This window comes from Leuresthes tenuis, unplaced genomic scaffold, assembly GCF_036924035.1.
Source record: "Leuresthes tenuis unplaced genomic scaffold, fLeuTen1.0.hap1 SCAF_18, whole genome shotgun sequence".
Taxonomy (NCBI): domain Eukaryota; kingdom Metazoa; phylum Chordata; class Actinopteri; order Atheriniformes; family Atherinopsidae; genus Leuresthes; species Leuresthes tenuis.
The window spans coordinates 6546276-6686549 of NW_027325372.1; the positions used below are offsets into that span (position 1 = coordinate 6546276).

At 38.3% G+C, this 140274-nt stretch overlaps 3 protein-coding genes across 3 annotated transcripts; all 3 read right to left on the reverse strand.

Annotated features, from left to right (window-relative positions):
- Positions 1-3724: 3724 nt before the first annotated feature.
- On the reverse strand, positions 3725-4355 carry qrfp (pyroglutamylated RFamide peptide). The gene has a single exon (XM_072371173.1). The coding sequence runs from the start codon at positions 4353-4355 to the stop codon at positions 3795-3797; it is 561 nt and encodes a 186-aa protein (XP_072227274.1). The 3' UTR covers positions 3725-3794.
- Positions 4356-17215: 12860 nt separating this feature from the next.
- On the reverse strand, positions 17216-69480 carry LOC140275325 (tenascin-like). The gene is made up of 19 exons (XM_072370770.1): positions 69425-69480; positions 62013-62383; positions 59432-59489; positions 59116-59319; positions 51626-52807; positions 44817-44932; positions 31717-31870; positions 30663-30932; positions 24718-24840; positions 23740-23883; positions 23188-23307; positions 22900-23049; positions 22594-22730; positions 22241-22376; positions 22006-22157; positions 21363-21459; positions 20168-20323; positions 19871-20034; positions 17216-17738 (listed from the first exon to the last, which is right to left on the reverse strand). Exons 2-19 carry the CDS (start codon positions 62145-62147, stop codon positions 17640-17642), a joined length of 3597 nt encoding a protein of 1198 aa, XP_072226871.1. The 5' UTR covers positions 62148-62383; positions 69425-69480; the 3' UTR covers positions 17216-17639.
- A 45408-nt stretch (positions 69481-114888) lies between these two features.
- On the reverse strand, positions 114889-134534 carry atf6b (activating transcription factor 6 beta). Its single transcript, XM_072370167.1, is given in 18 exon segments — positions 114889-117564; positions 117566-117699; positions 117869-117953; positions 118052-118151; positions 118700-118767; positions 118997-119096; positions 120207-120314; positions 120949-121155; positions 122238-122320; positions 122922-123101; positions 123386-123555; positions 124051-124215; positions 125626-125836; positions 126086-126165; positions 126260-126319; positions 127367-127448; positions 130077-130156; positions 134222-134534. Coding segments are annotated over 18 exon segments (2187 nt in total). The 5' UTR covers positions 134295-134534; the 3' UTR covers positions 114889-117363.
- Between the last annotated feature and the right edge of the window lie 5740 nt (positions 134535-140274).

A 140274-nucleotide genomic window follows, 5' to 3' on the forward strand; every position in this document is an offset into this window, starting at 1 on the left:
CTCGCAGGCATAGAATTTGAGCTCTTAGAGCACACTGTGGAAAATACAAATGAACAAGGATCTGTAAACGCATCACATGCCTGATATTTGATCATAGTTTCCTTATGTTTATGTTTATGCATTTAGCAGACGCTTTTATCCAAAGCTAATCTTTCAAATAGGATTATAGCATCTACAAACACTCAAACATCACATAACGACTGGCGTTTTGGGTTAAGGGTGTCCACATAAGTGATTAATCAAGTTAAAACTAGCTTATGTTTATGACTTTATACAGCGGCGCAGTAGATAAAAATACTCAAATAGTAGCAGCGGCGACTAACGATGGTATTTCCGGTGGCAGCCTGCCCTGCACAGCTTTGCAGAGACAGCAGCCACAGGGTGCCACGAATGCTACCGGTGTTTGTGTAAGCCAACGCTGATTTTCAGTATAGTTATTAGCTATAGCCTGTTACTCAATCAAGTTCACAAACGGTAACACTCGACCTGCAGCCTCGATGTGTACTGAGCTCAGCAACCAATCAAATAATTACTCTACGGTTGCTGGGCAGATTACGGTGAGATATGTTCGACGAGAATTTGAGTCATCGTCCTCTATCCTCAGAGGTGGATAAAGTATTTAGACGATTTAAAATCAATGTTTCTACACTATAATCCCATTCTATTACCAGTAAAAGTCCCACTTTCAGAGTTTACGAGTATAAAAGTACCAAATGTGAGCCTAAGAATAACTTTAGAGGAACAACTAGGGCTGGATAGCCTATTGGTATGATTGCCACCTTCCATGTGAGAGACCTGCGTTCAAATTCCCTGCATGTAAGTTATTACCTCCAGTAGGGGTGCTTAGGCAAGACCCCCTTAGCTTACATGCCTATCTGTAAGTCGCTTTCAGCGTCTGCTAAATGCAGAAACATAAACAACTTAAAACTAGGTTGTAACGATAGAAAGAGCACCCATTACCAATTAAGCCCACTCAGTTCTGACTATTCTTATCAACTTCAAGTAAATCTCTTTATATCCTAGTATAAAGATATTTGAATATATGTAATTTGAATGTAATTTCTGGGATTGATTGTTGTCTCAGAAGTGTATAGGCTCATCCTTGGCACACCAGATTCTGCAACCAGTTAGGATTTCACTTCACTGCAGTTGTCTTCATTGCCTTTTACTGTAGTTGTTTTGTTGATTTCTGATGCATTTTTGTTCTGAATTTTGTCAGCTTTTTGTTTATCTCAATCCTAACACTTATAATTATTTAATTGAGCATGTTCATGAAATACTATATTCCACTCTCTGGCCACTTTGTGTAAAGTTACTGTCACCCTCTATTTCTTCTGGCTAATTCATGTATGAACAAGACTTTGTGTTTAGACTGGGAGTAATCCATATATACACATGTGGCATGCTATCTATATACATTATAGTGTGTTTACCTTTGAACTTCATATACAAACAACAATGAATGCATTAAGTGAAACAGATTGATCTGGGTTTTTTTTTTCAAACAGACCATGCACAATTAAACTAAATGAAGATATTATACTGCAGCGGACACACTTAATATGTTATACTCTGTAATGAAACTTGTTCAGTGTCAAAACTGATGGATCTGTTTTCAAATGACGAACATAAAGCGTGACCGCTCACTTTTGCAACCTTTGATAGCGTCAGATGTTTATCAGTGGGGCAAGTGTTTGTGGCGGAGGAAGACAGGACCCCTCATCCAGTAGTCCTGCAGAAGCTGGACCTTCTGAACATTCAAAAGAGTTTTATGATAAATCAGAACAGATTCTGATTGAGAAAATATAACATTTGTATGCAAATCATGTCTCTGTTTCAAAAGTAAATGGTCCAAATATCACCTCCATTAACAACCACTTTTAAGCAGCACATTGAGCTGAAGTATCCAAACTGTTGTGGACAATATTTCAGATTAATTAATTAAGAAAAAAAAATGTGCACAAATGGTAAGACTGAATAGCAAACAGACGTCTCTGTTTCAAAAGTAAATGGTCCAAATATCACCTCCATTAACAACCACTTTTAAGCAGCACATTGAGCTGAAGTATCCAAACTGTTGTGGACAATATTTCAGATTAATTAATTAAGCAAAAAAAATGTGCACAAATGGTAAGACTGAATAGCAAACAGACGTTAAGCACCCCTTTCATAGACAAAATTAACACATTTTTATTCGGCTTGGAAGGTGGCCTTTATTGGTTTTAGAAATGGATGATATAAATGCTAGTTTCCATGGTTTTGCAGCAATTATTCATAAAACCACAAGTTGGATCTTTCTTTATGCTGTGTTGAACTGGAGTTGAGTCTCGCACACACACACATAGTACTCAGATAGCCATGGTGCCCATCTTCAGGTACTCCATAGCACAGTATTGTGTATAGTACAGTGTACTTTATAAGCAGTGGTGCAGAGCAGGTTATATGTGGGTGAATACGCCTCTGATCCATTACTGCTGTACAAGTCCATTTCTTTTTCCCCATAAAGGAAAAGCCACAGCCTGCCAGTGTCTATCTTTCACTTGCTCATGCAAGTTGCCTTCATTTTACGGGTTGGTGATGTTTATGCATGTGAATCAGGACAATAACTTTGTATTGGTGCTTTTTTTCTGTCAAGCCAGCAGATGAAATGTGATCATGTGCTGGTCCATTTTGTGTCAGTTAGATCTAGTTCTCACTACATGTCATCGTTTATAACATTGTTTATCACTGCTCGAGTGGCCTCATAGAACATTAGAAAAATGTCCAAAGGTTAAGATTTATCACCTCTCCTGGCACCACTGCATAAACAGATGATCATTCAGAGGAGCTCATAAAAAGTTAGAAATTAATGCAAATTACTTTATTTTAAGTTTAAGTTTTTAAATTGAACTTTCAACTAATTCTTATAAAGTGTGACCTCGCACAACCCTGGAGATCATAAAAAGCCCTAAAGCTACACTGACAAACATCTATTTTAGGTACTTAGGTGTACCCACCATCTGAGAGAAACACTGAAAGTTAATATACTTTAATATGTGGAATCTAAATAGCAAACAGCTGACAACCATCAAATCTATGATGAGAGTTTTGCACGAGAGTCTGAATCTTCCAACTATTTATCAACTATTCATGATTAAGCCAGCAAATAGCATGGTTCCAAAAGCCTACTGCCAATATACACTGTTAGATTTTGAGGGTGACACTAATATTTATTGTATATTCACTTTTTCAGAGCTTTTTAACATTTGATTCTGAGCGAACATGGTTTGTCTCTTGTATTCTTATATACTCATAAATAAATTCAGAGGCAGACATAGAAAATTTCCGTGTTCAATGATTACAAATACATAATTGTTACTGCTTATTTTCCTTTTAATTTTATTCTTAACTTCATACTATACAGACATTTTGTCATGTTAACATAGTTTATTTTCTTCAGGACAATCTGACCAAAAAACAAATTGCTTCTTACTTTTAAAGCCAGTGATGCAACTCTTTTTGGACTCTGTGTGAAATGTAGTGGCCATTGCTGGCAGCCTTTGTTTTGAAAATAAATTTGCAGGGAGTATCACCATTCCCACAATGTTACTGAATCAGCAAATCGGCTTGAATAAGGTCAACTGGACTTCTTTTTTGAGTCATGCAGTGCAGTTGCACTTATTCGAGCTCTGAGGATTACTGCGATCTGAATGACTGAGATTCTACACAGACACATCTCCACAGAGTTTCAATCTCTTTTTCTTCCATCAGTCTCATCTCTCATCCTTGTTGTAACCCCTCTCTTTTTGCTCTTGCTAAATGTCCTCTGTGCTCCCTCCCCTCTCCTCACTCCTCCATCCAACGTTCCCCTTTTTGGTCCACCTTTTCCTCCCAAAGCGGAAACCAAATCCTCCTTTCTCGCGGCTGACAGCTTGGAGTCCTCCAGCCATGGATGTCAGAGCATCATTTCTTTTCCACCCATCTTCCCCTTCTCCTCCATCCTGATAGTGTATGCTTTCCAGTGAGTTATCCCCAGGGAAAGGAGAGAGTGGCAGGTCCATGAAATCTCCTCTCTGGGACCTCAGCAGTGCTTCTTCTTTCCATGGCTCATCCTTCTCCCCCTCCTCCTCCTCCCTGGGCTCCAGCAGGGCTGAAAGATGGTCTTGAGGCCACCCTGGTATTGTTACAGGGTCCTTTGAGTTCTCCAGGACAGCCTGTAGGTGCTGCAGGGCAGACTCCAGCTCAGGGCCGTCCACTGTAGGCAGGAGAGCAGTGGAGGTCTGGGGAGATGTTGTGACTGTTTGTGGGATGGGGCAAAGGAGGGCAAGGAAAAGGAAGGTGAGCTGTGAGGCACCGAGATGGAAAGACAGTCTCATCTGAAAAGAGACGAGCGGTGATGAGGAGGTTATATCATATTTGAATCCTTTGTTAATTACCTTTGTTGCATAAAAATGTTACTTCAACTTCACTCAAATGGTGTAACATCAGTTCATGGTGTAAAAAGAGAGTGATGATAAATGAGAAATTAATAAAGTTCCATGAAGTATCAAACATGTGAAAAAATGCAAGAGCAAAATAAGTACTAATGATATTATATATCACCAATATTAGTAATATTATAAGAACAGCCCTGTGATGGACTGGCGACCTGTCCAGGGTGTAACCCGCCTCTCGCCCGATGGGAGAGCCTTCAGCCCCCCCGCGACCCGACCGACGGATTAAGTGGGTATAGAAAATGGATGGATGGATTTTAAGAGCAAACAGAAATCGAATAAGTGATTTGTGTTGATTTAAAGCACTTTGGAGATAAATGCAAATGTTTCCAAAATCTGAAAGACTTTTTACGTCATTAACTGAAGACTCCACACAGTTATGCAGACTGGCAGAATAACACAAAAACAGTTTCCATGTGAACCTGGTTACTTTACAACAGATATACTCTGCACTTGCTTTATTGGTTTATTATAAATCCATTTTTTTATGTGGTTAAAATCGATACTATGTGTGAACTACATAAAAGCAACATTATATCAGCAAAATCTCCAGTGATGTGCTGAACAATCTATCTTGTTGCCGTAACACAAAACTGGCAAAGTTTTCTGTGGTAGATGCATGTTAATTAGCATGTCATCTACATCTCATGGAAATTGTGGGCTTTTTATGATTTATGGAGAAGCCATCTTGATCTTCCTGCCAATATTGTAGGCCTTTAGATAAAAAGGTTACAGTTCGCACTGAGTCTGGGAATTCACTTGACAATTTGAAAGAGATTATTCATCTGCTAAGAAAATCATCCACAAAGAGATCTGTTACAGCTATATGAGGTCATTCCTGGCAGCAACAATAATCATGCATAGTAAAAACTTCTAATGATGGTGGAAAAATGGACTGCAACAGTATAATATCCCTTTGGGATAAATAAAGTGTTTTTTAATTTCACCAGCAATGACTGCTAGTTTGCTTTGGCCACCCAAGAAAATTAAATCAATGGCGTGTTTGATGCCAAATCAAACCTACAATAAAAATTAATCAGACTTGCTACTGTTTGTGGATGAGTCCAATTAAAAAGCAAAAATTTGACTTGCATGACAAATGTGCCAAAAAAGACGTTTAAAGACGGTTTGGCACTGAATGAAAATGTATTTTTGGAGAAGATAATCGTGTAAACTGATGCATGGTGATGAAAAAGTCATGGTTTGGGTATTTTTCACTAGGTGACTTTTACTCATTGATACCGCAACAAACTAGAAATTTCAACAGGAAAGCAATTGTCATTACTGGAACAAATTTGCTAAAAAAATGTCTCACAAAGGAAAGAAAATGTGCAAACAGCCTCTTGTAATGAAGGAAATTGCTCCTATTTAACAATAGTTTCTGGATGCCACAGCCACCATGCATAACTAAGCTATTTCCCAGCTGCTTTGGATAAGAAATAATTCACTGAAATCTGTTAAGAACAATAAGGCAGACAAACAAGAGAACTTCACCACATCCCCAATTTCCCTTTTCTTACCTTGAGCTCTGTCAGACTTGTTGAATCTTCTCTGACATTTGTCGCTTCTGACCTTTTTAAAACGGCCAACCTCCCCTCCACCACCCATCCATCACTCATTGGTCCCTCAGCCCTCTGACGCATGCAAACACCATGAATCAAACGCCATAACTGTCATTCTTTTAGCTGAGAAACGTGGGCCCATTTCAGCGCCAAGGCCAAGAAAGTTCACCCAATTATTGCGGCTTGATTGGGGGGAGAGGAAGGAGATGCAGACAGTTCATTAAGATTTTTCTGAGGTGAGAGTCTCAGGAAAAGAGACAGCTTTCTTTTATTGTTGTGCTCATAATGAAGATCGTCTCACTGGGAAAGCACAGACGCACCTGAAAGAATGCCATTATCATCTTGTTATAAATACACACGTTAAACCAAATGGCGCAACTTGCTGAATTAAAACACCATCAATTATGCTACAAAAGATGAGGAGGACCAGACTCATCATAAGGTCTTTGATTTTGGAAAAAACTTGAGATTTATGGCCATTTAAATATTGAAATGTTAAAGGACAAAGCATTTTATCTTTTCAGCAGAGCATTCTTAAAGATAAATAGTTTTAGGGGATACCAGGAAGTTGACTACATAATTGGTTTGACATAGATGTGGATCTAATAAGTTCATTAATCAACAGATGATGAGTAACAAATTAAGGAAAGAAGCGCTTAATGCAAGAAAGATGTGAAAAGCAATGTAAACCAACACTTGATTTGAAACCCAGCACGACTTTCAGAGTATTAATTTCAGTAGGATGTCTGGTTTGTGTGTCCAGCATATTTAGTGTGTTTATCTGAGGGGACAGGACAAAGATCTTTTAATGTTTTTGATTATCAGGTCAATTTTAATGCAAGCCATGATTTTTAACAGCTTTGCTTTTAATTCCAAAACATAACCAAGTAGGCTAATTTGGAATGTAAACAGATGAAAACAGGATGAAACAGAATGAAACTGCATGAGAACAGGGACTAAATGCAGAAATTACATTTCAAAGAAAAGGGACTTTGAGGCACTAGTGATCAAAACATGACTCGGTCTTAACTTGGCAAATGTGAAATTATCCATTGAATATGAATGTATTACAGCAGTTAAAATGTAACTATTTCACTAAATGCTGTGAGACTATGTTTCTCCATAAAGTTATTTTTGTGTTTAGTGACACGACATTAATGCATGAAAAAAAAACAAAAAAACATACGGTTTGTGAAGCATGTTCACAAATTCAATTTTGCGGATTCACTTCCACTTGATTCACACACTTCCTGTTTAAAGTAAACAGAAGCAGTGACACAAAACTTAGAGGAAAGAAATTAGCCGGTTAACAGTTGATGGTTTATTTGCTAGTCAACTGAAACATATTGACACCTCTATGAAAATGTAGCCACGATATTTTATGAAAGTGTTTGTTGTTGGACTAACACACCCCATGATTATCAACCACACTGTTTATATAATCAGTATAAAATTAACAGTTAATCAGAACAATTAAAACCTAAACTATCATCTTACTTGAAAAACATTGTAATTTTTGCTGCACAACCCTTAACTAGCAGTACTGGGGTCTGAAATGATCAGGATCACCCTCCCTATTTATTTCTTCTCCTGCCTCCCCAAAGTCCCCATGGGACTCTAAAGAGGATATACACCCTGATGCACCATGGGAATTGTAGTCTAGGAAAAAGGCGGGGCTTTGTGGTAGCTGGTGTGACGACTGATTGACAACTGGGCTTGTAGGCTCGTTGATTGGAGCAGTGAGCAAGGAGAGCTGCAGGTGGTCGATGGTGCTAGTGGGGTAGGGCTGTGAGTGGTCCAGAGGGGAACAGGCTGAGGGTGGGGATGTGGTTGCCATGGCAACAGCTCTGGGTGGAGCACAGGGAGAGTTGACCTGAGAATCATCAGAGTTGAGGGAACGCCTTAGTTTGGCCCGAGCGTTCTGAAACCACACCTTAGAGGATAGAGAGGTTAAGCAAAGGTGACAGTCTGATACAAAATGAACACAGAGCTGAAAAAGACTAAAAAGAGATACAACTGACCAAAGACAGACTGAAAACAACAACAAAAAGAAACAAAATTACTAAAAAGAAATGCAAATAACCAAAAAGATGGAGACTGATTTGTAAGAAATTAAAAACAACCCAAGAGAGGCATCAAAAAATACAAAGCAGAGGTACGAGATGACCACAAAGAAACACAAAAACTGGGGCACCAAAAGATGTACAAAAACAACTACCAGAAACAGATGAAAACTTACCAGAAGATTAAGATTAAACTGTGCAAAAACACACAAAAGCTTAAATCCAAATAAGAAAGGTTAACAATTACAAAAAAAGCAAAAGTAAAAAAAAAACTGACACAGAAATTAATGTTTGATTTGTTTGTGTCAGTTAAAAAGCCTCATTTAGTATTTTATTGGGTCATTGTGTTTATTTCAAATCTATGTATAAATCTGTACAATGGGTATGATTTGTAAATTTATACCATTTTTGGACATGGGCCCTTAAAGTTGTGTACCTGCAGGACCCTCTTGGGCAGGCCGGTCTTATGTGCAAGGCAGGTCCAGTCTTTACCGTCAGGGTTGTGCTTCTGGGCAAAATAGGACTCCAGGGCTCTGAGCTGCTCGCTGCGGAAACATGTCCTGATTCGCTTGGTCCGTCTGCGACTTCGCCCACTTGCCACCCTGTCATCCGGTCGTGGTTCTGGACTGCTGACAGACTCCTCCCCTTCACCCGACACCTGGTTTTGACCTGTCTCTGACATTAAAAGTGCTCTGTGAGCTTGATGAGAAAGGTGTGCATTATAGCCTCATTTAGAGCCTTGTTTTGATTTTACAGAAGATTTTTGGTAAGTGCAACAAAATTGATCGTACTTTCAACCTGGTTTTAATTGACTTTGTTTTGAATTGATTTATTTAGGCTCATGCCATTGTTTCATGCATATTTCTATATTTTTATTTTAGTTGTGGACCTAAAATACACTGTAGGATTCTATGATTTAATGGTTTTACTACTTTTTTTTATCTGCTTAGTGTATCCTCATACAAATGTCTGATTTCAAATTAAAAAGTTTCCTCAGTTTTTCCTCATTTCATCACTCTTCATATTAAGTGTTGTGCTGAATATAATCCGTCATTGCATTGGAGTTGGGGTTGGACGGGTGATATTTTAAAATACTTATTTCTGTTGTTTTTACTAGTTTTGGCATTTGCCCGCTGTAAAGCATTTTAAACTAAGACTACTGAATGAAACTGCTGTATAAAATCTTAATTCAACTTAAGCTCTTTGATCAATGTGCCTTTTTAATCTTTTGTATATACTGTAGCATATCAAATTTCATCAAATCAAGACAAGAACGGGCTCTTGGTAGGTCAGTAGGTCAAGCAGGTCTAAATCCAGATCCGTGGCCCTCTTTTACATATTAAAGGGGAACTCCGGTATTTTTAAACCTAGACCTTATTTCTGGCATGAAATATGTTTATCTACTCACACACCTCTACTGGGACCACTTCATCCACACGCATGGCTGCAGCACAGCTCATTCACTCCGGTAAGAACGTCCATCTTTCTCAAAGTCGTCGTTCATGTTGTCAAAATTTGACAAATATCCTGCCATGTTGCACAAAACTAGCAGTAGCAAACTCTGTGTGAAGTTAGACGACTGTCACAGAGAAAGGAGTAAATAAACTGTGCTCCAGGGGGGCATGTGGATGAAGTGGTCCCAGTAGAGTGCCTGTGTAGAAATCCCTCCGATAGCTCTCCTATAGCCACAAGTAGCCACATAATAGCACCTATGAGCTAACAGAGCTATAGTACATGTTTGTTCATTCATTCATCTTAAAGTATTGGTGAACTAAAGACAGATAATGCTTATTTAGTGGTTGCATCGTCTTTGTTCACTCCGTTATATGGCTCGCAAGTTATCTAAATAGCTTCCGAAGGACGCTTACTTTCGCCAAACTGTTCTCGGTGAGTAGATAATAAGGTCTAGGTTTAAAAATACCGGAGTTCCCCTTTAACTCCCCTCTGTCCCACTAACCTGACTTTCTACTGTCAAACAAAGGACATGAGAGACATGTGGTGACCAGAGTTTAATTTGAACTTCCAAACCCAAGCAAGAAGACAACATGTGGACCTTAATTTGACAGCCCAACCAAAACTATTTTGGCCATGTTTGTTTCCCCCAAAGATATTGCCAAAGATTAAAGAAATACTCCTTCTAAATGTACCTTCAGAGGGATTTGATAGAAAGTCTATTTGTTTCAAAACCTATTTGGACCTTCTTTAAAGTGTATCTCAGCTTTATAGCTTAAATCTGAATCTAAAACGTTTTTTTAATTAAAAAAATAGTCTAGTAGCTGAATTAGATGCAGCAAAAAAAACAACCGGCACTTTTATTAACAGGCAGATGATGTAACCTCAGGGTTTCTCAGCTATTTCTAATTTTCATTTGCGTCATGATTAGTTTCATCACAGCCTCTGAAATTTTGTCTTTCCCCATAAACATTTTATCTTCTTTGTAAAACCATGCCAAAACTCACCTTCTTTCAGACTAAGCTTGAGTGAGGGGTCATGTGGTGGCAGGTTGCCCCCATCACCGTAATAATGTGACTGACAGTAGAGGTTTGGGCCCTGCATGTAGTACAGGTTCCCTGGCATTAACTGCATATCACATTCCTGTAAAACATCACGAATAAATTGTTTGCATTTATTCTGCATTTTCAAAAGAAAACAACTGAGCTTTTAAGCTAACCTGACAGGAGAAGCAGTGAGGATGGAAGGTCAGCTCGCCAGACCTCATGACCAAAGCAGAGGGTGGGATTGGCTGGAAGCAGCGAGCACACTGACCACCTCCGAACATCCTGGCCAGCAAGAGAAAGCACAATGATGTCAGAAGTCTTATTTATGTGCCTGACACGCTGCAGAGTAAACTGCTTCAGTGTGGTGAATCAGTTCGACCTGCAGTAGTCCTGCTGGCAGTAGATGTTTCCGTCTCTCCAGTAGAGGGAAGGGTGCGACTGCAGCTCACAGTGACACTGGCTGCAGCGGAGGCAGACGCTATGCCACACCCTCCCTGCGGCCAATAGGAAGAAGCGATCGCACACCTGCTCACCACATCCACTACACATCATTGGCTCATTGATGGTCACAGCTGTTGGAGTCTGAGACAGGTTTAATGTTACTGAAAACATCCAACAGCAACAGTTTATTGTTCGAGTCTTTACACCCAAAAGTTATCATGAAGAAATAAACAGCCAACCATAATCACACCCAAGTCAGGACAAGTGTCATCTGTTGAGCAGAAGTTTGTTATATTTTGAGTGATTTTATTTCAGGATATGAATTGTGAGCATATTCTGAAAAAAAGGGGGCCTAGCTTAGCATTCTCATCCAGTAAGTCTGAGAAGGAAGTATAACTTTCATGAGCTTTTCTCAACTAGCTCTACAAGGTAATGATAGCAATAATAACATGCTTGTGTTCTGTGTGGTATAATACCAGGATTAACATTTGTGGTTCTGATTCATTTGGTTTTCTTTAAAAAAAAGAACATTTTTCAAGAGTTTTAATCGATACTGATTAGCATCTGGAAGGATCACAAAGTATTTGTCCTTTTGGACCTGTATTATAATTTAATATTTGTAAGGGTGTTTTTCTGTAAAACAGCAGTGAAAAAAAAAACATGGATAAGAAAACATCTAATATTATAACCATCTCCAGGGGTTGAGTAGGAAGACAGTGAATGGAACACATTCAGTCATAGAAATATTGATGCAGCAATTATGATCACATTTTCTGTAGCTGAACTTTCTTCTACCGCTGCCGGGCCAACGCTGAGCCCCCCCTCTGCGTCATCACCAAGGTCGCTACCATACAACAGGTCCTCGAGGGCCCGGTCGTCTGGAGACATCATAGTTGTCCTGAGAAGGCAGAGGGGATCATTATCAGTCCTCTCTGCAATCACAGCTCTCTTTAGAGGATTAAAAAGAGATGCATTTAATGTTTCTATTAATAACGACGAGTTTGATCAACATCCAAACTCTTTTTTTTTTGCGTGAAATATAAAAGTTGAATAAAGTTTACAATAATCCGTATCTCTACATTTACATCTCTAGAAATAAAAAACTTTGAATTGATTCTATTTTTTTTTCTTTTGAGCACAATAGTTGCATGTTCTTGAACTGCTTTTATGTTTTTGAACTAGAGACAACTACTATCATCATTATTGCTAATGGACTCAACATAGCTCTACTGCAAATGTGATTAAAATGAAACATGGCCCAAGCAACTATATGTGCAGTTTAGACTTATTTTTACCAGGCTGATGAACACTTTGCAACCGACTTATATTTTAGATTTTAAGATTGGGCCTCTAAAGAAATGAAAAAGTCACATCAGAACCACATTGTTTTGTAAATGGCGCGTGCGACTTTTTAAACTATATCCAGATATAGTTCAAATGGAGCAAAATTTACAAAATATTCCAAATTTTTTTTTTCTTATTCCACAATAAGGATTGCAGAGTTTGGATCATTGTTCAACGTCGATTTTACATTTGACAGGCTATAAGTTATGCAGAAAGTGGATTTTCAACAGTCTGGTAGAAAAAAGATTGAATTTGACAAATTACAGTTTCTACATCAATTTTTATTATTTTCATGCAAATTGTTTTAACCTAGGTTAAATAAATGTGTGAAATAGGTCTCACAGTTTGTGCAGTTTTGAGTTATATATATAAATTGAAGAACTAAATCAACAAACTGATAAAGCGAAGTAAAAAGATCAATTAATGAAATTATCAATCTACACAATAAAAATATATGTGCAGATCTATTAAGAGCACTTACCGGTCTGGTTTAGAGGCTTTTGATTGGCTTTCCACTGAGTGTGCGCTGTATGAACTCTACAGACAACCTTTTAAGAAGTATCAGAAGAGGAAGGTCCAACTTTATGTCCTGACAACGAACACCTCCCAGTTTTTACAAAAACACATGTAGCATTTTCCTCTCAACCATAAATCACATGAGCACTCTCTACTCGCTCCAGGTGCCTTCTGGAGCCTCCTTTCTTGTGGTTTTGGGTTCAGTTTCCCTGACCTGAGATCTGCTTCTCCTCCTCATCCGTGCCCAATCCCTTTTCAAGCATCTGATCTGTCAGCTGTCCCAGGCGAAACACCTGTAAACAAGAACCTAGCTGGCTCAGAGAGCAGGTGAGAAGCAATGTGATTGGCTGCCTGGCCAGCAGGTGGATGGGAGGGGTGAGGGCCGCACCCTGGGGACCAATTATAAAACAAAAGGTGTTTAGAAGGACATCTGGGATCTGTGCTAAAAGATGAAAAGACGCCTTTACCATTGATTCTACATTTGAACCAAACTGTTTCTTTCATTTGGCTTTTTCTCCCCGAAGGAACACGACAGATAACATTTAGGACACAAAAATGAGAAGTGTGTGTCTGAGACTATAATATCAGTTTATTTACAAAACTACAGACACAGCGGTAATAAAACCATGTATGAAACCTGCCTTTCTCATCTCCCCAAGGGGAGTTAATATAAATGGAATATCTCTGCAGTATTGCCTGGTGTGTAGATGCAGACTTTTAAAATTGTCACCACTAAAATCTGATTTACACAATTATAACTTAGAATAATTTATGGTCTCCAAAAAGAAAGCAAAATTGTTTTATTTAGCTGCTGTTGTTTTGTAATTCATGAGAGTATACTTTAAATATATAAAGGCTATCTATAGGTAAATAAAATAAATAATTTATAACTATAGAAACATAAATAAATTATATTTATTCAAACAACTCAACTTGATAACCTGGCACCCACACACAAGGTGGCGCTGAAAAAGTAAATCATTTGCCAAACCACTATTTTCTCAACTTAGTGTTAAAGGATAACTTTAAATAAGCAAGGCATAACCAAAGTCATTTCAAAGACTTTTTATTTGTGTATTCATATTTAGTGCAAGGCAGTGCAAAAAAGGCATGGATGAGGAAGAATGATAATAGATTTAATGTGTTTGACTTAAAAACACTGTGGAAAAAGTCATCATTAATACCCAGTACACAGTTCAAAATTCCAAAATGAAGACGTCATTAAAGACCTGCTTCTCTTCTGTGACCCTCAATGGTAAAAAATTCATGATATTTTACTAAAACACAGCGTAAGTCTGTATGAAACAGGTAATGATCTTCACCTTAAGTTTTAGGTCAATTAGAGAGTAATTTAAGTGTTTCTCTTCAAAGAGCCTTTTCTACCACTGATGGCACACATGAACACAGCTGTGCACAGACTTTCTGCTTCATTAAGGATCCACACTGTCACAGCTTTTCATTAGATAATACATTTTTATTTCAGGTTTGCAGCAAAATCCAATATGATAGCTTCATTCAGATACAAAAACATAATGATTTGGGTAAAGAACAGTATAAGTTATGCAGTGCCAGAAATAATTAACAAGAAACAAAACAACTGCATCAAGTGTATGCATTTAAGATCTTTGAACATTGTTCTTCTGTAGACACAGTGCACACTGTATAAACTGATTAAAGCCTGAAATCCCATCATATTTATTACACTGTGGACTATATCTTAAATGGGATGCCACAGTTTTTGGATCACTTTTGTTTAGCTTGGTACTTCAGCGTCCATTTTTTGCAGATGACATAATGTTCTAATGTTATGATATAGACTTTAACTCGTTTTTCCAAGCCCTCTAAAAAATATGTCTGACACATATACTTATTGAGTTTTTCTATTATCATGAGCCATGTAGGTGTTTTTTCTCTTTCCAAATAAATGTTTGCAGATTTATTACCTCCCACAGAATGCACTGTCCCTGAACTCCCTGACAGGCCTTCTTTAACTTAATGACGTCACCATTAAGCATATTTGCATATTGTTAGCCTATTGGCTGTTTCTGTATCCCATCCATTCTGAATGTACAGAAGTTTACACATCTTTTAACGACATGTGTCATATGAAAAGATGACTAAAAGGCATTAAAACTTACCTCTCCCCCTGTCTTATAACCATTGCTCTGTCATGGTATTTCCAGGGGCAAATTTCATAAAACTGGATGGGAAAACTCCCACTGCTGGAGGAAAGTTGATGTCTTACATTAAACAGCAGGGGACATTATCCCTATATCAAAGACCAATAACACATGGAAGTGGAAACAAAGAGCAAGATTTCCAAAATACGTCAAATTTCACTTTCAACCTTTAGATTCTGTAACTATAGAAGACAATTCTGCAGCTGCTGAAGTGGTTTTAGGTTCTATGTGTTTTTTAAAGCCTCAAACTGGAGTCTTTCATAATCTTTGTTAAAGATTTAATGTTGTGAAGAGTTCTTGTATTTTTACAGATGATTAGCAATTCATGTCCTCGATCTCACTCGTGCTGATTTTATAAAAGACCAAACTTATCATTAACACTTACTGTTTCAGTTGAACAAAATGAGTCATCACCAAGGTTGCTGCCATACAATCCCACAACGCAATGCAGAAAATCTCAATTTACTGCTCACCTGTGACTGTAAATGAATTAGGGATGAATGCAGAAGTAAAGAAAAAATAAATGAAAATTAAAAAGAACCTGCAGATGCTTCTCAGTGCAAAAAAAAGACTTATATTGGGCTTTAAATAAATCTCATAGATCGTTATGGGGAAAAACAAACAAACAAAACATTTAAAAAATAAGAAACAAATGAATGTTTTCAGCATTTTTTTTCTGTAAACAGGGATTCGTCTAAATACTTTTTATCCAAAAATTCAACTCTGCTGCTTTCAGTTCAATCTTTTTATTGTTGTATTCTTTTAGGAGGCACCATACATTAAATGGAAGATAAAACACAGAGATGTTTGCAAAAAGACAACAAAGCAACTCTCAGAAGACAAACACTGAGAGAATGGTTGGCAGTTGAACCACAACAGGTGCAAACACATTCACCTGACTGTCTCCATAGGCTGTTTACTGAGGAGCCACAGTGCAGGGGACGTGTCTCACGGTGAACAGTGGGGGGCGCTGCCGAGCTTCAAAACTGGGCTGAATTAAAGTTTGGCTTATACAGAATGGGGAGCCTAAACAGGCCTCAAATCACAGCCAAGTCCTGAGTTTGGTTTGACTGTAAACAGTCAAATGAAAAGACAAAAACATAACAGACAACCTGGAACTGTAGCTGTATCCACGAAATATGCAATATTTCACCCACAGAACATTCCACAGAAAGAGCCAGAGTCACCTGAAAAGCCAGGGGTGGCCCTGAAGCTGTGTTTAATTCATAAAACACAGTTTGTGATGCCGTATCATGTCAGGTAATCTGTTTTAGTCTGAATAAAAATGGTGACAGATGGTTAAGAGTTTTATAAACCATCAGTCTGATGCTTTGAATGTTTTCATGATAATCTCTGGAGACTTGTCATGTTTTGACTCATTTTTGTTGCTTCTATCAGACATATCAGACAAAGATCCTGATGATGAAGCCCTGTAGATTAAGAATGTATTTGCTCCTATTGAGAAAAAAAACAAGACATAAAAAACAAACAAAAATAAAATATATATGTATATATATATATATATATATATATACATATATATATATATATATATATATATGTAGGATTTATAGGATTTCTAAGAAACCTGGACTCGCTCAATATGTTACCCTAAAGGTGGCTGTGACTTGATAAGCAACCACCCCATGGTTCTAATATTTGGGATTTCTCCTCCATATACTTTAATTTGAAAGATTAATCTGAAAGAAATAAACATGTGCAAACTGGATGAAGTGAAAATGCCTGCAGGCTGACAGAGACTGACCATTTTGTTTCCAAAATGTTTGATAGATAAACATCTGATTGAGCTGTGTAATGCTAATAGTGGTCTGAGGACCCAAGACCTGGACTCCACCGGCTCAAAATTCAGCTCAGTCCAATCAGGCTGGATGAGGTCTTGTTTTGTTGCTGCAGGTCCGTGTGTATGGGACACATACACATCTTATTTAAAGTTGTTTTAATCTACTGTTGACTTGCTACGTACTCTTAAAGCATCGATATCATTAGACAGCTGCTTATCAAACATTAACTGATGTTGCCGGTGCTGTTTGTGTTTACTGTTAAGTCAGAGTATTTTAGGTATTTCCCAACCCCATCTGCGTCAAGCCTAATAATCCCTGCATCTATTTTTTGTCAGGTCTGGCAGGGGTCTCTTTTTAAAAGATGTTTGAAACTTGTCAGGGTTTGGGAAATTTTGCATGGGTTCGATGAGCATTTTCTGTATCTACAAAGCCCTCTAGTTTAGGTTTCAGTTTTCTGAAAGTACTGGCACACGAAAACGGTGGTGGCTGCAAAAGAAGATACCGTTTGTGGCGTAATTTGTGAGAACACCACCATTACATATTGAGCAAGTCAGAGCTAAAAGTCACTGCTATAAGATGATGCTGATAAAAAGGAATCTGTACAATCTACAGTAACATACTGATAACTGACTTTATACAAATGAAAAAATATGTCTTAATCTTTTGAAATGTGTGTGTGTCAGTATGTGTGTGTGCACAAAATCATGAACACACTGCTGTCAGAGAGTGTGTTTAGGAGTCCATCATCATCTTTCTCACTTTTATCCTCTGGCTGGAGGGCTGAAGGCTGCTGGTCTCATCTTCATCTCAGTGAACTGGATTGAATGCTCTTTTCCTTTCCATGAGGTCCAGATCACACCCTGATACACACACACACACACACACACACAGAGAATTGCATTTAGACCCGCCATCATTAATTATAAAACTATATTTATTAAAACTATTAAAACTATAATTAGTCTTGACGTTTCGTCTGTACTGATATATTTTCAGTTTAAGTATCCTAGATACAGAATCTGCAATGTAAAATGAGTCAGCGTGGCTTATTTTCCATCTGTTCATCCATGAAGAATCTCACTTTCTTCACATCCCTTTTAATTAGAACCAAACTTTGTTAGACTTTCTTGTTAATAAGTTGTAATTTACCCCTAATTTTTAAGACTTAGACACACTGGGAAATACAGAAGCAATTAAAAAAAATAAACAAGCTGGCAATAAGTGTTGATTCTCTGCCTCTTTGCTTCATTGTTTGTAACACAAATCCAAGCCCATGCGACAACATTTCTGCTAGAAAGCAAAACTTCTCAACAAAGTGGAAGAAGCACACAGGCATGACATATTTTGATCAGCTTGCCATCTCCTGTGATGTTTCCAGGTTGTTGTTTGGTTTAAGTTTGGCTCTATTAGCAGAGGATATATCACTGGATATATTTCTCCAGTTTTAGCTTCTCTTTATTAGTTTATGAAGATTCTCAGTTATCCTGGTCATGGTAATGATTCTCTTCATTAGATCCCTGTTAAATCCAGAATATAATTAAAAATTAATCTCCTCACATATAAAGCGCTTAATGACCAAGCTCCATCATATCTTAAAGAGCTCATAGTTCTGTATTTTCTCAACAGAAAACACAGAATTTAGAGTTTCTAAAAGTAGAATGGGAGGCAGAGGTTATCAGGCTCCTCTCTTGCAGAACCAGCTGCCAGTATACATCTGGGAAGCAGACACCTTCTCTACCTTTAAGATTAGGCATAAAACGTTCCTTTTTTATCAAGCTTATATATAGGCTCAGGTGACCCTGCAACATCCTTTAGTTATGCTGTTATAGGTCTCAACTGCTCGAGAACCTCCTATGATGCACCTCTCCTCTCTCTGCTCTCTGTACTCTCAATGTACATAAGAAATTATTGGTGTCATTAACTAGTGTTTCTCCTTCTAACAGGTATCCCTGACCTGGTGTTACGGTGCTTTTGGCCCCTCTTTCCTGTCCTCTCAACCCCCAGCAGCTCGAGGCAGATGGCTGCACCCTGAATCTGGTTCTGTTGGAGGTTTCCTCTTGTTTAAAGGGAGTTTTCCTCTCCACTGTCGCCTTTTTGTCTCTTTCCAAACCATCAAGTTTCTCAGGTTATTGAAATCAGGATATCAAACCTGATCATACAGTGAATCTAACCCTTCAGACAACCATCAGGACCTTAAATGGTTGACACTGAGATATTAGAACAAACTCACCTGAATTTCCAAGGTAGATCCAAAAATTTGCTTTGCTTAGGGTGTGACAATGCAGATTGCCAACCACGAAATACATATCTTCAGCTTTGTTTATGGTCTTAAGACTTCATTTAATGTAATTTAATCAGATATATAAAAAGAAAATTTGTTAAAGATAGAGCATAATTTTCTAACTGTAGTTTGCTGAATGAGTTTATGTAATGCTTAAATTATGGTTGATCGTGCACCAAAGCTGAGAAAAACTGAAAAAAAAGATTAATAGACATGACGATGCCTGCGACAGAGACAGTAAACTCAATGCAAATACAAGATTTCATTCTGTATACCCCCAAGTGAGGGCAGTAAGTTCAGAGTACACTTCTTCGTCCTGTTCCACGTTACATAGACTGGAACACTGAAACTGTTCGGTTAAATTTAGTCACAGTTAGTTTACAAACCAAACACTGGCTTTATAGATGATGAACAGAAAAGTATAAATCCTTAAGTTTCTGGAAAAAAAGCTGGATCACATATTCATGTAACTGTCAGGGTCACACTTGAACATGATGGTTTGATATGTTACACGTAAAACTTTGGTTTCTTACTTTGCCTGAGAGTACACTAGTGCATCTTTTGAAGTTTTTTGCCGTTAACAGTTCAAAATGCATTATATTTAATGTTATGAGTTGTCCACTCATATCCGATCTCTTCTCTTTATGTTGTATTCTATTTACTCATGTCCACATAAACACAGCAGGTTTCAGCTTTGTCTGATTAGAGTACCTGGTGTTTGACGTCGATGCCGTAGAGGCCGTTCAGGTTTGCTTCATGGCAGTTCTTGTACCACCATCCTCCTCGATAAGACATGGCACAGCGGGTGATGAAGGGGGCTGGGTCTCGGTCTTTGGTGGAGAAGACCCGGTTGTTGTGGTAACTTAAAGAGTCGCCTGTAACCACGAAACATAACAAATAAGTTAAAAACAAAAGGAAGGTTTTGGGAGTCATTTTGCGTTGTTTTTAATCTTCAGCCAGGTTTTGAGAGTTGACTATTTAATACACGCTTATGAATTCCTGCCTCACCTGCAGTGCCGCTGTATCCACCTACAGTCAGTTTGTAGTTCCTCTTGGCCACCTCGAATGATGAATATTTTGCAAATACTGACTCACTTTCATCTCGTAGGTCGACACGTAGAATCATTTTGGTCATGGTCGTCAGGTTATGGAGATTTTCAAGGCCTGACAGAATGAAAACATAGTAGCTTGAGTCATCTGTCCATCTGTTTTCTATACCTGCTTAGTCCATTTCAGTGTTGTGTGGGGGAGCTGGAGCCTTTCCCAGCTGCCATCAGGCAATAGGTGGGGTACACTCTGGACAAGTCGCCGAAGCTGGAGTACCCAGAGAGAACCCACACATGCACAGGGAGAGCATGCAAACTTTGCCTTAGACCTGCTTTTTTCAGATTTGCTTTAGATCTAATTACCTGTATTATTCTGTATTTGGAGAAAATGAATACTTGATTTTTACTTCAATATTTGCTTAAGGACAGGAATGAAGATGAGGATGATCCTCAGTTTGACATCTGATGTTCAGTGTGAAACGTAATGAGTCTGTTTATTCAAACTGATTCTACAGCTATAGTCACCACACTTTTTATTATTCCGTACATAAATAAACAGAATTGTTGTTTTTTTGAGAAAAAAAAAGATAGAAAAAAGCCAAAGTCAAACTCCTAAACGGAGATCACAAGAAAGTTAACTTTACCAATTGCTATTGATAGCAAATAGTTAAAAATTTCAAGGGTATCACAACCCTTTGCAGAGCATAAGGTTGTTGATTCAGTCTCAGCATTACTCACTCTATTGAGTAATGCACACACTTTAGCTTTAAGGACAAAGTTTTATTTACTGTTAAGGGTAATTCTGAGGATTAAACCAAACTTGATGTTTGGGTGTTTGAAAATCTAATAAAGAAGTAAAAACCAATAGAATAGGAAAGCGGGGCATTTTACAACTTTACAACAACGGTTTCTAGTATTTCTTTTTTTCTCTTGGTGACACAAACCTCCATTTGCTATACAGGACATAATCCTCTGTGGCGCTGACTGTAAGAGCATCACATTTCAGTCTGAGAAAACTTTAAAGAACTTAATCTTAAACAAATCCTTATCAAACAATGCACTCTTTTAATGATCTGGATGTGAGCAAAACATAATTTACCACATATGCTGTCATATTATCAATAAAAAGTGTCAGTATCATGAAGAGCATCTCTCACCGAGCCAGAACTCTCCGTTTAGGTCCCCAAATCCTTTTAGGTACTCCTTCCAGCCTCGGAAGAAATCCACCGAGCCATCTTTCCTCCTTTGGAAGACCTGCACACAGAAAACAGATGTAAAGTCTGCAGTAGGCAGCAGTCAAAACACTCTCAGTCTGACAAATATATATATTTTTAGCCATTTAAAACAACTCAAACCATAAAATTTTCATTGCAGTTCAACCAAGAGCTATTCGTGGATTTTTACTTCTACAAAATACCATTCTGGTGCTCCTGTCCTAAGTAGCATTTAGCTTTAGTTTGTCATTCTTCAGACTGAGACCGCTGTCCACTGCAAGTAAGACACCACTTCAAAGAAACTGAAATATCCCTTTCTGCAGATGGCTGTAACATGGAGTTCTTATCAGTCCTATGTTTTATGCAAAGTTATTAATATGTATGCACTGAAAATACAAACAACCCCTAATGCAAAACAAATGCAAAAGAAAGAAAGTGTGATAGTGGTAACCCTTAATTAAAACATCTCCTGATGTTAACATGTAATTTCTCTAGAGCTTGAATGTTTATAAGGATGTAAATGTAGTCAGCATAATAATTAGAGCGAAGGGACACTTAAACACAATGCTCAGAGATGTTACTGTACCATCCAGCCGCCACCATCTGTCTCCATGTCACAGTAAACCATTATTGGTGCTCCGAGTTTCCCTTTAGGGAAAATCTCCACCACACCTGATGTGCGGATACCGTTCAGCAGCTCCTGAGAGCAGTCGGTGGGGAAAGGGAACCTGAGCGTGCCTGGGGGAAAAGAGGAGAAACAAAGTAAGAGCAACCCTTTATCGGTTAATAACAATGACAATAATATAGTATGAAAGAAGTACCAGTGGTGAATTCAGTGGAGATTGTAGATGTGTATCGTGCTCCTCCTCCCCCTGCTTGTAGCTGCACTGTGTACAGGGATCCTGGATGAAGTTTGGTCAGATTGTACTGTGTTATCGTGCCATCCACAATCACTTCCTGTCACGGATAATGCAAGAGTCATTATCAGAGGGAGACTAATGTCAGAAAGTACATTTCCATCCCATCTGATCTTCCTCAGAACAAAAAATGAATGAAAATAATGATTTGATTCAATTTATATTCAATATTTTCAGAAAAGATTTTAGTCTGGATCTAAATTAATTGAAAGAAGACGTAAGTGCTGACAGGCGATGAGTAAGGACAATTTCCCCACCTTTATTTCTTGACCTTCAGTTTTGTAGGTCAGTATGTAACTGGGAACAGGTTTTGATGGCCGTTTCCATGACAACATAGCTGTACGAGGGGTCACATTGCTGGCCTGGAGGTCTCGTAGACCGCCCTTGTCCCTTGCTGAGTGTAAAGAAGAGAAATTCTTATCTTTATGGACAATTGCTATAACAATATTACCATTGCACTTCTGTTGATTATTCAAAATGCAAATGAAAAACAACACATTTATCACAGGGCTCTTTGGAAGGTCGACAAAGATTGTGCGGTGTGTGTGTTTGTGTGTGCTGACCGCTGGTGGTGGTAAAGCTGGTGGTGGCTGGGGAACTCTCCAGGTTGCCAAGCTGGCTGGTTATGGTGACGGTGTAGGTGGTGGATCCCTCTAGGCCGCTGAGCTGCTTCTCGGCTGCGTTTCCAGACACTGTAATCCTCAACTCTGAACCTGCACAGAGGAAAAATCCCAACAAACTGCATCTCAGTACCAGCAATTAAACTAGTTGTTTTTTAATGAACAACGTCAGAAAAATTCTGGTTATAACTGATGTAGACAGATGTTAAACTCTATAGTGTCAGTTCCTACCTGTACCAGAGCCATAGACAATGGCGTACTTATCGATGGCAGCCAACGCTGGACGCCACACCAACAAAGCTGTGGTGTCAGTGACATTCATGGCCTGCAGGCTTGTGGGTGGGTCAGGGACTGGGGGAAAGAAGTCGTGATATTAACCAGGAGAAAAACAACATCTTAATTAATAAAACAAATAAATGTTGATGGATGGTGCACAAGAGCCAAAACATCATTGTAAACTGCATGGAAAAGATTTCATACAAAGACGGTCATTGTGTTTTTGATGGGAATCATCTGAACTATCTTAACTGTTTTGGAATAACACAGAGCACTGAAATGCATCCAGGATGAGACTCCTCTTGGGAAACCTAAAAAAAACCCACATCCTATCCAGATGCAGCACCTGCTACAGACATTATGAAACATGCAAAAAATTTTATTGCTACAAAACTAAAAGAAACAGAAAAACATACAGATACATTTTTAAATTTTTTTACATATTCTTTATTCCAAATGCTGAAAGGGCCAGCTGAGCTAAATTCCAGGCAAACCTGCAAAACTCACGTGTCATGACAGAGTCTTTGATTGGATCGCTTTCATCTAGTCCAAGGGTAGAGATGATGTTAACCTCATATGAAGATCCAGGAGAGAGCTGAGACAGGTCGAGGATGGAGTCCTCAGAGCCCACTGACACTGACACTGGCTCACCTTCAAGAGAAGGACAAAGTATTACTCAGTTTTGCTTTGTCCTCATAGAGATAGAGGTGTTAGGTAGAGGTGAGTTTGGACTTCAACAGGATTTAAAAAGGGAGCTACACATTCAATCATCTACAACACAGACTGAGGCTGCTTCGAAAGAGAGAGATTTACATCCCTTGTGACTTCATAGTTTTTCGATTCATAGACATATGTAATCTGGAGACAGATTGTTATAAAACACCCCTAAACAACTAATTGGATTACATGAGCACTTTAAAGATTGGGTACTATGAAGAAAACCACCTTCAAGAGAGCACAGAAGTCAGCAAGGCTTCGAATAGTGTATGTGAATGTATCTACTCATCAATGATCAATAATCAAGGACCACCACCTCAGAGAATAGAGCTGCAAATGCAAACCTTTGGTAGTTTAAGACAAAAACAGATGCTCAAAAATACTCCGGGACAAAAACATATTTGTCATACATGGTGGCGCACTTGTTATGGTTTGGGCATTTATGGCCAAGGGAACTGAAATGCCAGCATTTGCTGATGATTTCATGGCTGAAGGTTTTTCTACCTGAGGTCACTTCTCCTTTATATCAACAAGCAAAATATCCATTCAGTCGACAATAATTCACCTGGCCTATAGGGTTTAGTAAATTATATAAAAGTTAAAGCATGCAAACTTCCTGATTATTAACTCTAAGAATGGGTCAAGTTGTAAATATAGCCTAAGATTAGCATTCCAGCTATGAGTTGAATGTTGGACATTCATTCTTGCTAACTAAAAGAGCTTCTCTATGATAAAGAAATTTAATTAAAGATTATGTTTGTTTCTTACCTTCATCTGCATGGGTGTATGTGACTTTGAAACCACTAACGGGACTTTTTGGTTTGGTCCATGACACTGTCAAAGAGTTTTCTGTCACTTTACTGAAGACTATGTTGGATGGAGGTTCTGGGCCTGGAAGGTAAAAAGAAGATGATGAGAGAGGTCAATACAAACAAAGGTAGTGGGGGAAGGAGATGGGCTATTGAATGAGATAGAAAAGAAGGAAAACACAAAAAAGAGAAAGAAAAGAAAAAGTCGGGACAAAAGAACAAATGGATTTCACAAATGAGACAAAAATAGCCACTGAAAAGGGGAAAACAGTGTGTACATAATTATTTATTCATCCACACATTTGCTATTAGTGCTCCAGCTTATGTGTATATATGTACAGTGCAAACATATATACAGTATACAAATTATATACAAACAGGGTAACAACTGAATGAAGATGATGGATCCTGGGTAGCAGCAAATGAGAAAGAAGACTTTTTAATACAGTAGTTAGATGGTCAATCAAACCTGAAAATAACAGTGTGGCAGGAATAAATGAAGATGAAACAACAGAAGAAAAAGAGAAAATTAACAGTGAATGAACACAAACACAATTAGATATCAATGAGATAAAATGATAAGAACTGGAAATTGTTTGGTAGTTTGGATGAATATTTCTATAAGAAACCAATTTGCATTCTAAAAAAGTTTAGAACTAAAATACCAGCCAATTATGATTAGACAAGTTCAACTGTGTAACATTCACAAATATGTTGATTCTGTGACGTCAGATAGGGTGTGTACCATACTGTCAGTACTGGCACATACCAGTATTTGACACCCAGACTGATTTAGTTATATTGATTATTTTTAGAATTTCCATATTTTGCATTTGAATGGAAAAGGGAAAGACAGACCAAATGTACAGTGACCAGCCGTGGTCTTACCCTGGTTTGGGTGAGAGATGAAGGGGTGTCAGTGAAGCTGGCTGTTAGCTTACCCTGAATGAGAGAAGTACAGAGTAGCAGTGAATGAGTGGTGTTATGTTGTTGCTGTTCTTTTTGATGTCAACTCAGTTGACTACAAAATACGACCAAACAGATTGGAAAACTGGGTTTTGATTTAGGACAATTCTATCCTCAGGATACCATTTTGTATAATGCATCAAAGCAGACTGTCGTGTGGACTTCCCCATGGCTCAATGCCAGATCCAAAATAAGGTTTACAGAAGATTTAAACATAAACCCTGGTTAAAGACATTTGCTGTACTGTTTTATCTTGCACAATACTTTATGGACTTAACATTGCAATCTAACTACAGTATCTAAAATGCAATATAGCTGCTTTAAAATGGTTTGGAATAAACTTTGTTACTTTGGCTAATCTATTTTACGTATATGTGGGAATGTACAAATGTACAATGTACTGTCTCTATCCCCACCGGTGGCCTTGCAGCAGGGGCTCATCCTCAACTGCTCTCGATCTGTAGCCTCAGACATGAAGCAAAAGTGGTAATTCAAAAAAAGTTATTCATGGTTAAAATCCACTGTTGTTTTCCAGGTGCTGGGCCTAAAAATTGTCTAGCTTTGATAGACTCCAGTTCCAAAGCATGAATAAAAAAAGATATGTTTTCCAAGATTGCTATGGGATCATTAGCGAGATTTACTCTGTCAAATGCTACACCTGAGGCTACAAAATGGTAACTCACAGGCAAATGAACGGGTAAAGTGAAAGAGGCTGAGGTGGCCAAAAGTATCAATGCACATCTGAAGTTTGACATCAAATAACAGTGTCTTCTTAGGCAAGAGGGTATTGATTATGATGATGTAATTCATGAATATGAGTATTTCACATATTCATGGAGGCTGAAGAATGAGTGCAAAAGTACAGCATTTACACAAAACAACTTCACAATGGGATTGTTCAGCATCAACATGTACTGAAAACAATGAAAACAGGTATGTCAGTAAACATGTTTAGGTGACAAACAAATGGGACAAACAAATCTGAAACTGTAAATCTCAAGCTTACAGCTTTCAAGAGTTCAGCAGCACTTGAGCTCTTGAAATGGTGTTTCAAGGGAAAAGAAATATTTTCGGTTGTTCTCCAGACAAGTGATGATTAGTTAACAATAGATGTGCTTTAATCAGCACAACATGAAGCGGAGTAAAGATAAAAGGCCTGAACGGCCTTTTTACCTTGAATAGATTGAAATCGACGGAGGAGGGACGAGATCGAGAAGAAAAGAACAGGTTTTCTGAACAAGATTTGACAACACTGACAGTAATGTTGTACCATTGCATAGTAGGAATTCATGTTGTTCTACTGTCGCAATGGCTTGTACCTGTACTGATGACAAGCTTGTGCAGTCTGGACAGAAGGCCAGGACCCTTTCCAAGCAGGGTCAAGGTGTACTCGGTCTGTGGAGGCAGATCCTCAAACTGGAGAGAGCGAGCTGAGCCGGGAAGCACTTTTTTGAAGGTTTTATCACCTGCTGTTGGTTTGACTACTGTGCTGCTTTGGATTTTAGGAGCCTGAGTGGCAGAGCTTTCAGGTACTCTGTTATTTTCTTCAGTGCCTCTAGTTTCTGATGTTGGCCCTTTGGCGTGTTGATCTTCATCCCGTTCTTGTTTCTTTTCTATCTGCGTTGACCCATCATCTTTCTCGTTTTTTGTTCTGCTCACAACAAAATTTTTATACTTCCCTTCTGGTGAGTCCCATATCAGTGTGAATCCATCAGAGGTCTGATTTGTCACTCCAACATAGTCTAAAAGTTCTCTTGTGATTCCAGAAGAAGCCTCTGATGCAGGACCTCTTGTTTGTTCAGTTTCAGTGTCGAATCCACTTTTTACAGTATGACTTGTTGCTGGAGGCTCTCCTTTTTGGCTCCCACTGACACTGTGGGTGCTGTGATGCTGTGTTGTAATAGTTCTGGCTGGTTGCCTCTTTGGAAGAGAGACAGGTCTTGAGTCTCTTGGGTCAGATTTAACGTATGGTTTGCCTCGATCCATAGCACCAGTATTTCTGCCATTATCGACTCTCTCTTTGTGGACATCAGAATCTGTTTCTTTCATTTCAATCAGAGCATTGTCTCCTTTTCCTAACTCATAAGTCTGTATGCTGGCGCTCATTTTGTTGTCATCTGTTTGGGCACTTTGAGTTACCTGTGCAGTCTCTTCTTCTCCAGGCTGATTAATTTGATATGGTGGAGTAGACTTGTGGACATTCTGCTGTCCCGATTGGGTTTCAGGGTTTTCAAGGGTACTATCTTTTCCCAATTGATTATTTTGACTTCCTGCAGTTAAGCTGATACCCACATTTCGGTTTCTGTTCGGGAAAGGCTTGTGCACGGGACCTCTGTGTGGAGGCAATCTCATATTCGTCCGGGTTTTGTTTTGGAAAGATCCACCATGTAGCTGTGGGCGACGGAAGTTTGGACGACGCAAGAAAGGACCTCCACTTCCTCTTATGGTTTGATTAAACTCAGTGGACAAGCTTGTTGTGGAGATACTTGTCTCAAGTCTTCCTCCATTCCCTTCTCCTTTTGGCACAATATCAGATGGAAGGGAATCTTTGGAAATTGGCAATTCAATGGGAAACGCCTGCTCTTTCTGAGTATCTGCTCCACTTTTTTTAGATTGAGGGAACTTAAGCGAAAGCCTCAAATTAGGACGAGTTCGGTTATGAACATTTGTAAAGGGGCGACGTAGTTGATCTCCCTTTGGAGGTGGACGGCGAACGGGAATTAGTCCTCTTTCAGTCAGCATCTTGTTTTGGTTTTCTTCAACTCCAGAGGATGCCAATATTCTTGTTTTATCTTCTTCCCCACTTGTAACCTTCAAAGGTGCATTTACTTCAAGTAAGGACGATTCATCTGAAGCAGATGAGGATGATGAAATTGCGAGTTCCCCTGTGGGCAGAAGTCTGGTCTCAGTCTTTCTTCTTGGGTTATGGCTCAATTGAGGAGAGCGATGAGGAACTCTAAAAGTTTGCTGGGTTTTGTTTTGAGGTAATCCAAAATGTTGGTGGGATTGCCGTATGTATCCCCGTTTTGGAAGTGTGTGGTGGAAAAGAGGGGCATCACCTCCCACTGGGGGGGATAGTTCACTGTCTTCAGATGGTACTGAGTCAATGATAGTTTTGTCTTTATCAACATGCATTTCATTGCTCCCAAGTGAATTAGAATCATCTGATCTGGAAGAGGATGATGGAGGCAATAGTGATGGTAATGCTTGGGGTGACGATGAAATAAGTGAGGATAGTGGTTCCATTGATGATGAATCTGAGTCTGATGGATGTGATAGTGTTTGTGAGTTTGATAAGGATGATGAAGAGGATGACAATGAGGAGAGTGGTTTCAGTACACTTAAAATCTGTGTCGTCACCATATCTGCATCTGCTGAGATGTTCAAAGGTTTGGACAGGTGAACTGCAATTGTTGTGATATTCAAATTGTCAAGAGTATCTATGATCAGCTTATGTAAAGGTTCAGGTGTATGATCAAGGTCTGTCTCTCCATGAGGGGGCGTAATATTTGGATCTGAGCTTAATGTCTTCCCTCCCTGTCCTGCTCCATCCCCTCTACACCCATTGCCTCTGTCCTTTAGGGGTAATCTGAAGTGTGTCACTTTCATTTTATTCATACATTTCGTCTCTTGACTTTTAACAGTTTCTGTTGGCTCTGAGGTCACTGGATCAGTATTATGTACATGCACAGCAGTACCAACATCCGGTTGCCTATTTGAGCCAATAGCAGCAGTTGGTTCCTCTGAGTTGTTTTGCCTGTTTGTTTCCAAATGATTCCTGGGCATTACAGCTGGACGTTTGTCATTCCACCTCTCAGAATTTGATTCCTCTACACTCAGGTCTCCCATGGAGTCTCCAGTGATGAGAGTATCTGATTTAGTTTTTTTAGGTACTATCTGTTTGCTTTTTTTTGCAACAAACGTTTCCCCTTGAGGCGAAAGTCTGGTCTCATTGAAACGGAGCAGGCTCGGGACCTTTGGCCTCGACAGGATAGGTCTTCTGAAGACTTTGAGTCTGGTGCCATTTCTTGCCACCATTTTGCTAACTCTTGCTCCACCAACCAGAGGTTTAGTCCTGCCAATCACAGTGACAGAAGAGTCTTTGTCAGGGCCATTAGAACCTCTCCCTCTTACAGTCTCACCTTCACTCCCATCCTCCCTCCTACGTTGCTGGTCAAATACTTGCAACTTAGTTGATGGATTTAACTCTTTGTTCATGCTTCCAGTATCTTGTCCAGGGGCTTGTGGGACCTGCATGGTTAAAGCCTCTGTGGTAACCCTTGGTAATGTCTCACCTAAAGATGTGAAGGGAGTAAGCATTTGGATTAACTGTTAAGGTAATTAAGTGCTGTGTTGATAATCCAGATGAGGTCAAATCTAATAAAGGAAGAAAAGCAGTTATTGTATTTGTCTTCACACTGTCATGGAAACCAGATTTAAGATAGTTTGTCAGTTATTAAAAACAAACAAACAAGGCCAGTGGTATCCATGTAAAAGCTGCGAAGAGAACATCGACATATAATTAATGTTTGACTTGGACAGACATAGTGTTTGTGTCACTAGTGGGAAGGAAATATCATGACTGAGCTCAGCAGCAGATGGGAAACTTAGGGGAGTACATTACTTCATAAATTTTTACAAATGGCAGTAAAATGTGCTTTATATGATGTGATTGAGAGTTATGGGGTGTCTGGACACATAAAGGTTTACTTAACAGCACCAAATTTGTCTTCACTGAATGCAGCTTGAGTAAGAACCATTTGACTTGGATTGTTATGTGTTTGTTTGTGTCACTCACTTCCTCTGCCGTTCTGTCCAACTGAAAATGTTGTTATTGTCCAGTGTAAACATCTGTCTGTTGAGTTTGAGCATTAAGCAACAACAAATTGTGTGGTAATGTGACTTTTGGGGCCTGAAACTAGTTGGTTCACTACTCACCAGGAACTGCCTGTGTGGTCGCTGGTTTGCTCTGGCTCAGACCCTTCTCAGCAATCAGCAAGATGTCATACAAACGCCCCGCCTCCAACTGTCGAATGTGAGCAGAGTTTTGGCCGGCTGCTACTGTCATTTCTTGACTCCTCCCTTCTCCGTCGTTGGGGCTGATGGTCAAACGGTACCTGTCAATCTCCCCCTGTGACTGCTCCCATTGGACCACTGCTGAGGTGGAGGTTGTCTTGACAACTTGGAGGTTGGTGGGACCAGAGATGACTGAAGATGAAGAGGGCACAGAGGATAAAAAAGGCAAAAGACACAATTTATGATTCTGACCTTCTTGATTCTACCACGTAACAAAGAGCCACCAAGATCCACTTTTTTAATTAACCCTGCAGCCGTGGTTCAGTTACAGTCACAGTTTCACTCCTGCGGCTTCAACCTTCCTCTTCACTGCCACGCAGCTTCCCCGCAGCTGCCACAGATTGCATCTTTCATTAGGAAGGGCAGCAAGGGGATGTTTAAACTCTGGCTGCCAGTTTTGCAATTTGAGCCGCTCACACGTGCCAATGTGTTGGTCAGGTGCTCTTTTTTCTAACCACTACACTTCATACTCTATTTTTATACAGTTGGAATACATAACGTGACTGTGAAGTGCATTTTCTTTCTAATTTCATTTTCTAACATGACACTGCCCCTAAAACATCTATTTAGCAAATTACAAAACATACAATGAAACAGAAACACTGAAGTTAATTACATCCACCACACCACCACAGTATGATAGCAGCAAAAGTATGAAATTACAGTTTATCAGCCAGTAACATTTCACTTTCAAAGTGGATCAGATAAAAACATGAACTGACTACAATGTATACAAAAAGAAACTTAGATTCAGTATCAGTGTAATTCTTATGAATTTGTTAATTTCCCACTGTTTTTTGGTTTTAAAAACATTTCCAGTAGTCGAAGAATTGGCTCAAATTACCCAAGAGGAGAAAGCCAGTATCACAAGAGTTTGTAATGTTCAATAAACAGACAAACAAAGACAAAATCTCACGGGTCATAAATTCAGTGGAGCTCTCAGCTCCCCTCCTGCCGTTGATCTCTCCGATGATGCTGACACTGTACTCCTGACCAGCTGCCAGGCCCATCTGGGTGAAGGTGGTCAGGCTGCCCTCCACCTGCACAGCTATCTGCTGGTCGCTCTCTTTCTGTTGGGTTGAATCAGATGACAAACCATAGTCAGTTAAAAGCTACGGAGATTCTTGGACAAACAACTATGGTTGAGGTGTAAGTGAATCTGTGAAACCTGTTTCCAAGTACCCATCGTTGTTAACAGGGACTTATGGTGGTACAACGCAGCTCAGGCCACAGATATAGTTCATTTGAACTATGCATCTGGAGGCCCACTGTGTCTTTTGCTCCCTTTGTTCCTTAAGATATGAACTCTATGCATCTGCAAGTTGCAGTTCAGAAAGTAAGGCTGGCAGCGGTTTGACTCACCATAATTATATTAGTTTGAAATAGAATTGAAATAGAACCCCAGTTCCAAAAGAAAATCAGTAAAAAAAGAACCCATAAGGCAATGTTTAATTCACAAGATAACATATAGAGATTGCACAGAGATGACCTTTTCAGTGGGCAGAATTAGGTCAATTTTTTAATCTCAGACAACAAATATAGTGTAGTTTCTAATTTCTGAGTAATGTCAATTGTAAATCCGTCATGTAAACTAAATATACTTGTGATTTATATGGATGAAAATGTTTAGTTATGAGAATAATATCATGCTTGTAATAATATCATACTAACAGGTTTTCAATTAATTGTGGAATTTTAAATGTAGAAGCAGAAAATCACACAGTGGGCCTAGAGACAACACATGAATCATTCCTGGTTACATTGTTAAGTTCTGCTGTGAAAATCTATAATAACTCTTTTACAATAGCTGCTGAATAACTGCTCTTTTAGTCTGTGATTTGTAATTTAATCTTTCCTCTATGTTTTCTCAGGGACAGAGTAGCAACCCCTCTGATTGATTGAAGATGTTAAAATACGAATAGTGATGACAAATGTTTGAGAAAATTTCCTCCCACGCAGACACTGACTGATTATTAATCTCACTAATGTTTCTATTTGTTGATTTGAGTTCAGCTAGCTTTGCAAACAAATCCATTCTCAGTAACAACAACAAAAACTATCCCAATATGATCATCATGAGGAGCCTGATCAGACTGAGTGGAAACACAGCATTTTCTGCAGGGCATCCACATGTGGGTGGGCAGAAACACACTGGTGCTATTGTTCCTCTTTTTTTCCCCCTTTCTTTTGGGGTTCAGAAATCTTAACAGGATGGAACAAAATCATTAACATCACTGAAAGTCTTAAAACTGCACTATGACACACACTTTGGAGCCATTTGTGTCTAATTTTACATTCCTGCCGCTGTGTTTTGTTTTACAGTGAAACCACTAACATATGAGTGGTATGACTCTTTAAATTTTCATGGATGTCATAGTTCTTGTCCAGAGAACCAAATTTCAAGCTTATGCGTTCTTATAAGTTCTTCGAGTCTTCTGGCTGAAATTTGTATAATTCATTACAGGATATAGTTGGCCACTGTTTTGGCTTCCAGGTACACTATAAATACACTTTATTAGTAGAATTTCACATGGTATTTACCCACTACTAAGGAAATTAAGTCAAGACTGAGAAAGACTAAAGATGGAGAATGATATTCTACAACTGCATGAGTACCATTTGTTGGAGAGAATGTTTATCAGTTTAAAAAATCGGTTTGCTATGCTGTTACAAAGGAGTAATTTGATTCAAACATGTTACTCAGTTGTTCAAGAAAAAAGCTTGATATTGGCTTGGAGTTGCAGAAAATAGAGGAAGGAACTAAAAGAGTTGCTGGCATGAAAGAGCGCTTGGTAAAGCTGTTTGCTTATATTGGTGTGCATATTGCATTTTTAACAGAATCTGTAGTGGCATCCCATAGGTTGGGGCAGTAACCTCCTGATTACTACTTCTTGGGTGACCTCAGCTCCACCCTCTTGGGCTGAGGTGAAAAATAAATAATAACAACTTTCAGGCTTTCAACTACCCCCTCAAAAACCAATGGGTGTCATCAATGAAACATCTGCTGATGAAAAAAGATGGGATCTGTTTAAAACTCTTTTCCATAATTCAAGTCCAAATCTATTCATGCTGCTGGATGATTTGATACTTTGAAATGCAAAAAAAAAATTGTATTTGTATTAATTGTATGCATTTGCAATTGTTAAACTTTCCATCAATCAAAAGCTGTAGCTTGTTAAAGTGCAGGACTTTCTCATGAATGGATACCATTTTTTAAATTAAGCAGAGCACAGCTGGTTGCCATGTTGGTCACTATGGTGGTTGCCTGGATCAGTGTCCTTGTGTCAAAACGCCTCCATTCATTATCATACGAATGAGGGTGACATCATTAAAACTGAGGCTTCCAGTAAATTCACAACACATTTTTAAACAAGCAGAGGCTCTGTTGTGTTCAAAGCCAGTGATTAGGGGGATGAGGAGGGCTGACTGGGCCACAGAGAATGCCTTAGTTTTGTTGTTGTTGGTGCTGAAGACGTCAACCGGAAGTGGCTCTATTAGCGATAGTTGAAATAGGTACAGCGCCACTTATCTACTGCGGTATTGCATGCTTTGTGCCAGTGATTCGATTCATTCACCACCATGTAACAAAGGATAATTACCCTTGCTCAGATAAGGAGCATAACCCAACTATAGCTATAATCGAGTTAATCTCATCATGTAAACCCACCGACTGACTCAGAGTCTGCATGTTTATGCTGATTTTCCTCCTACGAAAATACATCTGACGTTTTGAGAACCAGGCTTTCTTTGTGTTTGGTTCCATTCAGCCACACTCACATAATCACATGTGTATAGGTGTGTTTTTTACTGAATCAGTAAAACTACAAATATTTCAGCATGGCATTATTTTAGTACAGTCCTTTATGTAGAATTACTAAAATTTATCTGCCATGAGTCTCTGGATTCAGATCTATTTCCCTCCTGTCTCATTTTAACCTTTTCTTCATGTATGCGAGTGGCTAAGGATGTGGCTGCTCTGTTCCTGCAGGTTCTCCTGGCACAGCTGTTTCTCATAAAGCTCATGAGCCTGGCAGCATATATACCCCAGTCACACCTCCACTCAGTGCCAGATCGTTGTAACTCATTCAGTGGTACAACCGGCCATCTAAGTATGAAGTTTCCTTCTTCTCATCTCATCTCATCTCATCTCATGTCTTGTCCTGAGCTAACCTAGTTTCCATAGTCTCTCTTGAGAATCTCTTCTTGGAAAGCTGTTGCCATAAACCTTGGAACCTTTTTGCTGTCAGCATCTGGAAAATACCTACCAACAGGGAAGTAACACCTGCACTCACCTAATTGGTAGAGCTCTTCCTATAGGAAATACCTATACGTGAACTTGGACCCTGCTTTTGGATCCCTGTTCATCTGGAAAACCTACCTGTCCACCTGCTCGTCAACCTCGTTGCAGTAAACTGCTTCCTGGATCGCCATTCCCACCAATAACATTTATTGGTTTCATCCCAGAATTCATGTCTTTGTCAATAAACCTGTTTATTTTTTTATCTCCAGCCCACAGTCTGCTTCTTGGGTCTTAAACACTCCCTTGTGACAATTGCAAAATCTACTTCACACATTAACCAATGGAATATCCTCCCTCACTAACCTAAAGGATTAAGTGTTTCACGATGAAGACATCAAGTCTATGTGCAACTACAACCACAGTTGAACAGGATGTAAAATAGTTCGCATGTTGAGTGTTTCTCATTGTCAACGATGTTTTCTTGGAAGGATGGGTCGTTCTGAATGATGTCCGTCTTATGCGAGGAAGAAGTCCATCCTTATATGTTAAAAACTGACATGGACAAACTTTAACATGAGGTCCAGCTTCCCTGAAAGTGTCCTTGGGCAAGACGCTGAACCAGTAACTGAACCCCACATTGCCTCCAATGCGTCTGTTGGTGTGTTAATATGTGAAAAAATATGAAAAAAGCCTCAAACACTGTACAGACTAAGACTTGCTCTATGAGTGTGTGTGTGAACTGCTTTAAGTAGTCAACAACACAAGAATAGGGCTACTCACAGAAATTACAGTACATTTACCACTATTAATCATACACACAAAACAGCACTGACCTGACTGCATCTTTGATGGAACAGTGCAAGGTAATAACAGACACATTGAAAGCAGGCTTAGTTAAAAAACGTGCTGCGCCAACATTGATCTCCTGTCTGTGGCGTCTCAGACACGCAAAGGATTGTGGGTGAATTGTGAATACCTATGTTTTGCCTCCATTGTTCTCTATTATGATATAGTTCACGTCATTCTCAGATGATGTTTCCACACGTCAATGTTCATGACTCGATGATATTGACTATTATACTGTTAACTGGTGGAAAAAAAAGTGTTATAAGTGTGAAGGTTGGGATGGTGTGTGTCAGCTAAGTCTCTACTTCCCCAATTATCTACATTGCTCACACTCACTATTCGTTACAGGAGGAGTTAAACGGTTATGGTTAGAATTGATATGCATGGTTAGGTTTATAGAAAAAGTCTCACAGAATTGCATAAAAAAACAGTCAGCTCAAAATTTTGAAGCCTGGATTGTGAAACTATTACATATTATTAGTATAAACAACTGTTCATATTTTACAATTTCTGGTGAGAGTGGGCTGTTGAGAAGCTCCTGCTTGGAATAAAGATAAAGATGGACTTTTGAAATCTTATTATCTGTGGTGGATGTGTTCATGTTGGTTGTTAAAGGCTCTTCAGAAATGTGTTCCAGCTTTCTTAAAGAATTAGGGGGCTATGTGAACCACAGTGGTAATAATAATTGATAAAATGTATGTTGTCCACATACTTGAATAAAAGTTGTTAACCTCACAGATGAGCCAATAAGAGACTAGCTTTCCAGTTTTGCCTCCATGTTGCAGATGCTCATTAATGCTCCACTACTCATCTTGCCAACAGTTTCCCGCTCGGCTCAAAGATTTTATATTGTGATGATGTCAACAGACAAAGCCTTTAGGGTTTTAGGGAAGATTTACAAAGACATACACAAAAGAAAAGTTTGCAGTACAGTAAAAACAGACCAGCTGCTTAGTATTTGTTTTTGTTTGAATATTTCCACTAATGTTCCTATACAATGAAGCTGTATGTCCAAAACCCCTTTTTTAACTCCTCATTGCAGTACCACAAGTGACCACTGGTACAAACTGAATGACCTCCTTGAACTCCCGTGACCACTGATCCGTTTTGTTCTGACTGAATTTAGTGTCATATGGTTCAGCCACATAAAATTCAAAATCAAGCCTACAATTTAGTTCTAAATTTGCTGCACTCGATTCAGAAAACCAGCATGTAAACATCACTAGGCAACAATGCTGGTTGTGCTAGTGGCTGATTCACCAATGACAAACTCACTTCATGCCACTAAAGAGGCCATGTTGGACAAATATTTTTGTCAGTGTTCATATATGATACTGCTCCATAAAATGTAAACAGATGTCATTTAACTGCAAACATAATAAAACATCTGTATAACCCAGCAAGTCATTATGTTGATATAGACAGATTTTTCCCACATGCTGTTGCTGTAAAAAATTACATCTTACTGAGATTCTCTGTTGTTCTGAACCCATGTCATGCTGTATTAGTATATGTATGTTTTATATTTCCCTTAAGCCATATTTATAGAAAAAAAAAGCAATACTGTGAGATCTTCACAACTCTGAAGAGAAAAGATTCTGTCAGCTCACCCTAAACATGTTTAGGAAGGTTTTGTCAATGTCTTTTGCTGCCACAGAGGAAATGAATGAATGGCAATTCAAAATGAGCTCATCGTTAATAGCCTCATGATGCCTGCAAAAGTGAAGCAGGAAAGAAGCAGAAATACAGCTGTCACTGATGATAGGCTCACAGGGACAATCTGAGAATGCTGTCAGAGAAAATTGTGCAGAGAGAAGTTGGTGGCTACACCCAGAGAGAAGATGACCCACATACAGTATGTGCGAGAGGAAATTTTAGCCAGAGGCTAAAAACAGTTCAAATGTCACATAACTAATCCTGTTTTTCTTCTCGGGAGCAGAAAAGTTGGGAAATTTCTCTGTATGTTAAAATTATGAATGGCACTTCCTAAAAGTTCAAGTAATAAAGCCTAAACGTCAGTTCAATAAAGAAGATGGGTTCACTCACAGCTGCTCTCATTGTCTGGAGTTTGGACTTTTCAGCCTGTTATACTCAATCACTTTCATTTCCCTTCACTGTCAGACTCACCTCCACTTTATTCTGTCATCATGGTCCAGTGGTCGTCTTGCCCATATTTTATTCAAGCCAATCAGTCTAATCCCTTTTTTTAAAACCATCTTCTATCCTGTCATTTCTGCTTCAGGTTGATATTTGCCCAGCCTGCGTCTTCCCCATCTCCACCTTTTCCTGATGAAGGAGCCTCATCTAAAGTATGTGCCACCACCTGTTTCTGCTCATCCACCATGATGTCTAGACAACACAGGCATCTATCCTATCAGCTTCCCTCGTTCATGTCTCCAATCGACTAAGATGACACATCAGAGTCTAATCGCCAAACAGAACTACTTTAATTCAACTCTTGCACATTAATGAATTTTGTTAAAGTATTTCAGTTGATCTCTCCTTTTTGAATTAAGGGAGTCTGTTGTTTAGTTTGGATTTCTGTATTATACATGTTGTGAAAAGTTTGTTAAGAAGAGTTATGTGGTATTTTGTAGGAATGAGTGGCTCCTCTGTCTTGCCGGTGCAATTTAATGAAAGCAGACAACAGTTAAATTCATGTGAGTGAATATTTCTTGTATGTGACAATTGTTGTGACAAAATGTGTACGAAAGTTTGATGAAACTCACCACCGGTGCTGTATTGATAAGGACAGCTGCAGAGTCTCAGGTTTCCCAAGAGCTGTCATTTTTGCTTCAGATTTGGCCAAAAGTCGACAGCATAAACACACACACACTGATCTGACACATCTGTAGGACGTCAGTACGAGTGACATGAGGGTCACACCTTTCTGTCTTTGTTTCCACAACGAAAATGCTGGGATGTCTACAGTAACAGAGCCTTCAGCCTGATACATCACTGTTGCTGTTAACATATTGTTTTGATGAGTTGAAAAAGAGAAAAAACAGGTTGCTGTTGTAACCTGGAAACCAACAGTAAACACTCATCATTTTACTTGTAGATAAAATCCATATTTTTATCAGCCAGTGCGGCATCTCTGCACTGAGACTGATCTCTTCCTCTCTCCCTGCTGACAATCTGTTCTGATGTTGGCTGTATTTGTTTGGCTGTTGTTCATCTGTTGGTCTTATAAACACGGCTTTATTAATGTTGTCTGTCTCTCTTTCTCTGTCCGTTCGTCTGTCTTTTTGTGTCACAGATGTGGGCTCAGCAGTGATGTCATCCCTCTGGCAGTTGCCGTGTTTTCGAAAGTGTTTAGATGTTTCCATAACAACAAGCATCCCACATCTGCATCTTTTTCCCTGGACTTAAAGTGTTTGCTTCATTCACTGCTGTTGTGTTTGTACTCTTGCTGAACTCCATCTCCAGGTTCTGTCCTGCTTGTTTGTTCTTTAACCATCTGTTGTAATTTTAGGCTAAATTTAGAAGCTGTGATAGAAACACAGGGAATTCTGTGGTCATCGGTTTAAAAACATTGTGGAAGTAAAAGGAGATATTCACTGGAGACTAATTTAGATCCTTTGAGACCAATGACTGTCCAAAGTTTCAAATTTAAAGCAGGATTCTCACAGTTGGACTGGAGCAAAAAGTCATCCAAACCACACAGCAAAACACTAAAGTTTGATCTTTCTTTGTAAAATTACACATCTGAGCTTTCTCTGATCTGATGCCCTTACTGACAGGGTGACGATGGACTGATCTGAGACTGAGAGAGAAATTTTTTCATGCCTTTTCTGAACTTTTTTTTACCTTTGAGCATGTTGATGTCATGCATAGTTTTACTAGACACCATAATGTGTTTCTTCTTACTTCCAAGTCTTTTTTTATGCTTTGGGATCGTGTTTTTAGCGCACACACTGTAGGGATAGCACCAACAATCAGACCTCATCCATTTCATGATAAAATTCTAAACATGTTCATTATATCATTAAAAAAGCTATTATTGAGTGTTAGATTATAGCAAATCTTGATTATTTTTCTCATGAAACCTATTGTGTACTTCCATAACATGAACACACAGCTTGAACATTTTTTGAAGTACTAAAATGGATTTACTTCAATTAATAGCCCAAAACAAAACACCTGCTTTTTAGTCAATAAATGTTGTATTTGGCAGCACAGATCATATTCTTCTGGTCAGATCTGTCTGCTTTTTCCCTAACCTTTCTCAATGTCTTACCTTCTCCACTAGATTTGACCATTTTTGGTTAAACAAAAGGTAACCAGGCAACAACAGTCGTAGCACAGTTAAAGGGAAATAATTCTTTAAAAGATGGCCTTCCTGTACAAGCCAAAGACACAAAGACAAAGAGTAAGAAAATAAATAAGAAGAATTGATCCTGATCCGGTCTCGGGTTACTCCACCAGTCCACATATTATAAGAAGAACCAAACAAAGGAACCACATTGGTTTGTGCTAATAAAGGCAGTGAAGAACACAACTACTATTAGTATACACGGAAGCAAAGAATACAGGGAATCAGACATTTTAAAATCTGAAAGTGAAATGAGCATAAACAGAGTTCCCTCATCATAAACGAGAGAAACCAACTTTGACTAACAGCGGAAGATGGGGCATGATTAGTGGTATGTGGTTTATCTGAATCTATCATTAGACATTTCAAATTACAGAGCAGTTGAGTCAGCACCTCCAAGTCTGAGGCCAGAAGTCTGAAGTGTTTATTAGGAGATTTTTTTTGTTTGTTCCTTTTTTAATTTAAGCCAAAACCACAGATCAACTGTCAGAAAAAAGAAAGCTTGTACAGAAAGCTACTCAGATCAGGATCAGTATTGATTGTGAGTCTTCTCATGCACCCAAACAGAGTTTTCATCACTATAAATATTCTTCTAAGGGGGAGTTTTCATCAGCTGCAGTTCTGGTTTGGCTCATTTTCACACTCAATTACAAAGAGACCAAGTTTGTACAAAAACAGAATCATTGGTTGAGCCTTTCTTTTTCTTCTTATTTTTCAGCACTGCATCCCTGAAATATGACTAAATAAATGTTTCTAATGTCTTCCTTGCTCCTGGCAATGTAAAGAGACACAATTAGCAGGTTATTACTTGAGGCTCTGAAGATGTTTTTGTGCTTTGTTACCTTGGTTACCAAATGATGATCGGAAACATTCTCAAACAGATGAATCATCGGGTCACTTCTTGCATGCTTCCCAACAGTAGATAGATAATCAGTTTTGATTAAATCATACACCTACTGTTACAAAATTGTATTTCAGAGGACTGGAGACATTTTCAAATGTTCTTGAACAGGCAAAACAAATTACAAGATAAACAAACCCAAGCTGAAAAAATAAAAATGTTTTTCACATGTGAATATATTTTTTTTTATTTTTATTTGTCTATTTTCTGCTTCCTTTCTGCTCATGTTTTACATGGACTCCAGTCAAGATAACGTCTCTCCATGTGTTCATGAAGACGAACACAATGTGGACTTGATGTTGACACTACATTCTCTCTTAGGTCCAGGTTTTACTCCCATTTTAAGATTCATCTTCCAATCAGATTATCCATCTCTGACTCTCTCTGTCCATCCATTCATCCATCCATCCACCTTGTGTTTTGTCTCTGTCTCTCTACAGTTATTCCTGGTCTTATTAGTCCAATCCATGCCTCTCTTAGAGCCATTACAGTATCATAATGTCTAAATGATGTCACTTTAGGGAGATCGCTGGCTTGTTTTGTTGAAAAAAAAAAAGTATGAGGTGATCATAGTAACTGTGTATATGTGGGAAAACATGTTCAACTGAAATCCAGGACACATGCAATGGGGCAGTAAAGTGTCCAGAGTGTGCACAGTAATCTAAAGCAGCGTGTTGCTCTCTTCTTTTCTGGGAACAGTTTTGAATTTGAATTATTTTGAAAGTGAGGTCAAAAAGTGTTTTGGTTGTTCGGCTGCCTCCTTCGTGTCAGTCCCTCTCCTAAACACGACTAAAAGGTTCCAACACATTTCGTAATTTCCCACTTCTTTAATGTCCTCAGCTGCAGACTGACCACACGTTTGGGAGCAGACTGTCATATTTAACAAGTGAAGTAAATGGCTGAAAATTCAATGATCCATTGGTGTTCAAAACAGACTTTAAAGCAGATTCTTGTTTTTATGCAAAACAATATCACACACAGATCATTGCAGTGTTTAATAATGTGACACATTATGAAAACTACTAAAGATCTTCACCAGCCCTGAACCAGATCTGAAGCGCCTTTGGTTAAAAAGGGTGTCTAAGCTTGCAGAAGTTCCCATAGGAATAAATGGACACCTGGTCGACTCGCATGTGAACACACACATCCGTGGAAAGTAGTTTATGTTCCAGATTTCGTTTTGCGTCATCAAATTCACAATTTGTTGTAATAATTGCTGCAAAAGGACGATGAATGGACCTCACGCAACAGCAACCCGCAATTTAGAAAAGAGGAGCAGACTGAGGTTCGTCTTGTTAGTTAACTTCTCTGTCACACTGAGTTGGTTCCTCTTCCAGAGGCTTTGTTGCTATGTTGGTGTTTATGTTTGTCCATTACAACCAGAGCAGCAGATGCTTTGAATTTGTGTGTGTTGCTAATGCAGTCACTAACAACACAAACTCTATGCCTGCTGTATCCTTTTAGGTCCCCGCGAGGGAAGCAAACCAAAGTCTTGAAATCTGTTTTGAGAAGAATCACTGAGGAAATGCAACACATGTTTTCAGGAGAAGATGAGGTGTTAGTGCCTTCCACTGACATTTTGACTTGAGAGTTTGTCCTATAGTGGAGAAAAGTCTTTTCTTGGTGTGACCTGATTCATTTGTAAAGCAACAGCAGTAAAAAAGAAAAAAGAAAGGACTAAAAACATCCAGAAAAATCTGTACTGAGTCCACAAAGTTTTACTTATGTGAGTTTACATATTTAACTGTTTTAGCTTTTGTCTTTTTCTCTCTGTGCATTGCAACAAAAAACCATATCAGCACTCGAAAATGTCTACTGCAACATCAGAAATAAGTTTAATCATAAATCAGGAAATACTAAAAACAAAAAAAGCAATTCTTGCCATCAGAGTTTTGAAGGTTTTGAAGTAGCTCTGGGCTCAAAGTTTGTCAGATAAAAGAAGGAGGTGTTGTAAAAAGACCCTAAAAAGGACAAAATAGTTACGTCCGACAAATCGCTGCTCACGTTAAAATTTCCAAAATCGAGTTGCATCTGATTCAACTTGAGCTCAAACTGCAACACCATGAAATCCTGCTGTAATTTATTGTTTATGGTGCTAAGAAAATCTACTCTGAGGCTTTGACTCAGTTTCACAGGTCAATTTTTCAAGCATCTGTCAAGAAAATGACGAACTGCTTAGTTTCTCTCTGCATGTCCTTCACCTGAGGTGTGTTTTCCCACAAAGAGCCAAAATCCCAACATCACTCACTCAATACTTAGGACAACTTTTAAGATTTTTGTTGACAGATACTTCATTCAAGTATCGGTCTTAAAGACTGCAATATTTCATGCTAATATTGAACGTCATTGCCAGATTATTACAAACACGCACTTTTAGAAAGTCAGAGACAAACATTGAATGTCTCTGAAACTGAAACTGAGTCGAAGTGAAGTTGGAGATAAGAAATGAACTGATTCTTGAAGTGTCTCTGAAGCTGTTTGAGGCAAACAAATATTGGTCAAAGAAACAATCTATTTATACACAGTGCGAATGGCTACTGATTCATTTCAGCAACATGTTTGTCATCTAAGTTCTTGTCTTCTTATGAAGGGTGTTGTGTACAACACCATATATCCTGAGTTTATCTATTGGACAGCGAGTGCACTGTAAATATTTGGTATTTTCAAGTCCCAGCGGACTTTTTGTGTCAGGAAATTATTTCTGGAGCAGTGTCTTTGCTGAATTTATAATCATATTTTTAGGGTTTGAGAAACTTTCACGGGTGTTTTTTTTTACTCTTTATAAATTATTTTCCAACACGATCCACACAAAGAGCTGCCACTTTAAACAATCTCTCATCCAGACCGTCACGGCATCTGATATAGAAATATATCAGAGAGGGCTTTCTTTCAATCATTCCTGTTGGATGTTCTGTTTTCATATCTTTCTTCCAGCTAAATGTGCAGGTCTTTAATTGGAAAACTTATTATTCTGAGATCAGAGGTCACACTTTTGTGTTTGTAATCTTTTCAGGCAGTGAAACTTCACACAGCAGTTTTATGGCTCTGCCTGCAGACCTCATTTCACATCAGACACGTTTTGAATCTCCCTGAGGATCCTGTAAAAACAGCATTTGGGTAGTTTGTCCCACAGACTTCTCCGTCCTCTCAACATGACCTGGCAGAGAGTTTTGACCCCCAGAGTCCCGACTGAAGGCACAGCGAGGACTCAGTGAGAATCAGATTTTCACTGTCAACAAATACATCTGCTGTCTGAATTACTTTCAGAAAAGTGTCTGTGGGTTGATTTGATTTTTTTGCCCATCTTTCTATCCGTTGTGTTATAGATTTTAAGACAAAATACATCAGCGGTATGATATACTATCATAAGCCACAGTGTTCAATGTTTTCACTGTCATTACTGAAAAGGACCAATTCAATTGAACCTTTCTTTTGTTTGTTTTTCTGTTGTAATAAAATGTGAAACAAACTTAGTAAAAATGAGTTCTTTATATCTATGAAATCTCTGAATTTCAGAAAAAAAATTGAAACCTCTTAAGTAGAATGCAATACCGATTTTTCTTCACAACTTAAGCTTTTGATTTTGTCCCCTTCTATACAAACTTATCTTTCATTAAATAAATGTTTAATTAAAGGCATAGCTGCAAATGTGTTCCTTTGAAGAGAAAACCAAAGAATGAACTTAAGAATTAAATCTATGTAAGATCAGCTTACCTTGCTGGTGAAGGTGATGTAGTAAGTCTCATACTGGACAGGAGGTGGAGTCCAAGCCAGAGTGACAGATGTCTCTGTGATGTCCTGAGTGCTCAGCTGAGAGACTCCTGACATGGCTGAAAGTGAAATGGAGAGATTATCTCTTTGACCAATATGACCAAATACCACAATTTTTGGGTTACATTCAGTCAATAAGATAGTCAATAACACCCTTTACCAAAACACTTCCTGTAACTTCCTGCAATAACATCACTTGTTTGGTGTTGGAAATGAAAACTAATTGGTTGGGGTTATAAATATGGACAGGACTGAAACACATTCTTTCCACGACAACACCATCACCTTAACTGATGCAAATTTGAAGCTTCACATGCAGTTGCTCTCATGATATCAATTATACAGTAGGTCATTATTGCCAACAGGAATAATGGTGAATGACGATTAAAATAGATGCACATTTTTGGGGGTTTAATTTATATTGTATCTTGCTTCGTAAACTTTCAGCTGAGAACTTTCAGAACAAGATCAGAGGCAACCAAGTCCATTTAGTCATAATCAATACAAAGACAGGCACAAAGGAAATCTGATAAGGAATAAAAAGGCGATACAACATGTCCAGAGATCCAAAGTGAAAATATAGAGACAAAATGACAACATGACAAATTAGCTATGAGGAACAGTTCAGAATGCTAAAATACAACAGAGAGACAAACACAATTGTTGTCCATTTATTTGGGTATATTACAGGGATAGAAAGCTCAGAACTAAAATGCCAGTAAATACTTTAAAGATTTGCCTTCTTGTGTAGTATAGGGTCAAACTGAAAATCCAGCACGAACCAGTTTGTGACCTTTGGTAACCTTTAGCTAGCCATGAAAACCAAGCTAAAGACATTTTCTACATTGAAGCAAACATTTTTAAATGTTTTTTCTTTTTTACTATATTTTTTCTTCGTGAAGAAGGAATCTGTCACCAATCTGTCTTGTCAGTCTCCAAAATCTCACACTAAACTGAAGCAATTCCTGTGCAGAAATATCAAATTTTTGAATAATTCAGCTTTGTTTGTTGCGACCGTGTCATACACGTGGTTGGGATCAGATTAATACATTGTGTATTTATTGACATAAATCTGTGAAAATCAGTGTTTCAAAGACAACAAGGCAGATGGTCGAGGCGAATGCGTTTTGTATGTATGACTTGGACTCATTTTGAATTTTAATAATTGGATTCAATTGGATTATGATTGTATTACAATGAATTGGATTCTCATTGGCTTGAATTGGATTGTATCTTTGAAGTGCCTTGAGATGACATTTGTTGTAATTTAGCACTACATAAATAGAATACAATTGAATTGAATTGAACCATGAATGAGGTCTAGTTTTCTCTTGTAACAAACTGTAGTTCTTAATATCTTGTTTTCTTTCTCATGTGATTAAGACAGTGGGACAAATGGACCAGCGGGAATTGATTTGTCCTCTCACTAAATTTCTTTTCTCCTTATATTGAACCAGTTGTGATGTCCATCTTACCAAGTTTAAAGTTATGTATGTATCGGAGTTTGGCATTGGCCTCAATCAAATCCTAAACCATCTGCTCCCTGGCACCACAACAATGAAACAGACTGTTCAATCCAATCTGCTAGTTGAAAATGATATAGCTCAGTTGGTGAGGGATGGTTTTGTCATTAAGTGTTATATCCAGATTTATGATTTGGGAGCCACAGGAGCCTGGTTTCAGAATTAAATGGGTGACATTCGGTCTTTGAGATGAAATAAACTTGAAATATCAAGATATTTCTACCAGGAGATGGCAGAGACCGAACTAGAGCTAAAACAAGAATGAATATCCAAGTTCATTGGGTGGACACAAGCAGCACTAGAAGGGAAGATCACGTTGCTGATGCTGAAGAATATGTCTTGCCAGTATGATCATTGTATTTTTATAAAGTCAATAATAGGTCAGATTTTGTGTTTCATTTGCTTTTTGGAATGTGAAAATTCAAATAATGCAGCTTTCTCATGTTTTTCCACCTCACGATTCATTATTTAGTTTGAAAAAGGTCAGAAAATAAATAACAGCAAACAAAATAAACAAAAGGATCAGAATAAATAGGTAATTTTCCACCCATGGGGATGAATAAAATCTTATTTTCACTTGTTTTTTCTTAACCCTAACCTGATTGATTTAATTTTATTTCACGAACATAGTGAAGTTACTGGTTAAACCCAACCTGGAAATGATAAGGTTTTGTCATAATGTGTTATGTTTACATGTTACCCAAGCAATGTGCAAAATGGTGTCCATGTGGGTGATTGTGCCATTGTAAACAGATGTATTTTAGTGCTAATCATGACGTTTTTACTAAACCCAACCAGGTAACAGGTTGTCGTTTTGGGTCTTATTTATGAATTATATGAGTATTTCATAGGAGCACTTGTTGAAATCAACAGTTGCTCTTCTACTATGTTTAAGAACGAATGGAATACTAATCAGTGCTATGTAATCCAACTCTGAACCAGCCACCAACATCTCCAGTGTTTTGTATGTGTACGTGTGGTGTGGGACCGCTTTCAGAATAAAGTTGATTCCTGTAGATATACAAGAAGCTAAGCTTTTACCAATGTCTGCGAACATGTGGGCTTGGCTTTATTCTCATTGGAGCAGTCCACCCCCAGAGCTAGAGGCACCAAATGACTTCAAAAGAATCCTACTTGATGATGCATATCTCCTTATACCCAATATTTACCCACACCCAGGCAGCATGGAGCAAAAACAAGCCTCATTAACAAAATAAGGATTTTATTTGACCAAAAACTCCACCTAAAGCCCCATGAGCTGATTCAGAAAGTTTGTCCCTTTTTTTTTTAACTTTCACACATAGGAGGATTAAGCTCTCAGTCTGGTGGAGACACACTGCTGATACTAACTGCACAAACTGAAGGCGTACTGCGATAATAATTCACATGTTTGTTTTATTGCACCAAGTCTATCGTAAAATTACTGCTGAAAAACCCACCACTCAGTGAGACCATGATGTAATGTTCCTGTAAGCAATTACCACAATCCAACATGCATGTCACACAAGCGCAGCATGGACAAAGAAACATCCTTTGGCCAGGCTGCCTACACAGCCAGAAGAACAGTTTTTTCTAACATCTTTTGCATCTTCAAACGTGGTTAAAAAGGAACGAGAACTGCTGTCAAACCAAGCTGCTGAACATTAAAAGAATTATAGAATACAGAAAAGGAAACTATTAAAAAAGAGCAAAAATTAATATTGTCAGCTGACTACTTTAAAGACTTCTGTGAACTCCTTTCCTGCAACAAAATAAAGGCACAAGTTAAGGACAACCTTAGAAAACACTTTATATCCTCTGCATATATATATTTTATGGTCCCTATAAACAGCTTTTAGGATCATACTAATATAAATTATCGCAACGTTAGCTGTGAAAGTTGAATCCTACCAAGTCTACATCCATGCTTGCAGCACTGTCAGACTATACTTAAACATAACTATACACTGGCCTAAATTCAGCATTGAAATATACTGTGTTATTTTTAGCAAGTATGCCTACATATGTGTATTTATAAGTATTTGATAATAAGATCATATTACAGGACAAAAAGTAATGTAGCATAGTGGATAAAAAGTCAGAGGATCACATACATATTGCAATTGATCCTGAGGGGAACATGACTGAGTTAAACATACATTTTCTGGCTATTCATCTAATAGTTATCAACATGTTTCAGTAAAGAACAAACACTGTCGTAAAAAAGGCAGTGCAGAGTAAGAATTTAGTATGCATGTATAGATAAAAGATTGGTGTTTATTTACAGAAATAACTGAGCAGTTGATTAAATGCACATTTAAAAAGTTTTAAACATCTTTTAGGTATCTTGTCAGACTTTTCCAGTAGGGGAAAGTACTGTATTGTAGAAGTTGGACTTATGATTTTCCAAATTTCCCCTCAATAGTAAAACTGTCAGGGCTGTCTAACTAAAAAAAAAAGGAATATGAAAAGAATATTTTTTTTCCATCAAGCTTTTTTTTTGCATCCTTTTAATGCCATCATTTGTTTTCTTATTCCCGGGATCTTTGGTGAGGTATTTTTGCACAAATGCCAAATGTACAAAAACAGGTGGACACAATCAACAGTTTCTGCTGCCCACTCTGGGTTCCTCTACAGGACTGCAGACTGTGGGACATCCCTCCGTCAACTCAAAGTATGCAATTGGTTTACATTTGGGGAAACATTTAGCACTCTTAAACGCATAAATGTCTGTCCTGCGTCAGTCTCAGGCAGCACAGAAAAACATTACGCAGCAGTCTGGGTCCTGCTTCTCTGTTAATGAAATAGTTCCATCACTGGAATCACCACAGCATGAACCAGCTCCAAACAGAGGAGCTAATACGCTAACACACTTTAACAACAACACTGACAACCACAACAACAAGAAAACACAGCTAGAGCAGGTAAGTGACCTGGCTGATGCTGAAAATAATGATGGATTAGAGTAGAAGTTACAAGGAAAACTAAGCTACATAAAATGGATCTACAGCTGCTGAATGACTTATGAGTAACCTTAATTAAGGGTTCATCTTTTTTGATAAACTGCCTGACAAAGATAACCTCCTTGTTCGCGTGCGTTTGTCCAATTATATTACTATGCTAAAAGAAAATACACTAAAGCATCTGTAATTTGACCTCTGCCAAATGTAAATTGTCTGCTTGAGAGTTTAAAACCACTAACACTCATGGGGAAAACCAAAGCCAATGAGATTCTACATAGACAGAGATAAATATGACAACTATAGAAAAATGTGGGATTTTTTTAAGACTTGTTGCAAAGAGATAATGAGTAAACATGGTGTATAAGTTCATAAGTAAGAAAACACAGCATACTGTGAAATGCATTTATATCTAGAGGCCTCACTAAATCATGTGCAGTAGGAAATACTGATAACAGATGTAAATGTGGCTTACCGACCAGCACCTAAAAATATCACAAATATTTTGAATCATAAGGCACTAACTGTAAATTAGATAATTAACGGCAGTCCTGTCTTCTTTAGTCAGTAATTCTCAGCTGAAGAACAGGAACAGCGCTTAAGCTTTTACAGCCGTTTGACGCTGGGAAAAACAATTCCTGGAACACTTGAAGCAATTGTGTCAGTGTTTTCAGGCATAAATTAAAAGATTATCTATTCAAGGTTTAAGCATTTCCCATACAAATTATAAAGATCCCAGAAGACCACCATGTGGTTCACCACAGACGAGAATGCATGATTACATCAATGCATATTGCTGTGGAATAATTTGTTAAAAATCAGACAAGAATATGCTGTAGGAATAAACAAATGTGCAACTTTGTTATTCATTTTTACCTTTTAGTATAAAGCTACTTTAATAGCTTCATGATAGCTCCTTTCAGACAGACTCCTTTTCATTGATGTGAGAGCAACTGAACTTTTTAGCTTTCTGTTTAAATAGGCAATCTGCTCACTTTCCACACAAATTGCAATGTTTCTTGATCAAATCAAGTAACATTTACTGCTAATATGTATCACATACAAAAACTACACTGTGCATGATTGTTAAGTGTTATAAAAAAATTTATGAGCAGTTGTGTGAAGTTGTCAGCATCTTTCCTGCACAAGACAGCAGTCAGAGCACTCTCTGTTTGGAAAATCAAAAGGTTTCTGAGCGGGCAAGCTAAACTAAAAGCTACTCAGAACGGGGCCATGACAAGAGAAAATTTTCAGTCATATCAAAAATTTGTCATTGTAGTTCTAGCAAGCACATTGCAGATACATCGGATCACTTTTGCATAAGACAGTTACACGGACAGGACCTTCTGCGTTTGAATGATTTCAGTCACAAAGTTAATAATGTGGTGTAAAAATCCACAAGATAGCTTTAGCTTGCACAGCTATTACATTTTTGAAGTTTGAACTGAGTTTAGGTGCACTCTTCTGTGTAGGTTTTTGCCATGTTCATCCGTCAGGATTTGTATCTGAATCTCCAAACTGAGAGTGCTCTGATAGTGTTTACTGCAGGTAAGACACTGACGTATCATACAGTAAGTAAAAAAAACATGTTTAGTTTGGCATATGGCATATTATTTGGCATTTTTAGAGAAATATTACAGATTGAGCGATTACATTATCAGAGTGCTGTCCAAACTTTTTAACTTAGAGGTTTTCCCTTCCACTTTTAGATCCTGCACCTTTTCAACAATATCATTGGCAAACGAACAGGAAAAAAAAGCTGAATGTTTTTCACAGTGATGCTGCCTCGCTGCAGCCTCCCCACTCTGTATGACATAAACACAGTGGACAGCGAGGATGTAACAAAGAAGACAGGGAATCCAGGGGAAATTAATGTTAACAGTAACAACAATGCTTGTTACTAGAGCTACAATCAAACTTTCAACAGAAAAAAGTCCAAATGAATAATTTATTACACTAAATATCCAATAATCTTAATGTGGAAGATGACTATTGTCAATTGCCCCAATTGATTCCTGGTATCACTTGATATGCTGTTCATTTGCTTGCAAATGTCAAATATCAAACATACATGCACTTCTATGAGTGAGAAATATTAATCTAAAACTGATTTACAGTTAATCTGAATGAAGGAATATTGTCATATTATGTATCTGTTATAGTGTAGTATCTGTATATGACTGACAAGAGCTTTCTCTCTGCTGTTTCTACAAAACAAACTACCCACATGTGTTTGTCTTTAAGTCCACTATCAACTAAATATGACATCTTTTCAGTGGGTTTGACTTACCAATATCACAGTTGGGTCCAGTCATGCCCTCTTGACACTGGCTGCAGTCTTCTCCAGTGAATCCACGCCGGCATACACATCTTCCTTTGACGCACCTTCCTTTGTTGTTGCAGTTGTTAGGACAGCCTTTGGCAGCACAGTCTGGCCCAGTGAAGCCAACATCACAAATGCATTTTCCGTTCACACACTTCCCGCGTTTGCTGCAGTTGTTGGGACAAGCTCTTTCAGAGCAGTCCTCACCGGTGAATCCATCATCACAAACACATTGTCCATTGACGCAGCGCCCCCTGTTGTTGCAGTTTCCAGGACAGGCAATCTCAGAGCAGTCCTCACTGGTGAATCCATCATCACAAACACATTGTCCATTGACGCAGCGCCCCCTGTTGTTGCAGTTTCCAGGACAGGCAATCTCAGAGCAGTCCTCACCGGTGAATCCATCATCACAAACACATTGTCCATTGACGCAGCGCCCCCTGTTGTTGCAGTTTCCAGGACAGGCAATCTCAGAGCAGTCCTCACCGGTGAATCCATCATCACAAACACATTGTCCATTGACGCAGCGCCCCCTGTTGTTGCAGTTTCCAGGACAGGCAATCTCAGAGCAGTCTGCACCGGTGAATCCATCATCACAAACACATTGTCCATTGATGCAGCGCCCCTTGTTGTTGCAATTTCCAGGACAGGCAATCTCAGAGCAGTCTGCACCGGTGAATCCATCATCACAAACACATTTTCCATTAACACATTTGCCACGGTTGTTGCAGTCATCGGGACAGGCCTTTTTTGAGCAATCTGGACCTGTGAATCCAGGATTACACACACACTGTCCGTTAACGCAGCGCCCCCTTTTGTTGCAGTTTCCAGGACAGGCTTTGTCTGAGCAGCTGGGACCTGTGAAACCACTGCTGCAGACACACCTGCCATTGACACACCTGCCCCGGTTGTTGCAATTGTCGGGGCAGGCTGCTTGGGAGCAGTCAGGACCAGAAAAACCAGGATCGCACACACATTGTCCATTCACGCACCTCCCATGGTCGTTGCAGTTCCCGGGACAGGTGGAGTCACTGCAGTCCGGCCCACTGTAACCGGGGAAGCAGACACACTTGCCATCCACACAGCGTCCCTGATCACTGCACTCATTGGGACATTCGTCAGTCTCTGGTTTAATGGAGCATCCAGCACCTGAAGTAAAGGAAAATGGTCAAATAAAGTGATTAAATATAGATTGCTTTACGGAAAACATAACAGCCATTTTTACTGTTTTCTTTTATCAACATTTGGGGGAACCTTCCACTAACTGGAAAACATGAAACAATACATATAGTATGATAACATGGAAAAAATTCAGAGAATTAATAACAATGAGTCGCATATTTAGTAAGAGCAAAATGTTGTGATGTTGAACAGAAAAAAAACAAATTGTTACACATCCTTGAAGTGATGGCAGATAGTCATTTGAAACAGTTGAATGTTACAAAGGCTTGCCATAAAACATGTCTTGAATGAGTTAGAACCAAATTATTTTCCTTCACGACACCACTTTAGCTTTTTTTGAAGGGTGGAGGTCTAATCCTCTCTAATTAGACTGTACATTCAGCCCTGATTATGACTTTGTGTGTGTGTGTGTGTTGTTGAACATATAGGTGGAGGGACTCCACTGGACTTGGAGAAAATTGAGATCACAGTGGGCACGGAGCTGAGAGCGTACACACTTACACACACATTGGTGTTTCAAATGTAAATTTCTTTACATCTACCTCCTGACGACTAACCCTAACCTAAACTATGACTAAACTGGCTTTTTAACCGTAGACATAATTTAATTCTCAACAAAAAGAGTATTACAAGTACACAGAGTTCTGTTAGCTCATAATTTGATCTCTTTCAGTTTATCATGTGATCATCTGGGATGCCTAACAAGCTCTGAAGGACTGATTCTAACAGACGTCTGTCACAAATACTCAGTTACACATTCAGTTTCAAACCAGAATATGAATTCTCCTGTAGATTGTGAGGTCAACTTTTAAGTTTTGAGGTAAAGACAGGACTGTACTATTAAAACATATAGGGCACCTATTTTTTATACATAAACACAGAGTATATCAAACAGTATATAAACTATCCACCTGCAGCACTTCCTACAGTACAAGTAAACAAGTAAACAGTACAAATAAAGTCTGAGGTTAACTTAACAAAATATGCTGTTTTCTTTTCTTTTTTTTACATGTTTTGATAATTTTCTCTAGATGTATGTACAGAAAATTACATTGGTATGCAAAAAGGTGATTTTTTTAAAACTTTATATTGATATTTCTAAAGACAAGATATATTAAAAAAAGATTTGAACACCTTTTGAATATGTGACATTTTCTGCTTTCTATAATGGGAAACTTAAAATTTTGATAAAACTTTGATTGTTGGTGAGACAAAACAAAATGCATTTGAATATGTCTGACTGAGCTTGAGAGATTAAATGTTAACTATTTTCTGCTAATTTATGCCTTGGTCTTAAAGTAGGCTCCTCAGCATGGAAAGAGGCACACTTACACCTCCACCGCCCCTTCCTCCATCCTTATAACTTGGGTTCAGATTCACAGCTTTGATGCTGTACATTGTTGTGTGGAGAGACATCAAATGCCAAGGTCATCGCATTGGGAACAGTCACTGCACAGTTTATGCTTTGCTGTGAAACTGACATGTTTTTGCTTTGTTTGTGTTTTGAGATCATGTTGTGCATTGTACCTGTTTGGATATTATTACTCCATCTACTATTTTAGGTACAGTTCTAAAAATTTCTTTGTATATTCATTTATCTATTTTTATTGAACTTCATGCTTGTAATCCACTTCATTTTTAGAGGGAAATGACTATTTTTTCTTCTGCAGTTAGACTGCTAATAATTAGCTTAAAAAATATCTGAGCTGAAAGCTTGTTTTGACTGCTGAATTTATATGTAATTTGTGGGTGAATTGCAGATGGAGGTCACACTTAAATCCATGTGTGTGTTTGTGTTTTGCAGGATGAGTCAGTGCAACGGGAGGAGCAGCCACAGTGAAGTAATATGAACTCATGCAACTGGCTGAAACAGAGCGACGTGCACATGATCAGTTTCCAGCTGTAGTGAAAGAGAGCAGGTGTGGGGGAAAACATACAGTCAGAGCAACCACTTTTATCTTGATGTAATTTCCCTCCTTAAACTGTTCACTGAGGAGGAGGACAAGTGCCTTGCTCAAGTGAAACATTACTGTGAATGAACCAGATCAGTTCATTCACATTCACGACAGCTGTTTTTCATGTAATTTATTCTTGCTACCTATCAGTTCTTAATGGCTTTAACACAATATGAAGAAACTAAACTGCATATTTGAGCTAAATTTTCTATCAAACTGAACCATTTTGATTTCCGTTTAGTGACACCAAAATACCAGAATTGCAGCTTGAATAAGAAACATCATTAATGGGGACATACGTTAACCACAATGTGCACCACTTGAATTCTGGGCAGCGCTTCTCTGCCATTCTTTCCTGTGTCTCCACAGTCAAATAAAGGAAGGCTAAAATATTTTTTTTCTAAATCTTTGTTTAGTACAGTTCTAGATACATCAAGGAAACTTTTATATTTTTCTGAGAAATTTCTGGAAATTATACAGATTGCCAAAGAATGCCAAAGCATAATTTGGTACTAATTACAAGGAAAATGGAATGCTGGAGTGGGTTTTAGGAACATTAAGAGCTTTCTGTGGGTTTGCTTGAACTACAGAGCCCCTTGTGGTCTAATTTCTTGAAAAGAAAAAAGAATATGTTTGGCGTTTGTTAGTTTATGGCTGCACAGAGTCTGCATGCTTGGGGAATTATATGTGTCATGTGAATGTAAATGTGTTTGCAAAAGTATTCATTATGTTTTGATGTTTTTCCTGTTTTGTTGCATCACACCTGGATTTAATGAAATGAATCTACGCAAAATAGTTCAATTTAATGATGAGTAATTCAGACTAATAACAAACCTTCTTTGTTTTCAATCCTTAAAAATTATGATCCGATACTACCAATTACCTTCAGAAGTCACCTAATTTTTTTTTCAAGTAAGTCCAACAACCCAAGAATGGGCAGACCAATAAAACTCGAGGACCACACAAGAGGGGCATTAATCAGAGACGTAAGAAAGAGGCCAAATCTAAGCCTGAAGGGGCTATGCAGCTCAGACGGACACATCTGCTCATGGCACCACTTTCGGCAGTACACTGCACAATATAGAAGAGAGATCGGAAAAACGCCATTGGTTAATCGAAAGGAAAAAAGAACGTTGGTGCAGAGAGGCTCACTTTTTGACTATCAAGGAAAACACTACAAAGCAAACACTTCTCTCCACAGCTAGAATACCATCCCCACAGTGAAGCACGGTAGTGAGAGCATCATGCTGTGGGGATGTTTACCATCAGCATGGACTGGAAAACTGCTCACAATAGAGAGAAAACGTGGGAAAACCTGCTGCAGGAACATAAGAATTCTGCTAAAGTCTCAGAATTACCTCAATCAGTTGACTACTTCCACACAATAATTTTTTTCTTATTTGTTTTACAGTTACGAATATAATACTAGGTGTATTATATTAAACAGAGACTTTCAGAAAGCACAATATGTCTATGGATATATGCAACATGGTCAACAGTTCTTCAAACAGATGTTGTGTGAAGAAGAGGAGAGTTCTCTACTTTCCACCTAGAGGGAAAAGCTCAGAGACAAACAGTCAGACTTAAGCTGGTGCTTTAACAGTAATGCATGAGTGAAACAAGAATCAAATGCTTGAACAGTTAAGCTGACAACATCGTGGGCACATGGCTCCCCTCATATCTTGTTTAGTTTAGTTTACACTGCCTGTTAAATTTTTACAACTTTATAAAAACAAAAATAAGTAGTTTATGTGGCTCAGAGGTGTTATGCAAATACTTCTGTTTGTGTAATAGTCTGTGTAATGTTTTTTCTACGTGAGGCAACATTTTAGGCTGATGTTCTTACTCTGTTGGATGTCTCTTTCTGCTAAAAGCAAGTTTTTTCTACTGGATACAGGGTTAATTGTTTTTTATTTTATAATGATGACGTATTGACATTATTATGAATCTTGAGATGACTCATATTACATTATCATTTGGTGTTAGATGGAAACATGCGATTTTAACTGTATGACAGACACTGGTATCATTTTATTCACTGTATGAAGCTTTTTTTTAGGTTGTTTTCCTCTACTCTGTGGCTCACAGAGCTCATACCTTGTAGTATCTACATTAAGCAGACTTATCATTATAAACTGTCCCAGATCGTGAGGCTCTTACTACTTGCTCATAAAATGTTCTGCAACATGGTTTAAAACCGAAGGCGTTCGTTCCTCAGAAGACTTTCCTGCAGGGACTAAATGCTTCATTATGTTTTCCTGTCTTTATTTTAATGAAAGTTCAGCCATGTTACATGGGGCTCATGCACAGATATTTCCCCAGTTTAAGTTCATTTCACTGCTTAGCCATATTAATGCCATTCATTTATGATTTCAAGATTTTATCACAATGTTATCTTTGAGGTAATTTGTCTGCCGATCTCGATAATGTTGTTAAAACACACAGCATTGGTAGATTTAATCCAGAAGAGTTTATGTTTTATTTTTAATCTAAGGAAACGGTAGCTGTTTAAAAGATGTATCTATTATCAGAAAAACTTTAGTTTTGGACAGTTTTGTTTAAAATGTAATAATTTGACCCTCTCAAAAGTAAAGCATGTTTAAAAGACAAGCTTTATAAAACCTAAGCAGTTTGAAAACAGCCTTTTATCCACTAAAAGAGAGTGTTTTAAACAAATAAGACTCACTAATTGCTGTAATATTTAACCTATTCTGGAGTAAGTCGAACTCTACAAACTACATTTGAAAGAGAGAGACTCAGTGCTGCTAAATTTCTATCTGTCCAACTTTTAAAAGGTTTTGTTCTTGTAGGTAATCAAGATGACAAAGTCAGTCCCTAATCTATTTTTCACTTTTAGTACACACAACTCCCCAAATATCTCAAAATTTACGCATGAATACCAGCTATTCATAAGGACCTTATGAGGAAAATTTTCAAGAAACAAGCTGGAATTTGGAAAATGTTCACATGAACAGGTTTCTGAAATGGGTTCTTTCTGCCCTGCATTTCGCCTTTCAGGCTGCATGCAGTTAATAACTTTGTGATTAAGGTTATGCGGGTGGATCTAATCCTGAGATGAAATTCAAACTCTGTTAACTGATGTGCATGATGTGATTTACTGTAAATATGTATCTATATTGACTAAAGCTGAAAGATCTATGCTGGAATTAAACTTCAAGTGAGACTAATTATAGTTAAACAAATCCATATTTTAATCTCTAACTCTTAGTCTGTGGTGTTGTATAAAAATTTCGTCATTATCTCTTGAATCTTGAGCTTTGCCAGCTGTGTTTAGTTTTAAGTGAGAGCTGATTCTTTAACAAGCGCAGTGCTCGCTTATATCATTGTGTCAAAAGAAGTTGCTTTTGAAGTTTTGGAGCTTAATGGTGTCACAAAACAAGAATTCAACGGCAGAAACTGGGAAAACAGGAGGGATTTTATTCTGCAAACAAAGAAAATTCAGTCAAGTGTTAAACACATGTTGCTATAATCACAAGCTGTGCTGAGAAAACAGAAACATGTCGCATATCAGAGTTTCAGCATGACTGAATGAGCTGAAAAAGAAAAAGCACAGCAGTAAGGGTCTACTCATTAATCCCCCCAAGGGAAACACATTAAGCTTCCACATGGGAAGATTAGTAAATGTATTAACATGATTATGGCGAGTTTCAGTCATTATTATGTCTTGTTTCATTTCCCCCTCTTGTTGTCATGGTATCAGTGTGTTATTTGTTTGTTAGCAGCTCTTTGATAATCAAAATCAGAAAGATTACTTTATAATTAGTTTTTAGTCTCTCTGTGATCGGACTGCTCAATTCTGGATTGATTCTCTGTGTGTTGACAACATGAACAAATTCAAACAACCTTTATGTCATGTAAGAGTTGGGTTGGGGGTGCAGTGAGGAGTTGTCTGAAGGACATCATCTGTTCTGCACAGATGAAATTAACTCATGACTTTGTAATAAAGTTATGACAATTTGATGCATGCTGGTTGAATAACACACTAATCTTAAAAAGTTCAGACACATCTAGCTTTTTCTAATTTGACTGTTTTTGGAGCTCAGGTAGAGAGGCATGACATCACCTACTTAAAACAGCAACTGTCCATTTAACTATCAGTTTGAGCTGATTTCCTCTTGCTGAGTCGAATTGCAAGTCAAAAAGCATGTTTTTTTTATTTTTTTCTTGTTTCCTGATCAACCATTGCTTATTTGAAAATTACAAGAGCACAATGACTCATCAAATTATTATTCAAATGATAAAGTACAACATTTAAAGTTAGACTGGTCAACAGTGGAATTAAACAGCTATCTGGGTTACCTTTGCTTTCGGAGGTGCAGCAGCTTCCATGAGCTCCTCCACACTTCTCCCGGAGTTCAGACACCTCCCTTTCCAGCCTCTCGAGACGCTCCCGCAGGGCAGCAAAGTCTGCCTCGCAGCCACAAGACCCGGATCCCGATGGGACCAGTTTGATCTTATGGGTCAGGACCAGAGGAGAGCCAGGAGCCAGATCAATCTCTTTATCTGTGAAATGGAGAAATGAGCAACTGGCTGATGGCGGAGAGGACAAAACAGGGTTTATCGTGAACTTGTGCTGATGTGAATGCAGACTGCAGACTGTAGAATTCAGTTTTACCTCCTTGGCTCACACCAGATGAATCTCCCTGAGTGGCACATCCCTCTGAGATCACTACCTGCAGCAACAACAATAGAGAGTCATTGCACTTCATTGTGTTTATGCTGTTTGTCATTTCTGGATTGCACGCATTTCAAGAACATGTCACATGTTCAGTCAATGATACTTTAAAAACAGTTAAGTATTTTTTTTAAATACTAATATGGAGAATATGGAAAAGCCCTGATTTTGCATTTAAAATGGTTCAATTTTGTGACACACTTTGTGTTTCCCGAGTGTGTTGATCCTGTTTTCTGCTGTGGGTGCTGTGTCTGGCTACTAGCTGCCATGGTGTGCCCTTGGCTTGGTTTTCTATTTACCCTGGGATATTGCCTTACTTTATTTAAACTTGTGCTTCTGGGATGAAAAGCATAAAAGACAGAACTCCACAGAAATTCACAGCTCAGGATTCCAGGAGGGCAGTTTAGTTTTCACCACATAAACAACCACATTACTTTGAGGGCACCAGTTACCTCTACATCACCCTGAAGGTTAAAGGGGGCATATTTTTTCTTGAGAGGATATGGAGCATTTTTGTGTCTGAGGTCTTTGCCAATTCAGAAAAAAACACAACTCCTTTTGTTTTTAGTTCCATGCATCCAAAAATGGATAATTCAGTGAACCCTTCAGATTTGCAGGCAAAAATTACATCACTTTAAAAGGTTATCCAGCCCATTTTGCCACATCAACTTCAGATGATGTTGCATTTACTGTCTCTCAGAAGCAGGACAATGAAACTCTTTTGCTCTTGTTTTTTGCATCGCTATTAACATGAAATATCATTTAGTTCACTTGAAAAGATAGTGAGCTGAAAATACTCTTTCAGTACTTTGTTTAATTTTTAAAAATATTTTTGAATATTTTATCTTTATTATATCTCGACAAGGAAAAGTGACTTCTAATTACTGTCGTCCTGTCATGTATTTTAACAAATGGGGCCAGTTCAACACACGACTCATGAAAACTATGACAAAATAGGGATCAGTAGCCCACGAGCTGTCCAATGTCAGTCTGCAGATGAGGGGAATATATGTGTAGTCTGAGTTCTCAGGCTATTTATTTTATGCTCTCTCATTCCATATCAATGTGCTAAAATGTGCAGACCCTGAGGAAGAGAGGCGTGGAGTGGAGTCCAGTGGGTCACTCCACACCCTAATATGATCCATTTGAAAATAGGTGTAGACTAAATAACTGTCTCTGTCTCTGTGTTTTATTTTGACCCAAGCATGTCACAGACATTTGATGAAGACCTCTAGAAACTGTGTCAGCTTTTGAAAATTGGGCATAATATGTCTCTTTTTTAGGGTTTTTACTTATTTAGAATGATGATTTAACTGTAAACGTTCTTGAGTTGTTGTGAACTTAGTGTGTTGGCTGTAACATTTTGTTTTCAGTGAGCCTTGACCATCCGTGCTCTTAAGGAAGATTTCTGTCTGTTCATGAGCATTTTTCAGCTGATCTAATCAAGCAGAGGCTAATAACCCACTGAAACCTGACAGAGAAGTCAACCAAAGTTCTTATCTCTGTGGTTAACCCAGCCATTAGTGAGTTTGGATATTCAGACTTTTGTGGCCCGTGGTTCGTAGTTATTGAGAACCTTTTAACCATAGTTTGGTCTTAGAAAGTGCTTTACAATGTGTTTCTTATTCAGCCATTCACCTCACATTTTATTCTACAGAAGCCCCAGTTCTCTGTCATACACACAGCCACGCATAAATAAGAACATTAGGGCCCACAAATGCACTTAAAATGCATTCTGTCATTTCCCTGACTTTACAGAGATAACCAATGAGGTATGAAAATAGAGAATTTAAAAACAAAACCTCAACAGAACCCACGGAAAGCATGTAATTGTGTCAGAACTGGTGTTACAATTCATGTATAACTTGTCAATATATCCAGCCTTAAACACCACACGTGTCAAATCAAAGCAGCAAACATGCTACATCAAAATCATACATAGAAGTATGACATTGAAAATGTCAGAAACACTTCAAGTTTTTATTTTGGGCTGCTGGAAAATAAATTAAAAGTAAAATAATTTCCGCTCACTCTGTGAACTTGTAACACTTTTACCATAAAAGTTTGAGTAAGACTCCACATTTTGGGGTTACAGAGACGTGAATACTTTGATAGGTTACTAGCCTCTGCGTGTTAATTCTAAACTGAGGCAGTAGCTGGTACAGAGGGTAGATGGATCAGTTACATGAGTTGTTACAGACTGATTTCCCACCATCAGCCTATAAGTTACTTTTTTGCAACCATAATTTCTGCTCTTTTATCGCCCAAGCATTTGTTTACAGAGAGATTGTAATTGTAAATGGCCATTATAATGCAGTGACTTCTAGATGCAGTCAAAGAAAAATATCAAGTCAGGGTCTGTAATCACTTAGATGTTAGCAAAAATCACTTCGTATAACTATGAATTAGTAGTAAACATTTCAAACAAATAAGACCCAATCTAGGTTTGACTTGGATGTCTTTGTATATTTTGACCAGCTTTCAATCTGTCCATTCATCTTAAAGAACCAAAAAAAGTCACCTTGATGGAGTCCTGCGCGGTGTCCCTTGGTCTCCTTTGACCTCTAATCTGTAACTCTCTGGAGGTTGACGGAGTCAGGAGGGCCGGGCCAGCCAGGAGGAGGAGGAGGAGGAGGGAAGGAATGAGGGGAAGCATCACTGGAATCAAACCAGGGAAAACCTTCCTCGGATTATGAAGGGAACGGAAAGATGATGGACTTTTTGGCAAAACTGGGCTGTGTGGTTGATCTGGAGCCGGTTTTAAAAGACGAATGGTTTAGTAACACTGCAGGTCAATGAAATCTTTCAGCTGCTGTCGCTTTGTTTCAAACAGATTTGACAGAAATGATGATGTAATTCCCGTTGCCTTTTTCTACTCCAAAGATTTTCTTCCTGGAAGAGATGAAATAACTCATTAAGCTCACTTTAAATTTCACGTTAGCTCAGCAGACTCCACTTTGGCCACAATTAGCACAAATGGGGTCCATTACCTGTTTATGGGCCTGTCAGTGTAGCATGTCAGCCAATAAACCCCATGGAAAAAGTAACTTGGTCTGAAAGAGTAGTCTGTTATCCTGCAGCTAGATTTCTAACACATGGAGCAGACTGAAACCTGGCATTCTAGGATTTTTGTTACACTGTAACAGAAAAAACGCTGTTGATCTCTTGGGATAGATTGGTCTCGTTTATACAGAATTTGATGACATGGCTCTTGGTTTAGTATTTTCTTACAAATGAAAGGACCAAAACTAAGCTGGATTACTCATACACACCTTAAAAGGTTCACAAAACAGACAAACTGAGAATTTACTGTACTATATTGTGGTATGTTTTTGTCAAACCTTTGAAATTTCAGCATTCTTTTTGTGATTAATTAAACTGATTAATTACTCAGTCCACAGTGCAATATATTTCAGTTTCTCAAAGAAAGGATCATATATCTTTATGTTTATATGATAAGATACACATTCAGCATACACCCACATCCTAGCTCATCATCCTCCCATGATGATGGCATTCAGTTGTCTCTGCAGGTCATGCTACATAACAAAGCGCACACATTGGACAGTGCGGATCTGGTTGCTTATAAGGAGGACAACTGCATGTTGTCACAGCGCTTACTGATTGTTAAACATTTACATTAAAGTCCCCAAATCTTCAAGGTGGGATGTGTTTTTTAAATTTTTTCAATTAAATTCTTTGAATAATTGTTTTATAGAATTACTTAAAACCATACTCCTTCCAACATCTTTGTGAATTCATCTAAGACAAGCTGTGAAAAGGCGACAAAAACCCATCAAACCCTCAAAGAATGACATTAATCTGACATGACAGGTAAATATCCCTCGATATGTCCTCCCATACTAAAACAGTTGTAATCACATTCTCAGATACGAGTCAGACATTAATTTATCAAACCACCTGCGTCTCCCCTGTGAGGTTTATAACTAAAGCTGGTTGAAACTTGACAGATCCACTGTTCAAATCCACATACAGCAGCAGCAGGTCTGAATGCGGAAAGCAGCTGCTGCGAGCTCACATCAGGATAACGTCATTCTTCCTGCTGGTGGAGCAATAAATACAATTTAGGAGGGGATGTGCATCTATTCAGAAATGTTCTTTAACTATAAGGGCAATCTTTGATATCATAATGTTTTAAAGGAAGTTTTGCAATTACCTTAAATAACATTTTGGAAGGTGAACAGAAAGATCTTTAAAAACTGATTATGAAAATGAATTATGAGAACTAACATATTGTTTTGTCTTTATTCTCTTATCAGTGCAAGTTTTTATAGTTCAGACAGCGTCTCCATTTGATTTAATGCATGATGAAATTTTAATGTTTGTCCCTTTTTCCAGATCGGCTAACACTCAGAGAAGCTGTCCAATTCAGACAATGACTTTTAGGTATCAAGAGGTCCCAAGTGTCCAAGAACACAATCCTCACCAATATAACAACCAGTAGTCTGGACTGTTAACACAAGGCTCATCACACCAGACTGTGTTTTTCCATCTTCAGTTGTTAAATTTTGGTGAGCCTGTGCCCACTTCTGTTCTTGGCGTGTTCTTCAGTTATTGTTGCTCATCCAACTCGAGACTGGACGTGTTGAAAGTCTGAATTGCTTCTCTGCTCAGTGCAGTCGTAAAGATTTGTTTTTTTGAGTTATGTCATCTCTCTGCTCCAATCAGCCTGACCTCTGCCTTTCAGTCTGCAAAAGTGCTGCTCATTCTGCATAAACTGTAGGAACGACTGTGGTGAAAATCCAAAACAGCAGGTTAAGAAACTCTCAAACCAGCCTGTCTGACACCAACAATCATACTACTGTCAAAGTCAATAAGCTTAACTCACCCTCCTGACTCGTATTTGCAAGATTACATTATGTGATATTCTGCTTATGCACAAGTGTTTCAACTAAAACTTGTTAATCATGGTAGCTAAAACAACTGACAGGTGCCATTAAAAACACTGATTTAAGTAGATAACATTGAGGTTGTCACAACAACACATGTCAAGAGCTGAGATCTATTGGGCAGCCAATAAACAGTCAAACTTTGTCAAAGAGCCCATCATCTGGCTCAGAGTATTTCCAGAATGGCTGGTCTTGTGAAGTGTTCCTGGCACATTATTCCAAGTAAGGAGAACTAGTGAACCCGCTGCAGGATGCTGTGTGCAGTGCTCAGCTGAGAAACGTAGGGTCCTAACATTCGTCTGGATGTCACCGTGTAAAATGTCACCTACCAAAACAATTCTGCACACCATGCAAACCACTTGCACTACCCCACATGACAAAAATTGTTCAGGTTTGAGGAACACAGCAAAAAGTACAGGAGCTTGACTTTTCCTCCAAAGTTCCCTACGTTTAAATTTCAATTTCAATTAAGCATCGTCAAGATGAAAAACAAGTTTGATTCATGTCACAAGGCTCAATGTCCAATTTAACAGGATAAGAATACTCCGCTGCTGCATTCTTAGATTTATATATATGCAATACTTTTGAATGCATATAACATGTGATGTTGTTCCTTTGACAAGTTAGAGCTGATTTGGCGTCACAAGCGAGAACTAGACAAAATTGGACTTTGTTATGATTAACTGAAGTATAATTTAATGCAAAAACATTTTTGCAACCAGTTCTTCGGAAAATACATTACCTCTTGTTTCTTTAAACCACCAATAGACACAATTTCTCCATCTGTACTTACATATTTTACACCTTTTATAAGCATGTTCAGTTTCTATGTACCCTATGTAACTATTTGATGTTTCTTTTTAACTTTTGGGACACATTTACAAACAACTTTGGCATCTAGGTCTAAGGTAACCTTTGTCAACCGTCAAACAAGGCTGGTTTATTAGGTGAACTGGGGTGGTGGATAGGTATAATAAATACACTTTCAACTGGCAGACCTGTGTTGAACAGCAGTCTCTAGTTTTACCTCTGATATCACTCTTTTAACCAGTATTAAGCCCTTTTTTCTTCACTTTCACATAGAAGCCAAAGCTACTTGGATAAGTTCACAAGGTAACATATCTACAGTAAGAAATGAAATACTGGTTAAGACTGGACTGTGAAATACCTGGTTATGGGCAGGATATAAAACACCTTGTTCGAGTTAGAGAAAAAGAAATTACCTGGCTTGGAATGAAGAAAAAGCCCTGTTGCAACAACATACAAAATAAGGCATGTGGACACGCATGCAGCTCAAATGTGAACCTGCTACGTTTTTTTTCTCTTTGCTGCTAATTCTATTTGACCTGACAAAAAAGCATTCAGCATCTGCTGTTTAATTTACATCTGTTTGAAGCTCCAACAGTAAGATAAACCGCTCTACGCGCTTCAGTGGGAACGAATAGCTTGTAAATACCTGCGAGTGACAGCTGCCATACAGTTGGACCTCAGGAGGGCCAAAGAAACTTCCAGAAATCCTCCTCTCTATCTCCAAACCTATACTTCCTCTTTCTGCTGGTAGAGCCTTTTCCTTCTGTTCACTTAGCTTTCAGCAGCCAAATAAATTCCCTCTGACTGGCTCTTTAAATGCAAACTTGGCACTCAACATCGAAACTTGGTTTAATGATTTGATACTATTAACCAGGAGGCATTCATATGAGAAGTGGATGAAGTGTTCCTTCTTTCCACATCATCACTAAAGACAAAAAACAGACAAATCTCACAAAATGAAAACTTATCTGGTGATTGATTATTTAATTCCAAGTTACACTGCTCAACATCTGGTCAACAATTTCACTCCCTAAATGAACCCATCCTTGACACAGTTGTAAATGTAAATATATATCCAAAGGGATTTCATTCTGTTAATGAAGAAAAATAAATATTTAATTATTGTACAACCAGAGATTTGTTTATTCAAATTCTGAGCTATTCTTCCTGGGGTCCAAAGTAAATAACAGAATTATTTTTCATATATTCATATTTGTTGTGTTAAAAAAGGACCATAGTCAAATGTTTGACATTTTCTATTAACAAACAAAAAAAAAATACAAACACAAAAATACTCCAGTAATAAAAGGACATCTTAAATTCAATGCAATCCTGTTATTCCAGGATTGATAGCAGCACTCTAATTCCAGTTCTATTGTATCTCACCAATGATTATTTCTTCTTAAGATGAATATAAAAAAGTTGGCATATTGTGTACAATGTAAATAAAAACAGATTGCAATGATTTGTAAATTTCATAACCCTACATTTTATTCATAACATTCAAACATAATTATGTTGACCATGTCACAAACAGGTTGTGACAGGATCAACTAAGGTAAAAGATACTAAAAAAGAAACAGCTGAACGAACATGTTGTGACTAATTAGATTAATTGGCAAAGATGGGCAAAGGTTCAGCAATCTCCCAAAAAATGCATATTTCAGAATAATATTCATCAATATGAAATTGTAAAGTCTTCCAATATTCCATCAAAGATTCAAAGAATCTGCAGACGTCTATGTGTGCAAGGGACATGGCTGAAAAAAGCTCATTTAAAATTAACTGAGGCAAAGTGGAAAACTTTTCTGTGGACACTCTAATTGAAATCTGAAATAGTTTTTGGAAAAAACAATACTTAGATGCTGAATTAGATGCTGAATTCTCCAGACAAAAGAGGAGAGGGGCCAAGCAGCTAGTTATCAGTGCTCAGTTCACAAGCCTGCATCTCTGATGGTATGGAATTGCATCACTGCTTATAGAACTGCCATCTTTCACATCTGGAAAAGCACCATAAATGCTGGAAGGTGTACACAGGTTAAGGAGCAACATGCAGATATCTTTTTCAGGGAAGACCTTGCATATTTCAGCAACATAATGCTAAACTGAATACTGCACCTATTTCAATAGCATGCAATCCAACTTTGGGAACTGGGGTCGTATTAAGTGATCTCTCTTCTTTGCAGTGGAGAGAGGATCCATCTGCAGGATAAAGGAATATCCATTTTAATCTTTTGAGCCATGAAAACATAATCTCAAGGTTTTGTGTCAGATTTGTAGAAAGTGTCTGTATTGGTGCTGTAAAATGCTGCCCACTGCAATGCTTATTGACATCAAGATTTGTCCTCTTGTTTACACCAAGATATCCCCAACACAATCCTCCAAAAGATTGTAGGGATGGTTGTGACTTAATTCCCACAAGTTTTTTTCAGGAGACACGTGTGGAAGTCTTCGTGTTTTCATCCACTCTTTGATTGGGGTGGCTTAACTTGTGTCCTTAAGAAAAATACCTAATAATTAGACTAAAATTTTGACACATTGAAGTCAAAAGATACATACGTATATGCAGCTGTGCTTTATGCAACACCTGTAAACAAACATAAATCTGAAATCAGTTCATTCCACTTTAACAACAACAAAGTGAGGAATTTTATTTCCTTTCCATTTATCTATTCATGCATCCCTTTTCTACACTTGCTTCAGCTCTTCAGGGTCAAGGCAGGCTGGAGCCAATCCCAGCTCTCAGCGGGTGAGAGATGAGGAGCAAACTGGACAGGCTGCCTGTCCATCACAAGGCAAACACACACAGACAAATATGGATGTCACACTCATCCCTGCAGCTAAATTGGAACCATCAATAAACCCAGGACATACGTCTTTGTTCTGAGGGAGGAAAACATGCAAACTATAAACAGAGGGACTCTGTCCAAGACAAATTACAATTAAAACTGATAAAAAAATAAATAAATACAACAGCAAAAAGACCCTAAGAGATGTTTTTTTATCAAAACAATTTTGATTTAGAGCACGTGTCATGTTCCAAGTGTCTGATCAGCTACTTTTAATGTTGAGCTAACAAGCATTGTTAAACACACTCACTTAAGGCAGCTGCTTTGAAATCCAACACAGACCAGGACGAACACCTTCACAAGCCAACTTCATGAACAACATAATGAACTACGAAATAACTTTCGTGGGAGAAAAAACAGTGAAAAACAATCTGAATGCTTACATCTGGTCTGATATTTTGCTTCTCAAGCCAAGATGTGAGATAATGTCAAAAAAATTAATTTTGATTTTAGAATAATAATAATAATCTTCATTAATAATCTTCAGTCTTCATCTTCAATAATAATCTTCATTATTTATTGAATTGACTAGTTCAGGACAAAGTCTCTGTTTATAGGAATTTTCTGCATATTATTGCAGCAGCCTGCCTTCCTCTGCTTTGTATTGGGAAGCACACCCTTTCCATTCAGTTCTGTTAGGAATAATGCAGCATTGCATCATTCATTTTTTTAAGTAGTTGGGATAATTAGAAATAACTGCTGATTAACTTGCAAAAAATGTATTGATATGTAGAACATTTGCTTTTCACCCTCAACAATGGACAAACACTGTTGATACTATAAGAATATAATTATCCTCTTTTCTGTATATAAAAGGTGGAGAAAATGAGATGTTTAAGGTGTATAAAGTGTTTTATGTTGATTTGGGATTACCAGTTTTAATTTTTGTTTCGCCAATTATAAAAAAAAATTAAAACGTCGTATTTCACTGTCAAATTTATATTTTTTTGTCCAAAAAATTGATTGAAACTGATTAACCCATTTTCCAAGACATTTGAGATCAATTTTTAGACCACCTGACTTGGCAACAGCTTAAATCTGGTTTGGTTCGACCAATCAGCAGGACAAAAACACAAAAATATTATGTTGATCTGAAAGAATACTTTGCAGTTTTGTAGAAATGCAAAGCATGAATGAGGAAATTTTTGTTTAGCCGTATAATCAATAATCCAAAATATTGGATTTCAATTTTATTCACACAGATTTATCGGTTTGAATAATTTAACTAAATAATTTGCACAAGTTGATGAAACATCCATAATGTTAGGAACATACCCCGAATAATCTAAAATAATACGAAGAACATGGAAAATGGAGCACTCTGCCAACTTTTGCACTTCAGAGAATATAAAAAAGCATCTAACCTGCTCCGAGGAGTTTCTCTCCTCGCTGGTCCAGGAGTCTCTGTGTCTGTTTCTGTCCGGCTCTGAGAAGCTTTCACTGACTGACCAGAAGCAGGAGGGGGATGGACAGAAGGGAAGGAGAGAAGGAATGAAAGAGAAAGAGCAAGAGGGGAGGAGGAGAGCTGTAAAATTTTCTCATACTTGAAGAATTTTTCTTCCCTCTCTCCTCTCCTTCTCCTCCTCCTCCACTCTTTCACTCTGATGTCATTCTATGTGCTTCACAGGTCCCTGCTGGGCGGAGGATTTGCGATGGAAAACATCTGAATTTTTAGATGTTTTTAAGGGCCTGAAATCCTTAATGTGTTTTTGAAGGGGTCCCTGTCCTCTGCTTCTGGACGCTCTGTGACGTCTGAGACAGTCCACTTCTCTTTCCTTCTTTCTCTTTTGTTTGTTGACTGGAGTCTGATTTTGATGCAGCACTACAGACCTGTTCCTCTGTTGAGTGCTCCAGGATCTGACATCACACACAGACACTTGGCTGCCTTCACTCTTGTTTTGCTCAGATAGGATGTAAAACAAATCTCTGACATGGAATACTTTTATCCATATCTTTTTACTGGCACTGCAGGTTGGGATGAGGTTTGTTAAGGAGAACATACAGCTGGATTGGATAATCCACAATTTCATGTGGGACTCTCCTTGGATTTAGGCAATTCGGGATAAATTAGCAGTCTTGTGAAATCGACACCTCCGAATTAATAATTTTCTTTACAGTAGAATGATTTTTTTGCACAGTTCTCAGATTAAATTAAATCCATGGCATACTGATACATATTCATGGCCTTTCCCTAAAGAGTCTTAAAGACAGCTCACAGCTTGTATGTTTCTGCAAAAAATGGATAGCCTTAGTAAAATCTCAATATTTCTAAATGAAAATACTCAGGACCATCACATGCTAGCGCTTTGAGGTATAATGGACTAGGTACCCTGAGGAGGAGCGGGACAAAAATTATTATAAATAAATAAACCTTGGTAATAACATGTTGGAGAAATACAATGTGGATTAGTGGAATAATCTTATCTTAATGTGTAGGGCTCTGAATGGGTTTATTTTACAACCCCAATCAAGCAGTTTTGGTGCCTGAAGTTTCACAAAAAAAGGCTCCAAAATTGTCATGACTAAGTTTTCCACATTCATGTCCACATGTCATGATGACATATTTGTCTGTCCGCATTCTGGCTACATAATGTTCAATTGCAGCATTTTGTTGGATATTGATATATTTCCCATGCAAAGTCTACATGACAACGTATAAACACAATTTTTCTCACTCATAAAGCAATAGGTGTTACTCTGCTGTTGCTCACCAATTTCTACAACTCTTTCACTTATTTACTTCTCCCTCTCGCAACTTCTTTCTACTTTACCCTCACATGCAAATGGTTTAGGTTCAAATAAATGTACATGGATGAGTTAAGATATAAAAAAATACCTGCAGGTGTATTAATATTTTCAAAGTATTGTAGCATTTATAAAGCCTACATTAAGGCAACACAATAAGAATTTGGTGAGTGTCAAATGTTGTCCATCTACGGAGCAGTTGTAGTTTCACCTTAGCCGACTCACTACTCAGCCTGTTCTAACACTGTTCAGATTCTCTGTGCAGCACAACTTCCCTTGCCTCTTTCCTTCAGAACTGCCCTTGTCATCGTTCCTTGACAGTTTTCAATCAAAGTAAAGGAAAGTTTATCAGAAAAGACATAAGTTAATTGTTTTGACTGCTGTCTGAGTCAAGTATGACTTTGCATTTCAGCACTAACAATAAAGGAAACTGTGAATTTAAAATTTTCAGATAATTTAAGAGCATCCCAAAGGGCCTGAGTGTGAGCCTTGAGAAACCCTCTTGATGCGTATAATTATTGAGGTTTTAACTCAGATCCATGCCATGTGGGTCTTAGACATATGCCAACATGGCAAAAGCTAAATGCAGAACACACAGAGTTAAAACAGCAGTCCACAAAAGAATGGATGGCATCACACAAGGCATGTCAAGACAGTTTAAATGGAAAGCAAACAAGCTCAACACAAATCCTTGATTTGAGAGAACTAAAATGCTATCTTTTCTCTTTTGGTGAATGTGTTGCACAATCACATCACATTTGCACAGCGAGGAGAACACCAGCCCTCGATGACAGAAGATGAAATAAAACAGGTCTCACTTGACATTGCGTAAAGGTTCTGATTGTCCTGATCTGGTCCTGATCTGATTTGGATTTTATAGACACAAAAATGTGAATTTTTGAAGGACACACTGTACACCATGCTGACATATGCCAAGTTTTCAGCTTGTTTGTACAAAAATACAATAATATGTCTGCCAAACTTATCTTTGCCATTTTTTATGGATGCAATCAAAAAGACTTGTGACGGGCTGCTAGTAACAAAGTTCCTAAAGATACAACTTGAAATAGTTCTGTTGCGAAATTGTATGTTAAGTATAGACGCAACACTAGTACAATTCTTGAGTTATTTGCCTTTTTTCTGATGTAACAATTCATCAGTCAGTGTTGCATGGCTTTAAATAAAAATTCAAATCAGAATTCACTTGGAATTACCACATTATTACTGCCTTCATCTACAGTTTGTTGACCACCACAATTTCCAGTTGATTAGCCATCACCCGAACATAACCTGAGCACAAGATCAATAGGGGATGGGGTCTACCATGCCAGACAGTACCCAGGTGCAGGCTGTGGAAAAAAGGCCTCTGAGACAAATCAGCACATAATAGCGGGGTGTAGGATGAAGGCAGGTACGGCATACATGGAGTGCCATAAGCAATAATGGTAATGGTGTACAGGAACATCTGTGCAGAGTATGTGTTGGAAGTGGAAGAAACCTCTAAAGGTGATGGAGAATGACAGAACTAACATCCTTGCAAACTTCCAGATCCAGACTGATGATGATGTTGATGGCAAATCAACCAGGCATTATGATGGTCAACAAACTGCAGAAGAAGGCAGTAGTGACAGATGAAAATAGAACACTTGGAACAATGACCCCCAAACTGGGAGAGTGGCTCCAACAGATCCCAGGAACTACATCAGAGATCTCTGTCCAAAAGAGCGCAGTTCCAGGAACAGCCAAGATACTGCAGCCTGTGGTCGAGGACCCGAGCTTGAAAGAGGGGCCCACAGTGCAATATGTCAAACACACATGGCTGTCAGAGGGGGCACGAGTTGTTTCGCACTATGCTTTCTTTTTAGAGACTGCTGCTTTCTAGTAAATTCTGTTTTGTTGTGAATGAGTGAAATGACTCAAAGTCAGAGGTCAAATACGACAGCTTTGAATCAACTTCAGGGCGAGACAAATGCTTTGAATGGTTAAGGTCAGGTTGCCAAGAAAGAAGAAAGAAATATGAAGAAAAATTACTGTGAACATGATTCCACTCAGTGGGAGGTTCAGGTTGGATTCCAGATTGAATTTCTTTTTCTTTTAGTCATGGATAAGGCGAGGCATGAAATACTTTCCAGTATGCTCATACTACAGTTACTCTGCTACAGTGATATTACCAACACTAACTTACCTTTTAAGCTTTGTTTTGTTTGAATTATTTTTTATTGTCACTGTTGTATTGATAAGACAGCACATTCACAATTACATTCACGACGCTAAAAGTTTGTCAACTCAAGAGTTGTCTTTATTACTTTACGAGGATTACCTGAAAACAACACATCTTTAAACAAATACTTTACACAAGAATAGCTAAAGAAATTACGCTGAAAAAGTTAGCAAAACATTTAATAATTGGTCCTTTACTTATTGTGTAAAATGCTCAAATATTTAAGGACCTCAGAGAAGGAGCTTTTGATGTAAATCAGGTTAGAAAAGGTTATAAAAGATTCTCTAAAAAGCTTAGACTTCAATAATCCAGGGTCAAACAGATTGTGTACGACTGGAGGATATTTAACTCCACTGTTACCCTTCACAGGAGTGGTGGACCAACAAAGATCAGACTAGGAATAAGTAATAATAACTGTCTGGGAGGTCATAAAGGAAGTAGTAGAAGTAGACAGAAATAAGCAATGAGCTGATGAAAAACTGCATATAAAACTGAAGTTGTACTTCTGGGTTTATATTTGCAAAGGAGAACAAGTTGTGAGGGTAAAATAAGCTGAGCAGTTCAGCACAAAGATGCTGTGAATGCAAAGCTGAAGGCAAACATTGGCAAAACATTCAGACCTGTTATATGTGGGCTGAAGTCAATCACCTTTATGTGCATCAACTCCCCTTCAAGACCCTACGCACTTACTGACCCTTGACCTTAAAAGTTATCATAAGGAGATTAAGTTTTAAAAAAGAAAGATCTGATAGTTTTTTTTCATATTATCTAAAGACTTTAATCAATACGTCATATTTCTTTCTCCTAATCAGACATTTTGGCTAATCTTCTTTCAGAGACTTAACTTAAACAGAGAGCACAAAGCCAATCATAAAATTGCACCAGACTGCATCTGGATTGCTTGTTAGACACTGTTTTAAAGGATCTTTGTTACATATTGTGAGCTTTCCACTGCAGCATGATACAGAATGTGTTGGCCTTAGGCTCAGTAATCAGAGGCTGAGGGCCAATCACCTTTAGAATCAAGTTTACTACCTGGACCCAACGCCTAACAGACCTCCAGAGTGCACTAACACTGCTCATTGCTCCCTCAGGCTTCTTTCATGGCTGCTTGTGTGACAGTAGCAGAGTCACTGCAGTATATATTTATTCCATTCCACTTACTAATCTCCATTTTATTACATTCTTCACACTTTAAAAACACTTTTAATTTGATATGAGATTGATTTTATTGGACATCTATAAACATGGCAACACATTATGGTGAGGGTAAAAGAATGAATGTGACTTCATGCATTTATTCATGTAGAACTACAAAGAAAGCACAACCCTGTATGATGCATGGTTTAACGCAAGATGCATACATTATTACTAATAAGGTATTGAAGTTATAATGATACATGAGATATTGTGTTAATATCTCCTTCATTGTCAAGAAATGGACTCAAAGTCCAGTCAGCGATGGAGTGCAACATCTTCATCACTAGATATTTTTGCAATCTGGTCATTGTGTAAAGATAAACACATATGCCACACATATGCTTTAACATCACATCAAAATCACTGTCGTTTTTTCAGTTAAGATGTTTGTCGACATGTTTATTTCAACGACCTTTGCATATGAATGCATGCATATGTGGCTTTGGGCATCTTGAAACCAAACTCAAGATAAGGATAGACAGTGGAATGATTTACACTTTTTCCAAACTAAGTAACCAGTTATTGACGCACAGAATTATTACTGAATTTGCACTTTTATTTTTTCATAACATAGGGGATAGCTGTATTAAAAAAGTTAAATATATTATTCAGTTTTAAAGGAGGATTGTTCTTTCTGAATTCAAAAGAATCCATATTTATAGAGGTCACTGCTCACACATTTAGTCCATTTTATGACCCACAGACTCAGCCACATCCTGTAAGGATGACATTGAAACAGCTAGTAACTCATGTTGGCTTAAGAAGCTAGTTTAATTGTTGTTGCTAGTTTAATTTAATTGTTAAATTTATGGCAGAGAGAAGTGCACAATATTCTGTTCACATGCTTCCTAACAGTTCTCAAAATTTACACGATTTGATTTTAATGATTTTTCATGGATGAAGTTGTGATAATTTACGTATCCTTACTGTAAAGCGTGCTGTATTTTGGATGTCAAACATTTGATAAAACAGCTAATCAAATATTTTAGAAAAAACACAAATGTTACTCTGTTACTCAAAGTTTTGAATCACTACAATCTCTACATTCATTAGAAGGCTCAGAAGTATTTCTCTTGTTTTTGCAGAGAGGACAGAGTGTGCAAGACTGTCATCATGAAGAACAGAAGAGTTTGTCTTCTGTCAGTGAGGATTTCCCTTTGGGAACAGTGAGAAGTCTGCATCTCATTCTCCTCACATTCTTCCATGTTAATATTTCAAGGTAGCCAAACTGAATAGAACCTTGGTTGATATAATCAGAAGAACTGAGGGTTTTTCTATCTATTCAACTCAAATGGGAGTGATCTTTGAGAGAGGACACACATATATATATATAAAATGTGGTCCTACAAAACAAACTGTAGTAAAGCATCAAAACAGAAGTTCTTTTGATGTTTTATGAAAGTTCTTTAGTGTCTAGTTCTATCACGTATGTTTTGTTTCTATACATTTAAGAGAAAACTGAAGATGGATTTTATGGTGCTATAAAAGGTAAACATGAAAAAAGTTCATGTCAGATTTCTTTATGGAGTATGTATAAAAACAGCAGTTGAACCAAAGTGCTGAACAACTTAAAAGACAAACCATGAAACATAATTAAATGATAAAATATGAAAATAGATAAATAAATAGATAATAAGATTATATTTTTGCAAATATCAACACTATCAAAATAATAAGTCATGTTGTCGTTAGTGGTTGTGTGAGAGAGCCCAAATGCAGGGATACTCTGAAGAAAGTCAGATAAAGAGCAAACTGACTTCAGTGAACTTAGGATAAAATAGGCAGGGCTCTGCGGGGCAGGAACTTCAAAGAATTCCCAGCAAAGGGGTAGCAAAAGAAACTAAACAAGAGAGACAGAACAGGACAGGAACAAACAAAGGGAGAGACAATGATCTAACAAAGTACAATTGAAACCAGGAAAAATACAAACAGAGGAAGGTAATGACAAACAGAAACAGTATCAGAGACTTGGGGAACAAATGTATTAAAATATGTGTTTGCACAAGGCCAGAAAAGTAAATAGAAATGATTTTTGCCTGATTTATAAAACTGTGCGTTCATATACTGCATGTGCACGACTTGATTTCCACTTCCTTTTTGACTCACAAATAGAAGACACTCTCCTAATTGACAATTTAACAAAAATGAACAAAAATATCATAAACGCTACAACTGAATTGGCAAGAAAGTTGCAGCAAAGAAAAGGAGCAGTTTTAGGGGATGTAAAGCCAAGACACTCATCTGTAATGGGCAAGAAAATTAAACAAGTTTATTTTGGTGATACCAGTTCTATCATAACCAGAATAGATTAACTGTAAAGTCAGAGCAAGATACCTGGTACAGGTTAAAAAGAAATGACGGGATTATAAACACGAGACAATCAGGTCACACAAAGACAACATCAGAGTTATGGGCAGAGGACAGGTGACTTCTGTTTTATCTGCAAAAGATGAACACTTCACCTGTACAGTATGCAGTAAGTATGCAATCTGTAAGGCTAGTTGAATGGGATCCATCTAAAAGATCAGCTGTCACCTTAGCGCTTAAAGTAAAGGCCAAGAATACAGTCAGCTTTTTTCCTATCTGCCCTCAAACATTTATCCACCAGTTGATATTCCCCCCCAAAAGAAATCAACAAGACTTTAGAAACTATTTCCTTTTATTATGTCAAAGGCATTTGTGAAGCCTTTAATGATGAAACAGTTTCTCTAATCACATGGCTACCAAACCACATTCTACATCAACATATTAATATTTAACATAATGAATAAGGGTACAGAAAACCCCCTTGGACCCAACAAGTTATTTGTATAATCAACAGTTCATTAACAACAATCCATACATTGCATCTTTAATAGATAACTATAATTGGCATAGCATGAAGATGCTTTTTTTTATCACTCGCTGCCAGCAAGGATTCGTATGTTTCTGATTCTGATTCCAAGAACTGATCCGCTTAACTGTCACCTTTAACGACCCTCCTCAGAAGCCTATAGTGTGCCCCCGAGACTCCTCTTTGGAGCTTTTGTGGTCTCTGAAATCACTGAAATGCCTCAGAAACCAAGAACACGTGCACAATGAAGCGAAGGCTAATTGTACCACATGTGTTGCTGGCCAAACCAAGCTGATGCTGTGAGAGTGAGAACCAGAATATAACGAGAGTGTGGATCTTGTAAAGCTGGAAAATGCTGATTGAGGCCGACACCTACGTCTTGATTGTGCTGTCAATAACTCTGACAGAGTGCGTGTGTGACCAGGAAACAGCCATTTCCACTGTGGGTCATTTACCTTTTTTTTCCACCGGGGTGTCTGGGAGTTTTTGACCCACACATGACAAACTGTGAGACCACAAACCCCTCTGGTTTCACTCTGACTTCAAGCAAAGAGTGGATCTCTGTTTTGGGTACTTTTCACTTGAATCCTGGTCTAACCACCTCATTGTGCTTGATCAGAAGCTTTGTGCAGGGATTTGTCTCTCCAATTAAAACAAAATAAATACATGACCATAACTGACCACTTGGTGGGTTTGTTTCCATTTTGAGTTGCTTTATCTCCATAACACCTAGTGACAGTGCTGAGAGGAACAAAAACATGGAAATTTGATGGATCTATCTCATGTAGAGGATCACATGGATATCTATACCTGCTGGTTCTCGAATATCATGCAAGCATTATTTTGCTTCTGTCATGTGAAAACTACCACATCCTTTCAGTGACACTGACTAAATACCCCTTTACCTGATGCAGACGTGCACTCGAACAACTGTAGGAACCAAGGAACCATTGTTCTTTTACAAAGGCAAGGACCAAGGCGAACATTGTCTTGAATCTACTTGTTAGCAAAATAATGCAAAAATCTGAATTTCATTTAACTTGATAAAGATTTGGAGAATGGGCAAAGGAAGAGCAAATTAAATTTTAGCTATGTAATTATTGTTTGAAAGCATAATTTAGTAAAACCTACAATACAAAAGTGAATTTAGCTTGGTGGAGATTTTGAGCACAGGGGAATGGAAAATAAAGCAGTAGACTTGGCAGTAGAGGCAGTCTAATTCAAGAACTGAGGGGCAGTTATGTGAACATTGCTGGTTATATGTTAGGAAAATATGGGAGAACAACCAAACCAAATCTAATGATACTTTATGACAACATGGAGCACAAGCAAAGGAAAAACATTATACATTTTGGTGCAGATCAGGTTTCCTTTTGATTGTATTTTACTGTCCAGTTAGAGGGCTACATTCAGGTAGATCAGCCTCCACAGAAGGAAGTGTTCTTACAAAGTTCACTTTCTTACATCAATGTTTGAGGTACATGGTGATCCACAGTGAGCCTTACGCACTAACTGATGAAAACAGTTATACCATGCAGACCCCACTGGAGTTTTACAGATGCATACGGTATCCCTGTTAGCACAGAGACTGTAGCCACGGTGACATTAAAGACTTTGGTGCCGCCCACAAACATTTTTCTCTCTTGTCAGCTTGTCCAAACACATTGCTTTGGACACTGTTGTTTGTTTATGCATTGCTTCCTGATGGGCCAGAGCTCTACACCAGTTACCCATCCTTTAAAGAGTTGATTTTAAAATACTGCTGTTGGTTTATAAAGCTTTGACTGGTGTAGGGCCAAAGTACATCTCAGATTTTCTGCTACTTTAACCCTTTAAGACTCCTTAAGTTGCCAGGAAGAGGTTTGCTTTCTATTTCCAAAGTTAGAACTAAACACGGAGAAGCTGCTTTCAGTTTTTATGCATCATATTTGTGGAACAAACTCCCACATAACTACAGGTCTGTGTCAAATCCTTTTTTTAAATCAAACCTTAAGACATTCCAGCTCAATACTGCATTTGATTATTTGATTCAATTGAACTGACTTTTGATCTGCAAAGAAAATGCATGGCCTTCTTCTGCCGTGAATAAACTGAGCCATCTGTAAATTAGCTTGTTCAGGTGGAGGCCTGTTAAAAAGGTCCAGTTAATGATCCAGAGGTTTGGAGCTGAATCCACAACTACTTTGTTCACTGTCTACACAGAAATGATCTAAGATGAAAAGGAGGTCCTCAGTGAGTTATACAGCCTTTGAGGTTTGATGGTCCTTTTCGCACAGTGTATTCTTTCCATGAGACCAAGAAAACGTTCTGGTGGAGTCACATCATATCAGTGGGTGGTCCCAGAATACATCCTCAGGAATTATGTTAAGATTATTCTAATAATGCAGACAAAAGTGGCCGGGACCACCCCAGAATGTGGCCTGAGGGATTGGATCTGAAAGCACTCTAATCCATCCTGAATGTGTTCACAACTGTACTCAATGCTGTCTGCTTGTGATCCAAGCACCAGGATGCATTTTGGCAACTGGTCTGAACAGCCTCCGAGACACCTAAACTGATTCAGTCTGGCACTAACCCTCAGGAAGTCTGCGCCAAGCTCCTCTCTCCTGATGAATTCTCACGGACTGTGAAAGGCTGAGAGCAATGACAGGCTGAAAATCCATGTGAGAAGTGTCATGTCTCTGAGCCAAGTTACGGAAAGAATTATGACTCTAAAATCAACTGATCTGAAGGAATGACCATCATCCAAAATAAATCTGTGGGATATAAGAGGATGTGACTAAAGCAGTTAAGTGTGATAGACTGAAAATCCTGCCTTGTAATATGGGTCATTCTATATGATTGTGTGACTTTAGGAAAGTGTTTTATGAGAGCAACACAGAAATTATCTGTTCTTTGCCAGAGTTACACAAATCAAACATTTACACAAACAATTAAATAAGACATTCTTTCTTTTATTTCTTGGCTTTAGAAATGTTACGATCCATGTAATTTTGTATTTTTCTGGTCGTCTATTTAGTTTATTTTGAGTTTAGTTTTGCCATTTCCTGTTTCCCTCAGTTCCCTCCTGTCAGTCACCAGCTCCACTCCCGTCACCCACGTTAATTCCCATCAGCTGTAGTCTATCATTGATAACTCTCGCCACAGTATTTAGTCTCCACGTTCCTCTCAGTATTTGTCAGATCCTCATTTATGCCCATGTTTTTCTGTGTTGCCATAGTTTAGTTTTGTTATTTCTCTTAGGTGTTTGTTGTGTTTTCTAGTTCTTTAGTTTCACATTTGTCCAGCGTTGCTGTGATTTTTATTGATATACAATAAACCCTTTAATTTTGGTTAATGTCCCGTGTCTGCATCTGGGTCCTCCTCCTTCATCTCCAATGCTAAAACCTTGACAAGAAATATCTAAATATTGGGATAAATTGTAAATTAGAGCAACAATTCACCCCCTCTGTCTTGTCTAACCAAAAGTCCAAAATCCTAAAAGTACACTGTGAAGATCAGCAACATAACCTGAGAATGTGGGGACATTTTGGTTGAAAATATACTAGGCATTTAAGTGGTTTATTGTTATTTTCTATTAGTATGATTCCAAACCAGCACAAAGTGTTTGAGTATAATAAATATAAGCTGGAAGTTTACACTGTTTATCCCTCACAACTGCTGTTATTCCAAAGCTCAGAGACCAGCATCAGTCTTTTAGCTAAGTGGACGCTGGAAAGTTCAGCTGCTAAAGTGCTGCTTCTGTTACAAATTAATTCTAATGTCAGGAAACAGACGGGTGCTGAGGTTCTCTTGACCAAACAAGAACTGCACAAACACAGTGACATGATTCATTATATGTCTGCAGACGTGACTTTGAGGTTTAAGACGTGTAAAGGATGCTTTGATGAAAAAGTCAGTCCAGAGTGTTTAGCTGAAATCTTTGATTCTTAATGACAGCCACTGCAGTTATTTCCAATTAGTCTTTGACAGTGTAAAATGAACAGAAACAACTTAAAAGCCTTGTCTGCTCAACTCCCTTGAAATAAACGGGATTGTGTGAGATTGTGTTTTTAAGTGAGCACAAAATTAAATACTCATTGTAGCTACTTTTACCAGACCTTGCGGCCCAGGGGCATCAGTGAGCTTTGGACACCCGTAAACCTGCTGTAGGTTTGCCAAAGTTTCAGCAGGTGCTAACCATTGCATTCCTGGAACATCCCACAAACCCATTTTAGTGCTTCCAGCAGATCAGTTTCAAGAACGGGGGTTCACATTCCCACTTAATATGTTCCACTTGTCATTGTAATGCCAAATATCAATGTTATTTACTTCACATGTCAGTGACTTGCATGTTGTGGTGTATGAGCAACCTTCATTTTTTTGTTTACCCCCACAAGGATGAAACAGGAAGTTATGTTAATTTCCAAACTCCCTAGCTGATGGATGCCAAACCTCTAAAAAAAAAACCCATCCTGTTTCAGTTTGAGCCAAATCTTGAACCCTCTCCGTTTGACAGAGTGAGCAGTCTGATAATTTTGCAATGAATGCGACCTTATGATGTACATGCACAAATAGAGCATGAGTGTGTGCAGTTTTTATGTTCTGCAGGCCACACACACAGTGTACAAACAAAAAAATTATATCAAGACTGGTGTCTTGTTGTTTGACAAAACCATTATCACCATCAAATTAAGTTAAAACCAATGTCTGTGCTGCTTGTACTAGATTTACATCATAAATGATTGGAAAGTCAGACAACCGCATGTCTGTGTCGACTTCTCTTCTATCAGTCACTGAGGTTTTTTTTTTCCTGAGAAGCAGCAGTTCTCTTTGAATTTACAGATTTAGACTTTGCTCTTTATTACGAAGTGTTCCATGTGTAAACTAAAGGCCATTTCAAGCATTTTAAAACTTTTCACGGTCAACTATCATAGCAACAAGAAAAAGTCTTATACAAATATAATCTATTGTTTGTGCATTTATTGGTAAATGCCTTATTCAGCTTCAACTTAACAATACTTCTGTGACGTTTACATGTACATGTAGGGGTTATTGAGCTTTAACAGCTTTTTTTGTCCTAAAAATTTGATGTATAGAGGAGATCTGAATGGCTTTTTATGATTTATTTGTTGCTTATTTTTGATTTTCAACTCCAATTTGGTGGAGGCAAAGCAGGTGAGTCCTTTAATAAACATCATCAGAGCAAAGAGGAAATCTGATCTGATCTGAGCAAATGTGGAAAGAAGTCATTTAAATGTGAGAAACAGTGAAGTCATTATGAGAACAGAGTGAACGGGTCATTAAAGAGGATGAGACAGCCTAGTCAGAGGAGCAAAGGGAGAAGACAAGTCGAAAAAACTATTCAAAGACCTGAGGGCAACCAAAGGAAAAGAAAGAGGAATATTTGTGAAAGACGGAAAACAGCCATGTGTCTTATAGAGTTTAACAGAGTATTCAATCAGCATCCATGTTTTTCCATCACCATCAGCCTTTCATTAAAGGCAAGAAAACTGCTTTTATTAACCTCTACACAAATCTCTTCTTCAAAGGAAGAAAATCTTAGTTTTAATCATTTCTTTTGGAGCCCCAGAGATCAGGCATGGACTCCAATGTGTCCATTTCCAATAATCCCATTCAAAAACATCAACTGCTCCAATGAAATACTAATTGTGGTGTCTGTGGCATTCACTCCTTCTGATGATTACATAGTTTTTTGGCCTCAATGACACACAGTGTCACTCAATGGACAGTGGCTAATGATTTCTTAATAATCAGCTAAACGACAACAAACTTCTAAAGAATATAGATTGCAGACATTTTAATGTCTGCATTCTTTTCTTTATCTTTGCAACTTAAAGTTTGAAATGTATTTGTTCCATTGTGTCCGATTGTGTCAGGGGTTGTGATATTTGGAGACACTCTTGTAGAAAGCCCCGCCTTTGCGTTGGCTGTCCAATAGGCTTGTAAACAGGTGCAACTACTTGTTTAATGACTTATGCATACCTCTTTCCACTGTGAATCTGGTAAGGACACAGTTGTGTCAGAACCTTAGTCTGTTTGCAGTATTATAAACTGCAAAAATAATCAGTGGTCTCCTGCCCTTCTTTCCTCTTTGGAACATCTTGCATACCATTGTTTCTTATTTCAGTCTAGTCTCATGCATCAGCATGTAAACAACATGGCAATTCAAGGGATACCTGTACTTTTACCCAAACACAACATGGCAATTCAAGGGATACCTGTACTTTTACCCAAACACAACATGGCAATTCAAGGGATACCTGTACTTTTACCCAAACACTGTTTATTGTTGTTTTAACAGTGTAAAAACATGTGCTAAAAGCTTTAAATATGGATAAATAAAGCTTTGAATGTGCCAGAAATGGCATTTTACTTATACATTTGTACAAAACACCACGATAACATGTAATAAATGTAGCCATCTCTAAACTAGCTCAAATCTAGCTTCTTTACATGTGGTGCCCTCTTAACCAGCTGAGCCACTTGGCGGCCCTTAAATTGGTCTCATATCAATAACTTTTTTTTTTTATCAAACTATGATATCATAAGATGCTACTCTCTGCCTCTTTGACAGTCTTCTTGTTTAGACAGGTATGACTCCTTTTCAGGGGGGTAGTTTAAGTCTAAGTAAATGTGGCCCGACTGTGCTGAGTGACAGATCGTTGACACAGAGATACATCAGCAGTCACATTGACATTTACCCTGAGGTTAATGTGAAACCGAGAACATTGCTCTGTGGCTGGTGGTTGATCATGTGTGGTATAGTTTCTCAACTTCCTGTGTGCTGCATGAGCCTCGCTCTGTGGTGTTAAAAGGACTAACAGTCTTTTCTCACCTCAACCCCAATACCACATCTAAGCAGCCGACACAGACAGTTACAGGTTACAGTTACAGGAGCCATCATTTAGGTTTACTGTATTTATCCAAATACTGGCTTTAAATGTAGCAACAGTACACACAAAAAAACAAACTCAAAAGCAGTCATGGAGTGTACGTGTTCATGCTTGGAAAATGATATCAAAGTTTGTGTGCGAGTCCTTCTCTTCTCTGCAGCTGCAGGGAAATACGACTTCAGACTGAAAGTATTAGCGACAAGAGAATCCAGCTCGCTCCCCGTTCTCCGCACCACTCCAATACAAAGTGACTGCAGCATTACATCAGGACGGATCAGATTTTCATTGCAGCTCATGTACAACAGGCCCTTCAGGACCTGTCCGTCTGTCTGGACGCCTGCCCTCTCCTTAGCTTCATGTAACACAAAAAGACACACAGAGGTAAAATCAGCTCGCATGAAAACATAACTCATCTGTTGTGCCCACCAGATCTATCCTGCCTAATGGAGGGTTAACAGACGCAAACAGGGACCCACTCTGTTTTTAAAAGACACAAGGCGACGTCTCAACCCAAACCTCAACAGTAAAGAACCAGACAACCTTAGCTGCTCACAAGGAGGCTAATTCTGCACTGGCGTTTTATAGACTGTGGTACATCACAGATACATGATTTATGATATTACTTAACTTGTAATTTTGCACTGAATGTTTCCACATGCTCATACAGATAAAGGGTTTCCAAAGGTTCTTAAAGTTGAATTAACCTCACATATTTCTTGCTGAATTGCACAAATACAAGTCACTTCTTCCACCTTCAACACCAAAACCATTTGTCCTACATCTCTAATGAAGCTGAAAGCTTGTCAGTTTTTTTATGGTAAGAGCTTCATTATTAGTCCCTGATACTTTATGATAATATATAAACTGTATTAAACAGAAAAAAGTCTGGCTCTGAGAAGGGAAGTTGACATAAAAGTGCCTTTAACCAGCATTCTATTAAGTAGTCAGCAAGGGGCGACTCTTGTAGTAACAGATAATATACAACACAACCATTTTCATTTGATTATTATTAACTTCAGTAAACATTTTTATTGTATAATGGTCACATCCAAAATTGGTTTCAAGTTTGCTCATTTTATAGATTGGAGTCTGACAGAGTAAATGAGAAAACAAAGAAGGGCATGTTTTAGATAAATTACTAGGTGTGCATAGCACTATCAGTTCTCACTGGGTAAGTTAATATGCACAGCAACAGTCTGATATTAACTTGAATAATACCTTACTGTGAATAAGATATGAATTAGGAGCACAATAAGATCATATTATTGATATGCAATGATCAAATTACACTATGTGGATTTTGTCAATCTTATTTGCATAATTTAGACATGAATAGAACTTAAATTCTATCACATCCCGCTGGAGTTTGGATGCATGTGGAGAATAAAGAAGACACTTCTGTGGAGAGGGACAAACCCAAGTAATACTCCATGCATGACAGATATGGATGTAATAAAGGCAATGGATGCATTAAAATATGTGAATGAAATATCCAGATCTAACTGAAATCTAAGTGAAATCATTTAATATTTGTGTCCTCATTTAGAATAAGGTCAGATGTCAGAATATCGCTTTGCATGAAAACTTAGCCACTAACTCATAAGGCATGGCTGCAACAATTTCCTCTTTTAAACACTCTTTTTGATGACCAGTTGAGCAGACCAGTCTCACGGACCGGAGGACTCATGCATTATCTGGACTGCAGTCACACTTGACAGGTCTAACAGGCTGAAATAAACACAAACAACTTTCCAATGGGAACAGTTGTCTGTAACTGTGGCAAAGAAAGACAAATTATGGGAATAAACAGCATACATTTTGTGTACAGTGTTTTGAATTCTATTAAGTAAAGGAAGAACATCAGTAAGACTACCAGTAAGTATCAACAAACGTATGTGAACAAACTTCAGCCTGCTATATCATATTCCTCCACCTCAGTGAGCCGATGGGAATGTTTTTGAATGCTTTCCTAATGAATGCCATGTGATGCGTCTTCTTGCTATTGCCTGCAGTACTAAAAATGTGCCAAACATAACTCCAAAACCAAGACACGTGTACAACAACAGACATGACAACCCTAAACCCCAACCATCCCTGTTTAAGGAATGAAGACAGGCAAATGTAGACCCACAAAGGCTGGCATGATGTCTGAAAAGTCCAAAACAATCTATCTCTTTTTAAGCTTAATATATGTAAAAAAAATTCCTACCTTTTCTTTCATTGTCTAAATATCTTGGTGATACAGCTTGGCACAAGCAGTTCACACATTTCCACTTCATTAGCAGAGGTGAACTTAGTTGTAAGGAGAAATGGCCATTTTGATTTTCAGTTCTAACTGCTGTGCACAGTGATACAGTTTTGAATTTTAACTGTGTCTGAGCTGATAATTGTCTTGATAATTAGAAATTTAAAGCACTGATGTAAAATTAGTATAAAAGCAAAAACCTTGAGTCTCCAACACAGAAGTTACGTTTTATGTCTGCAGTTTATTTTCTCCTAAATTAAACTCATTGTTTGAGTTTGTTTGGTTTTGTGCAGGATCGTCTTTCATCTGGAACAACCAGCTGTCTTCCTAGTCTCCAGCACAGGAAGGAACTTATCACAGTTCAGTGGGTCACTGCCACCTTACCATAAATCCCCAGTTTGACACCCATTGAAAGAAGTTTTGTCTCAACGTTATGGGATATGCACCTTTAAATCTTTCAAAAATAAACAACTCACACATGTATGAGGGCTGTAGATGACCAGATTCACACGTTACACACAAGCTAAAAGTTAATCACATGTTAAAAAGACAGGGAATATCAAAAGTCTTCTTAGCAGAGCAACTACGACTGACTGATCTTTTAAACATTAGGTGTCATTTTGAGGGGCTAATCTCTAATCTAAAGTTAGTCAGATGTTGAAGTTGTCAAATCCAACAATGTACTCTTTTAATGGCAGTTGCAACATCTTTGTTGGTCAACAGTTTCTACCAACTTTGAGCAAATATTTGTTCTAGGCTAGGAAAGAGTTGGTGATACTAAAGAACCAATTATAATTGCCCAAATGTCATTTGCTTTTGGTGTCAAAACACAAGGAACTGGTTTGAGAACAGGCACTGTCTCCGAACCAGTGGAATGGCTTCGGTCAATAAGGGGTCATGGGAGTAAAGTAAGAGAAAAAGCTTAGCCTCCTCTCATCTTAAACTGCTCCCGCTGCACTTTCAGAAGCAACTTGGTCCCTGATCTGAGAGACTTACAGTTATATACTCATGCATTTTATTACATGTACCAAGTGTCTTTGCTATGTGGCACCAGATGAATTACACTCTATAAAGAATTATTTTCATCAGTATTACAGTATTTAGTTAGTGAAGCTTTATGAAAGAAGGAAAGTGTCTATTTATCTATCAAAACATTGTAACATACTATGCACACATTCAGTCTTAAATAAGTACCAGGGTCCTCCAAAACCTGACAAAATATATTTTAAAGACCAAAATATTCTGGCCTTATGAAGTATAATCTCCTCTTTTTGTTGCTATCAGAAATCTGCAGAGGAAACACAGACCTCAGATACCACAAACTCTGAGTGTCATAAGCACATAAACATAGCAGGAATGCACACTCTGCAGTGCATGACTATAACACAGGGAAACCCACGCTGGGTAAAAGATGAGCACATGTGCCGTTTTGATCACTGACTGTTTTCCTCCGACTCACAGTTTCCACTGAATCTCAACGACCAAACTTCAGCAGCAACTGGACAGTTGACATGACTGATCTCCTCACCTTAAATCCAACTACAACACACATACAGAGAACAGATGGAGTCATATAAACTCGTTTAGAGCAGTAGGAGACGTCTCTCAATTAATCAGCTGCCGGCCAGGCACGGCAGATATCGAGTTCCCTCAAGTTCATGCACATTTTAGATGAAGAATTCTGCAAAGTGCTGTCAAGAAATGGTCGAAATTATTGGCAACAGTAACAATAAGGATGTTTCATGTAGGTTAACAACCTTTTCAAATATTTCAGCAATTCTTTTGTCACTAACAATGTAAAAGAATGCTCACACAAATCTGGATGAATATTGTGGCCTAAAGAGCCAGTAACAACACATTTGTTCCAAGCTGAGTAAAGACCAGAATTGGGCATAAACATCTGACATCCTAAATATGACACATTTTTGGGGCTTGTTTTTTTGGAAAAAAAGGTTTTGAGCTTGAAGCCAAAGTGTAGAACATGTATGACTGATATAAATGTTCAAATATAGGGGTGTGAATTAATGATTATACAATCTGACATGTTTTCTGTTGGGCAGTGTTCATGTGACAGAATGGGAAAACCAACAAACCAGAGGATTTTAGTTACTAACTAACCATGTACTATGTAACTTGTAGACCTAGACCTAATAATTCAAACTAACTATGTATTTTTAACATTAACACCTAACCCTTCAAATGTGAGTGTGCGGTAGAAAAGTAAGGAATGGTGAGTAGAAGAGAAGCAGAAATGACTCCATTGTACATGATGAGTCTTGAACCAACAATCTCTTTGTGTAATGTAAACGCTTGTGTCCAAATGAACTTCAGCGGGTTGTGAAAAAAGGATGTCATGACATAGGAACACCTGTGAAGATGTAGCACACCGATGTGCTGACAAATCAAAACTTAAGATGCATCTGTACAGGGAACAGCACAAAGGAAATGTTGTAGTAATACAATGTGTACAAAGTGGAGTGATGTAGCTATTACATGGTTCACCTGGTCTGTATGGATTGGATTTTTGTATTTTGAGATGGGATTATAAAGCAGAGCCTCACCTTCAGTTTGTAACAAGCACAAATCAGACGAATTAAGATGTACATGAATTGAGACACTACAGTCCTGTTTATTCAGAGCTGCTTTTTACAAATAGCTACAAATCTTTCAGATTTTTGCAATTTTGCAAAAATCCAGAGTGATATCCACTTCACACAGCTGTGCAGCCTCAACCTCAAATATATAATGAATACTGGACAAAGAGCATTCAATACCGCACATTCCAATATTTTAAGTGTATTTTTATTGTTTGGATGACTATTTGTTCATTGGTAACCTGACATACAGTGTGTTCACAATATCAATTATTGTTACTATTTTATTAATGTTCTAGTAGGACAGCTTATGGCAAGTAAAGTATGCAAGTAAAACTCACACAGGTACTTTGGACAGCTCAGGGGACCTGAAGGTAAAAGATGTTCATATGTCGTTCAGTAGATCCCAACAACCTGCAGTGTACATTCAGCTGTGCTGATGTGCTTGTGTTTTTTGTGTTTCATTGTGGGAAGTTTGGTTATTCAAGTTTCCCTTGAACTGGGACCCATTAATTGCAACATAACGTATTACGTGCTATTTCATGACACCTGGTTTTGCGGTATCATCCCTCTGCATGACGTGCAGCGATGTTGTCACTGCACTGTGTCACTGCACGTGACATTATTTGGCATCATATTCATAAGCTTTTTCATGAGACCTTGCTGGGCAGTGCAGAGTTAACAGAAGACTTTCATCTAAGACCCAATCCTTATTCAGTTGTTTGGTTAGGTTTTCAAAACTAAATGGTAGTCCAACATTACCTGGAAGATGACAATAGAACAAAATCTTTGCTATCTCTTAACCAATGCCTCTGTCACAGAAGTGGTGGAGTCAATCTATGCTTTCAGGAGACTATGTTGCACTGGTAACCATGTTTGACAGACAAATGTGATACAAGCACAGCTTCTTTACGCGCCATAGTCAGTGAAGGAAAAGCTTGTCACCTGCTGTGGCACCAGCACATAATTTTTTCATGTCAAGGTCTTAAAAGCAGGAGTATTCACAGAAAAAGATCCTGTGACAGGTACTTTATATCTCACTATGCATTATACACAAGTAACACAACCAGCACCACTGTGTCAGAGGAGAACTGATGTTTTTACATTTACTCTTCAGTTTTTCATGGAAGCAATCTTTATTCAACTTTTTTCCATGCCTGTTGTGTTTTGCTTTGTTACCTTGTATGTCTGCTGCAGAACTGCCTTAAAACTCTGGTTTGTCAATCTCAAAGAGAGCCTGGAAGAACATCAAGAAACAACACAGCTATCATCCCTCAGAGAGAGACAAAGGCAAAAAGAGGGATGTGGGGGCAGATTTTACAAGACAGACAAAAATTTCTGCCCACCTTCGTCTTTTCTCTCCTGTCTCTCAGATGTACCCTTTTTCTTTTCCCCTCCTTTCTTCCTCCCCTCCATCATTCCTTGACCATCTGGGGCTCCTAACCTCTCGTCTCGTAAAAAGCTAAAGGATAGAAACCTGGAACAGTCAAAAGTGGAAAGCGTGACCTCTGAGAAAGAACAGAGCAAATACTTTGAGAAAAAAAAAAGACATTTATGTGTCGGTGTACGTAGACACCGAGCTTAAGCCGAAAAAGTTAATAATAAATTCACTTTACATGTAAAAAATTGAAGTATATAATGTATATAATATGTAATGGTTTATATTTGCTAAATGACAAGAACATAAAGGCAAAAGGTTAGGATATTCTAGTTGTTTTCTCTTTTTTCGGAAGCATCTCTCCCCTCCTGTCCTGTGTGTCTGGCTGTTGAGGAAATATTTAATTTGCATTGTTAAAGGTTAACGGTTTCTCAGCGACAGTGACGTTCAGCTGTGGATCTGGATGAGCTCCAGCAATGGGGGCCGCCTTTGTTTTCGCGTAACTCTGTTTCAGAGTAACACTCTGTGAGAGTCCCAGTGGGCTGACAGACAGATGCTTGTGAAGTTAATCATATGTCACAGAAACACAGTCTGTTGTAGCAGTCGGCAGTGTCAAGATGATATCAGCCTCCACTTGGACTGCATCCAAGGACAAAATGCTGTATTCATCCTGCTCACACATATCCATGAATGACTGCAGATAACTGAAAAGGCAAACCGGACACAGGAGCACAAGAGTTAGGGACTGGCTCTGGTTTAGAGCTGCAGTGTAAAGTAACACGTAACATTACATGTTAAAACTTCTGTGATCTGATGATCAAGCACATCAAAACATCTCCAAAGAGTCAAAATTACAGAAGTGTCTTCCTACCTTCACAGACAAACATAACAAAGACAGAGACCTATGATTGAAAGCATGCAAACATTGCTAATAAAACAATTAAAAGAAGGACATAATGACAACACAAACAGCCCCAACAACCATAATGCTATTTTCATCCATTTATGGCTGTTGTTTTTTTTATCTCCAGTAAAAAAATATGTTATTCGCAACAGATGAAAAAGAAGACAAGACCACTACTAAGTGACAAAGAGATGCAAACTAACCACATTAAAAAGTAAAACAACCACAACTACAGACAAAATGACTGCAGAGAGACGCAAAATGACCAACAAAGGGCATTCAAAAACACAGCACTGTTCGAAAGTCATTAAGCAGATTCCTACATTTTGGTTATTCAACTCATGATCCATCCATTTAGATTTTTTTCTCTCCAAGTTATCCAGGCAGGAGTTGCTTCTGGAAAAACAGAATGAGGCCTGAAAATTAGTCAAATTTAACTTTATGTGATTCATAGGTTCTGTGCTACTTTCCTCTGAAAATAAATAAAAAAAATAATAATTTTATCTTGTACTGGGAGAATTTATATCATCAGCATGTAAAAAGAACACATGGACAAGCCCATTCGGAAAATGACACATCAAATCTCAAATGCTGGCATGATTAGTGTGGCTAAGTTAAGGAGCTGAAAGCAGCCATTGTTTCTGCATGGAGGAGGAAGAGAATTTTCCTCTATGATATTCCAACTATTCAACTGCAACTGCAAAGGGAGAATCCAAATTATGGTGAGCGCCTCAAAGATCTGAGGAGTGGGAGATTTTACACAAATATCAAAAATTTGAGAGGTAAGCATTGAGAGGTAGGCCCATGAAGTGATAGCAGAATGTTTTTAAGTGGCATTATGTAACTGAGTATTTGTTAAGGCCAGAATGCAAATGTATAGGGGTTGTATTATGGTTTTGGGTTTATGTTTAAAATGCTTGAAAATAATCCAACATAGTCAGAGGGTGAATTCAGATTTCAGCAATCAGATGGGGTGATGGTATCGGATTAAGTTAAGAGTGTAAAGATAGCAGAAAATAAGCACAGTGAAAGCTCAATAAAGTTGAGGGTTTTTAAATGAACTGTATGCTACATCTAGTATGCAGAAAACTGTAAAATCGGTCTTAATTTAAATAAAATTTTAGAAAAATGGTTGGATAAATTACTGCCAAAACATCAAGGGGTGTTACACTTCCCAACAAAAGCCTGAATGATGTTTGAAACCCACTTTTAAAAGTGGTAAATCATTCATTTAAAAACAAAACTGATGGACTGAAAAGATAATTGTTAATCCCCCATTCAGACAACAATAGACCATAGATTTAGTGACCATAAAAATTAACCTGGGGTTTAAAGTCTGACAACTTTCCCTGTTCTTTCAGATTTTTGACCAAGTGGTTTCGGGAACAAACAAAAAAAAAACTTTTTAAATTCAAACATTTAAATCAAAGGTGATATAAGTAAAAAAAGAAAAAGAAAGAAGACAGTTGCAATACTGCACCTGATCTTTTATGGTTTAAATAGATTTTAAAAAAACATCAAACGTAATTTCATTACCAAGTCACAGATTAACTGCTGCTGTATGGCTTAAAGGAAACTTCCACCAAAAAAAATGTTCTGAGATGTTCTTTATAAAAATGCCTTGAAAAACTACTTCCTGTTAATGGCAGAAATGGTGATTTTCAATATTTTACTGTATATATCATTCATCTTGTATATTCCAGCTATATTCTCACTTTTGCAGTATCTATGATTTTTACAATAAAGTAAACATTTCAGTTAAGAATCTGAGAGTTGCAACTTACAGTTAATTTATTTTCCATTAATTTTGGTAGAAAAGGCTTTGAACCATCTTAAAACAGCAAACTCCCAGAGAATAAGGACTGTAGCACAGGGATTTCACTAACAATCTTTTTACTTGTGCAAGCACAAAATTTCAACACAACTCACTGAGGCAGCGTGCATACGTCATTGGTGAACTTGATGAACAAGAATTCAAAACTATTGGACATTTAATACAAAGGTGGACCTTGTTCAAACGCCTCTCCCCTAACACCAACAGATACCCCTCAATGTTGCGTAAAGACGTAGTGTGAACATCTGTCACCTGTGACGACTTGATAGGACAACATAAAGGTGTGAGAGGGCAAATGTTAAGAGTTCAAAATACAAGCATCTACAAATTCACCCTTCTTTATTTAAGATGCTAAAAGATGCAGCTGCTGAGTTTACACAAATGCAAAACTGGTCTCTCAGCCTGGTTGAGAAAAGTTAAGACTATTTCTGCCAAAAAGTGATTCTTGGTATATGAATGGAAGCCAGTTTTGGGGAGCAAAAAAAATGTCTTTACTGAACTTTACTGCACATGTACTTTCATAACCGGCTCAGGTAACTCTTGCAGGTAAGAGCAGTGTACTTTTTCACTGTTGGTCGCTCTCACATGGGAATCATCCCTGTGTCCTGCACCCTCCCGCCTGCCTCTCATGTGAAAGACAAAAACTGACTGTACTGAGTGATGGAAGTGATATTTTGTAAAGCGAGGTTTCCATGGGAACCGTAATCAAATCATAGCTTTAACATATGAAACCAAGGTTCAATTTATTCACAATGTAGTTTCCACTCATTTTAGTGCAACAGTCTGAAATGGAGCTGGCTAAAAATGTTGCTGTAATGTAACCACACAAGACCAAATCTTATTACCATTCACGAACCAGAGAACAAACAAAGGACCATGTGTTCATGCAGACGGCCATAAATTCTGAATTTATTTTGTGGCACACAACCTTCAAAGTAATGTATTTCAGGAGGATGCGTTGTTAGTGTTTTCAGCATGTTTTGTGTGAGGGGCAGATGTTGTCTCTGTCAGGTGTGTGAAAGAATATTCTGTTGTGCTACATGTCTTAAGACATGCTATGTTGTTTTTAATGCCTAACTTTAATCAAGTAAGTTTTTAGATGTAAAACAGCGATGAAACAGTGAGTGAAGCTAAAAAATGACAACTCAAAATAAATTTACTTAAAAAGAAAAACTAAACAGTGCTGGGGACAGGAGAACACATTAATTTGCGCAGCACCATCAAACTGTATTGAAATGGGCCCAATTGTATTGCCTTTTAAATGTGACTGACAGTCTTTTCATGAGTATTTAATTCCTAAATATCTTTGTGTCCATTGGATTGTAAAAAAAGCCAAAAAAAGTGTCTCTGAACACAAATCTTTAGATATCCGTTTTTGTACTTTTCATTAGATGAGACTGGGTTTGATTGCAACATTAACACAAGACACAGAAATGTAGACAAAATGCAACGTATTTGTATTATATATTAATTGAAATATTGATATTTCAAACATTACACAGAAACGACTGACGGACAGACAGAAACTATAGGAGACTCACAGAGGGGCACAGGATTGCAACTATACGATCTAACGCAATGAACTGGCAACGGAACAAAGGAAAAGCAGGAGAATATTACTGAGGATAAGCGAAATGAGCAAGGGAAACCAGGTGTAATAAGAAAAAAATTAACACAGCAAACACATTGTATTGCAAAGTAAAACAGGAAGCAGGGTATAAAGTGCAAACGTAAGCCAACCACAAATACTAAGACCATGACACCAATGAGAAAAATGGGTTTGTTATTTTAAAGCAGATTAACTACAGATTGTCTGAAGTAATGAATGAAATGCAACACAACTGGTTTCAAAGATAAAACACTCAAGTTAATTTCAAATTAGATATAATCTTGCTGGAAAAATTTAATCAAGTTTTTTTTTTATTAAAGGAATAGCAATTTTGTTCTTTTGGAGGTTGCTAAGGGGACCAGAAGGTTTTCCACATCCAACTGAAAAAGTCTCAAATTGGCTCATTGATAGCTGCTTTTTATGGAAGTGAAATTTCCAGAGCAAAGTTTTATACAGGCATTAATCGTACTAGAAAAACAAAATGAACAAAATTGTTTTTTGACAAATTGATTTTCTGAAGCACCTACTGTAAATACCGTCTCACAGTGGACTTCCGGGGTTTAGCTGCAGCTCAACTTGTGCATACTGACGCTGGACTTTCTCAGTGGTTCCAGTCTGAGGTCCAAACGTGAAATGCAGCCCGTCATCTGAGAAATGAGCTCGTTAAAAACACAACAGAGCTTCTGTTTGCACGAGCCAACAGGAGCAGGTCCAGATCAACAGCTTCTGAAGTCACATCTGTAATGTGAGTTTATTTTATCACCAGGGGATCTGGTAACCAAATATTTCGAGAGAACTGCCCCTGGAAAGACACCACAGAAAGAAATGATGTCATGCACATCCAGTGGGGATCCAAAGGCACCTCCATCATAATCACCACGACCATCATCGTTATCGACACCAGAGACTTGGACTGTCTGTGTGACGTTGTACTGAAACCTGCAGGGAAACCTTTTCTTTTTCTTTTCTGCTTTGAGGTCAAACATCATGGGCCAGATGCATAAAACTGTGGACAGAAATATGCAGACGATTTATATATGCATGTACTCTTCATTCTGTCTGATAGATTTCAATCACTATGAAACAAAAGCCTCATTTCCACTCCTGCATACCAGGATGTTGAAACACACATAAGTTATTTCTGCAGCAGCTGTTTCTGATCCATTTCCTTTAGATTTTAGAGTATAAACATCACAGAGCCACAGTTAACGGGCTCAAGCTGAAGCGGACACTTGTACCATTCAGAGGTGGGATTTTTACAGATTAATCTGGAATTATGGAGTTTATGACATGAAAAATGTGACCCATATGAATCAAACAAGTCTAAGTGTTCAAATGTTTCTTATGAAGGTGAAGGAAATGAGAAATTATTTAACATTTCAGGGCATCTATAGGCTTTGGTGAGTATTTGCTTGCTTTTGGTTTACATTTATTTATTCCAGCAGGAAATAACTCACTGGGAATGATACTTTAGGAAAAAAAGAAAAAAATCAAGACTTGACTCACAGAAATGACTGCCAGTAAGTGGGATTTGCATTTTGTTCATGTATAGAAATTGTTTGATGTAAGGTGTGATATAAATAGAGAAGGTGAGCATGCAAGTTTATATATATTTTACTGTACTTTACAGAACAAGAGTCAAAGAAAGCAGCTAAGAGCACAGATGTGAGGAAAAAGATAAAATCTTGGTTCTTTCCTTTATTTGGGTGAGAATTTAATGAAAAAAAGCTGTAAAATGGACTTTGATAGGTTGTATTGTGTAAAACAGTAATGAAACAGCAACCAAAACCACAAGGAAAATAGCAACTGAATCCTAAATTGACATTTCAAAGTGAATCTACTTTGTTGGCCTTCCTACTCTTGTTGCTTTTGTGGGATGCTTAACCGTGTTTCCTTTAGTTTTTTCTGACCCTGCAGTTTTTGATCATAAGCACCGTCATAACCCATTTCAACAGACATTTGTTCTGAATCAAGACAGTGAGCAATTTTGCTGTACAGCAGGCTCAGATATAGCCTGCTAGTAAACATTATTGTATCAGTTCCTGTCCAGCCATGTTGGTGACATTTTTGCTTTTAAGAGAATCCAATTTTTCTAAGGAAGTCTAATTGTTCTTCACCCATAATTATACCCAGCATTCCTATGTGTTATATGTGGGTGTGAGAGGTATGTTGTCTCTGGTTCTGGCTACATAATTCTAATCACCAGAGTTATGGTCAATTAATTGCAGTTTCTGCTGTAAACTGTGTGACATGCAGCCAATATCACTGTTCCAAAGGCACCAAATTCTACATGCTACTGCTTTTATTATACAAAAATATGTTCATTTTTAAGGGAAATGGCTTTTTGTGAACCAACAAATTTAGTAAGAAATCAGGGTTAAGTTTTCACAAATTTCCAAAGAGCAAAAAAAAAAAGAGCCAACTGGATTTCCTAAATTCATACAGACAACTGTAATCTGGCTCAAATCTTTGCAATGAAAATTTTGTGTCTGGCATGACAGACTTTTGAAAAAAACGTATTACTGTGTGATAATCTATTCAGTATATCCCATTTAGAGTATAGTAGTTGCATTAGTAATATTCATTAATACTGTCAGAATCCAGCATCATATGATTGAATATTTCAAAGGGTCTTTAGTGACGTCTCACTGGTTTTCTGACAGCTTTTTCTCTAACACTAACACATCACAGGGCATCCAAAATCAACTGTAGGCTCAAACAAAGAAATCACAATTAGTGCTGGCATGTAACACTCACAGTTTTGGTCTCCAGAGTTCTCAGAATACAGTCAGCACATGGAGCTGAAATATTATCCGACACTCCAGAGGAATTTCCCTCAAATTCTGAGCTAATATTCTGTCCCAACAACAATAAATCGTCTGACACCTATTCTTTCATACAAATGCTTTTGCAGACTTTCAGGACAGTCGTTTCTGTCGTGCAATATAAACATTTTGACATCTCCTTTCAAAAGCATAAATGTAAATAGAGAAAGTTTTTCCCTCCAAAGCTCCAGTGTTTGAGGCTACCGTCTCTTTCAGCTCACAGAACTTCTTTTATGCGCAGAGTAACACAAAATTCATTCATTTCATTTAAGCACATGTCCTCAACCTGGGGTAAAGAATTTCCTGTGCAAATGAGCAAATTAAAGCACAAAGTAGGCACTTGTTTTATTCAAGACAGGAATAGTAACTTTACAGACTAACTTGAAATTAGATTATAATTACAGTTTGCAGCCAAATTACTCAACCCTCATCACATATTAGGTTATTGTCAAAACATAATACTGACCAGGTGTTTGCTCTAACCAAATCACAAAGGGAATTAAGAATAGCTCAATACAATCAAGGTGACAAAGGTTTTCTCCAAACTCAACAAATCTTGCTACTTTCAGTGACTTGCAAACCTTTTTAATCAGATACAAAACCTTTGTCATGAGTGTCATAAAACCACTGAACCAACCTAGGTTGCCTGTAAACAAAATTTAGCAATAAATTGCCTCCTTATAATGTCTATATATGTATTGTGACAAAAATTGTCCTTAAAGTTAAGAGATCCAAATCTTGCACAAGCAAGTTAAACAACACAAAAAAAATATTACACACTCAGGACAAATGCCCTGAATATTTCTGGAGATATAACTGGATGCTTATTTGGTGTGCTTGGGTGCACATATCTAAGGCAGACCTATCCAGGCTGGAAATGGAAATGTTATATGGTAATTATGACTAAAACTTAATGAGGACTGGGGGGGGATAGAGTGCAACTTTAATGAAATGATTACACACTTGAGTATCAAAATGTGTTTTTTTAAGAACTTTAATGAAATGGAAATTAGAAAATTCTTGAACAGGGGTATAGAAAGCTGTCACACAAGTTTTGGCTTTTAGCGTTTGCTTGTAAACTTAGGATGTGAACTCATCAACAGAATATGCATAAACTGTTCTTCTACTTACTTTGCACAATTAGATGTGCTGACAACTAATACTGAATGACTCTGATAGTGAAGAGATCTTAAAAGAACAAGCTTGTGTTGAATCATCTAGTAAAAGTAAAACCTTAAAATATTCTAAAACTTTTCTTTATTTTAGGTGTGGCAGCTCTGTCGCTGACCTGTTTCCAATAAAAACAGAAAAGAAAAGGAAAAGCAGCAGTCAGGAGATATTATATGAGATCTGCAAACCTGGGGATTATCCTCCCACACTAGACTTTTTACGAGACTTAATGTCTTTAGCTACTGAAGTAAACTGACCATAAAGATGCAGTTTTACCAGAGGAAAAAGAAATCTGAAATACTCATGGTGGTACAGAAAGCACCAGATCCTTAATAAACAGTAAAAGTTGTTTAAATAAAACCTATTTCAGTCATAGTAACTATTTGTGCTTTTGTCTTAACATGGCAATGACACAATGGATGTTATAAATAAAAGTTGATGAAGATATCTTAAGATACAACATTTCAGCTGTTTTTCTATGCCTACATGCAAACAAAGAAACAAACAAAGAAATTATATTCTAATCAATCTCCAATGAATCAACATTTAATTACTTATGTTGTCGGCTTTATGTAACAAACAGAAAAGTGTTGTGCCCACACAGCAGTTGTACATTATGTGACTCAGACTGGAAGTCAACAGATATAAAATATATTTACGAGTCCAAACCCAGAAGCTTGTGAGTTGAACACTGTGTTTCTCTGTGCTCTGATAGATGCAGCCCAACTGAAAGGTAAGAAAAGAACAACAAACCTCTGCTGAAACTGAACTCTAAATTATAAACTTTGAAAAGGAAATGGAAACAGCTCTATGACAAATATTTACCTAACCTGCTCCACAGCATGATGAACAGCAAAAATCACTCCAACACTTCATCAACCTCAACCTTCAGCAGAGTGTGGAAAGCAAACAGCTTCGAGGATAGGAGACTAAACAGTTATTACCTACTTATGCATCAAGAAGTGTATTAGTTTACAGAGAGGTGGATACGTATAGAGAAAAGTTCTGAGAAAATTAGTTGTCAGAGGATTTCTTCCATTCCTTCAGGTACATCACGGAAGGCGTGCTGACCCCTCCTGTTATCCAAATTCCGGCAGACATTTGGATTACTGATTGCACCTTTCAGGCCCCATGCTGCCCTGCATTTCTGTTTTTGTGTCCTGTTGTGTGTTTTGCAGGCTCTACCCAGCAGACCTGAATCAAAGCTACATCGCTCCAGCTGCATCCATATCTGAATCTGTTTCCTGTTTCAAGCATGTCGACCGCAGGCCAACTGGCTCCCTGTTCTGTCTATAGAATTAGAAAACGTGGATTTATGGTGTGATACATTCTTCTGATTCTTGCAGTGAAAGGATCTATTATAGTGTGAAAACAGACCTGTTCTCTCCTGCTGCTACTGACTGAACATATAAGCTGACTGCACCCTCTTTTAATAACTTTATAATAATTCTGTCTCTTGGACATCACATTTGCAGTTTGCAAATTTTCAGTCTTGATTAACTTACCAATATAAAATAACCACTATAATGTTGCAGGTCTCGGTTTAAGAGGGTCACAGGTGAAGGCCACAACATTGAATTTTGTGTGTCGAACTGATTTATTCTATCATATTGTTAGAAAAAAAATTTTTTTTGCTGTTAAAACAATATCAAAATATGGCATATTTAACCTTTATGACTCTTAAGATTCTGACAAATGCAAATGAAAAAGAGCAAAATGCTACATTTTCCCATACACGACCAAGTTGTTTGAGGGCTAACAAATCGAAAACTGAAGACCAACATTAGAAAATGTAATATTCTGTCAGTTTTTCACTGAAGTAAATTCCCATAAGCACATTAAATAAAAGAGAGACACTGTCTTATTTCATGACTAATGATTATGAAATGTTTTGCATCATCCAGATATATCACACATTCTCCCCTTTGATGAATGCCACAAAGAATAAGTACAGCAGGTTGTCCTTGTGAAATATAACACAATTAAAGACAGGGTTAGGGTTTTTGTTATTTGACTTCTGTGTCAAGTCCAAATATAAGGAGCTTTGTAAGTGTGCTTGACATCATGCTGGTATTGTGGCATGTTTCGCATTGCTGGCAGATATTAATCATCATCGTTATTCATCATCGATCTGCTGCTCTACATCTTGAACTCTTTTCCCACATTTGTTTCTCTTTATCAGTGTAAAAAAAGGACTTGGACTCAGGGAGGCGAACAGCAGGCTGGAGGTGAGTGAGATTATCAAGCACAGAAAAGAACAATTTGATGAGCTCCTGAACCCATCTCCATATCCCTGGCAGAGGTTGCTGATTCAGTCAAGAGGCTCCTAAGATTTGCCATTAGATTCTGAAGACCTTGGATATTATTCAGCTATCTTGGTTGACACGTCTTATCAGAATCACTTGGAGGCCTGGGGCAGTACATCTGGAGGGACGGATGATTTACAAACATATTAATAGGGGGGTTTAAGGGTGTGCTCCAGTTGTAAAGGTATCACTCTCTCAATGACCAAGGAAAGTTTAGCTCAGAGTGCTGAATAGAAGGATTCAAGTGATGGTAGAACTACAATGTCAATATGGATTTTTACCTGGCCATGGAAAAGTGGGCCACCTCGTTACCCATGGGGAGTTGCTGAGGTGGTGGTGTGAATTTGAGCATCTGGTCTTCACGTGTTTTTTTTTGGACTTTGAAAAGATGTATGTCTGTGTTCTCCAGGGAACCCTGTGATGTACACTGTAGGTGTGGGGTACTGGAGCACTTACAACAAGCCATGCTCATACAAGCAAACTGGGATCTGTGTCTACTTTGCCGGATTAAAGTCAAGCATATCAGTGGCTGTTTGACTGCTTAACGGTTGTCAGCTATCTCTGATCCTGTTTGGGATATCAGTGAACAGCATTTCAAGTTGCAGTCAAGGTAAAAATGAGCTACTGCCCCTAACGGGGACTTTAAGCATCACAGGATCTTGTTCATGAGAAACAAATAAATAGACTGGTGCAGATTGGTGCAGTGTCAGCAGTCATATAGGCATTATATCAGACTGTTGTTGTGGAGAGGGCAGAAAGTTTGAAGAACCTGTCATTCTACTCTTCAAACCGCAATTATGGTTATGAGCTGTTGGTAGAAACCTAAAGAATAAGGTCATGTTTAAAAGTGCCAAGATGGAGCTGGACGCTGGAGTACAGGGTGAAGAACTTAGATTCTGTATGCGTCCAAACTTTTGATGAGACACCACTTTTTTTAGCTAAAGACAGAAAACAAGTATCTTGGTGAACAGTTATACAAAATTCACCTGGAGACGCTGAAACCATAAACTGTTTTTCTTGATAAATCAAAATCCTCATTGATTGAGTGTCTCAATTACTGACCAAATCTGTTAGTGATTTCTATTCCTATTTTAACAACTAGACAAAAATCTGACATCCAACATGACACTTAAACTACCCCTATATATATATATATATATATATATATATATATTTTAAATTCGGTGAGATAATGAACATAAAGCTTTGTAACAACTTTATTAAGAGAAAGCCTAACCACACAGCAGTCAGCAGGTTCCTGTGTTACATTAGTGATGCATATTTTACTTGCAGCTGTTAATATCATCGGTGCAAACCTGAACATCTGGCTGTAGGGAGAACACGTTTATTTGGGACACATGACTGCATCGCACAACCCCTGAAGACCCCTCTGACTCCTCCACCGGAAACGCAGCTGTCAGAGTAATGGTTCCCAGGTGAAAGGTTCCCCTCTTGTTTGCTTCTGTTATAGCCCCACAAACATCCATCTTGGTTGTCAAAGCAATTTGCATCACCATAGCAGCTTAAATCAAAACTAAGATCCATTGCATATAATTCATTCTGTATTTGTAATGCTGTGTTACTACCAAAGTGCAAAGCTCTGCAGGTGGCATGTGATCTACCCTACAACTGCAGGAGCTGCAACATATGAATATGATTCAATTCAGTTCAACTCAGTTTTATTCATATAGCGCCAAATTACAACAAATGTCATCTCAAGGCACTTCAGTAATACAGTCCAATTTAAGCCAATTGGAATTCAATTCATTGCAATCATAATCCAGTCAGACATCCGTACTGTGCCTGTTACAATGCAATTTGGATTCATTTTTGAAGCGGGCTCTCTTTGTTGTAACAGACATGGGCTCTTTGCTGTGATGGCATTAGATCAGATGGACGCTACTATTTTAAGCAGTTTCCCTTTTCTGACTTGTCAAAGGTGTTTGAAACGATACAGTCCAGCCTCACAAGTTCTTCTAACTCACATTCATGACGCAGTGATTGACAACATTTTGAAAAGGAGAAATGAATGGATGGTTTATTGATATGAGGAGGTGCTGGAAAGTTCAAAACTAAAACAAAAGGTTTGAGAAATCTGTGAAATCAACTTATATTCTCTATGAGGATAAACAAACACAGGGCTGGCTACTCAAGGTAAAGAAAAGAGATGATGATGTCTGAGTCTAGTAATTACTATGTCACCTAGACAACATGTTTCCAAGAAAAATATTAAATCACCAGTCACAGAACTTTCTTCAAATGTCATTCGAAGAGGGGAAACTAAACAATATTCTTGAAAAAATTAAGCTTTACATGCAGTAAAATAATCTCTTGATTAAATGCTTTTACAGATTTTGAGCAGCAAATAACTCAATCCCCTGCTGAGAATTTCAGTGACCAAATAATTAGTTATGATGAATCTGGCAGCTATGAGGATAGTAGAAATATAAAGTGTAATCAATATATTTGGAAATAAGTCATTGCACGCAGATGGTTTCTACATGAAATCTTTATGTTCGGAGGCTTCTGATATTCAGATTGTAGATTCAAAAGATAACAGAGGTCTGTTAAGTTCATCAGAATAAAACAGAATAGCCCGAGTTCTGTTAAACATCTTATATCATATCTATATATCTATATCAATATATATAAACCTTAAAATCACATTTTAAACACTTTGGAAAATTTGGGTCATACTCCCAGTCCGTTTTTTCAGATTATAATCAAGTATGATGGAGCAGCAGCTGCAGCTGCAGAGGGAAAACAGAATGGCATGATTACAAGCGAGGTAGCTGTGGTGGAATGACTTTCATTTGATCGACTGTGATGGGCACAGCCAAACGCTCATCACTTGGAAACGTTCTACCAATTTTGGTAATGATGCGTGAGATGGGGAGAGCACTGCTGGTGATTAAAATGAATAACAAAAAGAGTTGAAAGGTAAGAAGGGGATCTGAATGAGCTTGTAATGGGATGGATTCAATTTAGCCAAGTGCAATGCCATGAAATGAAGATGTTAGTTCCATCATGACATACATTGTCTGGTGGAAACTAAATGCATCTGCGTGTGTGCAACGACTGGCTGAAAAAGACTTTTTACTTTTTTTAAAGTAATAAACTAATGGTTTAAAGTGATGCAATGGTGAGCTTTTACTTTACTATAAAACTGCGGCACTTAAGATGAACTCATTGTAAGAAAAGTTGGTGTTTTTTTTTTTCTAAATTAATATTAATTTCTCTTTAGTGAAGGTTCTCTGTATTTAGTTTGTTGTGCCACCTTGTGGCACAACCTAAACCTTCTGGACTCATAGCATGTCAGGGGAACTCTTGTATTTTTAAACTTAGACCTTATTTCTGGCACGAAATACGTTTAGCTACTCACCGAGAGCAGTTTGGTGAAAGTCAAAAGCTTATTTACTTTATCTGTGACAGTCGGCTAACTTCACACGTAGTTTGCTACTGATAGTTTTGTGCAACATGGCAGGATATTTATCAGATTTTGACGACGTGGACGACAACTTTGAGTACGATGGACGTCCTTACCGGGGTGAATGAGCTGTGCTGCAGCGGCGGGCGTCAATGACGTCATCCCAGTAGACGAGTGTGTAGAAAGCCCTCTATAAGCTCCCCGATAGCCGCCAATAATAACAACATTGCAGCTATGAACTAACAGTGCAATATTACGCGTTCATTCATTCATTCGTCTTAAAGTACTGGTGAAATAAAGACAGATAATGCTTTATTTAGAAGCTGCATCGTCTAAGCCCCGTTCACTCCGTTATATGGATCTCGAGGAATCTAAATATCTTCCAAAGGACGCCGACTTTCACCAAACTGCTCTCTGTGAGTAGATGAATATATTTCATGCCAGAAATAAGGTCTAGGTTTAAAAATACCAGAGTTCCCCTTTAACATGCAGTCATGTCGCTGTCATACTCATATGCATTTTCTTTTGTCTATATTAACTGTATCCAATGTTTCATTGAGGGATGACATCTCATCCTGCATTTGTATTCTGAAAATGAGGATTTAAAACCTCATTGAAAGTCATGAAATTCAAGGTAAATAGCTTCAGAAAGCTATTACAGAAATGACACCCTGAATGTGAAGCATGTAGTTTCTACATAGTTTCACTGTAGTTTGTGAAACTATTATGGAATGGAATTATATGATTTGTTTCCTGAGACATAAGGCTTCTTTATGCATATGGACACAGAAATAATAGCCATGTTAGATTATAGTTTATAGAGTCACAAAGGGATTGATTATTACTCTTAAACTACAAAAAACGTTGGTAAAAGAAGGCTGTATGGTTTGGTGACGGTTGGCTATTGATGTACAAAAAATGAAAAAGATATCAAAGATATCATTAAAATTTAACAGATGTACAAATGCTGAAATGACTTGAGTTTAAATTTCATGGCCTGATTTAAATAAAGAAAATGGATTATTCAAGCATGATAGTGGACCAAAAATGTTAAACATTTCAATGATTGTGATCTTTATGTTATTTATGTTATTACTTTAACATATTATATTTTTAATGTACTTTTTCAAATTTCAGTGCAATAATATTACCTTTTTATGAATTGTTTTTACATCTTTTACTAATCAATTTCCATTGTCACTGTTTTGAATTTGGACGTCCTATTGATATTGTATCATGGATCAGTATCAGTTTTGCTTTATTTTTCTTTTACATCTATGATTAAATATTAAGGATCTGTTTAGTTCAACTTTATGCAAAACCATTCGGTGTTTTTATTGTGGATATTAACACTTTTGCATATTGTTTACCAGACTGAACACCTACAATTACTACATAATAAACTGGACTTAATTTCTCTTTTAAAAGCTGCAGGAACAGATTAGCACAGGTTTACACGCTCATGCTGCCAGACATTCACTGCTTTGTTTTCCATTGACTTTCTTCTTTCTTTGTCTCTTTTTCTCTCTCCATTAACTCTTATTTTACAACCATGACAGTGATATTCCACTTCAGCCAAAGAAAATGAACATAGTCCTCTTTCACTGTCTTTCTCATATAGCAGCCGATAGACACCTGCCTGGAAGTGATAAAGTCCGGGGGTTTCCACACAATAGCAGCTGAATAAAAAGCTGATCCTTTCATTGCTGCCAGAGTTAGATTTCACATTTATTTCCAGTTTGCATGAAATGTCAGATTGTCAGCAGGTTTGTGGATCCTAATCCAGTGTAGTGAACACTGGCAGTAAAACGAAAAAGGTCCCAAGCGACAAAGTTAAACCCCAGCCTGGTGGAATTACAGTTGAGAGAGGATGATAAAATATTCCTTGTAGTTCCCGTTAATTTCACTTGTTCTTTCAAATGGAATTTCCAATTTAGCAGAGTTAAAAGATATGGTCAAAAATAAACGGTAGTGGGTTGGTAATGCATTACATGTATTCAGGAGAATCTGATTAAAAACAAACAAACAAAATCAGCCTAGATTACATTTAAAAACAGAATTAAAATGTACATGGTCAAGACTTACTTGACTGTATTACAATTATGTCAAAATATCAACAAAAACTAAAAGACATCATACAATAAGTCTGTTTGTAAGTGGACTTCGACTTGGACAAATTTTGAATGCCTATTGCCACATTTAAGAGCTTATAAAGTAATTCAAGTACTTTGAGACTGCCACCCTGCTCTGATAAAATCCTAACTTTTTTATCTCAGGCTCATCTGACAAAATCCCATCTGAAAACGATTCTGCGTTGTGATTTTGGCTATACCTACAAATATGATGACCAGAAGAAAAAGAGACAGTTAGAGGCGACAGAATGTCTCCAGTGTTTTCTTACACTATCCACAGCCTCCTGCACCACAAAGGCAACAGTGTGCATGCACAAGTATCCTCTTACAGACTACTTATGATAGAGCTGCAGAGTAGAGGCAAAGAGATATGATCCTGTAGATGTCTCACTCCTGAAGATCAGGTCATCAAGTTAAAAAAAATACTGATGGTGTTGGTCACAACTTTTTACACCATATGAGTCTAAATACGATAGACTGACTGAACTCTGCCCTCTACTTTGTGTGATCTATGGAGAAAAATCCTCTTTTTTTAAAGTTGTGGCTTAGGTGGTTTACAATTCCATGAATGAACATTGAGATAAATTTACAGTCATGGATTATAGTAACTGGTGAAAGACATCTAGTCTGAACAGAACCTCAGATAAATATTTGTAGTCACAATAGGGTTTACTCACAGTCATTTATTTATTTTGTCCACTGCTACGTCGACAGCAAAGTTTAAATGTCAGGTTAAAAAGGTTTTATGCTAATAGTTAGCAATGCTGCATCACTGGGCTCTTGGCCTTCGTATGATAAAAACTCCTAAAGGTTTTATGCTCCTATTTGATTTACAGAATCAGACAATACTGTAAGTACTGAATTATTTAGTCAATATATCTAAGCAGCACTGGGAGCTTTTTTATGCTGTTATCTGAACACTTGTGATTCTTCTGTTTGTGCAGAAGCAGCCCAGTCTCATGGAAAAATGTGTAACAGTCACATAACAGGAAACTCTAGACTTGTGCTGAAAACCATAAATTATTTTGAAGATCAATTATTTTTTATGCATTACGTGTCTGTTTTATAGTAAGTCATTATGTTTCCTTCACGTTAAACATGCCTAACCTTCAACAGTTATATTGTAATAGCTAAGTAGTTTGCAATTAGTTAAACACTGACCGAATCCTGACATCAAATGTCAAGATAAAGTTGCTATAAAATATTAGTGGTCGGGACAGGACCCAAACTCAATTGTTTGTGCGGCTTAATTTTTCAACTCTTTCAGCCTCCAAGTGTGGACACTGTCACGTCTTAAATGTGATAAAACACTTGTTTCATGAAATGGGGTGACACTGTGTACCTCAATGCAATGAAAATCATGGCTGGAGACAGATCCATAAAATAAGTTTTTATGACTATTTCATGGTTTCCTGTGAGGCTGGGTTGGCCAGAGATATAGCTGACTGGCTAACACTGAGGAAATAAGCCAATATCAAGAGGAAAGAGATATAGCTGACTGGCTAACACTGAGGAAATAAGCCAATATCAAGAGGAAAGAGATATAGCTGACTAGTTAACACTGAGGAGGGAAGCCAATATTGTTCAAAATGTTTCACAAAGCATTTGTAAAAATGTCCCACCACTTATTACTGTGGTGGGACTGTGCTTTGTGGGGAAAATTTTACATCAGTTAATTTTGTTCAACCCTTCGGTTAGTAACATTTTTCAAACGTATTTACGTTTGATGTACTAATGTGGAAAGCCAAAGTGTGACAGCTTATTTGCAAAGATCATACAATGAACTGCCTACAGCTGCTAGCTGGTAAACTCAAAATATATTTACATAATTCCTATTTGAAAATCAGATTTAGATGGAGACATGATGCAGTTAGGATGTTCCAAATCACCCATTTGTTAAGTTAAATCTGAGAGTAATAAAACATATTAATTTATTAATTAATTAATTATTACCTTATTCCAATATACAATATTAAGCCCTGCAATCAAGTCATGTGCTTAAAATACTTTAAATAATGATCACAATCACAATATGTTGCACACTTCCTGGGTGCAAGATAGAATTTGGAGTCATTTTTTGTCCACTAAACATATTTATTGTAAATCTGGCACGGCCTCATACTGGCAGGATAATGGATAACTTTGACTGAAATGCTTCACACCCTCTGCACTAAAATCCATTATATCCAAAACTACATATTGTGAAACCTCACCACAGCAGAGAATGTCGGCATACTATCACAACATAGCAGACGGATGAACTGAGCTGCAGGACTTTTCAGAAGTGCAATACCCCTCTGACCTTACGTCAGCTGCCCATGTTGTTTCAATCATTTTGTGAAAACAGATCTGTCTACACATGTGAACCATGATAAACCATAAAGAGGGAGAACAAGTTATACTACCAACATATGGAAGTTGTTGTTTGTTTTGACTGATCTCGGTGTTGCTGCTGGCAGAACAAAAAGCCTATGGCTGCCATCATTGGGTTGGAATTTAGCTTTAGCTGCTAGATGACAACATCCATATATTTTAGGTTTACCCCACAAGTAGATGAGCCTAGTGAGGTCAGCTGGTCTGAAGAGCCAAAATACCTAGAGGAACAGTGGCGGATTGCCATGAAATTTGCTATTTATATGGTTGGAAAAGAAAGGGGGAAGAATCCTTGTGTTTTCAGTGACTGCCCACTATTTATCTTGTACCAACAGTTGGTAAAAAAGGTAGCCCTGACAAACAATCCGATCAAAGGTATCGACAAAGGATAATTGCAACTTCTAAACATGTAGGATACAGGTTCCGTTGTCGGCGTAATTGTTCATATACTTGCCTACTAAGCTGTGACCACAGAATCCAAGCAGGAGGACACACTCCACCAAACTCAGATTATAGAGAACTTTCAGATTTGAAGGATTTAAACAATGACAATGGAACCAATCAAATACTAATTTCCTTTATCAATTTGAACAGTGCTGGAAATACCGGGTCACATTTACCCTTGCACTGCCTCTACTGGTCACCTCCATGTTGCATCTCGCATAGATTTAGCACTAATTTCCTAGGATGTGTACAACTGATGCTCCAAACAAACACAGATTACTGTCCAAGAAGCATGAAAATCCATGAAGCCATCATAAACAACCAAATATACAATTAAGAGCAATTATATTCTCAGCCTAACTCTTCTAAGGTTTCCATTTATTTCCTAATTTCATTCCTCTGGTCTTGCTGGAAAACTCAGGCCACTGCTTTTTATTATATCGGCAATGATGAGTTTTTCATCTGAGGCCTTAGAGATGGATGAAAAGATGAAGCACAAAACTCAACCATAGCCGCCCTTGTCAACACGTCAGCCTCACTATGTCTATAAATTAGTTTTATTCAGGAATATACAAAACTATTCTCAGTAATTTTAAACAGCATCTGTATACCTGTAAAAGTGTGATCATTTGCTATTTACAACCACAACCACTTCCTACAGTATAATGTGAGCTTCTCTGCAGCAGATCAGTGATCTCACTCTTCTTACAAGAGTCAGATTGGCTTCAAAAGTCAAAATTGCAAGTCAAGAGTAATTTTTGTAGCTACGTGTTATTGTTTACAAAGCATCCTACAGCATCTATCCTGTGAAAAACTAAGAGAATGTAAATGTATCATTTGAATATGTAAAAGCACAGGACTTCTGACAAATAAGTTTATTCCCTTTGTTTATTCCAAGTTAACATTTCGAAGTGGTTATGTTAATATTTCAAACGTGCATCGATGATTGTGGCAGCTTAATGTTTTATTTTCCAACCTCCTCGAAGCCTGGAAGTCCACAGTAAGCATCAGATTTACAGCTTCTGTTCCAGGGCCAGAAACATTAGTTCACATTAGAGGAAGCACAACAAAGTCTGGTTTGCACTTGTTAAATTGCCCACTGCAAACTGAGCCAAAAGCTACTTACACATTTAAACCTAAACAACTTTCTGAGAAGTATTTACTTTTATGAATGGAGCTTGATAATATGTACATTATGTGTTATTTTGTCAGCATTTTCTACCTTAAAACACTGCTGTGTCATCAGTAACAACCTACATGTTAAGAACAAAACGAGCTGGCCAGATCCTGTTTTTACCCAAAGACCATAAAGTCTTCTTTAACTCCTTTAATTGCTATTTACCGTTTATTATTTTAACAAGCAGGTAATTATAGAACATTATGTGTTTATGAACACCCATTCAGGAAAAGCCTGTAAGACAATAGCAAGTTTTTCCTGTTTATCTCACAAGAGACATCTGTATCTCATCTATAAGAGGCTGTATACGTGGACATACTGCATGTCCATCTAAACAAATTTTCCATTGTAAAATTTCCATTGTGAACACTTTGCAGTGAGGGGAGTTTCACTAAATGAGCAAATAAACATCCAGGCTTTGACTGTGTGCCAGTGTCTAACCTTGATTTAAAACCAAACTGACGTGTTCATCTATTGTGTCTACTTCAACCTTTATTAGAGACAGCAGGAAAAGCTGTCCCCATCACACCAAGTCAACAGAAGAAACTGCTTTGGTTTTAGAGCAGAAGTTTACGCAAAGAAAACTAATTTAACTCTCAATGGGATATAGATGAAATCTTTTAAAGACAAAGATACTTGTTGAGTATCAAAATAATTCTGTCTGACTTATTACGCCACCCAGCTCTTGCCACAGGTTATCTCTCACCTTGACTACTGCCATGATCTTCTTGCGTGAGTCCCTGCTTGCATAGCAAATCCCCTACAGATGGCCCAGAACGTAACAGTGAATCTGGTGTTTGAACAACCAAAAATGATACATCACTCCACTACTCATTTAACTTTTGCTGCACAAATCGAATTCAAGTCACTAATGCACGTGTGACTACGGGGTCTATACCCAGAAATCTACTCCCAGGCTGATGCTACTTGTTGACCACTGTGTTCCTTTCAGGAACTTTGTCTGGTAAAGCCAGACAATTAATCCAACAATTATTTGTGAACACAGTTTGTCACTTCACCTACAAATGTAGCTCAAAACTCCACTCACGCAAAGAAAAAACACATTGCATTAAATCTTTACTTTGTTTCAATCCCCTGAGGATGCATGGGGTGATTGGCTTAAGCTTATTTACTATTAACTGATGTTAGGTGAAAGACTTTGCAGTGGTCTGTCAAAGGAAATTCCTTTTGGAAATAATGGATGATAAATCCTGCAAGCTAAGTAGGAGAGAGACTGTCCAGCTTGCTATTACCACATAGACTAAAAAACAGCGTTGTGATGATGACATGGTACATTTGTGCAGATTGTGCAGACATGATTAAGTCATACATCTGTGAATCATTAAGCTGAACAATATATAGTATGTAGGTTCTAAGGTAACGTATGCTGCCACCTAGACAAGCCCATTTTCGGCCTGGTTTTTGCTCAATTCAGTTAGAATAATTCTGCACATTCTACAACAGCCTTGCCGCAAAGTAAAACCCTGCAGTCCACATAACTCACTGGAAATATTATATTTATTCTGATAGAATATAAAAAAGAAGGCCCCAAGATGTTGATCCGCCAGCTTCATATATTAAGCAAGAATGGGAAAATATTTTGCTTTCAAAACTGAGTGTGAAGAGAAGATGCAGCACAGTAAACACGTGTGTCCTGACTTTGTTGAGAAGTGCTGCAGTAATGAATGAGCGTATACCTTTAAAAAACAAAACAAAATCAATAAATTCCCCCAGTTTCAACATTTCATAAGTTTGCTAGTAAAACTTGTGTTTCAAATACTTGCAAATCAATGCGTTATGCAGTGTCTGAATGATTTGGAAACAATTTAGTGTATACAAACTGGAAAAGTACAAAATTAAAAAAGTGGAAACACACCAGTCTTCTCTATTAAGTAAAAGTCTACTGTCACAACACATTCAAAAGTAGAGGACTATGAAATGCTGGTCTGTCTTTCTTTTTTTTTAAATAAACTTCCATGAAGACAGTCTGAGAGGAAGGAGACAGAGCAAGAGACTAAGAAAGTGTTTTGTGTCTCTCCAGCGTCTGTCATCAACTGCAGATTTAAAAGCTGTCTAGTCTCAGAGGAAGAAAACCATCATTTATGCTGAGCAAAAAACGGACAGTGAATTACACACCATGACATCATCCATCACTCCCTTACACACAGAGGATATGACATCATGAGGATCAGACAGCAGCTCATTGGTGTGTTTCCCTGACATAAAATTGATTATTCCATAATTAGTTTAATAAATAAAGCAAAGTGAAGCCATTTTCCACTTTTTAAAGTTTTCTGTTTACATCAAGATCAGAGGTCAAAGACCGAGCCACAACTCCTTAATGTGGAAATGAAAACAAAGTGCCATGTTCACCAGTCAGTTGTACTGATTTAGAAATGAAGGAATGATTTGACACTAGATAATCAGCATATGAGGTCAAACCAAACTGAATCAAATCTTAAAACACAACATGGAATCAGAATTTTGCAAATCTCACATCTTTGAGGAAAGTCAGACTGAAGTTTCTCTTAGGTATTTTTCAAAGGACCAACCTAGATAATCATATGAAGAGCTGCAGTGACAGGAAAGATTTTATGAAGATGACTCATTTGTTGAGAGGGAGCTTGGAAATTGTTCTGTTGTCAAACTCATAACACTCACCAGAATATTTGTCCTTACTTGTGAGCAGGCTATGGTGGTCTCCCATGTGGTCTTGTAGCCCCGCCCACCATCCATCATCACACCTGTTGGGACTCTTGGTCATGTGCTACTTCAGTCTTTTAATTAAATCTCATCATCCTAAAAAAGCTTCCTTCCTTAAGAATTTTCTTGGTTAAAGCAGCATAATAGTAAAGGTTTTTCATCACCACATCTCAGTCATAGACTTTGAATTGGAGAAACACCTCAGTTCAGGGTAATTTACTTTCTGGCAGATGCAAAGTCTCTTCTGTCAAAAGTTTCTCTTTCTTCTTGTCTGACATCAGTTGTCTGCAGCACCCCACCACCCTCTAGTGGTGGTTCATTTACATTAATAAATATACTGACACTAAAAAAAACAGTCTACATTTCGAGTTAGTGGACACAACGTGTTAAACAAAGAAAAATCTAAAATTGAGCTGGTATTTACTTAGAGCAACAGCTGTCCAAAGCTGTTTTTATTAGTTTGACCAGTGCTTTGCAGAACCTCCCTGAGCTCTAAGCCATGATGAGGTTAATTGCTGGCATTTAAAGCTGCATACCAGTAAACCTTAAGCTAGAGACCTCAGGTGCTTAAAAATCATCAACCTCTTGCTGAACACAGAACTGTTACCTTCACATTTTCCAGGTAATATTCCACAGACTCTGATGCTCTGAATTGTCCTACAGCACCACCAGGAGGCGAAGAAGCTGCTGGACAGACTGTCAGGAAACATTTATGCGTATACGCTCATCGGCCACTTTATCAGGTACATCTGTTCAAATACCTAATCATCTATGTTGAAAGTAAGAAACATGACACCTGTTAAATATCATCCTGTTTGCATTTGGCTAAAGCATGAAAATGTACTGTTTCAATGTTTTTCCACAGCTCGTCATGTCAGCTTTTTCTAGATTTGTACCTGAACCTAGTATTTTAGTGTTTCTTGTCATAAATTTAACACTTCAGTATGTAATTTCTCTTGGCGCTGCTGTGTAAAAATCTCCAGTATCAAACCCAACACCTCAAAGGTAACATCTCATCAGCAGGAAATTACAAAGATTATTTACGTATGTATGATTTTTATTTCATTTAAATAAAAAAGACGTTGCATATTTACACTGTTGCTTCAAGTCACTTCAGACCAAAACAGTTATCTTTAAAAGTCTGAAGAGATTAATAGAATGATAAAAAACCACAAAGTGGACAACACACAATGTGTCAAATCAATTTGCTGGCTCTTTCTAAAAGTTTTTAGAATCCTGCTTTGAATTGATCTAAATTTCAGATTCATGAAGTCTTAACTTTTAGTCGTGTGTTGTTACAAGAAAAAAAAGAGAAAAAATTGTTCTAATTACAACAACATCCCAGTTAATGAGTCTCACCCACACCTCATTATGAAATATAAACTGTTAAAACAGCCCTGGGAAGTCGTCTGCTCGATATAAATCATATGTGTGCATTATTCTCCTTCCATTGTTGCCATTTTTAGAGTTTTGCCTCTTTGTGCAATAATATATGCTCATCCTGCATAACAAGGTATATGGATGAGTTTTTATAGCCTAATGATGGGGTAATAAAGACACTCTCATAATGTGCGACTTTTCTAAAAATACTTGCTGAAAATAGTTCTTAATCAAGTCTAACAACCACCACCAAGAAGAGAAATATTGTCTTCACCACCAGCACAGCTTCATATAAACCTTTAATAATCCAAACAGCGGTGTTCACTGAACCCCCCCCACCCTTTAAAAAAACAACATCATTTCACTTCATATTCACTGTTTTCATCAATGCATTCCTTTACATCAAAATGATGATAACCGGTATAAAAAAAATTTAAAAATGTAAAAGAAAACACAGGAAGATGCAGCAGAGTTTACAGTATGTGCAGACCAGGAGACAAAATATTAACAAATATGACAACTGTGTGTAGGGATGTTCCGACAAAGGATGACGATCAGACTTTGGTTGAGTCGTGTGGGTTTTCACAGGTTGTTTAATAACAATAACGAGGTTAGTCAAAGGAATAGTTCGGCATTCTGGGAAATGCAACAGTTTACTCTGCAGGGTGTCCAGCTCGTCTGAATGGTCACGAAAAACTACGACCACTTAGCTTAAAATAAAGTACAGAAACGGGTCACATGTGCCGGGTCAAAGTGGCTTAATTACCGAGTTTATATCCGAGCAGTAATCGTCTTTCACAACAAAAAAGATCATTTCATCAGGAGAAATCATCTAAAGAGAGCAGAGTGAGTGGAGCTGGTTGGTCCATGAGGCCAAACATGCAGATAGAAAAAAAAAAAAAAAAAAAAAAAAAGGCATTTTCTGACAGAAACAACCTTATAATATTCTCACATTTTTTTCCGTTTTCAAGAAATGTATAAAAAAAATGGAAGAGGTGACAAATACAAACATAATATCTACAATCATATTTACAACTATTAAATAGTAAAAAAAAACAAAAAAAAACAACAGATTAAATGTGACAGCTGAGACATGAAGGATTATTGTGAGCTTCTGAAGTGGTTCACGTGCTGAAAGAGATAAAAAATATATATGCAAGTAGGTTAACTTTGGTAGAAAAGAAAAAATAAAAATCAACCGTGTGTCCGTCTAATGCAGAATGTCTTTGCTGGTTTGTTGGTTGTAGGTTCTTGTTATTGAGTCAAGTCAGTTTATCCTTTGGTCAAAATGAACCCGAGTCTGATTAATCGGGACTTTGCCCTAAAAAGAATGTATTTTGACAGATGAATTGGCTAAACTAGCTTTATAGTCAGCCAAATGAGTCAGCTACGGCCTTTCAGTTACTACCAGAATTATGTAATCTATTGAAGCAACCGTTCCTGCGAAACCTCTAAAACTGAGTACAGCAACAGCCAAGGCAACACATGAGCTGATATCTACTCAGTCACACATGTTGGCGAAACAAGAACAAACAAAACACGTCAAACAATCAGGTTCATATTTACACTGTAAAAAAAAAAAAAAAAAAAAAAAATCATCTTCAGCAATATATATACATGTATATTAAAAAAAATATTAAAAGTGATCTTATTCTTTAACTGCTTATTTTTTCAGTCTCTGAAACGAAGCAGATTCAACAAAGTTTCTGTTTCTTCGAGCCAACAAGATCCCCCATCATGCAGCAGCTGTCAGTAACGACATGCTATCATCTTCCTCTCAACTGAAACACACTGCACTCACAAAAGAAAAGAAAAGAAAAGAAAACGTGGACGCTTTCATTTTGTTATTCTGACTTTTGCATCTCAGAATCTAACAGAAACAGGAGCTTTTACAGTCATTTATTCTTTTGGGAAAATAGGTGGCGGTTTAAACATTTTTTTTAACTTGTGTTGGATGTGTATCTCGTCTGTTTTATTTGTAGTCTGCAAAAAACACGAGAAGCAGCTGAAATTTTCAACAGCAAAAGTGTTCCAAAAAGCAGCACAAAGTTAACAAAAACTCTCCCAAATCATCCCCTAAACTCTGCCAAAGTAGTTTTAAGTGCCAAAACCTATTGCACGCCATTAATTAACATGAGATACAGAGGTCATAATGATGCTCTTTTTTCTCTCTTCGGTGACTGCAGTGCGCTTCTGTAGAATAAAAAAAAAGAGACACAATAACACAAATATACAAACTCTACAGAGACTTTGACGAAGAGCGGAACCACAAAACTGTACTTCCTGAAGGCTGCTGAACAATCTGCAATAAAGAGACTAATCTCAGGTTGATTTTAGTATCAGAGGCATGACTGAGCGCTCAAAAGGAACTGGAACAGAACAAATCTTCACTGTAAGCATCTTTTTTTTCTTTTTTTGTGGAGCTACGATAAGTGACAGTTTGTTAAGCAGCCAAAAGGGATACCAGAAAGTCTTTTTGCTGACCGTTTCAGACATTTGACACACTGGCAGCTTTGGTTCAACTCTTCAGTCATACTGTACATTTCTACTATTAAACATTAAAACGCAGCACGATTTCTAAGTGCAATGTGCTGCCCTGTCTGCATCGGACTCTCATTTTTAGGATACATTTGTACACTTTAGGACAATATTTTTAGTAGAAGCTCTTTTCTAAGTCACATCACTGCCATTTAATGCATAAATTATTAATTAAAAGTACAAGCATTAAATTTTTTTTGTAGTTTTCACCTTCTTAGAAGTAGCACGGAATTGGCTTCGGTACAGAGGAGATGTGTACTCAACGACAAACTGTCACTGAGATATTCTTGAAGTTTTCTTTGATTCTTTGCCAAACAGTCTTGAACCATCAGAATCATCTTCATCTCCCGCCTTTATTTGCTGCAATCACTATGGCAACGCTTCTTCAAACTCCTTCTGACTGGCTGATAAAATATTCAGGTGTCTGTCTGCGGGCGGGTAAAGGCTGGTTTGGAGATGCTGATGAGGAGGAGGAAGAAGAGGACGCCGATTGCGAGGACGAAGGGTGGTGATGGTGCCGCCCTCTGAGTGAGGTGTTGTTGCTGTGGTGGTGGGCGCTGTGGTGGGAGGACGGGGGAGGAGGGGGTGGGTCACGGAGAGATGGCGGGACAGCGGACGACTTGATGGGAACGATTCGAGTGTCCATGACCTCGCAGTCAACCTGCATCATCATCTCGTAGCCCTGAGACGAGTTATACAGACTCTCTACGGAGGAAGAGGAGGAGACGGAAATCAGACAAAAGTCCATCAGTGACGGTCATTTTTAAGCAAATACTACAGGAAAGAAAAGAAGTATCCGATGTTTCCAGACTCATAGGTGACAACTTTTAGATTTTGTGATTTTTGGAATACTTCGATGTCCAGACAGACTCACCATTAACGGACATGGCCGGCATCACCAGAGACATTTTGGGCCGGCTGGTTTTATTGTGGCTGATGGCAGGAAGCAACAGGTGGTCCTACAGGAAGAAACACAGGGAGCATTTTGCTTTCTTAATACCTCCTCTCTAAAAGCACACAACCACAAACAAGCTTTCTGAGGCTGGCGATGTCATACCCGTCTGAAGGAGACAACGTAGAAAGTGTCCTCTCTGCGGTCGATGGCGTCCATGAAGTCGCTGTAGGTGACCTCAGGACCAGGGAGCACCTGCAGCTGACTGCAGAATAAAGACAGGTGAGTGACAGAAAAGAAACGTCACGGTCGTTCCTGACATCAGACTGAAAGATAACGAATGTGGTCAGAAACTGGTTTGTTGGAGCAATGCCACAGAAAAATGTACAGTTAACATTCAATTCAGCTCAGTTTTATTTATATAGCTCCACATCACAACGGATGTCATCTGAAGGGTTTTTACAGATACAGTCCAGCTGAAGACAAATAAAATTCAAATCACATGAGTTGATTTTAAAACCATTTCATGGTCCAAGCTTCTGATGTGAGATTTTGCAGTTTTTTCCCCACAATACAACAAATGGAGCATTTTGGATAGTCTTTTCAGTGTTTTTGACTTGCATCAATGTTTGCTAATTAACTCCTCCCCCTTACTCCATCATCACTGTGTTGACTGCTAAAAATGTACCACTACTTCTGTTTCATTAGCCCGTGCTGGTCCATAATCCATGACCACTAAAACTTGTCTAACACCATTTTCTGTAACGACGAACCATCAGGAGACTTTTATAGTGTGCAGTGAGCGGTCTGCACCTTTCTATGGAGCGGTGAGCCTGGATCGGCAGATATCGGGAGAAGTTAGTCTTCCTCAGCTGAGCTTTCTGCTTTAGAAGGCAGGAAGATAGGAAAGTAAATACATCAAATATTATAACCAACATCACTGCAGATATAACAAAAAGTATATAATCCATGTATAAATGTCTGATGTCCGTGTCTCACTAAAACAAACAAAAAAAAACAAAACATTGAAGTCAGACCTCTATCCATAAGGATTTTTATTTGATAAGTTTAATAAAAAGTCATCATCTGACAAAGATGAGAATTTGTCACCTGGGCGATCTTTGCTTTCTTGGCGACCTTTGGTTTTCCTCCAGACTTCTTCCGGTCGATCTGATGTCGATGGACCCAGCCTCTCAACTCATCTGCCAGCCTGTAAACACAGAAATGCTTCGGTTTATTTAGCTTTAACACACACAATCGTATAAAGAGAAATAGCTGACATTAAGTCTCGCACTTTGACAACAAAGCACTGTTTTGTGCGCCTGTTTTTTTTTTTTTTATTATTGTCACTGAGGTTTAATGGGAAAAAAAAATAATTCTGTTCTGCTAATTTACTGTGTTCTCCGCACACAGCCTTGTTTCTCCACATCTCCATCTTGTTGGTTTAATCACAAAGTTTTCTTCTCCTTTCATTCAGAAGTTGATTAAACTTTAATAAAAATCTTAACCCATGTGGAAAAAGGTGGCATGCCCATAACGCAGTCACCCCATGTCATCCCACACCAGCCAACTGTTTACCCATCAAACACTGGTGTTTAGCAATAGTGGTTCTCGAGAGGGCAGATCCTCTGTTTGTAGCCTGTGAGACCATGATGTGCACTGTATTTGCTTTGAGTATTGCACAATCTGAATGTACTACCAACTACTTTTTACTTCTCCTTGCTGCTGATTAAAACTTGAGATAATCAGGAAGGGTATCTTATCTTAAAGGCCAAAATAGCTAATACAAACCCAGACGTGTACACCGTCTCTACAGCCGAATGTACTGTAGTGACCAGGGTTCATATTGATTTTGTCAAACGACAAGACTGTAAAAGACTTTAACCTGCAGCTGCTTCTGAATTACTGCTAGTTAGCCTGCGGCGAGCCATGTTTTGTTCAGCTGTCTGAACAGAAACAAACAAGCTGTGGGAGGCTAAACTGATGTGTAACAGGCTGAAACTCCACGTGGTCATCTGTGTGGTGGCAATATGCCTTTTTCAATTACGCTGCAAGAATTACTGCTTCCTTTGAACAAAACGATACAGGACTAGACATTTACTTTGGTTTCTAAGTTATGGTCTGTATTTTTCCCCCAATGGTGTACAAACTGAATTATGATGAAAACATTTTGTAATGAAAAATGTTATAATATATAATTTCATATAATAATTATAAGGAACTTATAAGGAGGAAGATGAGACAAGGAGAAATCAGACGCATTTCTGAAATCAGCACAAATCTTTGTTAAAGTAAGGGTATTTAACCGAGCCCGACTGACCTGAGAGACTCAGAGCGGTTGAACTGTCGGCAGTCTGAGGAGGTGAAGTAACGGTCAATGTCCTGCAGGACCAGGTCCTTCATGTCACTGAACATGTCACTCAGGTTTCTGCACAACAACAGAAATTCAGATCAAGTATTGGACAGCAACATACAAGCAGGTATGTTTCGTTCAAGTACACATCAGCGTTAGTTCCTGACACATAGGACAATGAGAATTTTCTGAGTGATGTGCAGAAGAAACAGTTCGACTAAAGGTCTGTTAACACGCATTTCTGCATTGCAGACGAGGGGCTGAAGCGTCAAGTAAATGCATCAACTTCCCCCTACGAGAAGACAGTTTGAGCACCTTAAATAGTTCATTTCCTCAAAGCATTCTGACTGTTTGGTTCATCATGTGGTTAAGCTGATAGCAACGTTTAGCTGCTGCTTTGTCTTGCTGGGTCAATGTGTGATGACAGGCTGCAGAGGTGCTCACTGGTTTCTTCAACTCGCTTCACACTCAGCAGCGGACAATGACAACTGGAATACATCTTAACATCTGAGGAAATCAGCTTGGTATCTGAAGCTGCAATAGGTTTTCAGGTTGGGTGTCGTTTTTAAGGTTGCACAGAAAAAAGAACTTTACGAGGATACAGTTCAGGAAGAGCTTTATGAGACACGTTCAGCTCAGATTCTGTTTTAAAAGCCCTTTCAGCTTCAGATTGTTTGGGTGTGTTGGTCTGACATCAGACTCCTCTCACCTGAACTGATACGATTCTGGAGAGTACTTCTCCGTCTCTCCTCTCTTCCATCGCTCGTCTCCTCCGTCCTCCTCAGTCTCCGTCTTGTCTTCTATTTTTCCGAGAGGCTGAGCTGCCGCCTCTTGCTGTTCCATCTCCAGCAGCCGCCTTCCTGTGTATGACATCACGTCTTCCTGTAGACCCGTCGACAACTTCCGGTCTGTGATGCTGGAAAGATGAAGACCAAAATGTGTTAGAACTCCAGAGTTGTCCACCAATATAAATGCTGTTTTATAGGTGTTACCCCCCGCATGAAAGGTACTACTTCCAGTAGGGGTTCATAGGCAAGACCCCCTTACCCCATGTGCCTACCTGTGAGTCGCTTTGGATAAAAGCGTCTGCTAAATGCATAAACATAAGTGTTCCAGAGTGGTGCTTTCCTTTTGATCAAACAGCTCTTGCATCAGAACACTGTTCAGCACAGTCACTCATCATTATCAATGGAACACATTTTTTCCTAACCAAGACCTTTTAGTGACAACTCAACACTCGTTTCGTTATCAAAGCTTTTAACAGATGAAAGATGGAGTCAATGAGCCCTGCTTTCCAGGAACAAGACTTTATTGACCCCGCATTATATTGTATAACTATTCAAACTATTGGAGCTGGTTGGTCTGTTGGATCAAACAAGCTTCTGATGGTTCCATATTTGGACTGATTAAACAGAACAAACCTGATCTCATAAGCTTTGATTCCAAATCATGAATTCTCTTTCAACTATCAGTCATGAAAAGATATGCAATAACTGTGACATTTGGAATAGCTGTTAGAGCTGCAGACAGTTGTTTCAAACAAATTTATAAGCAGATTGAGATTTAGTGCCCAGCACAGGACTGTTTTCTTAATCCTTCTTCTGATGACCTTTACCACCTGCTTCTGCACATTTTGACAAGTAAAACACGGTTCCACTGACACTGTTCTTTTCCTATCTTCCACTAGATTTGTGTTAAATTCCTGCAGGATCTCTGTCCAAATGCAGCCCTTTAACATCTTCAAAACATGAAGAAATTGCATGTGTATACGTTGCTTCAGGTCTGAACTCCAAGCTTTTCCACAACTGCTAAGACCCCGTATTCGAACACAAATTAATTATCAATAGGCAGGATGCTTCCAGAGATACTGGGATGATCAGAAATATTCAAATATAACATTAAACAAAAAAGATTGAGGATGAGGATGAAAAAGATTACATGTACAGAAACATACTAGAAAGTTAGATGATAAACGGAAAGCAGACTGTGAATGAATACCTGACAGGGCCAAAGCTGAAGGTCATGAACAGCAGGACAGCCATGACACACACGGCTCTCTTGTTATTGGCGGAGTCGCTGCCCTGAAACAACACAAACAGAAGAAAAACAGACTAAAAAAAAAAGCTTTTTGCTTCGAAGTGCTTTATCTGCTCAGATTTGTACAATCACAGATTCACAGATCAGATTTTCAACAACAACTTTTACAAATTTAAACACATCTGTCTCCTTGTGCTCCCAGTCTTTAGCTGACGAAACAGAAAATCTAGGGAAATCAGATCATCCAAGCGCCACCCAACCCAAGATATTCTCCTCTAGAAATCCTTCAAATGAACAATATAAAAACATCTAGAATATGGGTGAACTTGTATATTTGTAACGTTATGAACGTTTCTCAGATGCTATAATTTGCTTTGTGGAGCCAGCATCTCTTGATCTTTCATGTTGCATGAAAAGGTACCGACCAGCCATAACAATGAAATATCCAACACTGACATTTCAAAACCATTCAATTAACTTACATTTTATCAGCACTTCTGCCATCATTGATCACCAAACTCATCATTTCATTATTGTGTTACACATCCTTTCTTAAACACGATTTTAAAAAATTGATACACAAAGACAGTTCGCAATAAGAACAACTTTGTCATTAAACTTTAAATCCCTCTTCCTGTTCCGTACCTCCTTCCCGGCCAGCCTCTCCCTTAACGCCTGGTTTTCCTTCCGAAGTCGTTCGTTCTCCTGCTGGGCCTCCCTCAGCTGAGCCTCCAGGTTCTGCAGATACTCTTTCTTCTTTTTCCTCGACTGGCAGGCAGACTCCCGATTCTTTATCATCCTCTGCTGCCGCTTCAGCACCTTCATCTGCACGAGGATGGAGAGGGGGAAGAGAGTAAAACAGAATAAATGAGAGGTGGAAGGAAGGGATTTACAGGGCAAAGAGGCAACATGTTTGGAAAAGAAAAACAATACGGAGGAGGAAAACATCCGTTAAGGAAGAAGAAAGGAAGAAAGTGGAACTGAGTCACTTGGACTGGGGGTATTAATGTTATTGGATTTATGGGACTGACGACATGGTAAAGGGGGTCTTAAACAGCAGGGTTTGTGTTTCAGTAAACAGTGCAAGTCATTGGCTCCAGCCTACTCACATCGATGTCGCTGGAGTTGTTGCCTGGTAACGTCGTGGTCGCCGGGACGATGGGTTTGCTGGTGGTGGAGGCAGCCGGGCTGGAGCAGTGCTGGGGGATGCTGGGAGAGACGGGCTCCATTTTGACGATGGCTGGAGCTGAACCGAGGCAGACGGGCGGAGAGAGGACGACTAAAAGAGGGGAGATGAAAAGAAGATGACCCGATGCTGCAAAAGAGATACAGTTTCCATACACTGGATAATCTGTATGCTTTAACACCAACTTCCCAACCTCGTTTCATCGCAGTAAAGATTTTTGATGCTAGGCTACGGTGGTGTAATATACCTCGAGTTTTATTTTATATTTGTATCAATTTCTACTTTTATTCCACTTCAGTTCAGATGGGTTCATATATATTTACACTTTTACTAGATTTAGTTTCCAAATAAAACTTTGTGCAAAACAACACTGAAGTCTGTACAAAGAGGATTCACAAACAAAACCATTAACTGAGAAAGTAAGCACAAGATCAATAACCAAGAACAGGACACAAGGCTTGATGCCTTGAAAAAGAAAAACAACTTCCAACAGATTTTTTTTTAATGATGGTACATCAATCATTAATGCTTATTTTCAGCCACTTAACAACATGAGAGAAACACTCCATCGAGACATTCTCCCCCTACCAGGTCTGGGCTGGTCCATGGATGGGAGGCCCTGCAGTATGAGGGTCTTGGCTGGTGTAGTGTTCTGGGGGACGGGGAGGGTGGTGACACACACAGGTCTGGGCTGGATGGGAGGTTTGGTGCTCAGAATGCTGCTGGCCTTTAATGTTGCTGAGCTCGACAGGACTAGAAGAAAGATTAAGATACTTGTAGTCATAGATACATGTAAATACACAAAATTACTCATGCAGTCATGGTGTTCTGATTGTTAACCAGACTTTTATCACAGTTATTGTGCATGCTGCAGTGCACTTACTGAATATTTTAGACCGCATGTCAAGCCTTTTTACCAGCTTTGTACAGACAATACACTCCCTCATTCCAACACTCAAGCAAGAGAACTAAATCGTGGCATGCAAACAATTGGAAGCACTACATCACATAGATGCAAAGTTATTTAAATAAAACAAATTAGTTTTTGCTCCTTGTAACATTTGCATATACTGAACAAACAGACATGGAGTTTCTAAGAGCTGTCAGGTCCGTGCAGGGGTAATTTTGACTAAACAGTGATGATATTTAAGTTGCTTTGCAAGAATAAGAAACCAGGAAAGACAAATAAATAAATAAATTAATTAGAGTTGGTGTTTTCATGTAAAGTTTCACAGTTTCCTTGAAAGCAGCAGATTGCCTTCATCAATGTCCCGACATTCAGTGAGGTTTGCTGAAATTGTTGGTTTTCTGAGGAAACAAACTGTTTTGACTAAATTCATCCACAACCAACCCAGGTATACACAAGAACTAACCCCAAAACAGCTGCGAAAAATGTACAAACTGCTTGATAGTTAAGTGAGTTCATGCAACATAGGTTCTGGTGTAGGAACTCTACCTGCAGTTAGACATGCCTCATGTTTACGTCAGAAGGAATGAGTAAATTCCAGGATTACCCAAGTGTACCGGGCTAGATTTTAGGCAGAGAAATATCAGTTGAGCTTTAACTGAATAACTTTCAGTGAGTCAAGCTAAAGCTAAATGATCAGGAATATTAAAACTACATCTTTGGCACAAAAATAAACATTCAGGAGCTGCATGAATGCATCCATCCAGCTCTCTCACCCTTCATCTCCAGAGAAGTTCCCACACTATTACAGTTTTTAAATCCCTCTACTGTGGGGACTGTCCTCAGGGTCTCTGCACAGAAAGCCACAATAGCTGAGGGTTGGAACGCAGATCGACTGGTAATGTGAGCACTCTCTGCCTCGGGCTCACAACACATTAGTATGGTGAGAAAGAAATGCCTCACATCTTAAATTTCCACACCGAATTAAACTGAGCTGAAAATCCTATTTGTAGAGTTTGAAGTGCAACATCTGTTCAACAACAAGAAAAGACTGAACTATTTGCACTGGCATCATTACAACATTAACAGAAAAAAGCTCAATCTGTTCCTACTCTCTGCAGGCTCCCGCTTCTAAATTGTGCTTATTTGGTCATTTTCTTTGCTTACTTTAGGTTAAATTCATCTTTGTGGTTTGGTGTAGAGAAATCACAAGATTAAAGTAACTCTCACTTGACAAAGTGGCTGAACCAGCGTACCTGCAGCCGGTGTCTGAATTCCACTGATGACAGCCGGGACAGATGTCGTTAGCGGTGTCTGTAGCTGTGTCTGTGTGACTATAGGAATCTGGGTCTTTGCTGGGGGTACTCCCGTCGTTGCCACGGTTACCTCCATTGTTCCCAGAGGAGGCGACAGCACGTCTCCATACATGTACGGAGGAGTCGGAGGGTTTTCCCCTTTGACTGTGATCTAAGTATAGAGAGCACAGTGAGACGGTGGCATGTTGGACAGTTGTGTTTTTCTGCCTCTTACTATGTTAATCTGGCAATTAAATTATCATTTTCAACTCATTCTTAAATCATTTCTTCTTCTTCTCCTTTGTTGTGATGTAAAATGCACAAACAATAGGACATTTCTGTTACTGGAGAGAAATATAAAAGGCTTTCATTCGTGTGCCTTAAACTGCTCACAAGTGCTCCTCGATGACAACAAACGCACCTGTGGGTCAGGGGACGATGCCGAAAAGTCGGATTCCAGCGAGGACGCAGGAGAGGGAGGCTCTGCTTTTACCTGGAATACTGGACAAATAACGATCCAGGAATAAGCTGGATAAAAGCTGGCAAAAATCCTATTTTAAAAAGATAAATAAAACAACACACAACGTGGACTTACACATTTCCACGGGTAATGGCTCTGTTATCGTCATTTCATTCTTGATCACAGATGTGTCTCCTAATGAAAAAAGCAAACACAAGAACAGAGAAACAGAGATGAAAGCAGATATTACGATCAGATCAGACTAGATTGTTAATAGAATGTTAAATAACTCAAAAATACAGAACAATTTAGCCTGAAGGTGGAAAAGACAAACCCCAGAATAACAGTCTACCTAAAGAAAACAACATTCTTTGTATTAAATTAATACAAAACTAATAAGTGAATTATGACATTGAATTTTTGATCTATTGATCAAAAAGTTCGACAAAGTGTTTGCTGCACCATGCTGAATAGAGGCTATAGAGTAGGGAGTAATAATTTGGAACAAAACAGGTTTTCCTCAAACAGGTACGCAGCAAACAAATAACAGCTAAATTCCAGGAGGTCGTGTCCATGGCATGTTCTTCACACAGATGGACAAATGACAACACAACATACAGTAACTTGTAAGATATCTTGGCTGCCAGGCTCCTTCAATCTGAATGTTTTCAGAAAGAACAATAGGAAGGACGAGCTCAACAAAACAAGTATCCAGTATCCAGAATTAAACCCAGACAGCACTTAAAAAAAAAGAACCATGAGACAAACGCAGTGACTGGGCTAAAGAAAGCCTTCTTCATGCCACAAGAAGAAAACAAACCAGCTTCAAAAATGTGTGAAGTGAAGCCACATGATTTGTTACTCTACAGACTGGAGCTAATTTCTGAGTTGAGATGGACTTGAGCCAGTCTAGTTTGAAAAATGTATGTTGTCAGTCGGTCATAAAACATCAAGAAATAAACGAACACACTGACATGAGTCTATTGATGAGATCTTCTCATCATTATTTCCTAATCATCTCTAATCTACAACACATGTTCATTCTAACAACAAAAACACTTATTGATGTGGGGTCTGACACCATTTCTGCGCTCAGAAACAACTCATGGCTGAAGTTTCAGCCTCGACCAGCCGCTGATGCAGCATGGAGGGTGAAGAGTCTCGTGTTTCAGAAACGTTGGAAAACGAAACCAAAAACCGCTGACCGAGGCGCTTCGCTGTGGTTGGCTGCCTGGTCTGTACCTGTGAGAAGGTTGTCATCAAGATGTCGCCATGGCGATGTGCGGTTATCAGGATCGAGGGTGAGCACAAGGTCATTGTCGAACTGTAAGGGGGAGGCAGAGAGAGGATGGAGAAAAGAGAGGGTGGAGGAGAGAGAGGAAGTCAGAAGTAAAACAAGTCCAAACAACAGCAAGATTAGCAACCGTGTGTGTGTGTGTGTGTGTGTGTATGTGTGTGTAGCACACGCCTGCTTCACCCAGCCAACTGTAACGCAATTAGCCCGATTAACTGCTGACCCATCATCTGTGTTTGCTGCCGGTTGGAAAACATGTTTTTCATGTTGCTGCCAAAAAAATTACAGCAAGCCTGATAAACAGTTTAACATTAAGGAAAAAACCAAGATGTTGCCAAACGCTTTCAAATCCAAGTCAAAGAGCAAAGCTAATTCCCATAATTGCCTGTTCATTGATTACAGTTGAGCCTTTAAAACAAACTCACAAATGAACGCTCCAAACTCGCCCTGAACCCTCCACACTGAGAGTGGCTGGACTTCAGAGTGTCAGAATCAGAAAGATTGTCTCAATTAGAGTGCTGACCCACACTGTTGCCCCTCAAGATTGCTTTCAGTCAGATCCTTTATACACTCTTCACCTCATGACTGAGGTGCCTCACTGAGGGACAGCGCCATCCTTTATAATGCAGACAACACCACAGTCACTGGTTTGATTACTGATGGTGATGAGACAACATACAGGAGTGAGGAAGCAAGCCATCCCATGTAGTGTGACAAAAACAACCTCTTTCTCACTGTGGGTAAAACCAAGAAGATGATCTGGGACATGAGAGAAAAGGAGGACACAACAGAGGGGCTGAGGTGGAGAGGACAAACAGATTTAAAGTCCTGAGTGTCCAAGCATGTGATAATCTGACCTGGACACACAGCACCGCCCTGCAGGTGGTAACGCAAAGCACAGCAGCACTTTCTCTGAAAGAATGAGGACAAGGTTTGGCAAGGACAAGGGACAAGAACGTCCTCATTAGCTTCTACAGCTGCATCAATCAGAGCACCCTGAGCAACTGCACTGCTATGCTGCACAGCAGCAACACCACCACAGACCACATGCATCTGCAGAGATGATCCACCCAAGTGCTGCCAGTGTGAGCGTGCATGTTTGTGCCTCTGTGTTAACAGTGTGATGGAAGAGCGACCTGTCCAGGGTCTATGATGCTTCTTGCCAGATGGCGGCTGGGATAGCTTCAGCTGCGTGTGACCCTCAGCGGGATAAAGCAGGTAGATACCGAGTAGATGGATGACTGGTTTTGCCAATAAGCTTGGCCAGCCAACAACTACTGGGTGAGACAAATCTGGAAAACGTGGCTGCCAAATGAGAGAAATAGGCTGGTGTTTCATATGGAAAAACATTATCAAGTTTAACATTTAAAAAGCGTTCAGCAAATATAAAACTGCTGATATCACAAAAAAAGATCCAAAAAGGGAGACTTTCACTTGTAGGCTGTAAACTAGTGATGCTAATGCTTCAGCATCCCGGAGCCCCTGAAGTGTTTTTTCAGAGAACAACTGTATTATCAAATCACGTAGCAATACGTTACTGACACTAAGAGGATCTACGCGTAACTGGTGTCACTAATGAAATTAAAGAGATTTAACTGTGAAATTATGGTAATCTGCGGTGGAAACGGCAGAAGCCATGTACTGAAATTCAATTGCACTGAAATCAACAGCGTTCGATGGCAAAATACAAAACCATAACAGCAGAGTAAGGGGAGCATCAATGAAGCAGTGTTTAAATTAGGAAGAGTAGTAAGCTACAACTAAATCAAACGGAGGAAACGTAAAGGAATGAAAACACAACGCTGTTATGAAGCAGCAGTAACTAGAAGGGTGGAACTTTTACAACAGGGCTCCTATGATGCCGTTTGTACTCAGTGAACCTAAACGACAGCCCTTATAATGTTCACTGTGCAGACGTTAAAAACAAGAGTTCATGTGAAAACGGCTTCAGTCAAACAATTGAGCACCAAACTGGTTCTTCAAAAGGTGATAAACTTCCTCAGCTTGTTTGTCTTCTTTGCTACTCTCTGGGTCTATCAGTAAGCACATCCTGTTAGCCTGCAGCTAACCAGGAAGCAGCTCTGCAACACATGACATGCTGACAAGGACAGTGACCCAGCATGCCTCTGCTATTCCTGCACCATCTTCTATGGTGAAAAAAGGTCTTTACGCTCTGAAGAAAACCTTTTTGAAAATAGCCTCGCACTTATTAGCCACTCTCTACAGGTGGGGGTTTAAAACAGCAGCTTCTGAAACAATAATCTAGATAGATCAACCATCAGTGTTGTTTCCCAAACAATAAGTTACAAACGTTTGAGTCTGGTTTTGGTGCTCGTCAGGACACAGACACTCTGAGAATGGTTCACATCGAGAAAAATCCTGGCGATGCCAACTTTAAACGGCTTTGACTTGTTCAAATGCAAATGGTGCTTAAAAAAAGGGAAGCCACATGATGCTGCATTTGTGGGCTTTTATCCCCGAGGAATATTTTTTAAAGAAATCAAAAGATTAATTTACCAGATAACTAAAATTATAAAAGCGTCAAAATGAAAGTGTATTTTAACGTGAATGTGTGCTGAATGCTAGGTGTCAGTCCCACTTTGAGCCCTGCAGAGAAACCAGAGCAGTTAGCAGAGACACTTTGGGTTGAGTTCATACCGATGCGTCGTATTTCAACCCTCGGCCGAAGTCTCCGTCCTCTCCCTCCTCCATGCTCTCGCACTGGTACAGGCAGGCATCTGCAGAGGAGAAAACAGGATTACAACATATGAGCTCGAAGCAGAGAAAGAAACGGATGAGCAAATATTGTAACTCGTCGGGGAAGAGAGCAGCATCGAACACGGTCAGCTTGGGTCACATCGGAAGCCGATCAGAAGCACGACTCAAAATATGCAAAATAGAACTGAACAAGAACTGCAGGCAATTTTTTTCAAGTCATTTTTAGTGATGTGCAACATTTGGAACATAAGGAGGAAACAAACTAACTTAAGTGCCTCAAACATAAACATCTGGATCTGGTCACATAGTTTAAGCTGAATACTATTCAGCTGTGTTGTATCAACAATGTCGTCCCAATATTCACAATCTGAAACGCCACCATTATTGTCTGAACTGCAACAGCTGTTACAAGTCTGCTGTCACACAGGCTACAATGAGCTAGTTATGGCTAAGGCTACGTTTAGTAAGAGCTGGGTGTTGCTTGGAAAGTAGCTGCTGTCCTTACAGATCAGTCTGTTAAAATACAACGTTGCAGGCAGCACTTTTTATCCAAGGTTAGGGTAACGTGTTAATGAATGTCAAAGAGCACTGACACAACAAGAGTTGAGAAATCTGCAACACCTTAGCCTCAAACATTGTCCTCATTTAGCTTCGATTGTTTACGACTGCAGATTCTTTGAGTATCAAAAGTCCTGTTTCCATCACGTTTTCTGAAGAATTCTTAGGTTTTCTTTTTTTTTTTTTTTTTTTTTAAAAAGAAAAAGTAATTGGTGCACGTCAACACAGATGGAAACGCCTAACGAGAATCAGTTATTTTGCAGTGAATCAATTACTCACATGGCTGCTCACATGAATAATAAAATCAATGGAATAAACTGAGGCAATGTTTGCCGATACAAAGAACAATGTATAAAAAAGGGATATTATTCAAAGCTTTTAAACCAGACTCCAACACTGAGGGATCTGTGAGGTGACACAAATATTCCCAAGGTTACAAGTGTGTGTTTGAGTTTTTGTGGCATCTGCATTTTCATCCTTGATGGGACAAAAAAAAAAAAAAAAAAGCAACTTAAAACTGCACACAGCTTTGTGTAACATCTCAGACTTAATAAGCCTTCATAATGTCTGTTGAGCACATATCAAATATCACACTGTGACGTACTCACTCCGTTTACACTCTTTTCAATGCCTCATTTCCAGGAAATCTAAGTGGTTTGATTCCTTCTTTCTCCCATCATGCCTTGCATGTTCTGGGGAGCTGCCCTCCGGACTTTGAAACTGAGTCAAACAAGAGGACGCTGGAGCTTTTTATGAGTTCTCATTCATTCAAAGAGATCAGGTGTTTTACTGAAGCACATTTTGGAGCAGCTAAGATTTGCTCTACACATGCTTATTTCTTAACCTTTACAGATCCTACAGATCACAATTTCAGTAAAAATAAAAAGTGTGGTACACTAAAATTCAGATCAAATCTAGTTCAGCTACAGTTGAATATTCAATTTAAAAGAGATTAAACTGCAAATACTTTTGCTGCTGCTCTGACCCGGTTGTCTTGTGTGGACACATTCACAATAGGTGGTAGAGCTCACTAATCTCACTGTTTAACATCGGCAGCTTGAGTTTTTAGGTAAATTTAACAGCCAGAGTGGGTCAACAGTGAACAAAAGAGGAAATATATCTAGTGAAGCGTTAAGAACGATCGTTACCCTGCAATAAGTCTCAAAGATAACACGTTTATTGACTAAAACCTCAAATGGAGGCTCAGAAAGTGAGACGTGGCAATAACCAGTCTGCAGGGCAGAGCTGGTACCTGCAGTCCGGGATAAAGTAATTCACTTTTTTACTAAAAAAAAAAAAAAAAGTCATACTTAAGCCCTTTGCTGAAAAAATACATAACATGAATGTCTTCATCAATCTACTGAAGTGATGGCTTTCAGTCATTCAAACATTGCTCACTTTTCCGCTGCCATTCGTCACCCTTCACTGAAACATGCCAATTAAACCGAAGGAAAGAGCAAAGCTGCACATGTGAACATTCATAAGCTTGTTGAACTGTCAGTGTTGCACTCAGGAGGGTGTAACTGTTCTATAGTAACATCGAAGCTGTTATCAGCTCCAGGAAAAGGTGAAGTTAATTTCACCAGAATACCAACTCCACACCGCCGCTGCTTTTTGAAAGAGTAGAAGCTGTGCAACATAAAACTCTGTCATTTCTTCGATTGTTACAGTTAGTTCATGGAAGCATGTTGTTTCGCCACGTGAATTCATAATAAGCTAACAAACAAGGAGCAATGTCTTTCAACAGAAGTGGATGGGAGTGGCTGATGTTAATATATTGTCAGATAGAGAGCAGAGATCGTTTACATGTTATAACATTTGTGAATATGTGGAATAGGAGCTAAGGCTAAGGCTGCTCTTAGTTGAGGCGGAGCCATTGTTGGTTCTTTAGCTTTGCTCTGTGGCCCAAAAGCTACTTTTTTTTTCCGAAACCGTGACCCATATCTTTTTCAACAGGCTGAACAGCACAAATCCATCTTTTTTTCTTTTTTTAAAAATAAATAAATAAAAAAAATAAAATAATCGGACTCAGGCCACTTTAATACATGGTTCCAAATCGGATACATTTCTGATGTTTTTCCAAGCAACTTCAGTTTGAGTGATCATGTCACATTTCATCCAACTTTTACGTCATTCTATGACACAGAAGTCACATTTCTGCACCGGACGTGGCAAGATCAACTGTAAACAATGGACCCAACAAGCATGGCAGACACCCTTGATAGATTTAGTCAGTGGAAAGAAAATTAGGTTTTGGACTTAATTAAAATCCTCATAATTTTGTCAATTCCGATTGCCCAACAGCTTAAGAACTGACACACACACTGACATGTGTAGCATCCATATTTACTTCTGGAAACGCACTGCATCTGACGTCACGTCTTCTTCTGCCTATGCGGGTCACTTCAGGGCCATAGACTGTTCACACTGGAGTCTGTTGGCGGATTTAAATCATAACGTGTACCACCACAGAACTGAGCATTTAGATCTGAAGTGTAAATGTAGCCTCAGTGTTAAATAATGAAGATCATCCAGTGCAGCCGTTACCACCGTTTTCCACTTGTGATTCTTTGCTATTTATGGCTTTTGGTGCTTCGTCCTTTGTGTTGTGAAGTTGGTTGTTGTCTTTTTTGCTTGATGTCTGGGGTCTAAATAATATTCTCTCACCTTCTTTTTCTTGCTCCAAACTAACATCATTTTGTGGGCAAGTAACTATAATTGAGTTTATAAGCCAACTCTCTTTGCAAATATTCCAAATGTATGTGGCAGAAAACATTAAATTACCTCTCTGGGGTCAAAAGGTACTGATTAAATTGTTGGCGAGTACAGCTTAATGCAGTCAGAGTACTAGTCATTTCCAACTCTACCAGATACATTATACTGGTGCATGTTTATAGTTGAGGCTAAATCTGTGAGGAAATGCATTTTTCATAGTTTATCTGTGGCTTTGGGGGACATTTTATAATTGTAGATTTAAAAAAGAATCCACTTGCAATAAGATATTGTTGGCCCATAACATTTCTGACTGAAACGTCAGAAAGGAGATAATGTACCTCCATCTTAACTTGGGTTTAGCAGTCCCGGGACAAACAAGCTAGAGAATACCTTCCTAACCCGCTAATCAACTCGAGTTCCTAAAACATGTCAATAACATCAAATAAAAAGCGGGTGTTATGATGGAAATGAAATAGGCAGCACGTTATATAAAACGCGCACTCACGTTTCCACACATCGTGATGATAAACTGGCATATCCGGGTTTGCAGAATGAGGAAGCACGCTCACAACTGCAACCGCGTGCAACGGGCGTCCCACGATAAATCCAACACTAAATAACCAAATTAACGTTTTTCTATGTCTGAAATACGGACGATAAAGAAGATAGAAAAGTATCCCGTTAAGTCGCTGGAACGCCCCTGCTAACCTCGCATCGGCTCGCATCGGCGCATCCACACACCCGTTATCACACCCTTTGTAGCGTTAAATAGAGTTTATTTTCACTTGCAGATAGATTAAACTTAAACTTACCCCAGTCTTCGCTCGTCAGGAGGTTATCAGCGAAGAATCGGCTGTCCAAATCAGAGAGTAAATCCGTAGTCATCGCCGCAAAGGCGGTGTGTTTGGAGAGCAGCAGTCTGCAGTCAGATAGTGACGTGATAACAGATAGCTAAACAAACACTGGCAAGATACCGTCTCTTGCTTTAGCATCAAGGTAACACAGTGGTATTAGGTATGGATATCATTTACAAACATATGCAAACAAATGGGTCGAGTTAATTTAGGGGAATGTGATATTCATGCGTTCACCAGTTTATCTACTAGTCCTCCCTTTCGCATCGCATATGACAAACAAGGAAACGTTTTTTCCAGAAGTTTCCCACCCTCTTCTTAGAAACCAGCCAATAAAGCTAAAGATGAGTGTGACTGACCACGAGTATGATCAATAAGATGGCTAGTTGGTTGCGATTGGGCAGTTAGGTAGCCTATTGTTAAAGAAAAGCAAACGAAACAGCGTTTAAAGATGATTCGGTCCAATCAAACGGTCGCTTTTTGATTGACAGGTAAATGTAACCAATGAACAGAAGGAATTGTCAGATTGACAAACAATCTATCCAATGACAGATTATCTGAACAAAAAAATATTTTTGAGAAAATCACGTGTATTCGAGCATTTTAATAACAACGTCAATATCTCTGGTCTGCGTCACTTAGTGTAATTTTCAATTAGAAGACTGGCATATATGAACATACATACACACATATATATAAGTATATAATTTTTTATATAAGGGAATTATAAAATATATTTATAATTCCCTTTAGTATTTTTTCATATGTTTATATATGTGTATATTGATGCCAGTGGCAATTGGAGCACTTGACCTTGACCCCCCCCAAACTGATAAACAGGCTGCAACAGATGCCAGGAACATCATCATAGATCTCTATTCAGAAGAGTGAAGTTCTAAGTAGAGCTTTGATAGAGGGCCCAAGATTGAAAGAGTCCCCCCACAAATGACAAGAGTACTTTTTCATTTTCTTGGTGCTGAAACCAATTAAATCATTATCGTTTTTTTATTCAAGGAGAAGAGAGGGAGTCATTACATAACATAGTGTGAGCTGAATGTGGGAAAATTGAAACTTTGCCAGCAGACTACATCTTTAATTCCATTTAGTTTTAAAATCACCTGAAGTCAACATGGGGACAGAGTAGGCGTTGTACATTTCACAGTGAAATTTTGATAAGGTGGTCAGAGATGCAGCTGGTTTTAAGTCTTCTTATATATCAGGAAGGTGACAAATTGTAAAGTTAAATAGATTCACGTTATGTTAGAGAATGAAAGAATGAAATTTAAGTCCAAATCTGATGTAAAACTTCCTCTTATCACATTTCAAGTCAACCTGAAAAAGTTCAGCTTCTTTCAACTCAGGATGGTGGATGATGTGATTTGGGGTATTTGTGTATTTTCATTGTGCAAATCTTAAGTACTGAGTGGGTCATATCCAGGTCCCTTTTCCCTGCTACATTTTGAAATCCAAAGTACACCCGAACACCCACCTTCAGTGATAACAGGACTGGCTGTGTTTCCTAAGATGAGGTCAGATGTTATTCTGTGCTCTTAATTATTTCAGTTTTCACTGTGATGAAGGTGAATATCCACTGTTGTCTGTTAGCTTGTCTTGTGGGTGCTAATGTCACTGAGGGTAAGTATTTTGCCCATTAAAATTCCTGTTCTTTAGTTTTTCTTCACTTCTGTTTTATTGATCATGAACAGTGTAAACCCTAAATTAAGTGTATCCTCTTGCTGTCCCCTCTGACAGCTAAATGTTAACTGAAATGTTTATCTAATCATCGTTTTTGTTTTAAAGATTTCATCCGTGAAGTAGTGAAGGAGAAAAGGTTTGGCAGGTAACGCCAAACCTTATCAAAGCTATTTTGTTTTCAATATCAAATCTCCACTTTACATTTGAAAGCTTTTCTTCCAACGCGCATCACTTCAAACTGTAAAAACTGAACACACCTCATTTAATTTTTGTATTCCTGATGTGAGGCAGCGTCCTTTGGGCAAAGATTGTATAAACAGCAGCTAGTGATGTCCAGCACCCAGTCAGCAGAAAATCCACTGTTGCAATAACTTCTCAGTTTTGAGAAGGTGAAGTGTACATATTTGTGTTTTAGAATATAGAACCTCAGGAACATCATGTAAATTGGGTTTAAATTTTCTCTGCTTTACAACTTTGTTTTGTGAGTGATTGTAGCCTGTCCGACTTCCAGAAAACTTTGCTATTAGCTTAATCTGATTCTGATCTCTGACAACGAAAAGTCACAGAAAATTATACAATTAGTTGGCTTTCAAGGTAGCTTACATAAAAAAAAAACTGTCCCAATGATGCAGGGTCCAAATGCAGGAAGGATAGGTAGGCAGGAAGTTTGCAGAACTTTAGTTTTTATTTAACCAAACCAAGAATACTTCTAAAACACAGAAATCTGAGAGCAAGACTCCAAACAAAAAACTATGTGGAACTGGATGCAGGACTGCCATGACACATGTAACAAGGACAAGGATCTTGCACTGAACAAAAGAAACCAGGGAGTATTTATATTAATAAAGCTAACGACTACTAAAAAGCATATGGTGGTAATATTGTAAATTGTTCCAGGTGTATAAGATGAGCAGAAAGCAAGCCTAATGGAGAGCATTTTTATTTATCAACATTGTTCCTTTTTCTTAAATTCACAATTAGAATTTTAGTCATGGTCTAGCGCCAAAGTACATCTCTGACATGTTAGAGCCATATGAACCAACTCAGACTCTGAGAACCTCAGGGAGGGGCCTCCTGCTGGTGCCCAGAGTCAGGACTAAACAAGGTGAGGCTGCTTTTCAGTTTTATGCCCCTAAAATCTGGAACAGTCTTCCAGAAGATGTGAGACAGGCCTCAACTCTGACAATGTTTAAATCCAGGCTGAAAACAGTTATTTTTACCTGTGCACATGACAACTGAAAGTATTTTATCTGCACTCTTCGCTTTTGATTTAATTGATTATTTTTATGGAATGATTTTATTTGCCTTCTTGTGATTTCATGTAGCTGTAAAGCACTTTGAATTCCCTCGTGTACGAATTGTGCTCTACAAATAAACAAAATACTACAAACTGCCTTCTCCAGCTTGTAATATATATTTTATCAATTCATACACAGAAGGAAAATCGAGTTAAGACAACAAAAAAAAGAAAACTGTTTTTTCAATCTCAAAAGTGACCATGACATGATTTTGAGTTTTCAAATCCCGTTTACGATATGCTTGCATTACTTGGCAGCAGGGGGAGATGGAGAGCTAGCTGCATTTACAAAAGTAACCACTAATGATCTACTTAGTCGGGCTTTAAAGCCCTCAATCTATAAAAAGGATCATGAGTTAGTTAATATATTCATGTTTAAAAAACCTATGAAGGTATTTAAAGTTTGAGTCTCTTTGAAGTCATTTTATTGACTTTCCAATAATAATCATTATTATCATACTGTATCCTTGGACCACAGTTTCTGATAACTTTCTGTGAAAATAAGGCCTATCCCAGCTGAACACACCTGCGAGAGGCAGGGTACACCCTGGACAGGTCGCCAGTCCATCACAGGGACACATAGAGACAAACAACGTTGGTAGATCCCATGAAGGGGTACTACATGCCGATGCCTGACCAAGCAGCGGTCTTTGACAAGTAGGAAATGAGAGGAAGTTGGTTCTGCTGTTTGAGGGTGGATAAAGACGCTCAAGGTGCAGTGGCTACTGGGCCATGATCTGTGGTCACAGGAGTTCAGTGTTAAAAACTATACAAAACACTATATCCAAGTAAACTATATTCAGTTTCAAAAGAAAGACTCACCTCAGAGATCTCGTAATGCTGTGAATGTGAATGTGAATAAACCCACACTGGCTGAGTTCCTGTTCTCACGCGAAATAGAAACTGAAACTGTGGTCAGTGTGTGCTCAGGCATTTTTGTTTCTGTCAACATGAGAATGTACATCTGCTGCTGTCTGTTAACCTATGTTGTGGGCTCTCACGTCTTTGCAGGTGAGAGCGTTAATGCGGTGATTTACTTCTATTATGTTTATATGTTTTGATAAAGTTTGTTTTTCAAATTCTTATGAAGTTTACAATATCATAGCCATTCTAAACATTAGCATGACGTTTGAGATCAGGCACATAGGAAGTCAAGTGATGGTGTGACTAAAATTTGACCAGTTGCTTGTTTTCTTCCACCAACAATCCAAAATTTTCAGTCAGATTTAAATGATGAAAAGCAGCAAATATCACCTTTAGGAGACTTGAATTAGAATACGTTATGTTGCAGGTCATAAAGGAGCCTCATTGCTGGAGGATCTTATCATCTTTTATCAGTTAGAACGAACAGTTTCTGTTTTTTTAAGATCCTGCCGTGTGCTTTGTTTAGATTCTTAAACGTCAATGAGTTTTGAAAGCTTTCTAAATGTTGGCCGTAGTAAAATGCTTCTATTTCTATTTAGAGGGCAAATTTGATTGGAGTCAGGGTTTAGAAATAAATTAAATATTACTCACAGGTCCCAAGATGAGAGCATACGTTTGCTTTTGTGTTAAAAAAAACTGCGTTTGGTATCAAAATTTTAACTCTGAATAACATCTGTTCTTTTTGCAGAAGTGATCCATGAAGTGATTGTGGAGAATGATCCCGCTACTCTGCGTTGTCCTCGCTTAGTGGGGGGTGCAGTGACATGGAGCAGAGAAAGAGGTGGAAGACCAGTTGATATAATTACATCTGCTGGTGACATTGACACAAAACGCATTAATGACCCATTTAAACATTACAGTTTATTAGCAGATAAGTCATTGTACATTATAAAAACTAATGTCTCATTCTCTGGAAGATACTTGTGTAATAATGAACCAGCTGTGGACCTGACTGTGATCCCATCAGGTAACATCAAACTTTTTCTAGGCAGTTCTGTATTGTTTTAAAAAGTCTGTCTTTAAGACCGTAGCAGATTCAACTTAGTGAACTAAAATGTGTCAGTCATCTCGTCTTCAAGTTAAAAATGGCAATACAAAACATGAGTCTCCGCTGTTATTAACTCAGTATCGTTCTTGTTCACAGGAACATTAACACACAGTGTTACAGAGGGGGGCCACATCGCTCTGAAATGTCCTCAGGATGTTGGCGGATCGCATGTTCCAACATGGAGCACAGATCATGGTGAAATACAACAAGGAAGGATTTATTATTCTCAGCAACACAAGGCATTGACTGTAAGAAAAGCTCAACCTGATGACTCTGGACTGTACTACTGCGACGGAAAACCAGCTGTTTATCTGACTGTGATCAAAGACAAGAGCTCTGAAAGAGGTGAGACAGCCAGCCAGAGAGCAACACAGAAACATGGAATAAGAAAGGAATAATTTGACGTTGTTTTCTTACAAACATTAGTGGACTGATGATCTTTCCATAAATATTCAACAGTTGACTGAGACTGCTTGCGTTTAAATTTGACAACCATCTCTGCTCCCAGTCAAAAACATCATAAACACAGGAGATAACGAAAGATTAGGATAATGCAAGTTGAGGGCATGATCTATGAATGGAAATCACCAGAGCAACAAGTTGGACAGAGGGCAGATTATACAACACGCTCACTCACTACAGGAGGTGGTGATACCCAGTAGTTTGACGAGGCTTAAAACTAAGTTAGGTGTGTCAGCGAAACATTGCATAATAATCTTTGAATTAACACCATTGCAGACTTTTCTTAATTTGTAATGACTATTTCAACTTACAGTGAATCACAGTCGCTGCGAAATATCTATCAAAAAAGTGTATTGGTATTGGAAAATTCAGCATAAGGTTCAAATTATGGTTCAACATTATATGCTTTAAATGTTTAATGGGTTTGATTTTAATTGATAGATTTGATAGAAATATCTGGATTTATCAGTTTAGATGTGGAAAATCTAACTGTCTCGAATTAGACTCTTATTAAAACTTACTAGTTTTCTCCTTCACAAATGTTTTTGAACAGTCAAGAAATATACGTGGGAGTTGTTTTAATGC

Coding starts and splice junctions, on each gene's coding strand:
- qrfp (XM_072371173.1), bottom strand. CDS start 4,355: ATGAGACTGTCTTTCCATCTCGGTGCCTCACAGCTCACCTTCCTTTTC.
- LOC140275325 (XM_072370770.1), bottom strand. CDS start 62,147: ATGCTTCCCCTCATTCCTTCCCTCCTCCTCCTCCTCCTCCTGGCTGGC. Junction 44,933..51,625: donor TGGACCCAACTGTGATATTG/GTAAGTCAAACC, acceptor TTTCACTTTCAG/CCATGTCAGGAGTCTCTCAG. Junction 22,158..22,240: donor CTCCACTGAATTCACCACTG/GTACTTCTTTCA, acceptor CTTTTCCCCCAG/GCACGCTCAGGTTCCCTTTC.